Source organism: Heptranchias perlo, chromosome 20 (genome assembly GCF_035084215.1).
Source record: "Heptranchias perlo isolate sHepPer1 chromosome 20, sHepPer1.hap1, whole genome shotgun sequence".
NCBI classification, from domain to species: Eukaryota; Metazoa; Chordata; class Chondrichthyes; order Hexanchiformes; family Hexanchidae; genus Heptranchias; species Heptranchias perlo.
In genome coordinates this window covers 13,829,437-13,973,615 of record NC_090344.1, presented here as the reverse complement: position 1 = coordinate 13,973,615, position 144,179 = coordinate 13,829,437, and the positions used below count along the sequence as shown (strand labels likewise).

The 144,179-nt window shown below is 44.5% G+C and overlaps 21 non-coding genes across 21 annotated transcripts; 7 read left to right on the top strand and 14 right to left on the bottom strand.

Moving 5' to 3' along the window:
• Positions 1-24,679: 24,679 nt before the first annotated feature.
• trnay-gua (transfer RNA tyrosine (anticodon GUA)) lies at positions 24,680-24,772 on the bottom strand. The gene is made up of 2 exons: positions 24,736-24,772; positions 24,680-24,715 (listed from the first exon to the last, which is right to left on the bottom strand). It is a non-coding gene; the product is annotated as a tRNA-Tyr (tRNA).
• A 3,584-nt stretch (positions 24,773-28,356) lies between these two features.
• Positions 28,357-28,440, bottom strand: trnay-gua (transfer RNA tyrosine (anticodon GUA)). The gene is given in 2 exon segments: positions 28,357-28,392; positions 28,404-28,440. It is a non-coding gene; the product is annotated as a tRNA-Tyr (tRNA).
• Positions 28,441-32,024: 3,584 nt separating this feature from the next.
• Positions 32,025-32,117, bottom strand: trnay-gua (transfer RNA tyrosine (anticodon GUA)). Its single transcript has 2 exons — positions 32,081-32,117; positions 32,025-32,060 (listed from the first exon to the last, which is right to left on the bottom strand). It is a non-coding gene; the product is annotated as a tRNA-Tyr (tRNA).
• A 23,372-nt stretch (positions 32,118-55,489) lies between these two features.
• On the bottom strand, positions 55,490-55,575 carry trnak-uuu (transfer RNA lysine (anticodon UUU)). Its single transcript is given in 2 exon segments — positions 55,490-55,525; positions 55,539-55,575. It is a non-coding gene; the product is annotated as a tRNA-Lys (tRNA).
• A 6,323-nt stretch (positions 55,576-61,898) lies between these two features.
• trnaw-cca (transfer RNA tryptophan (anticodon CCA)) lies at positions 61,899-61,970 on the top strand. Its single transcript has one exon. It is a non-coding gene; the product is annotated as a tRNA-Trp (tRNA).
• Positions 61,971-64,533: 2,563 nt separating this feature from the next.
• trnaw-cca (transfer RNA tryptophan (anticodon CCA)) lies at positions 64,534-64,605 on the bottom strand. The gene has a single exon. It is a non-coding gene; the product is annotated as a tRNA-Trp (tRNA).
• A 6,164-nt stretch (positions 64,606-70,769) lies between these two features.
• Positions 70,770-70,860, bottom strand: trnap-cgg (transfer RNA proline (anticodon CGG)). Its single transcript is given in 2 exon segments — positions 70,770-70,805; positions 70,825-70,860. It is a non-coding gene; the product is annotated as a tRNA-Pro (tRNA).
• Positions 70,861-75,431: 4,571 nt separating this feature from the next.
• On the top strand, positions 75,432-75,505 carry trnai-aau (transfer RNA isoleucine (anticodon AAU)). The gene has a single exon. It is a non-coding gene; the product is annotated as a tRNA-Ile (tRNA).
• Positions 75,506-77,424: 1,919 nt separating this feature from the next.
• trnai-aau (transfer RNA isoleucine (anticodon AAU)) lies at positions 77,425-77,498 on the top strand. The gene has a single exon. It is a non-coding gene; the product is annotated as a tRNA-Ile (tRNA).
• Positions 77,499-78,024: 526 nt separating this feature from the next.
• On the bottom strand, positions 78,025-78,114 carry trnap-ugg (transfer RNA proline (anticodon UGG)). Its single transcript is given in 2 exon segments — positions 78,025-78,060; positions 78,079-78,114. It is a non-coding gene; the product is annotated as a tRNA-Pro (tRNA).
• Positions 78,115-79,988: 1,874 nt separating this feature from the next.
• On the top strand, positions 79,989-80,062 carry trnai-aau (transfer RNA isoleucine (anticodon AAU)). Its single transcript has one exon. It is a non-coding gene; the product is annotated as a tRNA-Ile (tRNA).
• A 525-nt stretch (positions 80,063-80,587) lies between these two features.
• trnap-ugg (transfer RNA proline (anticodon UGG)) lies at positions 80,588-80,677 on the bottom strand. The gene is given in 2 exon segments: positions 80,588-80,623; positions 80,642-80,677. It is a non-coding gene; the product is annotated as a tRNA-Pro (tRNA).
• Positions 80,678-82,567: 1,890 nt separating this feature from the next.
• trnai-aau (transfer RNA isoleucine (anticodon AAU)) lies at positions 82,568-82,641 on the top strand. The gene has a single exon. It is a non-coding gene; the product is annotated as a tRNA-Ile (tRNA).
• A 770-nt stretch (positions 82,642-83,411) lies between these two features.
• trnak-cuu (transfer RNA lysine (anticodon CUU)) lies at positions 83,412-83,484 on the top strand. Its single transcript has one exon. It is a non-coding gene; the product is annotated as a tRNA-Lys (tRNA).
• Positions 83,485-97,387: 13,903 nt separating this feature from the next.
• trnat-agu (transfer RNA threonine (anticodon AGU)) lies at positions 97,388-97,461 on the bottom strand. Its single transcript has one exon. It is a non-coding gene; the product is annotated as a tRNA-Thr (tRNA).
• A 10,806-nt stretch (positions 97,462-108,267) lies between these two features.
• On the bottom strand, positions 108,268-108,349 carry trnan-guu (transfer RNA asparagine (anticodon GUU)). Its single transcript has one exon. It is a non-coding gene; the product is annotated as a tRNA-Asn (tRNA).
• A 3,143-nt stretch (positions 108,350-111,492) lies between these two features.
• trnat-agu (transfer RNA threonine (anticodon AGU)) lies at positions 111,493-111,566 on the bottom strand. The gene has a single exon. It is a non-coding gene; the product is annotated as a tRNA-Thr (tRNA).
• A 6,224-nt stretch (positions 111,567-117,790) lies between these two features.
• trnav-cac (transfer RNA valine (anticodon CAC)) lies at positions 117,791-117,863 on the bottom strand. The gene has a single exon. It is a non-coding gene; the product is annotated as a tRNA-Val (tRNA).
• Positions 117,864-130,677: 12,814 nt separating this feature from the next.
• Positions 130,678-130,748, bottom strand: trnag-gcc (transfer RNA glycine (anticodon GCC)). Its single transcript has one exon. It is a non-coding gene; the product is annotated as a tRNA-Gly (tRNA).
• Positions 130,749-133,695: 2,947 nt separating this feature from the next.
• Positions 133,696-133,766, bottom strand: trnag-gcc (transfer RNA glycine (anticodon GCC)). The gene has a single exon. It is a non-coding gene; the product is annotated as a tRNA-Gly (tRNA).
• A 10,082-nt stretch (positions 133,767-143,848) lies between these two features.
• On the top strand, positions 143,849-143,930 carry trnas-gcu (transfer RNA serine (anticodon GCU)). Its single transcript has one exon. It is a non-coding gene; the product is annotated as a tRNA-Ser (tRNA).
• The last annotated feature ends 249 nt before the right edge of the window (positions 143,931-144,179 follow it).

Below are 144,179 nucleotides of genomic sequence, written 5' to 3'. Positions count from 1 at the left end.
CTACCAATCTTGCATATGATGCTTCGCTTTGAAATTGTGCATTTTTCACAATGAGATTCCATTTGAAGGAAACATTGCTGTGATCAGCTCGTGTTGTTGAGGAGATGGAGCACAAGAAGATATATAAAAGGCGAATGATAGCAGTGACTGTTCAGACACTGTGAGCTACAGTTAAAGGTCGGCAACATTTAAAGTGTCAGGTAATAGATCACAAATGGCAAGAAAACTTAACGCAGACTTTGATCAATATCACGACTTTCAAATAGCAGACATTTTATACAAGGCAAGAAAGATTTACAAGGATGTTGCCTGGACTGTAAAAGTCTAGCTCAGGGAAACGATTGGATAGGCTGGGGTTATTTTCTTTGGAACAGGGGAGGCTGAGGGCAGATTTAATGGAGGTGAACAAAATTATGAGGGGCCTAGTGTGGATTGGAAGGACACATTTCCCTTAGCAGAGAGGATAGTAACCAGGGGCATAGATTTAAAGTGATTGGTAGGAGGATTAGTGGGGAGCTGAGGAGAAATTCCTTCACCCAAGGTTTGTGAGGTCTGGAACTCACTGTCTGAAAGGATGGTAGAGGCGGACACCTTCATCGCATTTAATGAGTACGTGGGTATGTACTTGAAGTGCCGTAATCAACAAGGCTACAGACCAAGAGCTGGAAAGAGGGATTAAGCAGGATAGTTGTTTGTCGAGCAGCACAGACACGATGGGCCGAATGGCCTCTTTCTGTGCCGTAAATTTCTTTGATTTCAGGATTCAAATTTACAATAAGCAGCGTAGTTTTTTATGTTCGTTCATGGGATGTGGGCGTCGCTGACGAGGCCAGCATTTATTGCCCATCCCTAATTGCCCTTGCGGAAGTGTTGGGTGAGCCGCCTTCATGAACCGCTGCAGTGCGTGTGGTGAAGGTTCTCCCACAGTGCTGTTAGGTTGGGAGTTCCAGGATTTGACCCAGCGACGATGACGGAACGGCGATATATTTCCAAGTCGGGATGGTGTGTGACTTTGAGGGGAATGTGCAAGTCCCAGTCTCTCTGTGGTAATCAGCAGGAGGTTTCCTTGCCCATGTTTGACCTGATGCCATGAGATTTCATGGGGTGCGGAGTCAATGTTGAGGACCACCCAGGGCCACTCCCTCTTGTCTCAATATCACTGCACCGCCACCTCTGGTGGGTCTGTCCTGCCGGTGGGACTGGACATACCCAGGGATGGTGGTGGAAGAGACTGGGACTTTGGCTGAAAGGTATGATTCTGTGAATATGGCTGTGTCAGGCTGTTGCTTGACAAGTCTGTGGGACAGCTCTCCCAATTTTGGCACACGTCCCCAGATGTTAGTGAGGAGAACTTTGCAGGGTAGACTGGGCTTGGTTTGCCTTTGTTGTGTCCAGTGCTAAGTAGTCCGATGCAAGGGCGTCCGTCCGGTTTTATTCTAATTATGACTTTTTTTAGCGAGATTGTAGAACTGATTGGCTTGCTAGGCCATTTCAGAGGGCAATTAAGAATCAACCACATTGCTGTGGGTCTGGAGTCACATATAGTTTAGGGGTCATGAGAACGCTACTGAAGAAAAATAACTGCTGGGAACCAAGCAATGTGTCCTAGCAAACCACAGGCTAAGGAAGTTCCAGCTCCAGTGAGAGACTTAGATCAATACAGTGTATAAAAGTGAGGGGAACATGATGTAAAGGGAAGTCGGAACTGGAAACACCGGAAATCAAACTCAGGGTGCCTGAGGTTCTATCCAGCGGGATCATCTAATGTACACGGGGAACTTGCATGTTTACTCTGGTACGGTAGAGGAAAGAGAATTTTCTCATATATTTGTTAATAAGGCATTAAAGTTGCTGACTCTCAGACTTGTTAATTAATAAGACAATGCATTGGTTAGAAACTTCCACCCCTAAGGCTCCCTGCTCCTCAACTTTTAAACTTTGACCATTTAGTTTACATTTCATCTAATTTTTGTTCCTCTCAAAATGTATCACGTCACATTTCTCTCCATTAAACTTCACCTGCCTGTTTCCGAACCTGTGAACGTCACAATGACGTCACTGACTCCTCTCCACAGTTCCCCACGCTGCCAATTTTGGCGTCTTCTAGAGATTTTCACCTTGTGTCCCACATACCCAAGCTCAGATCATTCTCTGTATTGAGAAGAGCAATGGTCCCAACACTGACCCTGGGGGACACCACTGTTTACATCCCTCCAGTCTGATGAACATCCTTTAAACACTACTCTCTGTTTTCTGCCCTTTGAACAACTTCCTATCCACACTGCCCCACTCATTCAAATACAGCGAATATTCATTTTATCAACAAGCCTCCTGTCTGGCATGTTATCAAACATCTTTCACAATCCATCTACACAACATCCATGACATTCCCTTCATCAGTAGCATTGAATTATCTCAAATAATCAATGTTGGCTGTTTTTTAATTAATGTGTTTTTCTAACAAATGATTAAATGTTTGCTCCACCTTATCTGGTTTCATCTATTTCAAGACACAACAGAAAGGTCGATTTTCTCCGAGAGCTTAAGATTAATTAATTTTTAAAAATGATGCTTCAGACAATGACGGACATCTGGGCTTAGACCCGCCCATTCGGTGCCACAACTCCCGACCCTCAAACACTCCGATTGGCTGGAGGACCAACTGTCCGATCATCTCTCCTGTCAATTTACCATAAGACCAAATGTCCACACGAGATCGGAGCAGGAGTAGGCCATTCGGCCCCTCGAGCCTGCTCTGCCATTTAACGAGATCATGGCTGATCTGATGTTTGCCTCAACTCCATTTTCCCGCCCTTTCCCAAAATCCTTTAACTCCCTTGCTGCTAAAAAATTTGTGTAACTCAGCCTTGAATGTATTCAATGACTCAGCGTCCACAGCTTTTTGTGGTCAAGAATTCCAAAGATTCACGACCCTCTGGGTGAAGAAATTATTCCTCATTTCCGTCTTTAAAGGGCGACCCTTTATTCTGAGACTATGCCCCCTAGTTTCTGATTCCCCCATGAGGGGTAACATTCTCTCAGCATCTACCCTGTCGAGTCCCCTCAGAATCTTGTATGTTTCAATAAGATCTCCTCTCATTCTTCTAAACTCCAATGAGAATAGACCCAGCCTGTTCAATCTTTCCTCTATGTTGATTCCCGGAATCAACCTAGTGAACCTTATCTCAACAGTCTCCAATGCAAGTATGCCCTTCCTTAAATTAGGGCACCAGAACTGTATTCAGTACTCCAGATGTTGTCTCAGCAGCACCCTGTACAGTTGTAGCATGACTTCCCTGCTTTAACAATGAAACCCCCTCGAAATAAACGCCAATATTCTGTTTGCCTTCCGGATTACCCGCTGCATCTGTATGTTGATTTTTTGTGTTTCATGCAAGAGGACTGCCAGATCCCTCTGTACCGCAGCATTTTGTAGTATTTCTCCATTCAAATAATATTTTGCTTTTTATATGTTTTCCTCCCAAAGTGGATGAATTCACATTTTCCCACGTTATATTCCATCTGCCAAATTTTTGCCCATTCGCTTCACCTGTCAGCATCCCTTCGCAGACACTTTGTGTCCTCATCGCAACTTGCTTTTCCACCGATCGTTGTATCATCAGCAAATTTGGCCACAAGACACTCTGTTCCTTCATCCAAGTCATTGATATATATTGGAAATAGTTGAGGCCCCAGCACTGATCCCTGCGGCACCCCACAAGTTTCGGAAATTCCTCTTAATTTACGCTCCTCCTATTGGTCCGGAACTCTCCTTAATCACCAGGACGGGGTTAATGGTGAGACTGGCAAACTGAGGTGCAGTTGGAAAATAAATCTTAATTGAACGCGTCAGTTGCAACATTTAATAAAACAAAATTAATAAAAGTTACCGAAAAAAATAATTTCTGGAGTTCACCAAAGTGGGGGGTGGGTGGGCGCGTCAACGCTGTGTGTTTGTGCCGGTTGGAATGGCACGAAGGGCTGGGGTTTCAGTTCATTTTCGAATCCTTGGTCCAAACGCGCTCTCTCTGCTTCCAATCGATTTGCTTTTCGGCCAGATATTAAGATCATCAATGGCGACTGCACGGCCCAGCATGCAGCGCGGTACAGATTGTGTCCTATCTGAATCAGTGGATCTCATTGCGCAGGTGCAGTCTGACTCATTATTGGTCAGTGTGTTCTGAGCATGCGCGGTCAGTCGAGGCTGCGGGAGGAGCGCGTTCGGTGCAGGTGAGAGGATCGGAGCAAGAGGATCAATAAACCCCGGGGCCCGGGTCCGGGCTCAGGCCCAGGCTCAGGCTTCACAAACCCCGAGTGCGGCCCCAGACCCGAATATAAAACAGTGAACATTATCCCCCCTCACGACCCGCCGGTTTCCGGTTTCTCCCGTTTCGCTCCGGACCAACTCTCAACAAAAGGCCGCGGCCCCGCGCATGCGCGGTGTAAACTGGGAATTCTCAGGGAGGCAGGGAGCGTCTGTAAATGAAGGAGAAATGGTGATAGGTCAGGGAGCGTCTGTAAATGAAGGAGAAATGTTGATCGGTCAGGGAGAGTCTGTAAATGAAGGAGAACTGGTGATCGGTCAGGGAGAGTCTGTAAATGAAGGAGAACTGGTGATCGGTCAGGGGGAGTCTGTTAATGATGGGGAAATAGGTCAGGGAGCGTCTGTAAATGAATCAGAAATGGTGATCGGTCAGGGAGAGTCTGTAAATGAAGGAAAACTGGTGATCGGTCAGGGAGAGTCTGTAAATGAAGGAGAAATGCTGATAGGTCAGGGAGCGTCTGTAAATGAAGCAGAAATGGCGATCGGTCAGGGAGAGTCTGTGAATGAAGGAGAACTGGTGATCGGTCAGGGAGAGTCTGTAAATGAAGGAGAACTGGTGATCGGTCAGGGGGAGTCGGTAAATGAAGGGGAAATGGTGATCTCGATGTCTTTCGTCATCCAGGGAGCTCCAGCTTTGGAGGCCGTTCGATTCCTCCTCGTGGGAATCTGTCCATGCTGTACCCAAAGCAACTCCTCCTTGAAGGTCTCCCATTATTCAATTACTGTTCTGTCTGCCAATTTTTGATTCCAATCCACCTGGACAAGATACCTTTTCAACTCACTGAAATTATCCCTCCTCTATTTAATTATTTTCACATTTGTTTGTTCCTTGTCCTTTTCCGTAGCTATTCTAAACCTAATGAGATTATGATCACTGCTGCCCCACTGAAACATGCTCCACCTGCCCCACTTCATTCTACACACCGAGCCCACTGCTGTACTCTCATTCACTCTCTCACATTCACTCTCTCACATTCACCCTCTTTCACATTCACCCTCTTTCACATTCACCCTCTTTCACATTCACTCGCTCACGCTCTCTCACCCTTTTGCTCATGGTTTAGGGACACTGAAAGGTGATGCAATGGGTTTGGATTTCAGCACAGGGAGGAGGGAGTGTGTGCGGGACGGGGATTTACATCTTTGGAGGAACAAGAGAGGAAAGAATGTTCCATAGAAACTCGAATTGTCTGTTCTGAATTTCTATCCTCTCCTTACAGTGATAACATTTATAACCTCCTTTTACAGGGTATGAGAACGGGAGGATTTGCAGAGGGAAACTCAAACCAAAGATCACGTCAAATCCGACAGAGTCATTCGATTCATCAGGACATGACTATCATCGGCCTTTGAATGTGGAAGGAGAAATGTTTGTCTGTTCTATCCGTGGGAGAAGATTTCAAACATCAGTGTGAGTGGAAAAGCACCGAGACACACACACCCGAGTGAGAGTGTTCCAGTGCACTGACTGTGGAAAGAGCTTTAACCAGTTACACAGCCTGAAAAAACATCACACCATTCACAGCGGGGAGAAACCGTACACGTGTTCTCTGTGTGGATGAGGCTTCAACTGATCGTCCAACCTGGAGAGACACAAGGACACCCGGACCACGGAGAAACCGTGGAAATGTGGGGACTGTGGGAAGGGATTCAATTCCCCTTCACAGCTGCAAACTCATCGACACAGTCACACTGGGGAGAGGCCGTTCACCTGCTCCGTGTGTGGGAAGAGATTCACTCAGTCATCACACCTGCTGAGACATCAGCGAGTTCACACTGATGAGAGACCTTTTAAATGTTCTGACTGTGAGAGGAGCTTTAAAAGAAAAGCTCATCTGCTGAGACATCAAAGCGCTCACACTGGGGAGAGGCCGTTCTCCTGTTCCTTGTGTAAGAAGAGATTTAATAGGTCATCCCACCTGATGGCACACCAGCGAGTTCACACTGGGGAGAGGCCGTTCTCCTGCTCTGTGTGTGGGAAGAGATTCACTCAGTCACCCAACCTGATGATGCACCAGCGACTTCACTCCGACGAGAGACCTTTTAATTTTTCTGACAGTGAGAAGAGATTTAAAAGCAAAATTAATCTGCTGACGCACAAACACACTCACACTGGGGAGAGGCCGTTCTCTTGCTCTGTGTGTAAGAAGAGATTTACTCTGTCATCCCACCTGCTGAAACACCAGCGAGTTCACACTGGGGAGAGGCCGTTCTCTTGCTCTGTTTGTGGGAAGAGATTCATTCAGTCATCCAACCTGCTGGTACACCAGCGAGTTCACACTGGGGAGAGGCTGTTCTCTTGCTCTGTGTGTGGGAAGAGATTCACACTGTCATCCAACCTGCTGATACACCAGCGAGTTCACACTGGGGAGAGACCGTTCTCCTACTCCGTGTGTAAGAAGAGATTCACTCAGTCATCCAGCCTGCGGATACACCAGCGACTTCACTCAGATGAGACACCTTTAAAATGTTCCGTCTGAGAAGAGGTTTAAAAGCAAAATTAATCTGCTGACACACTAACGCACTCACACTGGGGAGAGGCCGTTCTCCTGCTCTGTGTGTAAGAAGAGATTTACTCGGTCATACACCCTGCTGAAACACCAGCGAGTTCACACTGATAAGAGACCTTTTAAATGTTCTGACTGTGAGCTGAGGTTTAAAAGCAAAAGGAATCTGCTGACACACCAACGTACTCACCCTGGGGAGAGACTTTTTAAATGTTCTGACTGTGAGAAGGGCTTTAAAAGCACAAATGATCTCCTGAAACACCAACACACTCACACTGGGGAGAGACTGTTCACCTGCTCCGTGTGTGGGAAGGGATTCACTAATTCATCTCATCTTCTGAGATATCAACTTGTTCACACTATTGAGTGACTATTTAATTCACTGACTGTGAGAAGAGCTTTAAAAGCAGAAATGAACTGCTGACACCTCAACACATGCAAATTGTGAAGAGACTGTTCACCTGCTCCGTGTGTGGGAAGGGATTCACTCAGTCATCACACGTGCTGAGACACCAGCGAGTTCACATATGACTGCAGGGGTTGGATTCTGCTGGTAATCCCATCCAGGACTGAACCATGTTCATTCTGACAGTTGGGGTTTGTTTCTGCTGATGTTAATAACCCCTATAACTGGGCTGGAGTTTAATTTTCTGGATACATGTTGAATAAATCAGCTTAGTTTCAAACACCTTGTTGTAGCTTTTGGTTTTTCCCACCTGAGTGTTTCGCATCACCTGCTGGAACTCAGAAAGGACAATCTGGGGGGAGGATCGTCCGGTGGGAACAGAACTTCAGCCTGGACACAGTCCTTCAGGACCACACTGAGAGGGGCAAACGGCACTTTGGTCTTTCTTGTCTCTCTTCACTGACAGCAAAGTCACCATGCGGGTTAATCTTGAGGCGTGTAAGAAATGTGTCCCAGCTGCTCTCTTCCATGGTTCAGAGCTCCTCGGAACGGAACAGAAGGCTCCTTTACAATGGTGTTTAGAGTCAGGAAGAACAAGAACAATGTGTAAGGATTAACCCATTAACAGATATAATTTAGTATAATTATAATCAATAGGAGAAGTAGAATGAAATGTACTATGAATCTATGTATCTATAAATGTAAACTGTACTGTGTATTAATATAGTATGAACCATGTAACGTGTATTCAATGAGAAAGTGCTGGTGGGCCGAGAAGGATGCATGATGGTTATTATGGTCAAGTTTGCAGTTAAAACTAATAGAATGCTGACAACATTAAAGTGGGAAGTAACAGACTGTGGGGAAATCACAGGCACTAAGGGAGGATGTGCTGGAATAGCATAATGTCCAAAAGACATGTCGATAACTGGGACTGAAGGTTAATTAAATCAAGGAGTCACGCAGGCTTCGGCCTCTCTATCTCGAGCCTCCACAAGCTCGTGAATAGAAGTCTGTTTATACAAATGGTTCTGTGAAGGCTGGCAATGTAAACTCTAAGATAAGGTACTGTTAAGTCTATAACAACAAGGCACGGATGGTACCGGGAGTTATGCTTGGAATGTAACTTCTGAAGGTTGAGAGACATGAATAATGGTGAGGCTGAGAGATGTGGATGTGATAGTGAACTTCCACATAGACTGAAAAAGGGGATAAGAAGAGACCTCAAAAGCTGAGGAAGGGGCACAAGATTCTGGCAAGCAAAAAGAGAACTCTTCAGTCAACAGATCACAGCGAGAGAGAGAGAGAGACCGTGCCGCAGTCACATGGAGGGATACTTCCGAGGTTTCAAGGAACAGACTGTGACTATTTCTCTTTTTTAAGTATCACCTTTTTTGTACTAATTATGATGTGCTTAATAAATCTGTTTTGCCTTCAACCATAATACCAGTACCATGGTGATCTTGCTGTCAGGAACCAGTTCTTAGATTATAATTAGATTCTAATCCCACGAAGGGACTATTTCTGACAACAGCCAAAACATGGTATTACTGGATATAAGGTAACCAGAGAACCATCGAAAAGATACAGCACAGAAGGGGGCCATTCGGCCGATCGTGTCCACGTCGGCTCGAAGAACAACCAGTTGCCCATTCTAATCCCACCTTCCAGCACCCGGTCCACAGCCCTGCAGTTTACAGCATTTTCGGTGCAGGTCCAGGTACTTTTTAAAAGAGTTCAGGGTCCTTGCCTCTACGACCAATTCAGGCAGCGAATTCCATACACCCACCACCCTCTGGGTAAAAAGGTTTTTCCTCATGTCCCCTCTAATCCTTCCGCCAATCAGTTTAAATCTATGTCCTCTAGTTCTTGACCTCTCCGCCAGGGGAAACAGATACTTCCTGTCTACTCAATCTCGTCCCCTCATAATTTTGTGAAACTCAATCAAGTCTCCTCTCAGCATCCTTTGCTCCAAGAAAAACAACCCCAACCTATCCAATCTCTCCTCATAGCTGCAATTTACAAGCCCTAGCAACATTCTGGTAAATCTTCCCTGCACTCTCTCCAGAGCAATTACATCCTTCCTGTAATGTGGTGACCAGAACTGCACACAATACTCCAGCTGTGGCCTTACCAGCGTTTTATACAATTCCATCATTACATCCCTGCTTATGTATTCTATACCTTGGCTGATAACGGAGAGCATTCCGTATGCCTTCTTCACAACCTTATCCACCTGGACTGCCACCTTCAGGGACCTGTGCACATGCACTGCATGGTCTCTCACTTCCTCTCCCCTCTCAATATATTCCAGTTTACTGCGTACTCCCTTTTACTGTTTGCCCTCCCGAAGTGCATTGCCTCCAGGTTGAACTCCATTTGCTACTTTTCCGCCCACTTCACCAACCCATTGACATCTTCTTGGAGTCTACAGCTATCCTCTTCACTATCAACTACACAGCCAATTTTTTTGTCATGATGTGGAGATGCTGGTGATGGACTGGGGTTGACAATTGCAAACAATTTTACAACACCAAGTTATAGTCCAGCAATTTCTTTTAAATTCACGAGCTTTCGGAGGCTTCCTCCTTCCTCCTTTCCAACATCGTTCACCTGAGGAAGGAGGAAGCCTCCGAAAGCTTGTGAATTTAAAATAAAATTGCTGGACTATAACTTGGTGTTGTAAAATTGTTTTCAATTTTTTTGTCATCTGCAATTTGCCAATCATGCCCCCTATATTCAAGTCAAAATCATTAAGATAGACCACAAACAGCAAGGGACCCAACACTGAGCCCTGTGGCACATCACTGGAAATGGATTTCCATTCGCAAAAACATCCATCGACTTTTACCCTTTGTTTCCTGTTACTGAGCCAATTTTGGATCGAATTCGCCACATTTCCCTGTATCCGATGGGCTTTTACCTTTCTGGCCAATCTGCCATGTGGGATTTTGTCAAATGCCTTACTAAAATCCACGTAGACAAGATCCACTGCACTACCCTCATCAATCCTCCTTGTCACTTCCGCAAAGAATTCTATCAGATTTGGAAGGCATGACCTTCCCTGAACAAATCCATGCTGACTATCCCTTATTAAACCATGCCTTTCCAAGTGACAGTTTATCCTATCTCTCAGTATTGATTCTAATAGTTTGCCCACCACCGAGATAAGACTGACCGGCCTATAATTGTTCAGACTTTCCCTCGTAGCCTTTTTAAACAATGTTACTACATTTGCAGTCTTCCAGTCCTCCGGTGCCTCCCCTGTATTTAGTGAGGATTGGAAAATGATCCTCAGAGCATCCGTTATTTCCTCCCTGGCTTCCTCCAATAGCCTAGGAAACAATCCATCCGGCCCTGGTGACTTATCAACTTCCAAGGATTCCAGTCCCTCTAGTACTTCCTCTCTCGTTATGTTTACCTTATCCAATATTTCACAACTCTCATCTTCAACTAATAAGTCCGGATCATCCCTTTCCTTTGTGAATACGGGGAGAAAATATTCATTTAAAACCATACCCACATCCTCTGCTTCTACACACAAGTTACCCTTATCATCCCTGATAAGTCCCAACTTTTCCTTAGCTATCCTCTTGTTCTTAATGTCGTGATGAAACATCTTTGGGTTTTCTTTATTCTTACTGGCTAATATTTCTTCATGTCCTCCCTTTGCTTTCCTTGTTTCCTTTTTTACATCATCCCTGTACTTTCCATACTCCCCTCGGCTTTTTGCAGTATTTAGTTTTCTGTGACAGTCATAAGCTTTCCTTTTCTGCTTTATCTTGCCCCATATACTTCTAGACAACTATGGGGCTCTAAATTTGGCAGTGTCACCCTTTTTCTTTGAGGGGACGTGTCTGCATTGTACCCGTAGAATTTCACTTTTTAATGCCTCCCACTGGCTTGCCACTGATTTCTCAAGCAGTTGTGTCCAGTCCACTTCTGCCAAATCACCTCTTAGTGCTGTAAAATTTGCCTTCCCCCAATTTAAAACGTTTACTCCTGATTTAACTCTGTCCTTTTCCATAATAATACTAAAACTAACTGAATTGATCACTATCCCCGATATAGTCACCCACTGTCACTTCACCCACTTGCCCATCTTCATTTCCCAGGAGTAAATCTAGAATTGCATCCCCTCTTGTTGGGCTTGTCACGTACTGGCTCAGAAGTTCTCCTGTACACCGATCAAGAATTTTGCGCCCTCTGTGCCCCTCACACTGTTTGAATCCCAGTTGATGTTAGGGTAGTTGAAATCCCCTACTATTATTGCCTTCTTATTTTTGCACTCAGAAATTTGCCTACTTATTTGTTCTTCTATCTCTCTTTCACTATTCGGGGGTCTATAGTACATTCCTAGTAGTGTGACTGCCCCTTTTTTTATTTCTTAGCTCAACCCATATGGCCTCGATTAATGATCCATTAAGCATATCATCCCTCCTCACAACTGTAATTGATTCTTTAACCAATAATGCTACCCCCCTCCATTTTATCACCCACTCTATCCTGCCTGAAAACTCTATATCCAGGAATACAGAGCTGTCAATTAACCCCCTCTTTAAGCCAGGTTTCCGTTATAGCAATGATATCATGCTGCCATGTGTCTATCTGTGCCCTTAGCTAATAGAACCATAGAAAAGATACAGAACATAAGGGGGCCATTCGGCACATTGTCTCCACGCCGGCTCAAAGAACAACCAGGTGCCCATTCTAATCCCACCTTCCAGTACCCGGTCCATAGCCCTGCAGCTTACAGCACTTTAGGTGCAGGTCCAGGTACTTTTTAAATGAGTTGAGGGTCCCTGCCTCCACCACCAATTCGGGTAGCGAATTCCATACACCCACCACCCTCTGGATAAAAAAGATTTTCCTGATGTCCCCTCCAATCCTTCCGCCAATCAGCTTAAATCTCTGTCCTCTAGTCCTTGAACTCTCCGCTCGGGGAAACAGGTACTTCCTGTCTACTCTATTGAGGCCCCACATAATTTTGTACTCTATTTATATCACCCCATCCGCTTTGTTTGTAATACTCCTTCCATTGAAGTATATGCCCTTTAACCCCATCAAAGTCCTGAGCTGAGCACGATTTAGCCTTTGCTTCTTTTGCTATTCTGAGTGGCTAACGACATAAATAACTGCTTTTCAACTTCCCGTTTCGTGGTCTGAATTTGTCCTATCTGTACCTGCCCTTTGGTACCCATCCCTCTGCGAGGATATCGGTCCCGGTTCTGATTGGGTGCAACCCGTCTCAGAAGGTGGGAAGAATCCGTGTATCCCTTCCCACACTCGGAGCAGGTGAACAGTCTCTCCCCAGTGTGAGTGTGTTGCTGTCTCAACAGATCATTTGTGCTTTTAAAGCTCTCTCACAGTCAAAACATTTAAAGTTCTCTCCCCAGTGTGAACTCGCTGGTGTGACAGAAGGTGGGATGACCGATTAAATCTCTTCTTACACACGGAGCAGATGAACGGCCTCTCCCCAGTGTGAGTGCGTTGGTGTCTCAGCAGTTCGTTTCTGCTTTTAAATCTCTTCTCACAGTCAGAACATTTAAATGGTTTCTTATCAGAGTGAACTCGCTGGTGTATCAGGAGGCTGTATGACTGAGCGAATTCCTTCCCACACACGGAGCAGGTGAATGGCCTCTCCCCAGTGTGACTGCGTCGATGAGTTTCCAGCTCTGACGGGTAATTGAATCCCTTCCCACAGTCCCCACATTTCCACGGTTTCTCCGTGGTCCGGGTGTCCTTGTGTCTCTCCAGGTTGGACGATCAGTTGAAGCCTCGTCCACACACAGAACACGTGTACGGTTTCTCCCCGCTGTGAATGGTGTGATGTTTTTTCAGTCTGTGTAACTGGTTAAAGCTCTTTCCACAGTCAGTGCACTGGAACACTCTCACTCGGGTGTGTGTGTCTCGGTGCTCTTCCACTCACACCGATGTTTGAAATCTTCTCCCAGAGACAGAACAGACAAACATTTCTCCTTCCACATTCAAAGGCCGATGATATTTAGGTCCTGATGAATCGTGTGACTCTGTCAGATCTTGACTTGATCTTTGGTTTGAGTTTCCCTCTGCAAATCCTCCCCTTCTAATACCCTGTAAAAGGAGTTTACAAAAGTTATCATTGTAAGTACAGGATAGAAATTCAGAACAAACAATTCTAGTTTCTATGGAACATTCTTTCCTCTCTTGTTCCCCCAAAGCTGTAAATCCCCGTCCCACACACTCTCCCTCCTCCCTGTGCTGAAATCCAAACCCATCGCATCATCTTTCAGTGGTCCTAAACCCTGAGTGAAAGGGTGAGAGAGCGTGAGAGAGTGAATGTGCAGAGCGTGAGAGTGAATGTGAGAGAGTGAATGTGAGAGAATGATTGTGAGAGAGTGAATGTGAGAAAGCGTGAGAGAGTGAATGTGAGGGAATGAGTGTGAGAGAGCGTGAGAGAGTGAATGTGAGAGAGTGAATGTGAGAGAGTGAATGTGAGAGAGTGCATGTGAGAGAGTGCATGTGAGACAGTGAATGTGAATACAGCAATGGGCTCGGTGTGGAGAATGAAGTGGGGCAGGTGCAGCATGTTTCAGTGGGGCAGCAGTGATCATAACCTCATTAGGTTTAGGATAGTTACGGAAAAGGACAAGGAACAAACAAATGTGAAATTACTTAACTGGAGGAGGGCTAATTCCAGTGAGTTAAAAAGGGATCTTGTCCAGGTGGATCAGGATCAATAGTTGGCAACAAAACAGTAATTGAAAAATGGGAGGCCTTGAAGGAGGAGTTGGTTCAGGTGCAGAGCAGAAAGATCCCCACGGGGGAGAAAGGAAGGGCATCCAAAGCGAGAGCTCCCTGGATGACGAAAGTGATAGAGATTAAAATGAAACAGAAAAAGGAGAGTTATGACGAATGTAAGGTTCATAATATAGTCGTGAACCAGGCTGAATAAAGAAAGTACAGAGGAGATCTAAAAAAGGGAATCAGAGGTGCAAAGAGAGAGTATGAGAACAGATTGGCGGTTAACATAAAAGGGAATCCAAAAGTCTTTTATAAACATACAAACAGTAAAAGGGGAGTCAAAAGAAGTGTGGGGTCGGATTAATAACAAAAAAGGAGATCTTCTTGTGGAGGCAGAGGGCATGGCTGAGGCACTAAATAAGTTCTTTAAATCCGTCTTCACCAGAGATGAGGATTCTGCCATTTTACAGAAAAGGAGGAGGTAGTGGTGATATTGGAGACGATAAAAATAGATAAAGAGGAGGTACTTAGAAGATTGCAGTGCTCAAAGTAAAAAAGTCTTTCGGTCCAGATGGGATGCCTCCTAGATTACTGAGTGAAGTCAGGGTGTAGATAGCGGAGGCTCTGACCACAATCTTCCAATCCTCATTGGATATGGGAGTGGTGTCTGAGGACTGGAGGATTGCAAGTGTTACACCCCTGTTCATAAATGTGGGAGAGGGATAAACCCGGCAATGACAGACCAGTCAGCCTACCGTCGGTGGTAGGAAACTTCGAGAGACCAGAATCCGGGAGAAAATTAATTCTCACTTGGAAGAACGTGGGTTAATAAATGACAGTCAGTATAGATTTGTTGAAAGTAAAATTATGTCTGACTAATATGATTGAGTTCTTCAATGAAATAACGGAGAGGGTTGATGAGGGTAGTGACTCGATGTTGTGTAAACGGACAATTCAAAAGCGTTTGGTTAAGTGCCACCTAATGGACCTGTTGGTAAAATTGAAGCCCATGGCAGCATGGATACAAAATTGGCTGAGAGACAGAATGTGGAGATCAGTGGTGAACCGTTGTTTTACAGACTGGAAGGAAGTATACAGTGATATTCCATAGGGGTGGGTATTAGGACCATGAATCTTTTTGATATATTTTGATGGCCTGGACGTGTAACTAGTGGGGTGCCGCAAGGATCAGTGCTTGGGCCTCAGCTATTTACAATATATATCAATGACTTAGCGGATGGGACCGAGTGTAAAGTATCCAAGTTTGCTGACGACATGAAGCTAGGTGGGAAAGTAAGCTGTGAGGAGGACACAAGGAGTCTGCAAAGGGATATAGACAGGTTAAATGAGTGGGCAAGAAGATGACAGATAGAGTATAATGTGGGGAAATGTGAGGTTACTCCCTTTGGTAGGAAGAATAGAAAAACAGAATTTTTTAAATGGTGAGAAACTCTTAAATGTTGGTGTACAGAGAGATTTGTATGTCCTCGTACAAGAAACACTGAAAGATAACATGCAGGTACAGCAAGCAATTCGAAGGCAACTGGAATGTTGGAACTTATTGCAAGGGGGTTGGAGTCGAAGAATAAGGAAGTCTTGTTGCAATTGTACAGGGCTTTGGTGAGACCACACCTGGAGTACTGTGTACAGTTGGTCTCTCCTTATCTAAGGAAGGGTATATGCAGCGAAGGTTCACTAAATTGATTCCTGGGATGAGAGGGTTGTCCTATGAGGAGAGATTGAGTAGAATGGGCCGATTCTCTCTGGAGTTTAGAAGAATGTTAGATATTTTATCAGTACATTAAGAACAAGAGGATAGCGAATGAAAGGGTAGGACCTATCAGGGATGATAAGGGTAACTTGTGTGTAGATGCAGAGGATGCGGGTCGGGTTTTAAATGAATATTTTGTCTCCGTTTTCCCAAAGAACGGGATGATCCGGATGTAGTAGTTGAAGAGGAGAGTTGTGAAATATTGGATAAGGTAAACATAAGAAGAGAGGAAGTACCAGAGGGACTGGAATCCTTGAAAATCGATTAGTCACCAAGGCTGGATGGATTGTTTCCTAGTCTATTGATGGAAGCCAGGAAGGAAACAGCGGATGCTCTGAGGATAATTTTCCAATCCTCACTTGATACAGGGGAGGTACCGGAGGACTGGAAGACTGCAAACGTAAGACCATTTTTTAAAAAGGGTACGAGGGAAAGGGCGAATAATTCTCGGCCGGTCAGTCTTACCTCGGTGGTGGGCAAACTATTCGAATCAATACTGAGAGATAGGATAAACTGTCACTTGGAAAGGCATGGTTTAATAAGGGATAGTCAGCATGGATTTGTTCAGGGAAGGTCATGCCTTACAAATCTGATTGAATTCTTTGAGGAAGTGACAAGGAGGATTGATGAGAATAGTGCAGTGGATGTTGTCTACATGGATTTTTGTAAGGCATTTGACAAGGTCCCACAGGGCAGACTGGTCAGATAGGTAAAAGCCCATCGGATAGAGAGAAATGTGGCGAATTAGATCCAAAATTGGCTCAGTAACAGGAAACAAAGGGTAAAAGTCGATGGATGTCTTTGCGAATGGAAATCTGTTTCCAGTGGTGTGCCATAGGGCTCAGTGTTGGGTCCCTTGTTCATAGTGGTCTAACTTCATGATTTGGACTTGAATGTTGGGGGCATGTTTGGCAAATTTGCAGATCACACAAGAATTGGCTGTGTAATTGATAGTGAAGAGGGTAGCTGTAGACTGCAAGAAGATATCAATGGGTTGGTGGAAGTGGGTAGAAAAGTGGCAAATGGACTTCAACCCGGAGAAGTGTGAGGCAATGCACTTAGGGAGGGCAAACAGTAAAAGGGAATATGCAGTAAACGGGAATATATTGAGAGGGGAGAGGAAGTGAGAGACCATGGAGTGCACGTGCACAGGTCCCCGAAGGTGGTAGCACAGGGAGATAAGGTTGTGAAGAAGGCATACGGAATACCCTCCGTTATTTGTCGAGGTAAAGAAAACAATAGCAAGGATGTAATGATGGAACTGCGTAAAACGCAGGTAAGGCCACAGCTGGAGTATTGTGCGCAGTTCTGGTCACCACATTACAGGAAGGACATAATTGCTCTGGAGAGAGTGCAGAGAAGATTTACAAGAATGTTGCCAGGGCTTGAAAATTGCAGCTATGAGGAGAGATTGGATCGGTTGTGGTTGTTTTCCTTGGAGCAGAGGAAGCTGAGTGGTGACTTGATTGACGTGTACAAAATTATGAGGGGCCCAAATGGAGTAGACAGGAAGTATCTGTTTCCCCTTGCAGAGAGTTCAAGAACTAGAGGATATAAATTTATGCTGATTGGCGGAAGGATTAGAGGGGACATGAGGAAAAACTTTTTTACCGAGAGGGTGGTGGGTGTATGGAATTCGCTTCCCAAATTGGTGGTAGAGGCAGGGACCCTCACCTCTTTTAAAAAGTACCTGGACCTGCACCTAAAATGCTGTAAGCCGCAGGGCTACGGAACGGGTGCTGGAAGGTGGGATTAGAATGGGCACCTGGTTGTTCTTCGAACCAGTGCGGACACGATGGGCCGAATGGCCCCCTTCTGTGCTGTATCTTTTCTATGGTTCTATGGTTCTAAGAATGAGAGGTGATCTCATTGAAACTTGTAAGATTCTGAGAGGGCTTGAGAGGGTAGATACTGAGAGGATGTTTCTCCTGGCTGGAGAGTGTAGAAGTAGGAGCATTGTCTCAGGATAAGGGGTCGGCCATTTAAGACTGAGATGAGGAGGAATTTCATCACTCAGAGGGTTGTAAATCTTTGGAATTCTCTACCTCAGAGGGCTGTGAATGCACAGTCGTTGAGTGTATGCAAGGCTGAAATTGATAGATTTTTGGACTCGAAGGGAATCAAGGGATATGCAGATCGGGCAGTAAAGTGGAGTTGAGGTCAAAGATCAGCCTTGATCTCATTGAATGGCAGTGCAGGCTCAATGGGGCGTATGGCCGACTCCTGCTCCTATTTCTTATTTTCTTATGAGCCATCACATTTTCTTCCTCATTTACAGACTCGCCCTGACATTCACCATTTCTTCTTAATTTACAGACGATTCCTTATCGATCACCATTTCTCCTTCATTTACAGACACTCCCTGAACCATCACTAGTTCTCCTTCAATTACAGACACTCCCTGACCGATCAACATACCTCTTTCATTTACAGACGCCCCCTGACCCGTCACCATTTAACCTTCATTTACAGACTCTCCCTGCCTTATCACCACTTCTGCTTCATTTACAGAAACTCCCTGACCCATCACCATTTGTCCTTCATTCAAGGAAACCTCCTGCTGATTACCACCTACCGCCCTCCCTCAGCTGACGAATCCGTCCTCCTCTATGTTGAACACCACTTGGAGGAAGCACTGAGGGAAGCCATGGCACAGAATGTACTCTGGGTGGGGGACTTCAATGTCCATCACCAAGAGTGGCTCGGTAGCACCACTACTGACCGAGCTGGCCGAGTCCTAAAGGACATAACTGCTGGACTGGGCCTGCGGCAGGTGGTGAGCGAACCAACACGAGGGAAAAACGAACTTGACATCGTCCTCACCAATCTACCTCTGGCAAATGCATCTGTCCATGACAGTATTGGTAGGAGTGACTACCGCACAGTCCTCGTGGAGGTGAAGTCCCGTCTTCGCACTGAGGACACCATCCAACGTGTTGTGTGGCACTACCACCGTGCTAAATGGGATAGATTCAGAACAGATCCAGCAGCTCAAAACTGGGCATCCATGAGGCGCTGTGGCCCATCAGCAGCAGCAGAATTGTATTCCAGCACAATCTGTAACCTCATAGCCCGGCATATTCCTCACTCTACCATTACCAACAAGCCCGGGGATCAACCCTAGTTCAATAAGGAGTGCAGAAGAGCATGCCAGGAGCAGCACCAGGCGTACCTAAAAATGAGGTGCCAACCTGGTGAAGCTACAATTCCGGACCACATGCATGCGAAACAGCGGAAGCAACATGCTACAGACAGAGCTAAGCGATTCCACAACGAACGGATCAGATCAATGCTCTGCAGTTGCCACATCCAGTCGTGAATGGTGGTGGACAATTAAGCAACTAACCGTAGGGAGGAGGCTTTGTAAACATCCCCATCCTCAATGATTGCAGAGATCAGCATGTGAGTGCAAAAAACAAGGTTGAAGCGTTTGCAACCATCTACAGCCAGAATTGCGTAGTAAATGATCCATCTCGGCCTCCTCCCGATATCCCCACCTTCACAGAAGCCAGTCTTCAGACAATTCGATTCACTCCACGTGATATTAAGAAACGGCTGAGTGCACCAGATACAGAAAAGGCCATGGGCCCCGACAACATCCCGGCTGTAGTGCTGAAGACTTGTGCTCCAGAACTAACCACGCCTCTAGCCAAACTGTTACAGCACAGCTGCATCATTGGAATCTACCCGACAATGTGGCAAATTAACTAGTTATGTCCTGTCCACGAAAAGCAGGACAAATCCAATCTGGCCAATTGCCGCCCCATCAGTCTACTCTCAATCATCAGCAAAGTGTTGGAAGGTGTCGTCGACAATGCTTTCAAGCATCACTTTCTCAACAATGACCTGCTCACCGATGCTCAGTTTGTGTTCCGCCAGGGCAACTCGGCTCTAGACCTCATTACAGCCTTGATCCAAACACAGACAGACAAAAGAGTTGAATTCCAGATGTGGGGTGAGAGTGTCTGCCCTTGACATCAAGGCAGCATTTGACCGAATGTGGCACAAAGGAGCCCTTGTAAAATTGAAGTCAATGGGAATTAGGGGGAAAACTCTCAACTGGCTGCAGTCATACCTAGCACAAAGGAAGATGGTAGTGGTTGTTGGGGGTCAATCATCTCAGCCCGAGGACATTGCTTCAGGAGTTCCTCAGGCCAGTGTCCTCGGCCCAACCATCTTCAGCTGCTTCATCAATGACCTCCCCTCCATCATAAGGTCAGAAATGGGGATGTTCGCTGCTGATTGCACAGTGTTCAGTTCCATTCGCAACCCCTCAGATAATGAAGCAATTCATGCCCGCATGCAGCAAGACCTGGACAACATCCAGGCTTGGGCAGATAAGTTGCAAGTAACATTCACGCAAGACAAGTGCCAGGCAATGACCATCTCCAACAAGAGACAGTCTAACCATCTCCCCTTGATATTAACGGCATTACCATCGCCGAAACCCCGCCATCAACATCCTGGGGGTCACCATTGACCAGAAACTGAACTGGATCAGCCAGATAAATACTGTGGATACAAGAGCAGGTCAGAAGCTGGGTATTCTGCGGCGAGTAACTCACCTCCTGACTCCCCAAAGCCTTTCCACCATCTACAAGGAACAAGTCAGGAGTGTGATGGAATACTCTCCACTTGCCAGGATGAGTGCAGCTCCAATAACGCTCAAGAGGCTCGACACCATCCAGGAGAAAGCAGTCCGCTTGATTGGCACCCAATCCGCCACCCTAAATATTCACTCCCTTCACCAGCAGTGCCCCGTAGCCACACTGTGTACCATCCACAGGATGCACTGTAGCAACTCGCCAAGGCTTCTTCGACAGCACCTCCCAAACCCACGAACTCTACCACCAAGAAGGACAAGGGCAGCAGGCACATGGGAACAACACCACCTGCACGTTCCCCTCCAAGTCACACACCATTCCGACTTGGAAATATATCACCATTCCTTCATCGTCGCTGGGTCAAAATCCTGGAACTCCCTTCCTAACAGCACCGTGGGAGAACCGTCACCACACGGACTGCAGCGGTTCAAGAAGGCAGCTCACCACGACCTTCTCAAGGGCAATTAGGGATGGGCAATAAATGCCGGCCTTGCCAGAGACGCCCACATCCCGTGAACGAATAAAAAAAAACGACATTGATCATTTACTCCTTCCACCCAGTCAGCCCCATGTTTAATAGGGCTCGATGGGACAGAGACAGAAGTTTCAAAGATGAAAGCTTTTTGCGGACCAACAGATACCAACAATTTTGTCCCCACCATGAGCAACAATAGACCACAGACAAGAGAGTTGGGCCACGGTCCTTTTTCTCTCCATCTCCTTGGATCGTGGCTGGATTCATTATCGGAGACTCTTTATCAGCGGTCATCTGTCGGAGAAACAAAGTTTTCATCGCTCACTCCAACATTTTCTCCTTCTCCTGAATGTTGCTCAGATTTAAGCCGAGTCAAGCACATACCAGAAACCAAAAAAAAGACACCGCTGCTTGTGGAAGGCGTCAATTTCTTATCAGGAAGAAGACGGACCCAGACATCACTAACCAGTGTCACACAGCTTCTCACATTTTTCAATTAAACTTTTCTTTTAAAACTTTGCCAAATGAAAAAGAAAAAATATTTCCACTTTTTCAGTCTTTGTGCCTGCAAAAGATGCACAAAGGTCCTAATACAACTAAATCCGGATTTATTTTAAATTGTCTACTCTGTGAAACAATGCTGCAGCGCAATCTACAAGATTTCACCAGTTTGTTATCACAGAGACAGCAGTTGATCCTTTAATCATGAGGGAAAAATGTAGCGACAGCCAATACCATCGAAACATTGACACCGGCTTTTATAAAAAGACAGCATCACACCGACTTCCTACAGAGACAGGACATTGAAAACAAAAGAACTTCTGCCATAGGCTAAAGAATCTTAATGCTGTTTTTTTCCCCTCATTTCCCCTTCTGTATTCCAAACGTTTTAATTTGCGTTACATGCTTCCATGAGACGCCCAATTACCCCAAGTTGACAGCATATAAAGAGGGACCCAGCCTGTCAACGACTGCAAACCGAACTTTCAATTTTGTGGAACCAAAATGTACCAAAGGCCTTGTCATTCAGGACCATAACTTTCTGTCCAAGCTCCATTTCAGAAATATCTGACCTATCATCACACCGTACAATCCTACGGACAAGGTTAGTTTCATCAGTAGCTCCCACACTCACTTGTACAGCGAGGAGATGCTCTTTAAAGCGTTGCTTCCACTCCTGATACAAGACCTGTGTCTGATCATCAGGGGCAAATGGAGGAAGAAGATTCTTCCAGAATTGCATTGGACGGCCCGTGCTTCGTGCCAACCCTGTAGATTTGCACATTCCAGCACGGATCCGCATCAAAATAAGGGGAAGGACCAAGCCCCAATTGGAACAGGTCCGATTCAGAGATTTGACCAGTTCCTTTTTGATGGGGCCATTCATACCTTCCACTTGTCCTGCTGCTTGGGGTGGTAAGTAATATGGAACTTCTGATCAATCTCGAGTATTTACAGGATAACTTTTACCACAGCCCCGAAAAATGAGGATCCATTATCAGAATCCACTATCCGAGGAATTCCACACTGAGTAAAGACATCATAAACAAGTTTAGTAGCGGTAATTTCAGCTGTCTGATTGCAGGTGGGAAGACCCCTATGAATGGATCTCCACCAACCAGGAGATATTGATGACCGGGTGAGGTAGTCGGTCAGGGCCCTATATAATCAATCTGTATCCGATCCCATGGACCCGAGGGTGGTTGTCACATCCTAGCCCCCCGTTTGTGTTTCCATACAGGGTCAGATCGAGCACCAATCACACATCCCGCCACAAGATCTTTAATATCCTGTCTCATACCCGGCCACCATCCAATTTATCCTAATTTTTCCTCCATATCTTCCCATTCAGGGTGTCCGCCTGCGTTAGAGCCACGGATCCACAGCATTTCCGAATCGAATTGGGAACCTCTTGAAGTAAATCACTCTCCTCCTCACAGTTTATTATCCTCACTGTTCACTACACTTTTAAGTTTTGTGTCATCTGCAAGTTTGGAAATTGTGCCCTGTATACCCAAGTCAAAGTCATTAATAAATATCAAGAAAACCAGTGGTCCCAGCACCGACCCCTGGGGAACACGACTGTATACCTCCCTCCATTCCGAAAATCAGTCATTCACCACTACTCTCTGCTTCATGTTATGCAGCCAATTCTGTATCAATGCTGCCACTGCCCCTTTTATTCCATGTGCTTCAATCTTGATGACAAGCCTATTATGCGGCACTATATCAAACGCCTTTTGAAAGTCCATACACACCACATCAACCGAATTGTCCTCATCGAATCCTCTCTGTTACCTTATCAAAAAACTGTATCAAGTTAGTTAAACACGATTTGCCTTTAACAAATCCGTGCTGGCTTTCCCTAATCCTTGTCCAAGTGACTGCCAATTGTGCCCGGATTATCGTTGCTGGAACTTTCCCCACTACCGAGGTTAAACTGGCTGGTCTGTAGTTGCTGGGTTTTATCTTTCACCCTTTCTTGAACAATGGTGTAACATTTGCAATTCTCCAGTCCTCTGGCATCACCCCCACACCAAGGGATGTTTGGAAGATTATGGCCAGTACTTCTGGAATTTCCACCGTTATTTCCCTCAGCAACGTAGGATGCATCCCATCCGGACCAGGTGACGTTTCCACTTTAAGTTCAGCCAGCCTTTCAAGTACCTCCTCTTTATGAATTTTTAGCCAATCCAGTATCTCAACGACATCTTCCTTTACTGACATTCTGGCAGCATCTTCTTCCTTGATGAAGACAGATGCAACGTGTTTATTTAGTACCTTCGCCATGCTCACTGCCTCCCACTGCTACTCCATCGCTATAACAGGGGCTGGTGGTGCAATGGATAACGCATCTGATTATGGATCAGAACACTGTAGGTTCAACTCTGATTTGGCTCGCATTTTTTTTTGCAAACTGTGCATTATTTTATGGCTTTCAATACGTTGCAAGCTGTCCAACTTGGTGGTGCTGCCTGGCTCCATAAGTGCCTTCTCAGTGCCAGCAAGCAGTGCATCATTGTCATAATCTGAGGGTCCTGAATTCAATCTTCAGAGAAGGCATCAGGGATTACGAAGCTTTTTTTCCATCTCTCACCTCATCATCCCATCTTTGCTGCAGAGCAAAATCAAGAGCTTTGCTGCCCCTTGACCACTCTGTACCCAAACAAACAGTGAAGTTTAGGAAGTTCATGGGCTATGGAATCGCTGACAACACTCTTGTTTCTGTATAATTGCACCAAGACAAACGGTGAGTGGAGAATATAATCAACGATCCCACTACTTCTCACATGCCAAGTGAGCGCTCTACCAGTTGAGCTAATTCCTCGTTTGCTGTTTGTAAATCGCCCTTCACAGTTCCCGCCTCGCACTCGCCTCCAAGCTGCTCCACGACCAGCAGAGAAATCTTGCCTTGGGTTGCCGCACCCTGAATATATGAAATACTTTGCTCCAATCAGCGGTATCGAGCATCAGCAAGTGAGGAACAGCAGAACGGGAAGTCACAGTAATCATGAATGATGCTGAGAAGAGCCCGAGCCTGCGGAACGAAGATGAGGTCACTGGAAAGCAACAGCCGCCCGAGCTTGAGGGAGCAGCGTGAGCCCTGACTGACTGACTGATCGAAGACCTTTTTGCCTGAAATTGAGGGCGATTTGAAGTGTTGCTGCTCAAAGGCACTCCCTGCTGGTGAGCAGAGGGAAATGCTCGAGTGAAACAGCCGTGCTTGGGCAGAAACAGAAAGCTTTCAGGTTTGAGAAAGGAAAAGTGGTGTCCTGTGACTCAGTGGCAACATGTTAATCTGGAAGGTGCCTGTAAAGTTCAAAGAGCGACCTTGAGGTAATTGCTGCTTATTCCAAAAGCACACTCACTCCTTCGAGCCGGAATTGAACCAGCGACCAAAGGATTACTTCAATTGTTTAATTCACTACAGTCCTCCGCTCTACCAGCTGAGCTATCGAAGGGAAGTGATAAAAATTGATGTCTGTGGTGATTATTCACCGTGTGCCTGTTGACATGTTCAGACTCATGGACTCCAGTGCTGATCGAAGACTTCTTTCACCTGAAAGCGAGAGCTGAGTGTTTTGAAGTATTGCTGCTCAAAAGCACTCCCTGCTGGTGAGCAGAGGCAAAACAGCCTTGTTTGGGCAGACACAGAAAGTTTTGCGGCTTGAGAAAGGAAAAGAGGCGTCCTGTGCCTTCGTGGCAACATGTTAATCTGTAAGGTGCCTGTAAAGTTAAGAGAGCGACCTTGAACTAACTGCTGCTTATTGCAAAATCACGCATACTCCTTCGAGCAGGAATTGAACAAATGACGTAAGGATGACTTTATCTTATTTTCCACGACAGTCTTGTCGCGCTACCAGCTGAGATATCGAAGGGAAGCGGCAAAAATGTTTCACTTTGGTGATTGTTCACCGTGCACCTTTGACACACCCGGACTCGTGGATTCCAGTGCTCATGACTGAGGCTGACTCGGGACCTGCTCATACCGCAGTGCTGTGGGAGTGTGAGCTGCTCTGTGTTTTCCACAGTCTGGGCCAGTGACACAATGAATAATGTGACTGATTATTGATCTGGAGATTGTGGGTTTAAGTTTACGGAGGGTGTCAAGTGGAAGGCCGGGCCTGGAGAGCATTGGAATAGTCGAGTCTAGAAGCAAACAAAGGCACGGATGAGGGTTTCAGCAGCAGAACTTCATTCTGGCAGTTGGGATTTGTTTCTGCTGATGTTAATAACCGCTATAACTGGGCTGAAATTCAATATTCTGGATCTATGTCAAATAAATCAACTTTGTTACAAACGGAATGGTTCAATTACTTGCTGAATTCAAGATAAGAGACTAATTGATGTCCTAATTACCGATTATTATGCCTATTCTCCTTTCTCACTTCAGATTATTTCAGCTCGCATACCTTCAATTACTCTCATGGCCAAGTCCCAGTTCCCCGGTCCTTCCTGGTTGCCTTATCCAGCCTTCAGATCCATGGAAGGTATCGGTAATGTACCCGGGATCACTAAACACAAAACCCAGTCTGTGAATCACTTTCAGCGACTGGACTTATCGTGTGTCCCACAGCATCTCTCTCACCTTCAATGCGTGAATAGAGCATCAGGCCTGGAAATCTCGTCTTCAATTTAAATACACTCATCAAATGTATTTAACAAAATACAAACAAGTAAACACATCACGGACCAATAATCCAGCACTAAATTCAAAGGAGTAAGTCTGTTATCAAACTCCTTGAGTGGACAGAATAAAGAAAAATCCCAACTCTAAGATTCCCTCGAATCCTTTGCAAATACCTTACAAATCTTGACAATAATCAACAAGTCTAATTTAATGTTGACCTTTATCTTGAGTGGGGTTGGAATACAGAAGTGATGCTTCAGTTGTAAAGAACCTTGGTCAGACCCCATCTGGAGAACTGGGCACTGAACCTAAGGAGAGATAAATCGGCCTTGGGAAAGATACAGTGCAGATTCACCAGAATGATGCCGGGGTTAAAAGGATTAAATTATGAGGATAGGTGGCATGAACTTGGTTTTTATTCCCATGAGTTTGGAACATTGAGATGTGATCTCACTGAGGTGTTTAAAATAATAAAGGTAGACAATAAGGTAGATACAGAGAAATTATTTCTTCTGGAGGGGGAATCCAGAACAAGTCAGTAATATATATCAAGAATAGCAGTGGTCCCAGAATCGACCCCTGGGGAACACCACTGTATACCTCCCTCCATTCCGAAAATCAGTCATTCACCACTACTCTCTGCTTCATGTTATTCAGCCAATTCTGTATCAATGCTGCTACTGACCCTTTTATTCCATGGGCTTCAATCTTGATGACAAGCCTATTATGCGGCACTGTATCAAACGCCTTTTGAAAGTCCATACACACCACATCAACTGAATGGTCCTCATCGACCCTCTCTGTTACCTTGTCAAAAAACTGTATCAAGTTAGTTAAACACGATTTGCCTTTAACAAATCCGTGCTGGCTTTCCCTAATCCTTGTCCAAGTGACTGCTAATTCTATCCCGGATTATCGTTGCTAGAACTTTCCCCACTACCGTGGTTAAACTGACTGGTCTGTAGATGCTGGGTTTTATCATTCACCCTTTCTTGAACAAGAATGTAACATTTGCAATTCTCCAGTCCTCTGGCATCACCCCCATACCATGGGATGTTTGGAAGATTATGGCCAGTACCTCTGCAATTTCCACCGTTACTTCCCCCAGCAAAGTAGGATGCATCCCATCCGGACCAGGTGACGTTTCTACTTTAAGTACAGACAGCCTTTATAGTACCTCCTCTTTATGAATTTTTCGCCAATCCAGTATCTCAACGACATCTTCCCTTACTGACACTTTGGCAGCATTTTCTTCCTTGGGAAAGACAGATGCAAAGTATTTATTTAGTGCCTCCGCCATGCCCACTGCCTCCTATTGCTACTTGCTCACTCTATCCTGGGCCAGTGGTGCAATGGATAACGCATTTGACTAAAAATCACAAGATTATAAGTTCGACTCCAATTAGGCTTGGATTTTTTTTTTGCAAACTGTGCATTATTTTATGGCCTTCAATACCTTGTAAGCTGTCCTACTTGCTGCTGCTGCCGGGCTGCATACCTGGTAAGTGCCTTCTTAGTGCAGCAAGCAGTGCATCAGTGTCATAATTTGAAAGTCCTGAATTCAATCTTCACAGAAGACATCAAGGATTACGAAGCTTTTTTTTTCCATCTCTCACCTCATCTTTCCATCTTTGCTGCAGAGCAAAATCAAGAACTTTTGCTTGCTGCAGCACATCAAAAGATTTGCTGCCCCTTGACCACTCTGTACCCAAACACACAGCAAAGTTTAGGAAATACATGGGCTATGGAATCACTGACAACACTCTTGTTTCTGTATAATTGCACCAAGACAAACGGTGAGTGGAGAATATAATCAATGATCCCACTACTTCTCACATGTTAAGTGAGCGCTCTACCAGTTGAGCTAATTCCTCGTTTGCTGTTTGTAAATCGCCCTTCACAGTTCCCGCCTCGCACTCGCCTCCAAGCTGCTCCACGACCAGCAGAGAAATCTTGCCTTGGGTTGCCGCTCCCTGAATATATGAAATACTTTGCTCCAATAAGCGGTATCGAGCATCAGCAGGTGAGGAACAGCAGAACGGGAAGCCACAGTAATCATGAATGATGCTGAGAAGAGCCCGAGCCTGCGGAAGGAAGATGAGGTCACTGGAAAGCAACAGCCGCCCGAGCTTGAGGGAGCAGCGTGAGCCCTGACTGACTGACTGATCGAAGACCTTTTTGCCTGAAATTGAGGGCGATTTGAAGTGTTGCTGCTCAAAGGCACTCCCTGCTGGTGAGCAGAGGCAAATGCTCGAGTGAAACAGCCGTGCTTGGGCAGAAACAGAAAGCTTCACGGTTTGAGAAAGGAAAAGTGGTGTCCTGTGACTCAGTGGCAACATGTTAATCTGGGAGGTGCCTGTAAAGTTCAAAGAGCGACCTTGAGGTAATTGCTGCTTATTCCAAAAGCACACTCACTCCTTCGAGCCGGAATTGAACCAGCGACCTAAGGATTGTTTAATTCACTACAGTCCTCCGCTCTACCAGCTGAGCTATCGAAGGGAAGTGATAAAAATTGATGTCTGTGGTGATTATTCACCGTGCGCCTGTTGACATGTTCAGACTCATGGACTCCAGTGCTGATCGAAGACTTCTTTCACCTGAAAGCGAGAGCTGAGTGTTTTGAAGTATTGCTGCTCAAAAGCACTCCCTGCTGGTGAGCAGAGGCAAAACAGCCTTGTTTGGGCAGACACAAAAAGTTTTGCGGCTTGAGAAAGGAAAAGAGGCGTCCTGTGCCTTCATGGCAACATGTTAATCTGTAAGGTGCCTGTAAAGTTAAGAGAGCGACCTTGAACTAACTGCTGCTTATTGCAAAATCACGCATACTCCTTCGAGCAGGAATTGAACAAATGACGTAAGGATGACTTTATCTTATTTTCCACGACAGTCTTGTCGCGCTACCAGCTGAGATATCGAAGGGAAGCGGCAAAAATGTTTCACTTTGGTGATTGTTCACCGTGCACCTTTGACACACCCGGACTCGTGGATTCCAGTGCTCATGACTGAGGCTGACTCGGTACCTGCTCATACCGCAGCGCTGTGGGAGTGTGAGCTGCTCTGTGTTCTCCACAGCCTGGGCCAGTGACACAATGAATAATGTGACTGATTATTGATCTGGAGATTGTGGGTTTAAGTTTACGGAGGGTGTCAAGTGGAAGGCCGGGCCTGGAGAGCATTGGAATAGTCGAGTCTAGAAGCAAACAAAGGCACGGATGAGGGTTTCAGCAGCAGAACTTCATTCTGGCAGTTGGGATTTGTTTCTGCTGATGTTAATAACCGCTATAACTGGGCTGAAATTCAATATTCTGGAACTATGTCAAATCAATCAACTTTGTTTCAAACGGAATGGTTCAATTACTTGCTGAATTCAAGATAAGAGACTAATTGATGTCCTAATTACCGATTATTATGCCTATTCTCCTTTCTCACTGCAGATTATTTCAGCTCGCATACCTTCAATTACTCTCATGGCCAAGTCCCAGTTCCCCGGTCCTTCCTGATTGCCTTATCCAGCCTTCAGATCCATGGAAGGTATCGGTAATGTACCCGGGATCACTAAACACAAAACCCAGTCTGTGAATCACTTTCAGCTACTGGACTTATCGTGTGTCCCACAGCATCTCTCTCACCTTCAATGCGTGAATAGAGCATCAGGCCTGGAAATCTCGTCTTCAATTTAAATACACTCATCAAATGTATTTAACAAAATACAAACAAGTAAACACATCACGGACCAATAATCCAGCACTAAATTCAAAGGAGTAAGTCTGTTATCAAACTCCTTGAGTGGACAGAATAAAGAAAAATCCCAACTCTAAGATTCCCTCGAATCCTTTGCAAATACCTTACAAATCTTGACAATAATCAACAAGTCTAATTTAATGTTGACCTTTATCTTGAGTGGGGTTGGAATACAGAAGTGATGCTTCAGTTGCAAAGAACCTTGGTCAGACCCCATCTGGAGAACTGGGCACTGAACCGAGAGAGAGATCAATCGACCTTGGGAAAGATACAGTGCAGATTCACCAGAATGATGCCGGGGTTAAAAGGATTAAATTATGAGGATAGGTGGCATGAACTTGGTTTTTATTCCCATGAGTTTGGAACATTGAGATGTGATCTCACTGAGGTGTTTAAAATAATAAAGGTGGACAATAAGGTAGATACAGAGAATTTTTTTCTTCTGGAGGGGGAATCCAGAACAAGTCAGTAATATATATCAAGAAAAGCAGTGGTCCCAGAATCGACCCCTGGGGAACACCACTGTATACCTCCCTCCATTCCGAAAATCAGTCATTCACCACTACTCTCTGCTTCATGTTATTCAGCCAATTCTGTATCAATGCTGCTACTGCCCCTTTTATTCCATGGGCTTCAATCTTGATGACAAGCCTATTATGCGGCACTGTATCAAACGCCTTTTGAAAGTCCATACACACCACATCAACCGAATGGTCCTCATCGACCCTCTCTGTTACCTTGTCAAAAAACTGTATCAAGTTAGTTAAACACGATTTGCCTTTAACAAATCCGTGCTGGCTTTCCCTAATCCTTGTCCAAGTGACTGCTAATTCTATCCCGGATTATCGTTGATAGAACTTTCCCCACTACCGAGGTTAAACTGACTGGTCTGTAGATGCTGGGTTTTATCATTCACCCTTTCTTGAACAAGAATGTAACATTTGCAATTCTCCAGTCCTCTGGCATCACCCCCATACCAAGGGATGTTTGGAAGATTATGGCCAGTACCTCTGCAATTTCCACCGTTACTTCCCCCAGCAAAGTAGGATGCATCCCATCCGGACCAGGTGACGTTTCTACTTTAAGTACAGACAGCCTTTCAAGTACCTCCTCTTTATGAATTTTTCGCCAATCCAGTATCTCAACGACATCTTCCTTTACTGACACTTTGGCAGCATTTTCTTCCTTGGTAAAGACAGATGCAAAGTATTTATTTAGTGCCTCCGCCATGCCCACTGCCTCCTATTGCTACTTGCTAACTCTGTCCTGGGCCAGTGGTGCAATGGATAACGCATTTGACTAAAAATCACAAGATTATAAGTTCGACTCCTATTAGGCTTGGATTTTTTTTTTGCACACTGTGCATTATTTTATGGCCTTCAATACCTTGCAAGCTGTCCTACTTGCTGGTGCTGCCGGGCTGCATACCTGGTAAGTGCCTTCTTAGTGCAGCAAGCAGTGCATCAGTGTCATAATTTGAAAGTCCTGAATTCAATCTTCACAGAAGACATCAAGGATTACGAAGCTTTTTTTTTCCATCTCTCACCTCATCTTTCCATCTTTGCTGCAGAGCAAAATCAAGAACTTTTGCTTGCTGCAGCACATCAAAAGATTTGCTGCCCCTTGACCTCTCTGTACCCAAACACACAGCGAAGTTTAGGAAATACATGGGCTATGGAATCACTGACAACACTCTTGTTTCTGTATAATTGCACCAAGACAAACGGTGAGTGGAGAATATAATCAATGATCCCACTACTTCTCACATGCTAAGTGACAGCTTTACCAGTTGAGCTAATTCCTCGTTTGCTGTTTGTAAATCGCCCTTCACAGTTCCCGCCTCGCACTCGCCTCCAAGCTGCTCCACGACCAGCAGAGAAATCTTGCCTTGGGTTGCCGCTCCCTGAATATATGAAATACTTTGCTCCAATCAGCGGTATCGAGCATCAGCAAGTGAGGAACAGCAGAACGGGAAGCCACAGTAATCATGAATGATGCTGAGAAGAGCCCGAGCCTGCGGAAGGAAGACGAGGTCACCGGAAAGCAACAGCCGCCCGAGCTTGAGGGAGCAGCGTGAGCCCTGACTGACTGACTGATCGAAGACCTTTGTGCCTGAAATTGAGGGCGATTTGAAGTGTTGCTGCTCAAAGGCACTCCCTGCTGGTGAGCAGAGGGAAATGCTCGAGTGAAACAGCCGTGCTTGGGCAGAAACAGAAAGCTTCACGGTTTGAGAAAGGAAAAGTGGTGTCCTGTGACTGAGTGGCAAAATGTCAATCTGCAACGTGCCTGCAAAGTTCAGAGAGCGACCTTGTGGTAATTGCTGCTTATTCCAAAAACACACTCACTCCTTCGAGCCGGAATTAAACCAGCGACCTAAGGATTACTTCAATTGTTTAATTCACTACAGTCCTCCGCTCTACCAGCTGAGCTATCGAAGGGAAGTGATAGAAAAGATTGTCTTTGGTGATTGTTCACCGTGCGCCTGTTGACATGTTCAGACTCGTGGAGTCCGGTGCTGATCGAAGACTTCTTTTGCCTGAAAGCGAGAGCTGAGTGTTTTGAAGTATTGCTGCTCAAAAGCACTCCCTGCTGGTGAGCAGAGGCAAAACAGCCGTGTTTGGGCAGACACAAAAAGTTCTAAAGTTTGAGAAAGGAAAAGCGGCGTCCTGTGCTTTCATGGCAACATGTTAATCTGTAAGTTGCCTGTAAAGTTAAGAGTGCGACCTTGAACTAATTGCTGCTTATTGCAAAATCATGCGTACTCCTTCGAGCAGGAATTGAACAAATGACATCAAGATGACTTCAACTTATTTTCTACGATAATCTTGTCGCGCTACCAACTGAGATATCAAAGGGAAGCGACTAAAATGTTTCACTTTGGTGATTGTTCACCGTGCACCTTTGACACACCCGGACTCGTGGATTCCAGTGCTCATGACTGAGGCTGACTCGGTAACTGCTCATACCGCAGCGCTGTGGGAGTGTGAGCTGCTCCGTGTTCTCCACAGCCTGGGCCAGTGACACAATGAATAATGTGACTGATTATTGATCTGGAGATTGTGGGTTCAAGTTTACGGAGGGTGTAAAGTGGAAGGCCGGGCCTGGAGAGCATTGGAATAGTCGAGTCTAGAGATAAACAAAGGCATGGATGAGGGTTTCAGCAGCAGAACTTCATTCTGGCAATTGGGATTTGTTTCTGCTGATGTTAATAACCGCTATAACTGGGCTGAAATTCAATATTCTGGATTTATGTCAAATAAATCAACTTTGTTTCAAACGGAATGGGTCAATTACTTGCTGAATTCAAGATAAGAGACTAATTGATGTCCTAATTATCGATTATTATGCCTTTTCTCCTTTCTCACTGTAAATTATTTCAGTTCGCATACCTTCAATTACTCTCATGGCCAAGTCCCAGTTCCCCGGTCCTTCCTGAGTGCATTTTCCAGTCTTGGGATCCAGGGAAGGTATCGGTAATGTACCCGGGATCACTAAACACAAAACCCAGTCTCTGAATCACTTTCAGCTACTGGACTTATCGTGTGTCCCACAGCATCTCTCTCACCTTCAATGCGTGAATAGAGCATCAGGCCTGGGAATCTCGGCTTAAATTTAAATCCACTCTGCAAATGTATTTAACAAAATACAAACAAGAAAACACATCACGGCTCAATAATCCAGCAATAAATTCAAAAGAGTAAGTCTGTTATCAAACTCCTTGAGTGGACAGAATAAAGAAAAATCCCAACTCTAAGATTCCCTCGAATCCTTTGCAAATACCTTACAAATCTTGACAATAATCAACAAGTCTAATTTAATGTTGACCTTTATCTTGAGTGGGGTTGGAATACAGAAATGATGCTTCAGTTGTAAAGAACCTTGGTCAGACCCCACCTGGAGAACTGGGCACCGAACCGAGAGAGAGATCAATCGGCCTTGGGAAAGATACAGTGCCGATTCACCAGAATGATGCCGGGGTTAAAGGGATTAAATTATGAGGACGTGTTGCATAAACTTAGTTTTTATTCCATTGATTTTAAAACATTGAGATGTGATCTCATCGAGATGTTTAAGATAATAAAGTATAACAATAAGGTAGATACAGAGAAATGATTTCTTCTGGAGGGGGAATCCAGAACAAGAGGGCAAAAGAAATAGAAGCAGGAGTGGGGATACGGCCCCTCGAGCCTGCTCTGCCATTCAGTAAGTACATGGCTGATCTTCTATCTTAACTCCACTTTCCTGCCTGATTCCTTGATTCCCTTGGTGTACAAAAATCTCTTGATCTCATTCTTGAATATACTCAATGACTGAGCATCCACAGCCCTCTGGTGTTGAGAATTCTAAGGATTCACAACCCTCTGATTAAAGAAATTTTTCCTCATCTCAGTCCTAAATGGCCGATCACTTATCCTGAGACTATGCCCCCTCATTCTAGACTTTCCAGCCAGTGGAAACAGCCTCTCAGCATCGACCCTGTCAAGCCCTCTAAGAATGTTAGATGTTTCAATGAGATCATCTCACATTCTTCTAAACTCCAGAGAATATAGGGCCATTCTACTTAATCTCTCCGCATACAACAACCCTCTCATCTCAGGAATCAATCTCGTGAACCTTTGTTGCACCCCCTCTAAGGCAAGTGTATCCTTGCTCGGGTAAGGAGACCAAAACTCTACACAGTACTCCAGGTGTGGTCTCACCAAAGCCCTATATAATTGCAGCAAGACTTTCTTACTCTTATTCTCCAACCCACTTAAAATAAAGGACAACATATTATTTGCTTTCCTAATTGTTTGCTGTACCTGCATGTTAACTTTCTGTGCTCTGTGTACAAGGACACACAAATCCCTCTGAACACCAACATTTCTTAGACTCTCACCTTTTAAAAAATATTCTGCTTTTCTATTCTTCCTACCAAAGTGAATAATTTCCACATTTCCCCACATTGTACTCCATCTGCCACCTTCTTCATAATCTTAAAATTAGAGCGAGGTCATTTACGAGCAAAATAAGGTGGCAATTTTTCACACAAACTCACTTCCCTGAGAGGCTGTGGATGCTGGGGCTCGATTGAAATTTTCAATATTGAGATTGATAGATTTGTGTTGTGTGAGGGTTGCAAGGGATATGGAGCAAAGTCAAGTAAATGGAGTTGTGATACAGATTAGTCCTGATCCAATTGAACGGCGGAGTAGGCTTCAGGGGCTGAATGGCTAATTCCAGTTCCTGAACCCAGTCATTGACACCAATCGCCTCCAGTCTGATAAAAAAACACCACAGGCACTGACACAAATCTCCTCCGAACTGATTAAAACCAACTCCACAGTCACTGATACCAACATCCTCCTGTCTGATATAATCCAACCCCACAGTCACTGACACCCATCTCACTGAATGGTGGAACAGGCTCGAGGGGCTGAATGGTCTACTCCTGTTCCTTATGTTCCGATGCCACACTGAATTTGCTAACATTCCTCTTCACAGTTCATAATGCTCCCTATCTTGGTGTTGTCTGGAAATGTTGATCTTATGCCCTTGTTCCCAAGCCCAGGTCATTTCTCGATATTGAGAAGAGCAATGGTCCCAACACTGCCCCTGGGGGACACCACTGTTTACATCCCCACAGTCTGAAAAACATCCATTAACCACTACTCTGCCCTTTATCCAACTTCCCATCCACACTGACCCACTCCCTTTAATACCGTGAGCTTTAATCTGATCAACAAGCCTCCTGTCCGGCATCTTCTCAAACACTTTTTAACAATCCATCTTCACAACATCCATTGCATTTTATCCCTACACTGTGTTATTTCCTCCAATAATCCCTGCTGTCTGTCCTGAATTAATCCATTTGATTCCCAATGTTGAAATCTTTGCTCCACCCACACGGTTCCATCTGTTTTTCGCCATAACAGAAAGGGCCAGTTTTCCCCAAGAGTTTCACACCAATCAGCTTTCAAAATGAGGCAGAGTTTCAGCCAATGAGGGAGATCCGGGCTCAGCCCCGCCCACTCGGTGCCGCAAGTCCCGCCCCTCACACACTCCCATTGGTTGGAGGACCAACCGCCCGCTCGGTCCTCCAGTCCCTCTCCGCTCTTCCTATTGGTCCGGAGCTCCCGTCAATCACCCGGGCAGTGTGAGCTGAGCATGCGCGGCGGGCGGCGAGTGAGGCCGAGATCGTGTCCGCAACAGGTAAGAGATGGGCGGGGGGAGCGGGTTAATAAACCCCGGGGGAGGAGGCGGGGGCTTCACAAACCCCGAGTGCGGCCCCGGGCCCGAATATCAAACAGTGAACATTCTCCTCTCTCTCTCTACACTCCGGGGGCTCCGGTTTAGATCAGACCGGAAACTCAACAAACGGCCCGCGGCCTCCGAGCATGCTCAGTGTCAGCGTCAAACCTCGTGACTCATCGAATCAGGGAGCGTCTGTAAATGAAGGAGAAATGGTGATCGGTCAGGGAGCGTCTGTAAATGAAGGAGAAATGGAGATCGGTCAGGGAGCGTCTGTAAATGAAGGAGAAATGGAGATCGGTCAGGGAGCGTCTGTAAATGAAGGAGAAATGGTGACCGGTCAGGGAGCGTCTGTAAATGTAGGAGAAATGGTGATCAGTCAGGGAGTGTCTCTAAATGAAGGAGAAAAGGTGACCGGTCAGGGAGCGTCTGTAAATGTAGGAGAAATGGTGATCGGTCAGGGAGCGTCTGTAAATGAAGTAGAAATGGTGACCGGTCAGGGAGCATCAGTAAATGTAGGAGAAATGGTGATCGGTCAGGGAGTGTCTGTAAATGAAGGAGAAATGGTGATCGGTGAGGGAGCGTCTGTAAATGAAGGAGAAATGGTGATCGGTTAGGGAGTGTCTGTAAATGAGGGAGAAATGGTGATCGGTCAGGGAGCGTCTGTAAATGAAGGATAAATGGTGTTCGGTGAGGGAGCATCTGAAAATGAAGGAGAAACAGTGATCGGTCAGAGAGCGTCTGTAAATAAAGGACAATAGTGATCGGTCAGGGAGCAACTCCAACCCCCTTGCAATAAATTCTAACTTTCCATTTGCCTTCCTGGTTGCTTGTTGTACCAGCAAGTTAACTTTGTGTTTTTTGTACGAGGGCACCTTAATTTCTCTGAACACGAACATTTAATATTTTCTCACCATTTAAAAAGTATTCTGTTTTTCTATTCTTCCTACCAAAGTGAATAACCTCACATTTCCCCACATAATACTCTATCTACAACCTACTTGCCCATTCACTTAACCTGTCTATATCCCTTTCCAGACTCTTTGTGTTCTCCTCACAGCTTACTTTCCCACCTAGCTTGATATCATCAGCAAACTTGGATACATTACACTCAGTTCCATCATCTAAGTCATTGATATATATTGTAAGTAGCTGAGGCCCAAGCACTGATCCTTGCGGCAGCCCACTGGTTACATGTCTAGGTCATTAATATATCTCAAAAAGACTCATGGTCCAAATACCAACGCCTGTGGAACATCACTGTATACTTCCTTCCAGTCTGTGAAACAATGATTCACCACTGTTCTCCACATTGTCTGGCAGCAAATTTTGTATCCATGCTCCCATGGGCTTCAATTTTACTAACAGTTCCATTAGGTGGTATTTACCAAACGCCTTTTAAATGTCCATGTACACAACATCGAGTGCAGTACCCTCATCAACCCTCTCCGTTATTTCTTTGAAGAACTCAATCAAATTAGACAGACATGATTTTACTTTTAACAAATCTATATTGACTGTCATTTATTAACCCACGTTCTTCCAAGTGAGAATTAATTTTGTCCCGGATTCTGGCCTCTAGAAGTTTCCCACCACCGACGTTAGGCTGACTGGCCTGTAATTGCCGGGTTTATCCCTCTCCCACAATTTTGAACAGGGGTGTAACACTTGCAATCCTCCAGTCCTCAGACATCACTCCCATATCCAAGGAGGATTGGAAGATTGTGGTCAGAGCCTCCGCTATCTACACCCTTACTTCCCTCAGTAATCTCGGAGGCATCCCATCTGGACCGAAAGACTTTTTTACTTTGAGCACTGCCAATCTTTTAAGTACCTCCTCTTTACCTATTTTTATCGTCTCCAATATCACGACTACCTCCTCCTTAACTGTTACAATGGCAGAATCCTCTTCTCTGGTGAAGACGGATGTAAAGTATTCATTTAGTGCCTCAGCCATGCCCTCTGCCTCCACAAGAAGATCTCCTTTTTTGTCCCAAATCGACCCCACCCTTCCTCTGACTCCCCTTTTACTATTTGTAAAAGACTTTTGGATTCCCTTTTATGTTAACCACCAATCTATTCTCATAATCTCTCTTTGCACTTCTTATTCCCTTTTTTAGATCTCCTCTGTACTTTCTTTGTTCAGCCTGGTTCACTACTGTATTATGAACCTTAAATTCGTCATAAGCCTCCTTTTTCTGTTTCATTTTAATCACTATCTCTTTAGTCATCCAGGGAGCTCTAGCTTTGGATGCCCTTCCTTTCTCCCCCGTGGGAATCTGTCTGCTCTGTACCCGAACCAACTCCTCCTTCAAGGCCTCCCATTGTTCAATTACTGTTTTGTTCCCAATTTTTGATTCCAATCCACCTGGACAAGATCCCTTTTTAACTCACTGAAGTTAGCCCTCCTCCAGTCACGTCGTTTCACATTTGTTTGTTCCTTTTCCTTTTCCGTAACTATTCTAAACCTAATGAGATTATGATCACTGCTGCCCCACTGAAACATGCTCCACCTGCCCCACTTCATTCTTCACACCGAGCCCACTGCTGTACTCACATTCACTCTCTCACATTCACTCTCTCACATTCACTCTCTCACGCTCTCTCACCCTTTCACTCATGGTTTAGGACCACTGAAAGGTGATGCAATGGGTTTGGATTTCAGCACAGGGAGAAGGGAGAGTGTGTGGGACGGGTATTTATAGCTTTGGGGGAACAAGAGAGGAAAGAATATTCCATAGCAACTGGATTAGCCTGTTCTGAATTTCCATCCTGTACTTTCAGTGATGACTTTTGTAAATTCAATTTACAGGGTATTGGAAGGGGAGGATGTGCAGACGGGAAACTCAAACCAAAGACCACGTCAAGATCTGACAGAGTCACTCGATTCATCAGGACCTGAATATCATCGGTCTTTGAATGTGGAAGGAGAAATGTTTCTCTGTTCTATCTCTGGGAGAAGATTTCAAACATCAGTGTGAAAGGAAAAGCACCGAGACACACACACCCGAGTGAGAGTGTTCCAGTGCACTGACTGTGGAAAGAGCTTTCACCAGTTACACAGCCTGAAAAAACACCGCACCATTCAGAGCGGGGAGAAACCGTACACGTGTTCTGTGTGTGGACGAGGCTTCAACTGATCGTCCAACCTGGAGAGACACAAGGACACCCGGACCACGGAGAAACCGTGGAAATGTGGGGACTGTGGGAAGGGATTCAATTCCCCGTCACAGCTGGAAACTCATCGACGCAGTCACACTGGGGAGAGGCCATTCATCTGCTCTGTGTGTAAGAAGAGATTCACTCTGACATACAGCCTCCTGATACACCAGCGCACTCAAACTGGGGAGAGGCCATTCTCCTGCTCCGTGTGTGAGAAGAGATTCACTCGGTCATCCAACCTGCTGAAACACCAGCGAGTTCATTCCGATAATAGACCTTTCAAATGTTCTGACTGTGAGAAGAGGTTTAAAAGCAAATGTAATCTGCTGAAACACCAACACACTCACACTGGGGAGAGGCCGTTCATCTGCTCCATGTGTGGGAAGGGATTCATTATTTCATCTGAACTGCTAATGCACCAGCTAGTTCACTCTGGGGAGAGACCTTTGAAATGTTCTGACTGTGAGAAGAGCTTTAAAAGCAGAAACGAACTGTGGAGACACCAACGCACTCACACTGGGGAGAGACTGTTCACCTGTTCCGTGTGTAAGTTGAGATTCACTCGGTCATCCCACCTTCTGTCACACCAGCGAGTTCACTCTGGAGAGAGACCTTTTAAATGTTCTGACAGTGAGAAGGGCTTTAAAAGCACAAATGATCTGCTGAAACAGCAACGCACTCACACTGGGGAGAGACTGTTCACCTGCTCTGTGTGTGGGAAGGGATTCACTAATTCATCCCACCTTGTCAGACATCAACTTGTTCACATTGGGGAGAGACCTTTTAACTCAGTGACTGTGAGAAGAGCTTTAAAAGCAGAAACGAACTATGGAGACACCAGCGCACTCACACTGGGGAGAGACCGTTCACCTGCTCCGTGTGGAAGAAGAGATTCACTCGGTCATCCCACCTTCTGTCACACCAACGATTTCACTCTGATGAGAGACCCATTAAATGTTCTGACTGTGAGAAGAGCTTTAAAAGTGGAAACGAATTGCTGAGAGACCAACGCACTCACACTTCGGAGAGGCCGTTCACCTGCTCCATGTGTAAGAAGAGATTTACTCAGTCATCCCACCTTCTGTCACACCAGCGAGTTCACACTGGGGAGAGACCTTTAAATGTTTTGACTGTGAGAGGGCTTTCAAAGCACAAATGATCTGCTGAAACACCAACACACTCACACTGGGGAGAGACTGTTCACCTGCTCCCTGTGTGGGAAGGGATTCACTTTTTCATCCCACCTTCTGAGATGGGTTGCACCCAAGCAGAACCGGGACCAATATCCTCGAGGGGGCTTTTGCTAGTTCTGTTGGTGACGGTTTAAGCTATATCGCAGAGGAATGGGTAGCAAAGGGCAGGTAAAGATAGGACAAATTCAGACCAGGAAACGGGAAGTAGAAAAGCAGTTAGTTACGTAGTTAGCGACTTAGAAAGGCAAAAGAAGCAAAGGTTAAATAGTGTTCAGCACAGGAATTTGACGGGGTTAAAGGGCATATACTTCAATGCAAGGAGTATTACAAACAAAGCGGATGGGGTGATATCAATAGTGTACAAAATTATGAGGGGCCGAGATAAAGTAGACAGGAAGTACCTGTTTCCCCTAGCGGAGAGTTCAAGAACTGGAGGACATAGATTTAAACTGATTGGCGGAAGGATGATAGGGGACATGAGGAAAAACTTTTTTACCCAGAGGGTGGTGGGTGTATGGAATTCACTGCCCGAATTGGTGGTACAGGCAGGGACCCTCAACTCATTTAAAAAGTACCTGGACCTGCACCTAAAGTGCTGTAAGCTGCAGGTCTACGGACTGGGTGCTGGAAGGTGGGATTAGAATGGGCACCTCATTGTTCTTCGAGCCGGCGCGGACACGATGGGCCGAATGGCCCTCTTCTGTGCTGTATTTATTCTATGTTTCTATGGTTCTATGAGCTGAGGGCACAGATAGACACATGGCGGCATGATATCATTGCTTTAATGGAAACCTGGGTGAAAGAGGGGGATAATTGGCAGCTCAATATTGGATTGTTTCGCAGGCTATTGAGTTTTCAGGCAGGATAGAGTGGGTGATAAAATGGATGGTGGTAGCATTATTGGTTAAAGAGTCAATTACAGTTGTGAGGAGGGGTGATATGCTAAATGGATCATCAATTGAGGCCATATGGGTTGATTTAAGAAATAAAAAAGGGGCTGTCACACTACTAGGCGTGTACTATCGACCCCCGAATAGCAAAAGAGAGATAGAAGAACAAATATGTCGGCAAATTTCTGAGTGCAAAAACAAGAGGGCAATAATAGTCGGGGACTTCAACTATCCTAACATCAACTGGGATTCAAACAGCGTGAGGGGCACAGAGGGCGCAAAATTCTTGATCGGTGTCCAGGAGAACTTTTTGAGCCAGTACGTGACAAGCCCAACAAGAGGGGATGCAATTCTAGATTTAGTCTAGATGGGAAATGAAGATGGACAAGTGGGTGAAGTGACAGTGGGTGACTATATTGGGGATAGTGACCATAATTCAGGTAGTTTTAGCATTATTATGGAAAAGGACAAAGTTAAATCAGGAGTAAACGTTTTAAATTTGGGGAAGGCAAATTTTACAGCTCTAAGAGGTGATTTGGCAGAAGTGGACTGGACACAACTACTTGAAGAGAAATCAGTGGCAAGCCAGTGGGAGGCACTAAAAAGTGAAATTCTATGGGTGCAATGCAGACACGTCCCCTCAAAGAAAAGGGTGACACTGCCAAATTTAGAGCCCCCTGGTTGTCTAGAAGTATACAGGGCAAGATAAAGCAGAAAAAGAAAGCATATGACTGTCACAGAAAACAAAATACTACAGAAAGCCTAGGGGTGTATGGAAAGTACAGGGATGACGTAAAAAAGGAAATAAGGAAAGCAAAGGGAGGGCATGAAAAAATATTAGCTGGTAAGATTAAAGAAAACCCAAAGATGTTTTATCAGTACATTAAGAACAAGAGGATAGCGAAGGAAAAGGTGGGACCTATCAGGGATGATAAGGGTAACTTGTGTGTAGAAGCAGAGGATGTGGGTAGTGATTTAAATGAATATTTTGTCTCCGTATTCACAAAGGAACAGGATGATCTGGACGTAGTAGTTGAAGAGGAGAGTTGTGAAATATTGGATAAGGTAAACATAACGAGAGAGGAAGTACTAGAGGGACTGGAATCCTTGAAAGTTGATAAGTCACCAGGGCCGGATGGATTGTTTCCTCGGCTATTGAAGGAAGCCAGGGAGGAAATAGCGGATGCTCTGAGGATCATTTTCCAATCCTCACTAGATACAGGGGAGATACCGGAGGACTGGAAGACTGCAAACGTAGTACCATGGTTTAAAAAGGATACGAGGGAAAGGCAGAACAATTATTGGCCGGTCAGTCTTACCTCGGTGGTGGGCAAACTATTCGAATCAATACTGAGAGATGGGATAAACTGTCACTTGGAAAGGCATGGTTTAATCAGGGATAGTCAGCATGGATTTGTTCAGGGAAGGTTATGCCTTACAAATCTGATTGAATTCTTTGAGGAAGTGACAAGGAGGATTGATGAGGGTAGTGCTGTTGGATGTTGTCTACATGGATTGTAGTAAGGCATTTGACAAGGTCCCACGTGGCAGACTGGTCAGAAAGGTAAAAACCCATTGGATACAGGGAAATGTGGTGAATTAGATCCAAAATTGGCTCAGTAACAGGAAACAAAGCTTATAATTCGATGGATGTCTTTGCGAATGGAAGTCCATTTCCAGTGGTGTGCCGCAGGGCACAGTGTTGGGTCCCTTGCTGTTTGTGGTATACATTAATGATTTGGACTTGAATGTAGGGGGCATGATTAGCAAATTGCAGACGACACACAAATTGACCGTGTAGCTGATAGTGAAGAGGATAGCTGCAGACTCCAAGAAGATATGAATGGGTTAGTGGAATGGGCGGAAAAGTGGCAAATGCAGTTCAACCCGGAGAAGTGTGAGATAATGCACTTCGGGAGGGCAAACAGTAAAAGGGAATACGCAGTAAACGGGAATATATTGAGAGGGGGAGAGGAAGTGAGATACCATGGAGTGCATGTGCACAGGTCCCTGAATGCGGCAGTACAGGTAGATAAGGTTGTGAAGAAGGCATATGGAATGCTCTCCGTTATCAGCCAAGGTATAGAATACATAAGCAGGGATGTAATGATGGAATTGTATAAAATGCTGGTAAGGCCACAGCTGGAATATTGTGAGAAGTTCTGGTCACCACATTACAGGAAGGATGTAATTGCTCTGGAGAGAGTGCAGGGAAGATTTAGAAGAATGTTGCCAGGGTTTGTAAATTGCAGCTATGAGGAGAGATTGGATAGGCTGGGGTTGTTTTTCTTGGAGCAAAGGAGGCTGAGGGGAGACTTGATTGAGTTTTACAAAATGATGAGGGGACTGGATTGAGTCGACAGGAAGTATCTGTTTCCCCTAGTGGAGAGGTCAAGAACTAGAGGACATAGATTTAAGATGATTGGCAGAAGGATTAGAGGGGACATGAGGAAAAACTTTTTTACCCAGAGGGTGGTGGGTGTTTGGAATTCCCTGCCTGAATTGGTGGTAGAGGCAGGGACCCTCAACTCTTTTAAAAAGTACCTGTACCTGCACCGAAAGTGCTGTAAGCTACAGGGCTATGGACCAGGTGCTGGAAGGTGGGATTAGAATGGGCAACTGGTTGTTCTTCGAGCCGACGCGGACACGATGGGCCGAATGGCCCCCTTCTGTGCTGTATCTTTTCCATGGTTCTCTGGTTACCCTATATCCAGTAATACCAGGTTTTGGCTGTTGTCAGAAATAGTCCCTTCGTGGTCGTCAATTGTAGGATTTAAACCACTATTTTCAGGATTATAATCTAATCCAATCTAAGGACTGGTTCCTGACAACAGCAAGATCACCACTGGTACTGGTATTGTGGATGAAGGCAAAACAGATTTATTAAGCACATCACAATTAGTACAAAAAAGGTGATACTTAAAAAAGAGAAAAAGTCACAGTCTGTTCCTTGAAACCTCGGAAGTATCCCTCCAAGTGACTACGGTGCGGTCTCTCTCTCTCTCTCGCTGTGATCTGTTGACTGAAGAGTTATCTTCTTCCTTGCCAGAATCTTGTGCGCCTTCCTCAGATTTTGAGGTCTCTTCTTATCCCCATTTTCAGTCAATGTGGCAGTTCACTATCACATCCACATCTCTCAGCCTCACCATTATTCATGTCTCTCAACCTTCAGAAGTTACATTCCAAGCATAACTCCCGGTATCATCCGTGTCTTGTTGTTACAGAATTAACAGTACCTTATCTTAGAGTTTACATTGCCAGCCTTCACAGAACCGTTTGTATAAACAGACTTCTATTCACTAGCTTGTGGAGGCTCGAGATAGAGAGGCCTAAGCCTGCGTGACTCCTTGATTTAATTAACCTTCAGTCCCTTTATCGACATGTCTTTTAGACATTATGCTATTCCAGCACATCCTCCCTTAGTGCCTCTGATTTACCCACAGTCTGTTCATTCCCACTTTAATGTTATCAGCATTCTATTAGTTTTAACTGCAAACTTGACTATAATAACCATCATGCATCCTTCTCGGCCCACCAGCACTTTCTTATTGAATACACGTTACATGGTTCATACTATATTAATACACAGTACAGTTTACATTAAAAGACACACAGATTCATGGTACATTTCATTCTACTTCTCCTATTGATTATAATTATACTAAATTATATCTGTTAATGGGTTAATCCTTACACATTGTTCTTGTTCTTCCTGACTCGAAACACCGTTGTACAGGAGCCTTCTGTTCCGTTCCGAGGAGCCCTGAACCATAAAAGGGAGCGGCTGGGACACATTTCTTACACGCCTCAAGATTAACCCGCACGGCGACTTTGCTGTCAGGGAAGAGAGACGAGAAAGACCAAAGTGCCATTTGCCCCTCTCAGTGTGGCCCTGAAGGACTGTCTCCAGGCTGAAGTTCTGTTCCCACCGGACGATCCTCCCCCCAGATTGTCCTTTCTGAGCTCCAGTCAGGTGATGCTAAACACTCAGGTGGGAAAGACCAAAATCTACAAGGTATTTGAAACTAAGCTGATTTATTTAACATGTATCAAGAAAATTAAACTCCAGCCCAGTTATAGGGGTTATTAACATCAGCAGAAACAAACCCCAACTGTCAGAATGAACATGGTTCAGTCCTGGATGTGATTAACAGCAGAATCCAACCCCTGCAGTCATATGTGAACTCGTTGGTGTCTCAGCACGTGTGATGACTGAGTGAATCCCTTCCCACACACGGAGCAGGTGAACAGTCTCTCCCCAATGGGCATGTGTTGATGTGTCAGCAGTTCATTTCTGCTTTTAAAGCTCTTCTCACAGTCAGTGAATTAAAAGGTCACTCAATAGTGTGAACAAGTTGATGTCTCAGAAGATGAGATGAATTAGTGAATCCCTTCCCACACACGGAGCAGGTGAACAGTCTCTCCCCAGTGTGAGTTTGTTGGTGTTTCAGGAGATCATTTGTGCTTTTAAAGCCCTTCTCACAGTCAGAACATTTAAAAAGTCTCTCCCCAGGGTGAGTACGTTGGTGTGTCAGCAGATTCCTTTTGCTTTTAAACCTCATCTCACAGTCAGAACATTTAAAAGGTCTCTTATCAGTGTGAACTCGCTGGTGTCTCAGCAGGGTTTATGAACGATTAAATCTCTTCTTACACACAGAGCAGGAGAATGGCCTCTCCCCAGTGTGAGTGCGTTGGTGTGTCAGCAGATTAATTTTGCTTTTAAACCTCTTCTCACAGACGGAACATTTAAAAGGTGTCTCATCTGAGTGAAGTCGCTGGTGTATCAGCAGGTTGGATGACTGAGTGAATCTCTTCCCACACACAGAGCAGGAGAACGGCCTCTCCCCAGTGTGAACTCGCTGGTGTCTCAACAGGTGGGATGACCGAGTAAATCTCTTCTTACACACGGAGCAGGAGAACGGCCTCTCCCCAGTGTGAGTGCGTTTGTGCGTCAGCAGATTAATTTTGCTTTTAAACCTCTTCTCACAGTCAGAACATTTAAAAGGTCTCTCATCGGAGTGAAGTCGCTGGTGTATCAGCAGGTTGGATGACTGAGTGAATCTCTTCCCACACACAGAGCAGGAGAACGGCCTCTCCCCAGTGTGAACTCGCTGGTGTGCCATCAGGTGGGATGAACGAATAAATCTCTTCTTACACAAGGAACAGGAGAACGGCCTCTCCCCAGTGTGAGCGCTTTGATGTCTCAGCAGATTAATTTTGCTTTTAAAGCTCCTCTCACAGTCAGAACATTTAAAAGGTCTCTCATCAGTGTGAACTCGCTGGTGTCTCAGCAGGTTGGATGACTGAGTGAATCTCTTCTTACACACGGATCAGGTGAATGGCCTCTCCCCAGTGTGACTGTGTCGATGAGTTTCCAGCTCTGACGGGTAATTGAATCCCTTCCCACAGTCCCCACATTTCCACGGTTTCTCCGTGGTCCGGGTGTCCTTGTGTCTCTCCAGGTTGGACGATCAGTCGAAGCCTCATCCACACACAGAACACGTGTACGGTTTCTCCCCGCTGTGAATGGTGTGGTGATTTTTCAGGCTGTGTCACTGGTTAAAGCTCTTTCCACAGTCAGTGCACTGGAACACTCTCACTCGGTGCTTTTCCACTCACACTGATGCTTGAAATCTTCTCCCACAGACAGAACAGAGGCCGTTGATATTCAGGTCCTGATGAATCGAGTGACTGTCAGATTTGACGTGATCTTTGGTTTGAGTTTCCCTCTGCAAATCCTCCCCTTCTCATACCCTGTAAAAGGTTATAAAAGTTATCACTGTAAGTAGAGGATACAAATTCAGAACAGACAATTCTAGTTTCGATGGAACATTCTTTCCTCTCTTTTTCCTACAAAGATGTAAATCCCCGTCCCACACACTGTGGTGAAATCCAAACCCATCGCATCACCTTTCAGTGTCCCAAAACCATGAGCAAAAGGGTGAGAGAGCGTGAGAGAGTGAATGTGACAGTGGGTGAATGTGGGAATGTGAGAGTGAGCGTGAGAGAGTGAATGTGACAGAGGGTGAATGTGAATGTGAGAGAGTGAATGTGAGAGGGTGAATGTGAGAGGGTGAATGTGAGAGAGTGAATGTGAGAGAGTGAATATGAGAGAGCGAATGTGAGTACAGCAGTGGGCTCGGTGTGGAGAATGAAGTGGGGCAGGTGGAGCATGTTTCAGTGGGGCAGCAGTGATCATAATCTCATTAGGGTTAGAATAGTTACGGAAAAGGACAAGGAACAATCAAATGTGAAAATACTTAACTGGAGGAGGGCTAATTCCAGTGAGTTAAAAAGGGATCTTGTCCAGGTGGATTGGAATCAAAAATTGGCAACAAAACAGTAATTGAACAATGGGAGGCCTTGAAGGAGGAGTTGCTTTGGGTACAGAGTAGACCGATTCCCACGAGGAGGAAAGGAACGGCCTCCAAAGCTCGAGATCCCTGGATGCAGAGATCACCATTTCTCCTTCATTTAAAGACGCTCCCTGACCGATCACCATTTCTCCTTCATTTACAGACGCTCCCTGACCGATCACTATTTCTCCTTCATTTACAGACGCTCCCTGAGAATTCCCAGTTTACACCGCGCATGCGCGGGGCCGCGGCCTTTTGTTGAGAGTTGGTCCGGAGCGAAACGGGAGAAACCGGAAACCGGCGGGTAGTGAGGGGGGGGATAATGTTCACTGTTTTATATTCGGGTCTGGGGCCGCACTTGGGGTTTGTGAAGCCTGAGCCTGGGCCTGAGCCCGGACCCGGGCCCCGGGGTTTAATGATCCTCTTGCTCCGATCCTCTCACCTGCACCGAACGCGCTCCTCCCGCAGCCTCGACTGACCGCGCATGCTCAGGACACACTGCCCGATAATGAGTCATACTGCGCCTGCGCACTGTGCTCCACTGATTCAGATAGGGCACAATCTGTACCGCGCAGCATGCTGGGTGATGCAGCCGCCATTGATGGTCTTGATATCTGGCCGAAAAGGGAATCGATTGGAAGCAGGGAGAGCGCGTTTGGACCAAGGATCAGAAAATAAACTGAAACTCCAGCCCTTCGTGCCATTTTAACCGGCAAAAACACACAGCGTTGACGCGCCCACCCTCCCCACACTTTGGTGAACTCCAGAAAATATTTTTTTCGGTAACTTTTATCAAATTTGTTTTATTAAATATTGCAACTGACGGGTTCAATTAAGGTTTATTTTCCAACTGCACCTCAGGACCGCCAGTCTCACCATTAACCCCGTCATGGTGGTAAATTTATAGGAATTTCCAATAACTAGTGGGGTGCCGCAGGGATCAGTGCTGGGGCCTCAACTATTTCCAATATGTATCAATGACTTGGATGAAGGAACAAAGTGTCTTGTGGCCAAATTTGCTGATGATACAAAGATAGGTGGAAAAGCAAGTTGCGATGAGGACACAAAGTGTCTGCGAAGGGCTGCTGACAGGTTAAGCGAATGGGCAAAAATTTGGCAGATGGAATATAATGTGGGAAAATGTGAATTCATCCACTTTGGGAGGAAAAAATAAAAAAGCAAAATATTATTTGAATGGAGAAATACTCCAAAATGTTGCGGTACAGAGGGATCTGGTGGTCCTCTTGCATGAAACACAAAAAGTCAACATATAGGTGCAGCAGGTAATCCGGAAGGCAAACAGAATATTGGCGTTTTTTTCGAGGGGGTTGGAGTATAAAAGCAGGGAAGTCATGCTACAAGTGTACAGGGTGCTGCTGAGACCACATCTGGAGTACCGCGTACAATTCTGGTGCCCTTATTTAAGGAAGGACATACTTGCATTGGAGGCAGTTCAGAGAAGGTTCACTCGGTTGATTCCGGATATGGAAGGGTTGTCTCATGAGGAAAGATTGAACAGGCTGGGTCTATACTCAGTGGAGTTTAGAAGAAGGAGAGGAGATCTTATTGAAACATACAAGATTCTGATGGGACTCGATAGGGTAGATGCTGAGAGGATGTTACCCCTCATGAGGGAATCTAAAACTAGGGGACATAGTCTCAGAATAAGGTGTCGCCCGTTTAAGACAGAAATTCCTTCTCCCAGAGGGCCGTGAATCTTTGCAATTCTTTACCCAATGAAATGTGGAGGCTGAGTCATTGAATACATTCAAGGCTAAGTTAGACAAATTTTTGATCAGCAAGGGATTTAAAGGATATGGGGAAAGGGCGGGAAAGTGGAGTTGAGGTAAAAATCAGATCAGCCATGATCTCATTGAAAGGCTGAGCAGGCTCGAGGGGCCGAATGACCTATTCCTGCTTCTATCTCTAAGGTCTTATGGTAAATTGACTGGAGGGATGAGCGGACAGTTGGTCCTCCAACCAATCGGAGTGTGTGAGGGTTGGTGTTGCGGCACCGAATGGGCGGGTCTAAGCCCAGATGTCCGTCATTGTCTGAAGCATCATTTTTAAAAATTAATTTATCTTAAGCTCCAGGAGAAAACTTGACCTTTCTGTTGTGGCTTGAAACAGATGAAACCAGATGAGGTGGAGCAAACATTTCAACATTTGTTAGAAAAACACATTAATTAAGAACAGCCATCATGGATTATTTTAGATAACTCAAGCTCATTGATAAAGGGAATGTTGTGTAGATGGATTGTGAAAAGGTGTTTGATAAGATGCCGGACAAGAGGCTTGTTGATAAAAATGAGACTCACGGTATTAAAATGAATGAGGCAGTGTTGGTAGGAAGTTGTGTGAAGGGCAGAAAACAGAGAGTAGTTGTTAATGGATGTTCTTCAGACAGGACAGATATAAACAGTGGTGTCCCCCAGGGTCAGTGTTGGGACCATTGCTCTTCTCAATATAGAGAATGATCTGAGCTAGGGTATGTGGGACACAAGGTGAAAATCTCTAGATGACGCCAAAATTGGCAGCGTGGGGAACTGTGAAGAGGAGTCAGTGACGTCATTGTGACGTCCACAGGTTCGTAAACAGGCAGGTGAAGTTTAATGGAGAGAAATGTGACGTCATACATTTTGAGAGGAAGAAAAATGAGATTAAATGTAAACTAAATGGTCACAGTTTTAAAGTAGAGGAGCAGAGAGACTTAGGGATGGAAGGTTCTAACTAATGCATTGTCTTATTAATTAACACGTCTGAGAGTCAGCAACTTTAATACCTTATTAAGAAATATATGAGCAAATTCTCTTCCATCTGCCGTACCAGAGTAAACATGCAAGTCCCCCTGTACACGAGATGATCCCGCTGGATGGAACCTCAGGCACCCTGAGCTTGATCTCCAGTGTCTCCAGTCCCGACTGCCCCTTACATCAGTATCCCGTCACTTTTATACACTGTAGTGACCCACCCCTGTCACTGGAGCTGGAATTTCCATAGTCTGCAGTTTACAAGAACACATTGCTTGGTTCCCAGCAGTTATTTTTCTTCAGAAGCGTCCCCATGACCCCTGAACTACCCTGCTTACTGTTAATTAGAATCATGGAATCAAAGGAATTTACGGCACAGAAAGAGGCCATCGTGTCTGTGCCAGCCGAAAAAGAGATATCCAGCTGAATCCCACTTTCCAGCTCTTGGTCTGTCGCCTTATAGTTTACAGCACTTCAAATACATACCGACGTACTCTTTAAGTGCGATGAGGGTGTCCGCCTCTACCATCCTTTCAGGCAGTGAGTTGCAGACCCCACAACCCTTGGGCGAAAGAATTTCTCCTCAGCTCCCCACGAATCCTCCGACCAATCACTTTAAATCTATGCCCCTGGTTATTATCCTCTCTGTGAAGGGAAATGGGTCCTTCCAATCCACACTCGGCCCCTCATAATTTTGTACAACTCAATTAAATCTGCATTCAGCCTCTTCTGTTCCAAAGAAAACATCCCCAGCCTATCCATTCTTTCCGCTTGGCTAAAATTCTACAGTCCAGGCAACATCCTTGTAAATCTTTCTTGCCTTGTATAAAATGTCTGCTATTTGAAAGTCGTGACATTGATCAAAGTCCGCGTTCCTTTTTCTTGCCATTTCTGTCAAGATTTGGAAAAGATTTAAATGTTGCCGACTTTAACTGTAGCTCACAGTGTCTGAACAGTTACTGTTATCATTGGCGTTTTATGTATCTTCTTGTGCTCCGTCTCCTTAACAAAACAAGCTGATCACAGCAATGTTTTCATCAAATGGAATCCCAGTGTTAAAAAATGCACAATTTCAGAGCGAAGCAACATATGCAAGATTGGTGGGAGATGCGACTGGAGATAATGGGCCTGGGGCAGTGAGAACATCTATTGAGCATTAAGATATTCAGTATCCGAAGAAGCTGGGAGATGAGGTCGTTGTGTCTATTTATCCAGGTATCTGCAAAATCCATCGTCTCTCAATGCCCAGCATCATTCTTCCCCTCTCCTGCTTTCCAGTTAAGGTTTTTTTCTCGTTCAGTCGCATTATTTGCTTTGAACATCTATTTCACCGGCATCTGGTGGAGCAGAGGAAACTGGAGATAAAGTAGTGACAGAAACAGAAGGAGATGGCAGGTGATGGCAGAATCTTGTTTGTGCCAGTTGCTTCAAGTGAGACATGACAGCCCTGCGTTACCTTGCACCTTTCCCAGGAGCTGCACTGATTCGGTGCGTGTGTTTTGGAAATGGAAACAGTTACACCAGCAGCTTGTGGTAATATTTCCCCTCACTGTCCATTTCATGTACCTGCCAACCCGCACTTGGTGCTGTCGTTGTCTGAACAAGTCTTTCATGTTCTAACAGTAAATTCCATTTTGTGCGAGCAACTTGTCTGGGGCGAAAGTGCCTTGAGTTTCAAAGGAACAAGTCGGAAAGGCAGCGTTGGTCTGCTTGCTTGAATGAAAATTGCAGCAGATTCGCTGGTGGTCGAGTGCTGAGGATTGGGCGCTCTCGCCGCCGCGGCACCATATTTGATTCCCGATCAGGGAACTTGACTTTCCTGGTGTTGTTCAGAATAGCACCAACCAAATTCCCCCGACTGAGCGCAAAGCTCGCTCCTGATCAACATTAGCAATTTCACCGCTCCTGCCTGAAGAGCCAGCAGCCCATAATTCTTCAATTTTACAACCCATAAGAGCGATAAACAATGCACCTTCTTGCCTTCTGTAAAATGCCTCCTGTTCGAAAGTCGTGCTGTTGATCAAAGTCTACATGAAATGTTCTTGCCATTTCTGTCATGATTTGGAAAAGATCTGCTGCCTGACACTTTAAATGTTGAAGAACTTTTAACAGCAGATCACAGTGTCCGAACAGTCACTGTTATCAATAGCCTTTTGTGTATCTTCTTTTACTCCATTTCCGGAACAACACCAGCTGATCACAGCATCGTTTTCTTCAAATTGAATCCCAGTGTGAAAAAATGCATAATTTCAAAGCTAAGCAACGTGTGCAAGATTGGAAGGAGAGTGCGAATGGAGATAATTGGCTTGGATCAGCGATCTCTTGAGCATTAAGACATTCATTATCTGAAAGAAGCACGGAAATGATATTTTTGTCTCGATTTATCAGTGTGGAAAAGAAGCAGGGAGTTGAGATCCTTTTGTCCATTCATCCTGCTATCTACAAAATCCTTCGCCTCTCAATGCCCAGCATCTTTATTTCCAACTCCTTGCTCTGCAGGGAAGTCTTGGTTTCATTAATTCTCCGTGTTTGCAGCAAACATCTCATTCACCTGGCAGATCTGGCCTTGTCTTCCAGTCATAATACGTGCCATCGTGCTGACATCATGTTAGCAACTCAAGATAAGCTGACTTATGTTGATGGAATGCATTCGAGCCAGTTTTCTAGATCAATATGTCGAGGAACTAACAATGGAACAGGCTATTTTAGATCTAGTATTGTGTAATGAGACTGGATTAATTAGTAATCTGAAAGTAAATGATCCTCGAGGGAAGAATGATCATAATATGATAGAATTTCAGATTGAGTTTGAGAATGATGTCGTTAAGTCCGAAACTAGGGTCTTAAATTTAAACAAAACCAATAACGGAGTTATGAGGGGTGAGTTGGCTGAGATGGTTTGTGAAATTAGATTAAAAATATGATGGTAGATAATCAATGGCGAACATTTAAATAAATAATTCATAATTTCTCAACAAAATTACATTCGCTTGAGGATTAAAAACACCACCGGAAAAGTAGAGAAATTAATGATAGAATTCGGGTAAAAGAGGCTTATATTTTTCCCAAAAAGAGTAGTAAGCCTGAGGATTAGGAGGGTTTTGGAAATCAGCAAAGGATGACCAAGAAATTGCTAAAATGGGAGAATATAGAAAGAGGATAAACCAGCAGGAAATGTAAACATGAATTGTAAGATCTTCCACAAGGGAATTAGGGGTTACAGGGAGCGGGCAGGAAATTGGACATGAATTTAGATTTGAGGTTAGGATCAGATCAGCCATGATCTTATTGAATGGCGGAGCAGGCTCGAGGGGCCGATTGGCCTACTCCTGCTCCTATTTCTTATGTTATTATGTTCTTAAGAATGTTTAAAGGAAGAGATTAGCGTATGTAAACATGGGTCCTTGGAGACAGAGACAGGAGAATTTATATTGGAGAATAAGGAAATGGCAGAGACGTTAAACAAGTATTTTGTATCTGTCGTCACAGTAGAAGACACAAAAATCATACCAGCACTATTGGGGAACCAAAGTTCTAATGAGAGTGAGGAACCTAAAGCAATTAAGATTAGTAATGAAAAAGTACTGGAGGAATTAATGGGACTAAAAGCTGACAAATTCATTGGCCCTGGTGGCCTACATCCAGGGTTTTAAAAGAGGTGGCTGCAGAGATAGTGGATGCATTGGTTTTATCTTCCAGAGTTCCCATGATTCTAGAAAGGTCCCCATGGATTGGAAGGTACCAAAAGTAGCCCCGCTATTCAAGAAATGAGGGAGAGAGGAAACAGGGAACTACACGCCATTTAGCCTGACAATAGTAGGAGGGAAAATGTTAGAATCTATTACTAGGGACTTGATAACAGGACACTTAGATAATCATAACATGATTAGGCACATGCAACACGGTTTTGTGAAAGGGAAATCGTGTTTGACAACTCTGTTAGAGGTTATGAGGGTGTCGATAGCAGGGTAGATAAGGGAGAACCAGTGGATATAGAATATTTGGATTTTCAAAAGGTAATCGATAAGGTGCCACACAAAAGTTTGTTAGAGAAGATTAGGGCCCATGGGATAGTGGGTAATATATCAACATGGATTGAGGATTTGTTGATGTGCATAAAATAGAAAGTCGGAAGAAACAGATCATTTTCGGGTTGGCAGGTTGTAACTAGTGGGGTGCCGTGAATATCAGTGCTTGGGCCTCAGATATTTACAATCGATATTAATGACTTAGATGAGGGGACCGAGTGTAATGTATCCAAGTTTGCTGACGATACAAAACTAGGTGGGAAAGTAAGCTGTGAGGAGGACGCAAAGAGGATGCAAAGTGATACAGACAGGTTAAGTGAGTGGGCGAGAAGTTGGCAGATGAATTATAACGTGGGGAAATGTGAGATTATTCACTTTGGTAGGAAGAATTGAAAAGCAGAATATCTTTTCAAAGGTGAGAGACTGCGAAATGTTGGTATTCAGAGGGATTTGTGTGCTCTTGCACACGGATCACAGAAAGTTAACATGCAGATGCAGCAAGCAATTAGAAAAGCAAATGGTATGTTGCCCTTTATTGTGAGGTGGTTGGAGTACAAAGATAAGGAAGCCTTGCTCTAATTATATGGGGTTTGGTAAGACCGCATCTGGAGTACTGTGTACAGTTTTGATCTCCTTACCTGCGGAACGATACACTTGCCTTAGAGTGGATGCAACAAAGGTTCACTCGATTGATTCCTGGGATGAGAGGGTTGTCTTGTGAGGAGGGATTGAGTGGAATGGGCTATATTCTCTGCAGTTTTCAATAATCAGGTGATCTCATTGAAACATGTAAAATTCTTAGAGGGCTTGACAGGGTAGATGCTAGGATGCTGTTTCCCCTTGCTGGAGAGTCCAGAGCTAATGGTGATAATCTCAAGATAAGGGGCCGGCCATTCAGTACAGAGATGAGGAATAATTTCTTCACTGAGAAGGTTGTGAACTATTGGAATTCTCGACCCCAGAGGGCTGTGGATGCTGAGCCATTGAATAGATTCAAAACTGAGATGGATAGAATGCTGGACACGAAGGAACTCAAAGGATATGGGGACAGGTCAGGAAAGTGGAGTTGAGGTCGAAAATCAGCGATGACCTTATCAAATTGGCGAAGTTGGATCGAGGGACTGGATGGCCAACTCTTGCTCCTTTCGCTGATTTTGCTCCGCTGGAAAAGCAGAACTTGCCAGCTATTTTAAAAGTTTTCGCCTGAACAGGGACTTGAACCCTGGACCCTCAGATCACTACCCGTTCTTAAAAGTCTGATGCTCTACGGACTGAGCTATCCAGGCTCGCTGTTGGATTAGCTTCCATCATACAGATTCATGGTCGGACTCTGAATTATCCCTGTCGATGTCGAATTCGGGAGAGTGTCCCTTTGAAACAAATTTCAGCAACGTGTTGAGGAGAATCCTTGTTTCCGTTGAACATGATGAAAGAAACATGGACAGCGAACTCGTGATTTAGCAATTCTTCTTGTTTGTACAAAATGTCTTGTCATTCGTTAGCAGCAATTAAAAATAACACTTTACCCAATGGCTCCAAAGCTGAACTTGTTCCACACGGGAGCTGGAAAAGGCCTCTCGACATTTCAGCCGATCAACAATTGAAAGCTGAATAATTTCAACCGTCACACCGTGACACCAGGCAGCAGATTTACCTCCCGAATTTTCCCGACACGACACTTCAAACCGATGAAAACCTGCTTCACGGAAAGAAGAATTGTGTTTTTGGTTCTTTCGATTTAAAGTTGTCGTGCCGGCTGCTTTACCATTTCAGTTGTCGCCAATTGCCCACTCTCACTCCTTTTAACAAATAAACTCTCACCTGCTATTGCAAGACGGTCGGCCAGAGGAGCCTCAGTGCCCACATGGGGACATGAAGAAGTCGATGCGTTATGGAACCGGTTTTACCTTGAACTCCAGTCAAAATGTTGAGAAGTTTCAACTACCTTCGACGGCGCTGGAGCTCACAACCCCAGCATTTCTCGAGCATATAATTATTGTGGAAATAACGCGCGCTGACCCATTGCGCCACTGGAACCGCGCACGGTCTGTGTCACCAGTGCTCCCATCAAACAGCTTCATCCTGGGGTTGATAAGGGTCGATTTCAATTATTTGAAATCTCACCACGTGACCCGAAGATTGACCGCAGAATCGAGTTTTTCCTGTAAGTCCTGAATTGAAGGAAAAGGCGCAACAAGCAGGTCGGAGAAATGAAGAGCAGAAAATGTGGATGAAACTTGCACGAGTGAAAATCCCTGTATGTTGGAAGACTCAGTCCCCAGTGGTGGAGAGGATTGGGATTTCAAGCTGTTTCACAGCTCACACACACACCATTGGTTCATTTAATCACCTTCAACAACTCGATTAGATCATCACTTAATCTTCTATACACAATGAAAAACAAACCTTTTCTATGCAACTTGTCCGCATAATGTAAACATTTTAGCCCCGGTATAATTGTGGTGAATCCGCGCTACACCCCCTCCAAGGCCAATATATCCTCCCTGAGGTGTGGTGCCTCGAACTGAATGCAGTACTCTAAATGTGGTCTCAGCAGAGTTTATATAACTGTAACATAACTTCCACCCCTTTGAATTCCAGCTCCCTTAAGATAAAGGCCAAAGTTCCATTAGCCTTTTAAATTATTTTTTGGAACTGCCCACTGACTTTTCATGATTTCTGCACTTGGACCCGTGAACATCTTTCCTCCTCTGCAGTTCCTAGTTTCTCACCAGTTAGAAAATATTCTCATCTATCTTGCTTAGGTCCAAAGTGGATGACCTCACACTTCCCCATATTGAAAGATTGAACAGTCTTCGGCTCATTTCCACGGAAAATAGAAGGCTGAGGGTGACCTGAAATAGGACTTTAAGATTATGCAAGGGTTTGATAGGTCAGAGGTGTTTGCAATTTTGTGGGGAGGAGAACAAAATTGGGGCCATATATATAAGATAGTCACATTTAATCCAATATGGCATTCAAGAGAACCATATTTACAATGAGACTCGCTAGAATGTGCAACTCGCTACCACAAGGAGTAGTTAAGGCGAAAAGCATCGATGCATTTACGGGGAAGCGAGATAAACACATGGAGGAGAAAGGAATATTAGGGTTTGCTCAGTCATTCTTTCCCTAATAACAGATACTGGTAAATTCCCCACAACAGACGTTATACTAATAGGTCTGTAATTTTCTACTTTATCTCTCCTCCCCTTCCTGAATAATGAAGTGACTTTGGAAATTTTTCAATCCACGGAACAATTCCTGAAACAAGAGAGTTTTGAACGATCATGACTTAAGGATGTAAAATTTCCTCACCTATTCCTCTTAGTTCCCTGGGGTGGAGATTTTCTCTATCTTTAGTCGAATTATTTTCTCCAATACCGTTATTTTACTTAGACTGATTTATTTCTGGGCTCGATCAGGTAGGGGTATAATTCTCGATTCGAGGTTCATACCCCGGAGAAGCCATAATTTAGCCCTGGACTTTTGTTCTTGAGCTGCGGTACAAACTTTTGCAAAGTGGGAAAAGAAGTCCCCAAATCACTCCACCTGAATCTCAAGCGCTTTCGGAAGAAGTTCAATTCAAACAATCAGGAACTTAAAGGCATCTCAGTGACCTGCATTTTCATTGAACGAGCTTTATTTGCAGTTGCCTTTCACCTTGAAACCGCTCTGGGCTTTCATCTCACTGAAACTGAGTTTGGCCGCTTTGTATCTGTGAGCATGTCGGTGACGAGGTTCGCTCTGATATGGGTCGCTTTCAATTTTGAAGATCTCGCCAATCTCAGGGGAAGAAAAACGAGAATCGAATTGTCTCTGTAAGTGATGAATTGAAGGGATTGATGCTTCAAGCAGATCTGGAAAATGCACAGTGCGGTCGATCAGGAGTTCCAAATCCATCCTCTCGCCACTCGGTAATCATATAACTGAACTTTACTCTGGCCCAATGTCACCGCGCTGAAATTGAGTATTTCTCCGGCACGTACCTCTTAACTTCACAGTTGCTGGTTTGAGAGTGAAGACCGGCTCGTTGGATTTTCAGTCCTGCAAGCTTCAACCATTCATTTTAGAAATGTAACCTCTCAGTGGACAGACAGCTGTTATATTGGTCGCTGCAACCTCAAGGTTTAGCTCAGTGAATTGTTGGTTTAGCAGGTGACCTCTTCACTTGTCTCGATGGTGCTATTGGTAAGATTGATTCGAGCACCTATTTTATTTTTCCTGAGGATTCATCGCTTCAAAGTTCCAGGGTTTCAATGTGTGTTTTGTCTGCAAGAAAATGTACCGTGATCATTGCCGGCTGAGCATGGCTGTTAGTCCAACATTTACCCCGTGGACTAAACAAAAACCTTGTGATCGCATAGCAGGCACATGAAACTTATAAAGGAATGGAACATTGGTTTCACGTAAATCACAATTCATCTTGACAGACAAGGTCCCGAAAGGCTAATTCGCTGTGACATGGAGATTTCTGTAGTGAGCGAGACCAGACTGTTTCTATGTTCAGAGAATAAATGTCACACTCTTTATGTTGGAAAAGCAAAACGGGTGGGGATGTTTGTCGTCGCCCGATGCCTTTGTGTTGAATCAGATGCTTCTCGTTGCGTTACTTTCATCTTGATCGCATATTCGGTTAGGGCGTTTCTGTGATAAACGGCGACAATTGCCTGTTATTGATAAATTTAACAACGGCTGCAGCAGATTCCTGGTGTCATAAACACTGAACTTTTAATCGCACTCTTAAGATACAGTCTTTAAAATGGTGAAATGTCATCACATGCAAAGCACAAAAATCAACGATTCCAACCACTCGCTGTGTAAAGAAGTTTTGCTCATGTCACCTTTGGTCCTTTTGCCAATCACCTTAAATGTATGCCCTTTGGTTCATGTCCCTTCCGCCAATGGGAACAGTTTCTCTCTATCTACTCTGTCTAGGCCCTTCATGATTTTGAATATCTCTATCAAATCTCCTCTGAACCTTCTCAGTTCCAAGGAGAACAATCCCAGCTTCTCCAGTCTATCCATGTAATTTAAGTCCCTCATCACTGGAATCACTCCAGTAAATCTCCTCTGCACCCTCTCAAGGCCTTCACATCCTTCCAAAAATGCGCTGGATACAATATTCGATTTGTTTTATAAAGGTTCATCATGACTTCCTTGTTTTTCTACTCGACGCCCCTCTCAATAAAGCCCAGGATCCAGTCTGCTTTTTAAGCCGCTTTTTCAAACTGCCCTGCCACTTTCAACGATTTGTGCACATATACCCCAAGATCCCTCTGTTCCTCTAACCCTTTTAGAATTGTGCCCTTTAGTTTATATTGCCTCTCCTCATTTTCCCACCGAAATGCATCACCTCGCATTTTGACGTCTTAAACTGCATCTGCCACGTGTCCGTCCATGCCACCGACGTGTCCATATCCTCTTGAAGCCTATCCACCTCACTGTTCACTACCCTTCCAAGTTTTGTGTCATCTGCAAATTTTGATATTGTACCCTTTACTCCCAAGTCCAAGTCATTAATATCGATCAAGAAAAGTAGTGGTCCCAGCACCGACCCGTATGGAACACCATTGCCCACCTCCCTCCAGTCCGAAAAACAACCATTCACCACAACTCTCTGTTTCCTGTCATTTAGCCAGTTCTGTTACCATGTTGCTATTGCTCCCTGTGTTCCACGGGGCCGCAATCTTGAGCGCAAGCCTACCACGTGGCACTTTATCAAACGCTTTTTGAAAATCGATATACACCACGTCAACTGCATTGACCTCATCTACCCTCTCTGTTACCTCATCAAACAACTCTATCAAGTTGGGTAAACACGATTTGCCTTTAATAAATCTGTGCTGGCATTCCCTAATCAATCCATACTCGTCCAAGTGACTGTTAATTCACTCCCGGATTATCGTTTCCAAAACTTTTCCCATCACCGAGGTTAAACTGACTGACCTATAGTTGCTGGGTTTATCTTTCCACACTTTTTTGAACAAGGTTGTAACCTTTGCAATTCTCCAGTCCTCTGGCACCATCCCCATATCTAAGGATGTCTGGAAGATTATGGCCAGTACCTCTGCAATTTCCCCCTTTACTTCCCTCAGCATCCTCGGGTGCATCCCATCCAGACTAGTTGACTTATCTATTTTAAGTACAGCAAGCCTTTCTAGTACTTCTTCTTTCTCATTTTTCAGCCTATCCAGTATCTTAACTATATCTTCCTTTATCGAGAATCTGGCAGCATGTTCTTCCTTGTTAAAGAACAATGCGAAGGACTCATTTAGTACCTTTGCCATGCCAATTGCCTCCATTTGTAGATCTCCGTTATGATCCCTAATCGTCCCCGCCCCTCCTCTTATTACCCGTTTACTGTTAACATGTCTGTAGAAGACTTTTGGATTCCCTTTTATGTTGTCTGCTCTTCTTATACTCTCTCTTTGCCCCCCTTATTGTTTTTTCACTTCCTCTCTGAACTTTCTATATTATCTCGGTTTGGTACTTGTGTTATCAGCTTGATACCTGTCATACGCCTCTTTTTTCCACTTCATCTTACTCTCTATCTCTCTTATTACCCACGGAGCTCTGGCTTTAGTTGCCCTACCTTTCTCCCTCGTTGGAATGTACCTTCTCTATACCCGAATCATCTTTTTAAAGACAAACCACTGTCCAATTATAGTTTTGCATGACAATGTTGGATTCCAATTTACCCAGGCCAGATCTGTTCTCATCCCACTGAAATTGGCCCTCCTCCATTTGAGTATTTTTACTAAGAGTGGACAAAGTCCATTTCCATAGCTATTCTAATCCTTATGATACTGATCGCTGCTCACTAAATGCTTCCCCACTGACACTTGCTCCAATTGGCCCGACTGATTCCCTTGAACCAAGTCCAGCAATGCCTCCTTCCTCAGTGGGCCAGAAACGTACTGGTCGAGAAAGTTATCCTGAACACATTTCAAAAATTCATCCCCTTCTTTGCGCCTTATATTATTGTTATCCCAGTCTATATTAGGATAGTTGAAATCCCCCGTTATCACTACTCTATGGCTTTTGCACTTCTCTGTAATTTCCCTGCACATTTGCACGTCTATATCCGTCCCACCAGCTGGTGGCCTATTGAATACACCCAGTAGTGTAATCGCACCTCTATTGTTCCTTAACTCGAACTCAGTACCCAGGAGAAATTCCCGAGTTCCTGGGCACTTTTTATTGAGCAGAAGTTAGCAGCAAAATGTGTTTGTAGTGGGCAACCTGTAAAACAGAGCTCCAAGTATCTGTTTAAATGAAGTCCTGAACTGACAAAGGGGAGGGCAGATGAGGATTGAATTAAATCCCAATTAATTGAATCTAAGGTTTAAAGAAGTGAATCTGTCAGGAGCGGGATTCCTGATCCTGTGTGTGAGCTGAAACAGGATCGGTACCGTTCTGTAAAGAGAGAGCGGCAGGCGGCTCCCAGACAGGGCTCAGGCCGGGACCGGTAACTCACCACGGGCGGCGGCTGGATTGGAGAGCGGGGCTCTTGCGCTGTTGCTGCTGCTGCTTCCGCCTCTGAGAGTCCCTGTGGCGTTCAATACCGATCTCCCTCCCATGGATCCGGCTCAAAGGGTGCTGTATGGACCTCGTGGCGCAACGGTAGCGCGTCTGACTCCAGATCAGAAGGATGCGTGTTCGAATCACGTCGGGGTCATAAACATTTTCACGGCGTTTCAGTGTCTCGCTGACTCTGTTTCACAGCGGATGGTGTGTTCACTATTTGTAAAATAACAATTATCATGGAATCAAACAATGGACCGTCCGACCCATCAATCCCGGACCTGCCTTTTGTAAGAGCAATCCAGTTCTTCCCATTCCCGGGCACTTTCCCCGTTGCTCTGCATTTTGCCCATCAAGTGTTTATCCATTCCTTTTTAAAAGCCACGATTGAATCTGCTTCCACCACCCTCACAGACAGCGCATCCCAGATTATAACTATTCACTGCTTTAAAAAGTTTTCCCTCATGTTGCCTTTGGTTCTTTTGCCAATCACCTCAATTCTGTGTCCTGTGGTTCCAGACCATTCCGCAAATTAGAAAAGCTCTTCTTTCTTTATTTCATCTGAACCCTTCATGATTTTGAACACTTCGATCAAATCTCCTCTGCTCGAAGGGGAACAACTCCAGCTCGCGGCAAATGCGGTTAATTCGTTCCAATTCATTTATTTGAGCATTGAACAGACCTTTTAATAGTGACCATTGGACCCTGTTCCGAAGTTACTTATTGGTGCAGAATGCAAAACGTTCCTACATTGGCTGGGAATCGAGCCCGGGTCTCTCATACGGCAAGCGAGAATTCTACCCCTGAACCACCAATGCTCGTACCTAGCGTTCCTGCATGTGTCCATTTGGAATTCTGTCTGCACGAACATGGGGTTGACAGCTGCGATGGCCGAATGGTTGAAACGTTGGGCTCAAAATTCCAATTGGGGTTTTCCAGCGTAGGTTTGAATTCTGTTGGAAGCGCTACTGTTTAAAGATCTCTTCAATGCTCTCCTAGCATGACAGATACAACAGCGTGGCCGATGCTTTCAATTGGATGTTAAAACTTCTCTTGCAAGATCCGGAGACGGAATCTGTAACTTAAATTCTGCTGGTTTGCTAAACCTGACATTTATACACCTTATTTTCTTTGCATTCATCCCTCTATATCTCCCTGTCTCTGGCTCTTCTCTCTCTGCGTTGTCCCCGATGGACTTCTCAGGTTTCCTTGAACGGCGAAGGCTGATGTAACCTGCAACACCAGCAGAGAAGGGTAAAGAAATAAAAGACTGAGACAGTAGGAAAAGTAAAGTTGCAAGCCAGCTGCTGCAGCCAATGCCTACACATCAATGTCTCTTCGCTCTCACAGTGAAACAAAACACTAATTTGATTGAAGTATACTTATGGTAGAGTGTATATTATCACAATGCCGAGAAGTTTACGTGTGAGCATTGGAGTTTGAGGGATAGAATTCTTGCTTGCAGTAATTCTATTCCTGTAAAACTAGCTCCTGAAGTCTAGGATGGAAAGTATCCTGGCTGAGCGGTCGAAGGCGCTGGTTTAAATTTCCAGTTAAATCCCACGATTTGTAAATAGATGAAAATCATAGTTTGCGTCTCCAAAACCGCAGCCTCCCTCCTGTAAACAAGTAATACCAAACATCTTCATCTGCTATTGCAACAGCGTGGTCCGGAGGAACCACATGGCAATTTAAATAAGTTGATACATTTTCGAACATACCAATTGTACCTTCAACTCCGGTCGAAATGTTCACAAGCGAAAGGATTGTTTGATCTAGCTGAGACTCGAATTAACAACCTCGGCATTTCCCCAGAATCGACGGCATAAAAAGACCGCGCACTGACCGATTGCGCCGCTGGAGCCCGGTCACTCTGATCACCTGTCCCACTCTGCTGGAAAGAATCTTAAGGTGAGCGGCCCTCACCTGTGGAAACGTGTCCTGTCCCCGTGATGAAACTAATATCTGCACTTTCACTTTCAGCTACTTTCACATCCTCTGCTCCATCGCTCTACAATGGGGTTTTCTGTGAACAGGTCAAAATGAACATTGCCAAAAATTCTGTCAGTGGTGAAATTTGAACGCAGAAACACCCCAGACATTGGATCCAAGCGCTTTTGACCACCAGCTCACGCTTCCATAAAACATGGCCACTGTTTAAAGGTCCGTTTAATGCTCACATAAATGAATTGGAACCAATTGACCGCATTTGCCGCGTGCTGGGATTGTTCCCTTGGAGCAGGGAAGGTTCAGAGGAGATTTGATAGAAGTTTTCAAAGTCATGAAGGGTTCAGATAAAGTAAATAAAGAGAAGCTGTTCCCATTGGCGGAAGAGTCGTAAACCAGAGGACACAGATTTAAGGTGATTGGCAAAAGAAGCAAAGGCGACATGAGGAAAAACTTTATTACGCAGCGAATACTTATAATCTCGAATGCGCTGCCTGAAAGGGTGGTGGAAGCAGATTCAATCGTGGCTTTTAAAAAGGAATTTGATAAATACTTGAAGGGGAAAAAATGCAGGGCTACCGGGAAAGGGCCTGACTGGATTGCTCTTACATAATGCCGGCACGGGTTCGATAAGTCGAATGGCCTCCTTCTGAACTGTGTCCATTCAATGATTCCACAATAATTATTATTTTACAAACAGTGAACAGCCCATCCCAAAAAGACGGTCCCGCTATAAAGCAGAGAGACACTTAATCGCTGTGAAAACGCAATGACCTCGACGTGATTTGAACACGCATCCTTCTAATCTGGAGTCAGACGCGCTACCGTTGCGCCACGAGGTCCACATCCAATAAATGGAGCCGTATCCATAAGAGGGAGATCAGTACCGACCGCCGCAGGGACTTCCAGAGGCGGAAGCAGCAACAGCAACAGTTCCGCTTTCTCATCCAGCCGCTGCCCGGTCCCGGCCTGAGCCCTGTCTGGGAGCCGCCTGCCAGTCTCTCTTCACTGAACGAGATCATTAAAGGCTCCAGCTGCGCTGTCTCGGCGAATAACAACAGTTCAAAACAGCATTCCAGATGCGACAACAAACCCATCAGTTTTCCGCTGTTCTCCAGCTGCCGGAGTGAGAGAGGCTGCGACAACAGGATTTATGGAGGATCGAAGAGAGTGAAACTTTATTTGGGCTTTAGTGGGAAATCCAGTGAAAGTGAGTAAGAGCTCCAGGATTTGAACCAGTGAAACTGCCTTAGCGGGAATCAGATCCAAAGATCAACTGGCAACAGAGCCGTGCAGCCAATGTAAAATTTCGCTGTCACGCAGCCGATCAGCCATCCTTCCAGAACACAGTATCCGTCCATGCTCGCTTTCTTCTACAATATATGATGTGCAGCGATATCAGATTGAACACTTATTATTTCAAGTCAACAATATTATCCTCTCTTCACCAAATTCGTTTTGAATGTACGACTTGCTTTATAGTGATCTGTTTGCAGAATGAATTGCTCTGAAGCTACATAAATGTGGAGACATTGGCTACGAACTCATCAGCTGGGTTTTAACTTTACTTTTCCTACCGTCTCAGCCAGCTGGTGTTGCTGGTTAGATCAGTTTTCACCATTCAAGGAAGCCTGAGAATTCTATCAATTGAATTATTTGGATAATAAATTAAACGATTGAATTATTTGTATAATAAATTGAACCCTTTAATTTATTATACAATTATTTTTTTAATTTATTCATAACAATTAAACACGTGAATTATTTATATAATAAATTATACACTTGAATTATTTATATAATAAATAAATCAATTGAATTATTTCGATAATAAATTAAACTAATTAATTATTTATTTAATAAATTAAACTATTGAATTATTTATATAACAAACTATTGAGTTATTTTTATAATAAATTAAACATTTTAATTATTTTGATAATTAAACATTGAAGTGTTTGTATAAAAAATAAACACTTGAATAAATTATATAATAAATCAAACAATTAAATTGTTTATACTATAAATTAAACAATTGAATTATTTATGTAATAAATTAAACACTTGTCTTTATATAATAAATTAAACAATTGAATTATTGATATGATAAAATAAACTATTGAATTATTTATATATAAAATTAAAGGATTGAACTATTCATATAATAAATTAATCAATTGAATTATTTAGATAACCAATTAAGCTATTGAATTATTTATGTAATAAATTAAACACAAATTATTATAAAAGAAATTAAACAATTGAATTTTTTATAAACAAATGAAAGACTTGTGTTCTTTATATAATAAATTAAACATTTGATGATATAACAAATTTTTTAAATGAATTATTTATATGATAAATTAAACACGAAGTTTTTATGCAATCAATTAAACAATGTCATTATATAATACATTAAACAATTCAATTATTGATATATTAAGTTAAACTATTGAATTATTTATATAAGTTAAACAATTGAATTGTTTAGATAATAAATTAAACACATGAATTATTATAAAATAAATTATACACATGAATAATTTATGTAAAAAATTAAACACTTATCGACAAGAGACAGAATCAGTGACAGATACAGAAATGCAAGGAAATAAACAAAGAGTATAAATGCCAGGTTCTGCAATCTAGAAGAATTTAAATTGCTGATTGGGAGATATTCCTTCTCGTGTCTTGAAAACTTGAAAGAAAGCATTGGTCGCCCGCCACGGCGGAATGGCTCTCCAGCTTTGAAAAATGTAAAAGCGGTCAATTAGCTCTAGTTTATTCATTTGGACATTGAACAGATCGTTAAACAGTAACTCACCGAGTAGAATTCAAACCGGGGCAAGAAAACCCGAGTGGGGTGTGAGTCTAACGATTCAAACACTGGGCTATTGCAGCTGCACAAAGCAGTTCTTGCACAGCTGTAGGTCAGACTGCGGGGGGTTATCACAGGGCCTCCGTCAGACTACATGTGCTTTCAAACAGGATTCCAAATGGACACATGCAGCAAATGGCCATACGAGGATTGGTGGTATTGGCGTTGAATTCTCGCCTGCTTATCATGCGACCCGGTTTTGCTCCCTGGCCAATGCAGGATCGTTTTACATTCTGCACCAATGAGGAACACGGGAACAGGAGTCGGCCATTTCGCCCATCGAGCCTGTTCTGCTATTAAGTCCACAAAAAGCAGGACAAATAGAATCCGACCAATTGCCGCACCATCAGTCTGCTCTCAATCATCAGCAAAGTGATGGAAGGTGTCGTCGACAGTGCTATCAAGCGGCACTTACTCACCAATAACCTGCTCACCGATGCTCAGTTTGGGTTCCAGCAGGACAAATAGGCTCCAGATCTTATGACTGCCTTGGTCCTACCATGGACAAAAGAGCTGAATTCCAGAGGTGAGGTGAAAGTGACTGCCTTGACAGCAAGGCAGCATTTGACCGAGTGTGACATCAAGAAGCCCGAGTAAATTTGAAGTCAATGGGAATCAGGGAGAAAACTCTCCAGTGGCTGCAGTCATACCGAGCACAAAGGAAGATGGTAGAGTTTGTTGGAGGCCAATCATCTCAGCCCCAGAACATTGCTGCAGGAGTTCCTCAGGGCAGTGTCCGAAGCCCAACCATCTTCAGCTGCTTCATCAATGACCTTCCCTTCATCATAACATCAGAAATGGGGATGTTCGCTGATGATTGCACAGTGTTCATTTCCATTCGCAACCCCTCAGATAATGAAGCCGTCCGAGCCCGCATGCAGCAAGACCTGGACAACATCCAGGCTTGGGCTCATAAGTGGCAAGTAACATTCGCGCCAGACAAGTGCCAGTCAAGAGACTTTCGAACCACCTCGCCTTGACTTTCAACGACATTACCATCGCAGAATCACTCAAATCAACATCCTGGGGGTGACAACGGATCAGAAACTTAACTGGACCAACCACATAAATACTCTGGCGACAAGACCAGGTCAGCGGCTGGGTATTCTGTGGCGAGTGAATCACCTCCTCATTCTCCAAAGCCTTTCCACCATCGACAAGGCATAAGTCAGGAAGGTGATGGAATAATCTCCACTTGCCTGGATGGGTACAGCTCCAACAACACTCAAGAATCTCGACACCATCCAGGACAAAGCAGCCCGCTTGATTGGCACCCCATCCACCACACTAAACATTCACTCCCTTCACCACCGGTGCACAGTGGCTGCAGTATGTACCATAACACAAGGTGGACTGCAGCAACTCGCCAAGGCTTCTTCGACAGCACCTCCCAAACCCACGACCTCTACCACCTGGAAGGAAAAGAGCAGCAGGCACATGGGAACAAAACCGCCTGCACGTTCCTCTGCAATTCACACCCCGTCTCGACTTGGAAATATACCGCCGTTCCCTCGTCGTCACTGGGTAAAAATCCTGGAAGTCCCAACCTAACAGCACTGTGGGAGAACCTTCACCACACGGACTTCAGCAGTTGAAGATGACGGCTCACGACCACCTTCCCAAGGGCAGTTAGGGATGCACAATAAATGCTGGCCTTGCCAACGACGCCCACATTCCATGACTATTTAAAAAAATGTCTGACCTGTGACCTAACTCCCTATAACCGCCTCAGCCCCATATCTCTTCGTAACTTCGGTTAACAAAACCTATCAATCTAAGATTTAAAATTAACAATTGAGGTAGCTTCAACTGCCGTTTGCTGAACCGTGTTCCAAACTTCTACCAACCTTTGCGTGTAGAAGTGTTTCCGAACTTTATTCCTGAAAGTCCTGGCTCTTATTTTTACGCTATGTTCCCTAATCCTAGACTCCCCAACCAGCGGAAATAGTTTCTCTCTATCTACCCCTTCAGTTCCCCTTAATATCTTGAAACTTCGATCAAATCACCCCTTAATCTTCTGAATTCCAGGGAATGCAACATAGGGACAGGAATAGGCCATTCAGCCCCTCGTTCCTGCTCTGCCATTTGATAAGATCATGGCTCATCTGTGATCTAACTCCATATACCTGCCGATGGCCCATATCCCTTAATACCTTTGGTTGCCAAAAAAAAAAACTGTCTATCTCAGATTTAAATTTAGCAATTGAGCTAGTATTAATTGCCATTTGCGGAAGAGAGTTCCAAACCTCTACAACACTTTGTTAGTAGAAATGTTTTCTAATCTCACTCCTGAAAGGTCTGGCTCTAATTTTTAGACTGTGCCATCTACTCCTAGAATCCCCAATCAGTGGAAATAGTTTCTCTCTATCCACCCTATCTGTTCCCCTAATAAACTTCGATCAGATCACCCCTTAACCTTCGAAACTCTAGAGAATGCAACCCCAATTTGTGTAATCTCTCCTCGTAACTTAACCCTTGAAGTCCGGGTATCATTCTAGTAAACCTACGCTGCACTGCCTCCAAGGCCAATATGTCCTTCCGAAGGTGCGGTGCCCAAAACTGCACACAGTACTCCAGGTGTGGTCTAACCAGGGTTTCGTACGGCTCTGGCATAACTTCTGCCTCCTTGTACTCCAGTCCTCTAGTTATAAAGGCCAGCATTCCATTAGACTTCTTGATTATTTTCTGCACCTGATCATGACACTTCAATGATCTATGTACCTGAACCCTTAAGTCCCTTTGGACATTCACTGTTTTTAACTTTTTACCATTTAGAAAGTACCCTGTTCGATCCTTTTTTGATCCAAAGTGGATGACCTCACATTTGTCCACATTGAATTCCATTTGCCACAGTTTTGCCCATTCACCTAATCTATCAATATCGCTTTGTAATTTTATGTTTTCATCTACATTGCTCACAATGTCACCAATCTTTATGTCATCGGCAAACTTAGATATGAGACTTTCGATGCCTTCATCTAAGTCGTTAATGAATATTGTAAATAATTGAGGCCCTAAGACAGATCCCTGCGGGACTCCACTGGTCACATCCTGCCAATGTGAGTACCTATCCATCCCTACTCTCTGTCGCCTTTCGCTCAGCCAACTTTCTAACAAAGTCCGTACTTTTCCTTCGATTCCATGGGCTTCTATCTTCGCTAACAATCTCTTATGTGGGACCTTATCAAATGCCTTCTGGAAGTCCATATAAATAACATGCATTGACAGTCCCTTGTCCACTACTTTAGTCACCTCTTCAAAAAATTCAATCAGGTTTGTCAGGCACGACCTACCTTTCACAAATCCATGCTGGCTCTCTCTGATTAACTGAAAATTCTCGAGGTGTTCAGTCACCCTATCCTTAATTATAGACTCCAGCATTTTCCCCACAACAACCTTAGTTTGTGTAATCTCTACTCATAATTTAGCGCTTGGAATCCAGATACCATTCTGGTAAATCTATGCTTCACTCCCTACAAGGCCAATATATCGCTCCTAAGGTGCGGTGCTCAGAACTGATCACAGTACTCCAGGTTTGGTCCAACCAGAAACTTTGTATAGCTGAAGCATGACTTCTAACCCCTTGTATTCTAACCCTCCAGATATAAAGGCCAACGTTCTATTTGACTTTTTGATTATTTCCTGTACCTGTCCATGACAGTTTAATGATGTATGTACATAGACCCCTAAGTCCCTTTGGACCTCAAGAGTTTCGAGCAATTCACCATTTATAAAGTATTCTGATGTAACGTTTTAAGGTCCAAAGTGCACGGCCTCACACTTGCCAACATTGAAATCCATTTGCCACAGTTTTGCCCATTCACTTAATCTAGTAATATCTCTCTGTAATCTCATTCTTCCATCCACACTGCTTCCAATTCTGTCATCGGCAAACTTGGATATGTGATTCTCGATCCCGTCATCTCCTATCAATCAGACCGGTCAAACTGGGGTAAATTCACATTCAGCTTCAATCTCCACATCGTTTTGAGACATTTTATTTACTCCGTGTGTGTTGCGCCTTGGAAACTTCCACAGTCTGTCCTCTGGAGCTCAAATATAATTCAATTCTAATAACTGCAAAGATGTCAAAATCGAATTGGTGACTTCTCACACAGTGATATAAAAGGGCTCGTCCGGGATTTGAACCCGGGACCTCTCGCATATTCACGGAGTTGAAATACCCGAAGCGAGAATCATACCCCTAGACCAACGAGCCACTTGACGGCTAACCGTGCAGCCAGTCTAACATTTCACCACCGTCTTCAGCCGATTGGCCATCCTTTCAGACCTCTTCTGTCCATCCAATCTCGTTTTCTATTCCGATGTGCAGCAATATCAAGTTGTACACTCACTATTTCCAGTCACCAATATTAGTCTCTCTTTACCAAATTCGTTTCCAATGAACGACTTGTTTTATCAAATAAGACTTTTCAGAATTAGTTAATCTGAAGCAACATTGCCATCTGTCTCGGCATCGTCATAGAATATAAGTTACCATCAGTGCACTTCACTTATAACGCGGTTTTCTTTCACTGTGAGGGCGAAGAGACATAAATGTGGAGACATTAGCTCCGAATTTATCAGTTGGGTTGCACCATTACATTTCCTACCGTCTCGGTCTTTTTTTTCTTTACCTTTCCCTGCTGGTGTTGCAGGTTAGATCAGCCTTTACCGTTCCTGGATGCCTGAGAAGTCCATCAGGGGACAACACATAGAGACAAGAGACAGGGAGAGATAGAGAGATACATGTAAATAAAGTAGAGTATAAATGGGTGGTTCTGCAAAGTAGCAGAATTTTAGTTGCAGATTGGGCAAGATTCTTTCTTGTGTATTTGAATTTTGCAAGAGGACATTGGGCACCCAATTAAAAGCGCCGGCCACGCTCGAGTATCTCTCATGCTCTGAGAGAGATACATGAATTGAGTTCGATCCAGTTCATTCATTTCAGCATTGAACGAATCTTTAAACAATAATTCAGCGAGCAGAAATCAAACCTGCGAAGGAAAACTCCATTTGATCTTGAATTTAACGCTTCAACCACTCGGTGATCGCAGCGGCACATGGCAGTACTTGCACTGCTGCAGATCAGACTGAGTTGGGTTGTCACAGGAGCTCTGTCCAACTGCATATTCTTTCAGGTAAGATTCCAAAAGGACACATGCATTTACTGATCATGGAAGTATTGGAGGTTCAGGGGTCGAATTCTCGCTCACCACCTGACAGGTTTGATTTCTGACCAATGGGGGATCCTTTTGCCTTCCAACAGCATCCACCGAAAATCGGACGACGTGAAACTTTCTTGGCGCCTCATTGGGCAAATCAGGGTCAGTAAATCACAGTTTCGGAGTTTGGATAGCCTGGCGGGTCTGAGGCGTTGCTTTTCGGTCTCCACCTCTCCTGGAGGCATGGGTTGGATTCTGAATTCCGGCATTTAATGCTTTACAAATACGGAGATATTTTTTGTTCCTTTGGCTTTGGTTGATTTTTCTGAGCTGTTGATTTGATCCTTCCAGAAAATCAACCCGATATCCGTCCACGGCAGGTTTATTTTTAAGTAAACCAGCAAGAAATATAAGAACGGATTGTCCTTCACAGCAGCTGCTTCGCACTCGCCTCCAAGCATCTCCACGACCAGCAGAGAAATCTTGCCTTGGGTTGGCCCGCTCCCTGAATACATTAATTACTTTGCTACAATCAGCTGTGTCGAGCATCAGCAAGTGAACAACAGCAGAACGGGAAACCACAGTAATCATGAATGACGCTGAGAAGAGCCCGAGCCTGTGGAAGACAGATCAGGTTACCGGAAAGAAACAGCCGCCCAGAGCTTTCGGAAGCAGGGAGAGTCTGTCTGACTGACTGGGAGAAGATTTTTTGCCTGAAAGTGAGTGCGGTTTGAAGTGTTGCAGCTCGAAGGCACTCCCTGCTGGTGAGGAGAGGCAAATGCTCCAGCGAAACAGCCGTGTTTGAGCAGACACAGAAAGCCTTGAGGTTTGAGTAAGCGTAGAAAAAAAAAGGTTTGAGAAAGGAAAAGAGGAGTCCTGTGCCACAGCGCCAAAATGTTAAGCTGTCAACTTACAAGAGCGGCCTTGAGCAAATTGCTGCTTGATCGCTCCTGTGAGATGGAATTGAACCAACGATCATAAAGATCTACTCCTTTGAAGTGTTCTGTTCGACCAGCAAAGCTGTCGTCGGCCTGAAAAAAAACGCACCTCTCTTTGGTAATTGTTTAGTGAGCGCCTTTTGATGCTCTCAGACTCGTGGTGTCCCGTGCTCATGACCGAGGCTGACTCGGGACCTGTTCATCTCGCAGCGCTGTGAGAGTGTGAGCTGCTGCTTACTTTCTGCAATCTGAGCCAGTGGTGCAGTAAATAACGTATCTTCTAATAAATTTAAAACATTATAGGTTCGACTCTTACTCGGTTGAAAGGCTTCTGAATTTTTTGCATTACTTTATGACTTACAATGTGTAAAATGATAAAAATTCATCACATGCAAAGAGCAAAAATCTTATTAAAGTTTTGACTGTCTCCTGATGACCCTGTCAGTATCTCCTTCAGTCTGAAATAAAAAAGTTATCTGTTGATTCAAACAATGATGCAACGACGAACTGCGATTAATTTGCTTCATGCAGTTAATTCAATAGGTTCTTAATTCTTGTAAAACGTTCATTCCCTGACTGGGAATCGAACCACGTGGCGGTGAAAACACCGAGTTCGAACCACCAGCCCACCGGGGAGTTCTCAACATTCCGCACCAAACACTGTGGAACTGATAGCATTTATTTCTCTTTCACTCTTTCGTGATTCATTCAGCTCTGTGTTTATTCTCAGGCCTCTGATCTCTCCATTCCTTTCAGCATTTGATTCCGGATATTCTTGTAGTTAAAAATGAATAAGATACCATATCTCACAGCCCCGGTATATTTGCTGTTTCTCTCTGCAGTTCTGTACAAAATCAAACTGTACGCAGATACCGACAGTCTCTCTCTCTCTCTCACTCCCCACAGAAGCAGCAGGAGATGCCACTTTAAACTGCCAGTTGCTTCAAACGATGCCCGATAGACCTGCGTTGTCTTGCAGCTTTCCCAGGAGCAACATTTGATTCGGTGCGTTAATTTTGGGAAATTGAATGATTTTCACCGGCAGCTTGTGGTAGTATATTACCTCACTTTCTATTTCGTGTATATGGCTATTTGCACTTGGTGCTGTCATTGCCTGAACATCACCTTTTGTCCCGATCGTAGTTCGAATAGAAAATGCTGTTTTGTGCGAGCAGCTTGCCTGGCCCGAAAATGACAAGTGGGAAAGGCCGCGTTTGTCAGCTTGTTCGCAGCAAAGAATGTTCAGCGTTACCTTGTGATCTAGTGTTTAGCATTGGGCGCTTTCATCGCCACGACAACAGTTCGATTGGTGTCTGTCTCAACATCTGCCGATTATACGCTCTACCAAAAGTATACTGTACTCAAATTGCTGATTTTTCACTGTGAGGGCGAAGAGACATTAGTGGACATTAGTTATGAATTCATCAGCTGGGTTGCACCTTTGCTTCTCCTACCGTCTCCGCCTTCCTATCTTTACACTTCTCTGCAGCTTCGATCATCCTTGGCCGTTTAATAAAGCCTGAGAAGTCCATGAGGTGAAAACACAGAGAGTCAAGAGACAGATTAAAGTATAGAAACAAATATCAAGTTCTGCGAACGAGCAAGAATTTAACATGGAGCTCGGGAGAGATTCCTTCAAATGTCTTGTAAGAGACTATTGGACACTCGTCTGCTGAAATATCTGTTTGAAGGAGAGAAATGTGGTTGGTTAAATCTGGTTCATATTTATTTGAGCTTCAAACAACATTGAAAAACTGGACCTCGCTCAGAATCAACCGTCAAATATTCCAAAGCGAGAATCATACCCCAAGCCTAACAAGACACCGACAACAAACCACGGGTAATAAACCACTGCAGCCACTGCAGAATTCGGTGCCACCCACAGCCGATCGGCCATCCTTTCAGACCTCTTCTATCCATCCAATCACGTTTTCTATTCCGATGTAGAGAAATGTCGAGTTGCACACTAACTATTTCCTCCGTTCTCTTTCGCAAACATATCACTGAACCAAACTTCACAAGTCACTCAGGAAAAATAATTCAGTTCAAAATCATTAGCTTCCGAAGGACCTGCGAGGTCAGACTGACCAAACCTGCGTTCAGTCGTGAAGCTTGTGGGTGTGTTGTGATCCGAAGGGACAGAGACAGGCCTGCGACACAGAGCGAAGGCAGGAACTCAGAAATGTGGCCATAAATGGGCAGACAGTCAGTCACAGTCATTGATTCTGACACACGGCCCGGTAGTTGTTCAGTCAGTCGGGGAGCGAGGCCTGCAGCCAGCAAACAAAAAGCCTGGCCTGAGAATAAGGCAGAGACCCAATCAGACGGATAGACAGACAGACATCTGACTCAACGTCAAAACGCAGCGTGATCGAATCACGTTGCCGTGATATCATTTTCACAGTAGCTCAGGGTCCTGCCCACAGGTTTTCTAGCAGGGCAGTATTTTATGGATGGGCTGTTCATTGTGAGTAAAATATTATTGATCGGAATTTAATTTGTTACATTAAAGTGCTCTTTGTATGTTAATTTTGATCTACATCCTCGACAGTATATACAGAAACAAGTAACAATGTTTAAGGGATGTGGTTTATTCAATATTCGTTGCAAAACCCTGTCAGCTGGTGTAAAAATAAACACAAACTACCCAACACACGGGTAAGCCCATAAAGCTAAAATGGGTACATGGCCGGTTAGCTCAGTTGGTTAGAGCGTGGTGCTAATAACGCCAAGGTCGCGGGTTCGATCCCCGTACGGGTCATAAGGTTCCTATTGCAATGCGTTGGTAACTTTTAAAAGTTTGGCAGACTTGAGAAACAAGCGAATCCACACAAAATGTCACAAGGTTATTTTTTTGGAGTAACATCCATTAATATGTTTTCTGATCTATCTTTTTGAGGTCCAAAGTTGACGGCCTCACACTTGCTTACGTTGAAATCCATTTGCCGCAGTTTTGCCCATTCACTTAATCTAGTAATATCTCTCTGTAATCTCATTCTTCCATCGACACTGCTTATAATTCTGTCCATCTTTGGGTCATCGGCAAACTTGGATATGTGGTTCTCGATCCCGTCATCGAATATCAATGAGACCGCCTAAATTGAGGTAAATTCACATTCAGCTTCAATCTCCACATCATTTTGAGACATTTTATTTACTCCGTGTGTGTTGCGCCTTGGAAACTTCTGCACTTTGTCCTCTGGAGCTCAAATATAATTCAATTCGAACAACTGCAAAGATGTCAGAATCCAATTGGTGACTTTTCACGAAAAAGCAGTCAGAGAACAGGACTCGTCCGGGATTTGAACCCGGGACCTCTCGCATATTCCATTAGAAAAACGCCCAAAGGGAGAATCATACCCCTGGACCAACGAGCCGCTTGATTCTTTCTTGTGCAAGATTCTTTCTTGTGTATTTGAATTTTGCAAGAGTACATTGGGCACCGAATGAAAAGAGCCGGCCACGCTCGAGTATCTCTCATGCTCTGAGAGAGATGAATGAAGTGAGTTCGATCCACTTCATTCATTTGAGCATTGAACGAATCTTTAAACAATAATTCAGCGAGCAGAAATCAAACCTGCGAAGGAAAACTCCATTTGATCTTGAATTTAACGCTTCAACCACTCGGCGATCGCAGCGGCACATGGCAGTACTTGCATGGCTGCAGATGCCACTTTACACTGCCAGTTGCTTCAAACGATGCCCGACAGACCGGCGTTGTCTTGTTGCTTTCCCAGGAGCTTCATTTGATTCGGTGGGTCAAGTTTGGGAAATTGAACGATTTGCACCGGCAGCTTGTGGTAGTATATTACCTCATTTTCATTACCGGTAATGAACCACTGCAGCCACTGCAGAATTCGGTGCCACCCACAGCCGATCGGCCATCCTTTCAGACCTCTTCTATCCATCCAATCACGTTTTCTATTCCGATGTAGAGAAATGTCGAGTTGCACACTAACTATTTCCTCCGTTCTCTTTCGCAAACATATCACTGAACCAAACTTCACAAGTCACTCAGGAAAAATAATTCAGTTCAAAATCATTAGCTTCCGAAGGACCTGCGAGGACAGACTGACCAAACCTGCGTTCAGTCGTGAAGCTTGTGGGTGTGTTGTGATCCGAAGGGACAGAGACAGGCCTGCGACACAGAGCGAAGGCAGGAACTCAGAAATGTGGCAATAAATGGGCAGACAGTCAGTCACAGTCATTGATTCTGACACACGGCCCGGCAGTTGTTCAGTCAGTCGGGGAGCGAGGCCTGCAGCCAGCAAACAAAAAGCCTGGCCTGAGAATAAGGCAGAGACCCAATCAGGCGGATAAACAGACAGACAGATAGACAGACTCAACGTCAAAACGCAGCGTGATCGAATCACGTTGCGGTGATATCATTTTCACAGTAGCTCAGGGTCCTGCCCACAGGTTTTATAGCGGGGCAGTGTTTTATGGATGGGCTGTTCATTGTTCGTAAAATAATATTGATCTGATTTTAATTTGTTACATTAAAGTGCTCTTTGTTTGTTAATTTTGATCTACATCCTCGACAATGTGTACAGAAATAAGTAACAATGTTCAAGGGATGTGGTGTCATCAACATTCGTCCAAAAACCCTGTCAGCCGGTGTAAAAATAAACACAAACTGCCCAACACGTGGGTAAGCCCATAAAGCTAAAATGTATACATGGCTGGTTAGCTCAGTTGGTTAGAGCTTGGTGATAATAACGCCAAGGTCGCGGGTTCGATCCCCGTACGTGCCATTAGGTTCCTATTGCAATATTTTGGTAACTTTTAAAAGATTAGCAGACTTTCCAAACAAGCGAATCCACACAAAATGTCATGAGGTAACTTTTTTGGAGTAACATCCATTAATATGTTTTCTGATCTATCATTTTGAGGTCCAAAGTGGACAGCCTCAAACTTGCTTAAATTGAAATCCATTTGCCGCAGTTTTGCCCATTCACTTAATCTAGTGATATCTCTCTGTAATCTCATTCTTCCATCCAAACTGCTTATAATTCTGTCTATCTTTGTGTCATCGGCAAACTTGGATATGTGGTTCTCGATCCCGTCATCTAATATCAATGAGACCGCCTAAATTGGGGTAAATTCACATTCAGCTTCAATCTCCACATCATCTTGAGACATTTTATTTACTCCGTGTGTGTTGCGCCGTGGAAACTTCTGCACTTTGTCCTCTGGAGCTCAAATATAATTCAATTCGAACAACTGCAAAGATGTCAGAATCCAATTGGTGACTTTTCACTAAAAAGCAGTGAGATAACAGGGCTCGTCCGGGATTTGAACCCGGGACCTCTCGCATATTCCATTAGAAAAACGCCCAACGCGAGAATCATACCCCTAGACCAACGAGCCGCTTGCTAGAAAGCCCTGCAGCCGGTCGAAAATTTCACCATAGTCTTCAGCCGATCGGCTATCCTTTCCAACCGCTTCTGTCCACCCAATCTCGTTTTCTATTCCTATTTGCAGCAATATCAAGTTGTACACTACCTATTTCCAGTCACCAATATTAGCCACTCTTTACTAAATTCGTTTACAATGTACGACTTGTTTCTTCAAATAATACTTTTCAGAATTAGTTAATCTGAAGCTACATTGGCATCTGTCTCGGCATCGTCAGAGTATACAAGCTACCATAAGTATATTTTACTCACATTGCTGTTTCCTTTCACTGTGAGGGCGAAGAGACAAAAATGTGGAGACATTAGCGACGAATTTATCAGCTGGGTTGCACCTTTAATTTTGCGACCGTCTCAATCTTTTTTTTCCTTTTCCTTTCCCTGCTGGTGTTGCAGGTTCGATCAGCCTTTACCGTTCCAGGAAGCCTGAGAAATCCATCAGGGGACAACATCGAGACAAGAGACAAGGAGAGATAGTGAGATTCATCTAAATAAAGTCGCTTATAAATGGGTGGTTCTGCAAAGTAGCAGAATTTTAGTTGCAGATTGGGCAACATTCTTTCTTGTGTATTTGAATTTTGCAAGAGTACATTGGGCACCCAATTAAAACGCCGGCCACGTTCGAGTATCTCTCATGCTCTGAGAGAGATAAATGAAGTGAGTTAGATCCAGTTCATTCATTTGAGCATTGAACGGATCTTTAAACAATAATTCAGCGAGCAGAAATCAAACCTGCGAAGGAAAACTCCATTTGATCTTGAATTTAACGCTTCAACCACTCGGCGATCGCAGCGGCACGTGGCAGTACTTGCATGGCTGTGGATGCCACTTTAAACTGCCAGTTGCTTCAAACGATGCCCGATAGACCGGCGTTGTCTTGTAGCTTTCCTAGGAGCTTCATTTGATTCGGTGGGTCAAGTTTGGGAAATTGAATGATTTTCACCGGCAGCTTGTGGTAGTATATTACCTCATTTTCATTACCGGTAATGAACCACTGCAGCCACTGCAGAATTCGGTGCCACCCACAGCCGATCGGCCATCCTTTCAGACTTCTTCTATCCATCCAATCACGTTTTCTATTCCGATGTAGAGAAATGTCGAGTTGCACACTAACTATTTCCTCCGTTCTCTTTCGCAAACATATCACTGAACAAAACTTCACAAGTCACTCAGGAAAAATAATTCAGTTCAAAATCATTAGCTTCCGAAGGACCTGCGAGGACAGACTGACCAAACCTGCGTTCAGTCGTGAAGCTTGTGGGTGTGTTGTGATCCGAAGGGACAGAGACAGGCCTGCGACACAGAGCGATGGCAGGAACTCAGAAATGTGGCCATAAATGGGCAGACAGTCAGTCACAGTCATTGATTCTGACACACGGCCCGGTAGTTGTTCAGTCAGTCGGGGAGCGAGGCCTGCAGCCAGCAAACAAAAAGCCTGGCCTGAGAATAAGGCAGAGACCCAATCAGACGGATAGACAGACAGACATCTGACTCAACGTCAAAACGCAGCGTGATCGAATCACGTTGCGGTGATATCATTTTCACAGTAGCTCAGGGTCCTGCCCACAGGTTTTATAGCGGGGCAGTGTTTTATGGATGGGCTGTTCATTGTTAGTAAAATAATATTGATCGGAATTTAATTTGTTACATTAAAGTGCTCTTTGTTTGTTAATTTTGATCTACATCCTCGACAGTATATACAGAAACAAGTAACAATGTTTAAGGGATGTGATTTATTCAATATTCGTTGTAAAACCCTGTCAGATGGTGCAAAAATAAACACAAACTACCCAACACGCGGGTAAGCCCATAAAGCTAAAATGTATACATGGCCGGTTAGCTCAGTTGGTTAGAGCGTGGTGCTAATAACGCCAAGGTCGCGGGTTCGATCACCATATGGACCATAAGGTTCCTATTGCAATATTTTGGTAACTTTTAAAAGTTTGGCAGACTTGAGAAACGAGCGAATCCACACAAAATGTCATGTGGTCAATTTTTTGGAGTAACATCCATTAATATGTTTTCTGATCTATCTTTTTGAGGTCCAAAGTGGACGGCCTCAAACTTGCTTACGTTGAAATCCATTTGCGGAGTTTTGCCCATTCACTTAATCTAGTGATATCTCTCTGTAATCTCATTCTTCCATCCAAACTGCTTATAATTCTGTCCATCTTTGTGTCATCGGCAAACTTGGATATGTGGTTCTCGATCCCGTCATCTAATATCAATGAGACCGCCTAAATTGGGGTAAATTCACATTCAGCTTCAATCTCCACATCATCTTGAGACATTTGATTTACTCCGTGTGTGTTGCGCCTTGGAAACTTCTGCACTTTGTCCTCTGGAGCTCAAATATAATTCAATTCGAACAACTGCAAAGATGTCAGAATCCAATTGGTGACTTTTCACTAAAAAGCAGTGAGATAACAGGGCTCGTCCGGGATTTGAACCCGGGACCTCTCGCATATTCCATTAGAAAAACGCCCAAAGCGAGAATCATACCCCTAGACCAACGAGCCGCTTGCTAGACAGCCCTGCAGCCGGTCTAAAATTTCACCATAGTCTTCAGCCGATCGGCTATCCTTTCCAACCGCTTCTGTCCACCCAATCTCGTTTTCTATTCCAAAATACAGCAATATCAAGTTGTACACGACCTATTTCCAGTCACCAATATTAGCCTCTCTTTACTAAATTCGTTTACAATGTACGACTTGTTTTTTCAAATTATACTTTTCAGAATTCGTTAATCTGAAGCTACGTTGGCATCTGTCTCGGCATCGTCAGAGTGCACAACCTATCATCAGTATATTTTACTCAGATTGCTGTTTTCTTTCACTGTGAGGGCGAAGAGACAAAAATGTGGAGACATTAGCTACGAATTTATCAGCTGGGTTGCACCTTTACTTTTCCGACCGTCTCAGTCTTTTTTTCCTTTACCTTTCCCTGCTGGTGTTGCAGGTTCGATCAGCCTTTACCGTTCCAGGAAGCCTGAGAAGTCCATCAGGGGACAACATAGAGACAAGAGACAAGGAGAGATAGAGAGATTCATGTAAATAAAGTCGCTTATAAATGGGTGGTTCTGCAAAGTAGCAGAATTTTAGTTGCAGATTGGGCAAGATTCTTTCTTGTGTATTTGAATTTTGCAAGAGTACATTGGGCACCCAATTAAAAGCGCCGGCCACGCTCGAGTATCTCTCATGCTCTGAGGGAGATAAATGAAGTGAGTTAGATCCAGTTCATTCATTTGAGCATTGAACGGATCTTTAAACAATAATTCAGCGAGCAGAAATCAAACCTGCGAAGGAAAACTCCATTTGATCTTGAATTTAACGCTTCAACCACTCGGCGATCGCAGCGGCACATGGCAGTACTTACATGGCTGTAGATGCTACTTTGAACTGCCAGTTGCTTCAAACGATGCCCGATAGACCGGCGTTGTCTTGTAGCTTTCCCAGCAGCTTCATTTGATTCGGTGGGTCAAGTTTGGGAAATTGAATGATTTTCACCGGCAGCTTGTGGTAGTATATTACCTCATTTTCATTACCGGTAATGAACGACTGCAGCCACTGCAGAATTCGGTGCCACCCACAGCCGATCGGCCATCCTTTCAGACCTCTTATATCCATCCAATCACGTTTTCTATTCCGATGTAGAGAAATGTCGAGTTGCACACTAACTATTTCCTCCGTTCTCTTTCGCAAACATATCACTGAACCAAACTTCACAAGTCACTCAGGAAAAATAATTCAGTTCAAAATCATTAGCTTCCGAAGGACCTGCGAGGACAGACTGTCCAAACCTGCGTTCAGTCGTGAAGCTTGTGGGTGTGTTGTGATCCTAAGGGACAGAGACAGGCCTGCGACACAGAGCGAAGGCAGGAACTCAGAAATGTGGCCATAAATGGGCAGACAGTCAGTCACAGTCATTGATTCTGACACACGGCCCGGTAGTTGTTCAGTCAGTCGGGGAGCGAGGCCTGCAGCCAGCAAACAAAAAGCCTGGCCTGAGAATAAGGCCGAGACCCAATCAGACGGATAAACAGACAGACAGATAGACAGACAGACATCTGACTCAACGTCAAAACGCAGCGTGATCGAATCACGTTGCGGTGATATCATTTTCACAGCAGCTCAGGGTCCTGCCCACAGGTTTTATAGCGGGGCAGTGTTTTATGGATGGGCTGTTGATTCTTAGTAAAATAATATTGATCGGAATTTAATTTGTTGCATTAAAGTGCTCTTTGTTTGTTAATTTTGATCAAGATCATCGACAATGTATGCAGAAACAAGTAACAATGTGAAAGGGATGTGGTGTTATCAACATTCGTCCAAAAACCGTGTCAGGCGGTGTAAAAATAAACACAAACTACCCAACACGTGGGTAAGCCCATAAAGCTAAGATGTATACATGGCCGGTTAGCTCAGTTGGTTAGAGCGTGGTGCTAATAACGCCTAGGTCGTGGGTTCGATCCCCGAACTGGCCATAAGGTTCCTATTTCAATATTTCGGTAACTTTTCAAAGTTTGGCAGACTTGAGAAACAAGCGAATCCACACAAAATGTCATGAGGTCAATTTTTTGGAGTAACATCCATTAATATGTTTTCTGATCTATCTTTTTGAGGTCCAAAGTGGACGGCCACAAACTTGCTTACGTTGAAATCCATTTGCCGCAGTTTTGCCCATTCACTTATTCGAGTAATATCTCTCTGTGATCTCATTCTTCCATCTGCACTGCTTATAATTCTGTCTATCTTTGTGTCATCTCTCTCTATGTTGGCGGAATCCATAATGAGGTGTTTTAATCTTGAAATTGGAGACAGACCAATCAGGCAAGAAATCAGGAATTACTTTAGCAAACAAAATACGGCCGAAAGCTGGAACTCTCTAGGCCAAAAGGATGTGGATTGTGGCTCAATTCAAATTTTCAAGACTGATATTGATAGATCATTTCTCGGTTTGGGTTCCAAGGGATTTGTGTCCAAGGCGGGGATGGAGAGTTGAGTTGCAGGTCACGTCATGATCGAATTGAATGGCACAGCAGGAAGATGGGCTGAATGGCCCTCTCCTGTTCCGATGTTCCTTTTCAGCTCAGCGTGGTGCTGAATGACGTGCAAAAGACATCAGACTGACTCCAGAATGAAAATCAGGTGCACAGAAGGAGAAACCCTGAGATTGCAGAACGAACTGAACCCCTGCAGCAAAGCCAACAGCTGTCTCTCTACAATAATAGAATGGGAAGAATTTTAGCAACCAGCCCGGCTGGCTCAGTCGGTAGAGCATGAGACTCTTAATCTCAGGGTCGTGGGTTCGAGCCCCACGTTGGGCGATTTGTGTTCTATTTTTCACAATGGGGAATAAAATTTTCAAATTGCAACCTCTTTTCTCGAGTTCATGAAATCCAGTTAAAAAACAGACACAACACTGAGTTGTGTGAAATGAAACCTTGAGCGTTGCCAAATATCCAGTCCCTCCCGATTCTACCTTCTCATTCCCTCCAGATGGGACACGGCAGATTATCGGTTCAATCGGCTTCATTTATTGCTGTTATCAAAAATGTTGAATGTTCGAAATTGTAATATTTAGAAGATGACATCTCTGGATCCATTCGCCTCTCTGATACATCCTGAGCCCCCCTTACTCTCTTTGATTCTCGCTGAGCTCCTTAACTTCTCTGATACACTCTGTCTCTGACCTCAGAGAGTCCATGATCATCTTTGAACCTTGTCAGCGTTCTTTTCCTTCTCTCATACCCACTGAGTGCCCCTTGCACAGATCTGCCCTGAGCCCCCTTACACTCTCTCAGACTCGGCAGTCCTTCCCCTCTCCCAGTTCATAATGTACTCTCCGATGCCCTCTGACAGTCCCTTCCCTTCTCTGAGCCCCCTGACACTTTCTGATGACATCTGACTATCCCTTCCCCGCTCTGAGATCCCCTTACACTCTATGATACCCTCTGACAGTCCCTTCCCCTCTCTGAGATCCCCTTGCCCCGATCGATCGCCACTAAGAAGCCATTAGGCTCCCTGATACATTCTCAGAAACCATTACCCTCCCTGATATCCAAGTGCGATGTAATTTTACAGGAGGATCGACCGGTCTGTGTTAAGGATGAGATCCAGAATTTGTTCGGTCGCTGCTACTTCGGACTCTCGGAATCTGAGAGCTCTATCGGCGATCGGTACCGATCTGCTACTATAAACTGGGTATGGGTGTATGAGCGCGCTGTTGCTTTATAAACCGAATGAGTTTATATATGAGAGCGATGTTTATATGTGAACTGTGGGTGTAAAAATATGAGTGCGATGTTTATATATGAACTGTGGGTGAGTATATATGAATGAGTTGTTTATATGTGAACTGTGAGTGAGTATAAATGAGCCACAGCAATGTGGTTGATTCTTAATTGCCCTCTGAAAAGGCCTAGCAAGCCACTCAGTTGTAAAATCTCGCTAATAAAAGTCATAATAAGAATAAAACCGGACGACCACCCGGCATCGGACCACTAGGCACCGGACACGACAAAGGCAAACCAAGCCCAGTCGACCCTGCAAAGTCCTCCTCACTAACATCTGGGGACTTGTGCCAAAATTGGGAGAGCTGTCCCACTGACCAGTCAAGCAACAGCCTGACATAGCCATACTTACAGAATCATACCTTTCAGCCAACGTCCAAGATTCTTCCATCACCATCCCTGTGCATGTCCTGTCCCACCGGCAGGACAGACCGACCAGAGGTGGCGGTGCAGTGATATACAGTCAGGAGGGAGTGGCCCTGGGAGTCCTCAACATTGACTCTGGACCCCAGGAAATCTCATGGCATCAGGTCAAACAAGTGCAAGAAAAGCTCCTGCAGATTACCACCAACCGCCCTCCCTCAGCTGATGTATCAATCCTCCTCCATGTTGAACAACACTTGGGGGAAGCACTGAGGGTAGCAAGGGCACAGGGTGTACTCGAGATGGAGGACTTCAATGTCCATCACCAAGAGTGGCTCGGTCGTATCACTGCTGACTGAGCTGGCCGAGGCCCGAAGGACATAGCTGCCAGACTGGAACTGCGGCAGATGGTGAGAGAACCAACACGATGGAAAAAGTTACTTGACCTCGTCGTCACCAATCTACCTGTCGCAAATGCATCTGTCCATGACAGTATTGGTAGGAGTGACCACCGCACAGTCCTCGTGGAGATGAAGTCCCGTCTTCGCACTGAGGATACCATCCAACGTGTTGTGTGACACTACCACCGTGCTAAATGGGATAGATTCAGAACAGGTCTAGCAGCTCAAAACTGGGCATCCATGAGGTGTTGCGGGCCATCAACAGCAGCAGAATCGTATTCCAGCATAATCTGTAATATCTTGGCCCGGCATATTCCTCACTCTACCATTAATAAACAAGCCAGGGATCAACCCTGGTTCAATGTGGAGTGCATAAGAGCATGCCAGGAACAGCACCAGGCGTACCTAAAAATTAGGTTCCAAACTAGTGAAGCTACAATTCAGGACTACATGCATGCTAAACAGCGGAAGCAACATGCCATAGACAGAGCTCAGCGAATCCACAACCAACGGATCACATTAAAGCTCTGCAGTCCTGCCACATCCAGTCGTGAATGGTGGTGGACAATTAAACAACTAACGGTAGGAGGAGGCTGTGTAAACATCCCCATCCTCAATGATGGCAGAATCCGGCACGTAAGTGCAAAAGACAAGGCTGAAGCGTTTGCAACCATCTTCAGGAAGAAGTGCCGAGTGGATGATCCATCTCAGCTTCCTCCCGATATCTCCACCATCACAGAAGCCAGTCTTCAGCCAATTCGATTCACTCCACGTGATATCAAGAAACGGCTGAGTGCACTGGATACAGCAAAGGCTATGGGCCCCAACAACATCCCAGCTGCAGTGCTGAAGACTTGTGCTCCAGAACGAGCTGCGCCTCTAGCCAAACTGTTCCAGTACAGCTACAACACTGGCATCTACCCGACAACGAGGAAAATTGCCCAGGTATGTCCTGTCCACAAAAAGCAGGACAAATCAAATCCGGCCAATTACCGCCCCATCAGTCTACTATCAATCATCAGCAAAGTGATGGAAGGTGTCGTCGACAGTGCTATCAAGCGGCACTTACTCACCAATAACCTGCTCACCGATGCTCTGTTTGGGGTCCGCCAGCACCACTCGGCTGCAGACCTCATTACAGCCTTGGTCCAAACATGGACAAAAGAGCTGAATTCCAGAGGTGAGGTGAGAGTGACTGCCCTTCATTTCAAGGCAGCATTTGACCGAGTGTGGCACCAAGTAGCTCCAGTAAAATTGAAATCAATGGGAATCAGGGGGTAAACTCTCCAGTGGCTGGTGTCATACTTAGCAAAAAGGAAGATTGTAGTGGTTGTTGGAGGCCAAACATCTCAGCCCCAGGACATTGCTGCAGGAGTTCCTCAGGGCAGTGTCCTCGGCCCAACCATCTTCAGCTGCTTCATCAATGACCTCCCCTCCATCATAAGTTCAGAAATGGGGATGTTCGCTGATGATTGCAAAGTGTTCAGTTCCATTCGTAACCCCTCAAATAACGAAGCAGTCCGAGCCGGCATGCAGCAAGACCTGGACAACAGCCAGGCTTGGGCTCATCAGTGGCATGTAACATTGGCGCCAGACAAGGGCCAGGCAATGACCATCTCCTACAAGCGACAGTCTAACCACCTGCCCTTGACATTCAACGGCATTACCATCGCCGAATCCCCCACCATCAACATCCTGTGGCTCACCATTGACCAGAAACTTAACTGGACCATCCATATAAATACTGTGGCTGCAAGAGCAGGTCAGAGGCTAGATATTCTGCGGCGAGTGACTCACCTCCTGACCCCCAAAGCCTTTCTACCATCTGCAAGTCACAAGTCAGGAGTGTGATGGAATACTCTCCACTCGCCTGGATGAGTGCAGCTCAACAACACATAAGAAGCTCGACACCATCCAGGACAAAGCAGCCCGCTTGATTGGCACCCCATCCACCACCCTAAACATTCACTCCCTTCACCACCGGCGCACCGTGGCTGCAGTGTTTACCATCCACAGGATGCAGTGCAGCAACTCGCCAAGGCTTCTTCGACAGCACCTCCCAAACCCGCGACCTCTACCACCTAGCAGGACAAGGGCAGCAGGCACATGGGAACAAGACCACCTGCACGTTCCCCGCCAAGTCACACAACATCCCGACTTGGAAATATATCGCCGTTCCTTCATCGTCGCTGGTTCAAAATCCTGGAACTCCCTTCCTAACCGCACTGTGGGAGAAGCTTCTCCGCACGGACTGCAGCAGTTCTGGAAGGCCAATTAGGGATTGGCAATAAATGCTGGCCTCGCCAGCGACGCCCACATCGCATGCACGAATAAAAAAAATGCGATTTTAATATATAAGCTGTAGGTGACTATCAATGAATGCGCTATTTATATATGAGCTGTGGGTGAGTGTATATGAATGCAATGTTTAGATATGAACTGTGGGTGTTTATATATGCGTGCGATGTTTATATATGAAATGTGGGTATGTATATATGAGTGCGATGTTGATCTCTGGACTGTGGATTTGTATATGTGGGTGCGATGTTTATATATGAACTGTCGTTGTATATATAGGTGTGCGATGTTTAAATATGAACTGTGGGTGAGTGTATTTGAGTGAGATGTTTATATACGAACAGTGGATGTGTATATATGAGTGCAGTATTGACATATGAACTGTGGGTGTGCATATATGAGTGCGATGTTTATATATGAACTGTGGGTATGTATATATGAGTGCGATGTTTATATATGAACTGTGGGTGTGTATATATGAGTGCGATGTTTGTATATGAACTGTGGGTATGTATATATGAGTGCGATGTTTGTATATGAACTGTGGGTGTGTATATATGAGAGCGATGTTTATATATGAACTGTGGGTATGTATATATGAGTGCGATGTTTATATATGAACTGTGGGTGTGTATATATGAGTGCGATGTTTGTATATGAACTGTGGGTATGTATATATGAGTGCGATGTTTATATATGAACTGTGGGTATGTATATATGAGTGCGATGTTTGTATATGAACTGTGGGTGTGTATATGTGAGAGCGATGTTTATATATGAACTGTGGGTGTGTATATATGAGAGCGATGTTTATATATGAACTGTGGGAGTGTATATATGAGTGTGATGTTTATATATGAACTGTGGATGTATATATATGAGTGCAGTATTGACATATGAACTGTGGGTGTGTTTTATGAGTGTGATGTTTATATATGAACTGTGAGTGTGTATATTTCAGTTCGATGTTTATATATGAACTGTTGTGTGTCTGTGAGTGCGGTGTTTATATCTTGAACAGTGGATGTGTATATATGAGTGTGGTGTTTATCTATGGACTGTGGTTGGTTATTTAGTTTCTTCTTCTTTGGGTCGATTCTCGCATTTATTTGCAGTGAAATTTTATCCCCGCCACTGAAGGATTGGGGATGGAACAGAGAGACATCAAGGATGGGAAATATTTATATCGTCTGCATTTGGTTTTTATTTCTCTGTTACCTTCTGCCTTTTCCTCTTGGTTTTTCCTCTCTCGGTGCCGGGTGACCATTTGATTTGATGCATTTGTTCTAAACTGATCCTTTTTCCACATCTCGGGGCGGTCAGACCCGCTCTGTCTTTCTGTTGTTGCTGATGATCATTAATGGGAACAGGCCGCGAGTTAAACGTTTCTCTGCAAACCGGAGAAAGAAAAAGAAAAATAAAGACTTGTTTCTCCGGCCCAGGGATAAAGTTACAATGGATGTTATTCAATAAAATTGTCCCGTGAATTTGTCTGTGGATCTGATTGTAAAGCTTGGATTTTAAAATTACGAATACCCAAAACAAAGCCCCTTATCAACCCATACAGGAATCAAACCCGCGATCACGACATTGTGGCATGTTTTACTTTAGCAAGCTGTACAACCAGTCTCCTAAAATGCAGTCTGAAAAGCGTTTCACATACAAAACAAATCATTATTAAACTTGTGACTGTCACTCGGTAACCACGTTGGCGTCTCTTTCAGTCTGCAACATAATGTTATAGGTTGGTTAATGGTGTTTACAGAAATATTCCTCTTTTCGTCGAGTTTATTTGGTTTCATGTAATTAATTCTATAGGTGTGAACGCCGAATCATAACCACGAGCCCACCAGGCACCTGTACGGACAGTTCACCCAATCCGGTTACTTTGATGATCTGCCCTACTCTGCTAGAAAAACAATAGGATGAACAGCCGTTGTCTGTGAAATGGTGTCCTCTCCCCTTGATCAAACTAATATCTGCAATTGATGAACTGGAGTGAATTGCGCTCGAAGCAGATCTGGAAAATGCGCAATGCAGCCGCACAGGAATTCCAAATCCACTCTCCGTGGAGGAAAAGGAGTGACAGAAACAGAAGGAGATGCCACGTGAAAGATTTGGACCCGGACCTGCTGCATGAGACTTTAAATGTTGTCAGCCTTTAACTGTAGCTCACAGTGTGAGAACAGTCATTGTTATCATTTGCCTTTTATGTATCTTCTTGTACTGCATCTCTTCAATATCCCCGGGTTGTTACAGCACTGCTTTCTTCAAATTAAATCCCATTGTGAAAACATACACGATTTCAAACCAAAGCAAAGGTGTGTGAGATTGGAAGGAGAGTGTGAGTGGGGATCATGGGCCCGTGCGTGCGTGCATTTTGGAAATGGGAACAGAGACATCCGCTGCTTGTTGGAGTGTTTCAACTCACTTTTCCATTTCACGCGCAGGCCTACCCGCACTCGGTACTGTCATGGCCTGAACAAGTCTTTCGTGTTCTCACAGAAAATGCCACTTTGTGCGAGCAGTTTGTCCGGACTGGGCTGCAATGAGGTAGGACACTGGGAGTATTCAATTAATGAAATCAGTACTTCAAACAGAAAACATTCTTCACTCACTTATCCTGAGACATTAGGGTCTCTATACTTGAATTATTGTTCCATTCATTGGAACTTGGGAACATGAGTAGGCCATTCAGCCCCTCGAGCATCCTTCCTGAGGTGGGTGCCCGGAACTGAATGCAATCCTCCAGATGGGGTCTCACCAGAGCTCTGTGCAGCTGTAACATAACATCCACCCCTTGTTTTCCAGCCCTCTTGAGATAAATGGGGAGAGTCAGAGCTCAAGAGAGAAAGCGAGAGTGAGCAAATGGGAGAGAGAGAGAGGACGATGCATTGCACAAACCGTCCCTGTGTCGATTTCTCAGGAGCGCTATGAATCCCCACTGAGCTTTTGAACCACTTGCTGCACCGCAGCAAAAGTTCCAAAGCAGCATATGGGTAACGTGAAATAACCTAATCGACAGCCGATTTGTGGTGCCATGGATAGCACGTGGGACTTCTTCAAATCACTGCAAAGGTTGTGTGTCCGAATCTCACCATCGTTGAATTTTAGTTCAGGGTTCGGTGATTTCGGCGCTGGGAAGTGTAATTTTGCAGCAAAACAGCAACAGGATCATTAATGCCCGTCAAGGAAGGGAAATAACCCCCTACACTTCATCTGATACAAGTGGCTCCAGTCCCACCCGAATTTATAATGCTTAATCCTCTCTGAGCTGGATTGGCGAAACACTCTCAAGATGGAGGCACATCATCTGCAAACCGCAAAAGTCAATCTGCTGGACTTCCGGCTCTGTCAGACTGCATGTTCCTTCAGTCAGGTTTCCAACTGGACACATTCATCCTGCTGCCTGCGAGCATTGGTGCTTGAGGGGTAGAATTCTTGCTTGCAGTCATTCTATTCCTGTGAAAGTAGCTCCTGAAGATCGCAAGATGGAAAGTATCGTGACTGAGCGGTTTAACGCGCTTGTTTAAACCTCAAGCTAAATTGCATAATTTGTGGATGGATCAAAATCATAGTTTGCGGCTCCAATACCGCAGCCTCCCTCCTGTAAACTAATAACACTAAATATCACATCTGATATTGCAACAAGAGGAACCACGTGGCGATACAAAGAATTGATGCATTTTGGAACACTCAATTATACGTTCAGCTCCGTTCGAAATGTTCACAAGGAAAAGGATTCGTTGATCTAGGTGAGACTCGACGAACAACCTCGCCATTTCCCGACCTTGTACGTTCATATAAGGACCGCGCACTGACTGATTGCACTGCTAGAGCCCGGTCACTTTGATCACCTGTCCTACTCTGCTGGAAAGAATCTTAAGGTGAGAGACGCTTACCTGTGGAAACGTGTCCTGTCCCCGTGATGAAAATAATATCTGCACGTTCACTTTCAGCTTCTTTCACATCCTCTGCTCCATCGCACTACAATCGGGTTTTCTGTGAACAGATCAAAATAAATTTTGGCAGAAATTCTAACAGCAGTGGGATTCAAACCCACGCCTCTATAGAAACTAAATTTAACACTTTAGACCGCGAGGCCACGCTACCATAATGTCACAGTAATGTTTAAAGAGCTGTTTAATGCTCCAATAAATGAATTGAAGCTAACTGACCGCATTTACCCCGTGCTCGGGTTGTTCTTAGATCAGAGAACGTTAAGAGGTGATTTGATCGAAGTGCTCAAAATCATGAAGGGTTGGAATAAATAAATAAAGAGAAACTGTTCCCATTGGCGGAAGGGTCGAGAACCAGAGGACACAGATTTAAGGTGATTGGCAAAAGAACCAAAGGCGACATAAGGAAACACTTCTTTACCCAGCGAGTAGTTGTAATCTGGAATGCGCTGATTGAAAGGTGGCTTTCAAAAAGGAATTGGATAAATACTTGAAGGGAAATAAATTCAGGGCTAACGGGAAGGGGCGGGGGAATGGGACTAGCTTGATTGCTTTAACAACGAGCCGGTACGAGCTCGATGGGACGAATGGCCTCCTTCTCTGCTGTAACCATTTTATGATTCTATGATTCTGTTTATACTCTTTATTTTCTTTGCATGCATTTCTCTATCTCTCCCTGTCTCTGTCTCTTGTGTTGTCCTCTGATGGACTTCTCAGGCTTCCTTGAACGGCGTTGGCTGATCGATCCTGCAACACCAGCAGAGAAGGTTAAAGAAAGGTTGAGACGGTAGGAAAAGTAAAGGTGCAACCCAGCTGCTGCAGTCAATGTCTACACATTAAGATCTCTTCGCTCTCACAGTGAAACTACGCATCAATTTGTTTAAAGTGTTCTTATGGTATAGTGTATATTATCACCATGCCGAGACAGACGGCAATTATATCAAAGAATCATAGAATCATTAAAATTTACGTTAGCGGAGGCCATTCGGCCCATCATGTTTGTACCGGCCGGAAAATAGATATCCAGCATCAACCGACTTACCAGCGTTTAGTCCGTAGTCTTGTAGGTTACGGCTCTTCAAGTGCATATTGATGTGCTTTTTAAACCCGATTGGTGTTTCTGCTTCTCCCAACCTCTCAGGCAGTGAGTTCCAGACCCTCACCACCCGCTGGGTGGAAAAAAAATCCCCTCTGCTCCACTCTCATCCTTCTACCAATTACCTTAAATCTATGACCCTTTTTATTGAACTCTCTGAGACGTGAATCAGGTCCTTCCTATCCACTCTATCGAGGCCCGTGATAATTTTATACACCTCAATTAAATCTCGCCTCAGCCTCGTCGGTTCCAGAGAAAACAACCTCAGCCGATCCAATCTATCCTCATAGCCAAAATTCTCCACTCTTCGCAACATCGTCGTAAATCTCTGTACCATTTCTAGTGTAGTCCCATCTTTCCTGTAATGTGGTGACCAAAACTGTACGCAATACTCCAGCTATGGACGAACTAGTGTTTTATTCAGTTCCAGAATAACCTCCCTGCTCTTACATTCTATGCCACGGCTAATAAAGCAAAGTATCCTTTATACCTTTTTAACCACCTTAACCAACTCTCCTCTTCCCTTCAGGGATCTGTGGACATGCACTCCAAGGTCTCTCTTTTTAACGACACCTCTCAGTATCCTCCAAAGCAATGTAGTTTCCGAGCAACTAATTCTGAAACGTCTTGCTTGATAATATAAGTCGTAGAGACGAAACCAATTCAGTGAAGGGAAACTAATATTGGTGACTGGAAATAGTTAGTGTACAACTTGATATTGCTGTATACCGGAATAGAAAACGAGATTGGATGGACAGAAGAGGTCTGAAAGGGTAGCCGATCGGCTATGGGTGACAGCGAAACTTTACACTGGCTGCATGATGTAAGTAACAGCGTCTGGCTGGTTTAGATGTATGATTCTTGTTTCGGGGGCTTTGTTTGATTAATATCCGAGAAGTCCCGGGCTCAAATCCCCGATGGGCTCTTGCTGTTCCGCGACGTTGAGTGTAAAATTCACCAATTGGCTTCTGACATCTTTTCAGTGTTCCTGTTGGTAGGATTAAAGTGCATGTTTGAGCTCCAGAGGACAGAGTGCTGAAGTTTCCAAAGTGCAACACATGTGAAGTAAATAAAATGTCTCAAGATGATGCAGAGATTGATGCTGAATGTGAATCTCCCCCTCTTCAGGCGGTCTCATTGATTTTAGATGACGGGATAGAGAGCGACATATGGAAGTTTGCCGATGACACCAAAATGGGCAGCGTTATAAGCAGTGCAGATTATATAGGAATTGGAACACAGGAACTGGAGTAGGCCATTCAGCCCCTCGTGCCTGCTCCGCCATTTGATAAGATCATGGCTGATCTGTGATCTAACTCCATATACCTGCCTTTGGCCCATATCCCTTAATACTATCGCGACAGAGGTGATGTTCAGGCAATGACATCAGCAAGTGCAAGTCGGCATGTACATGAAATGGAAAGTGAGGTAAAATACGACCACAAGCTGCTGATGGACATGTTCCCGTTTCCAAAATTCACGCACCGAATGCAGCTCCTGTGAAAGCTGCAAGGGCACGAAGGTCCATCGGGAATCATTTGAAGCAACTGACAGTTTAAAGTGGCATCTCCTGCTGCTTCTTTGGGGAGTGAGAGAGAGGCACTGTCGGTATTTGCGTACAGTTTGATTTTGCACAGAACTGCACAGAGGAACAGCAAATATAACGGGGCTGTGAGATGTTCTATATTATTCATATTTAGCCACAGGAATATTCGCAGTCAGAAGCTGAAAAGAAGGAGAGATAAGAGGCCTGAGAATAAACACAGAGCTGAATGAATCATGAAAGAGCGAAAGAAAAACTAATGTCATCATTTCCACTTTCTCTCGTGCGCAATCTCGGGAGTTCCCCAATGGCCTGGTGGTGAGAATTCGGTCCTCTCACCGCCGCGAGGTTCGATTCACAGTTAGGGAATTAACTTTAAAAAGAGTTAGGAACTTATAAAATTGATTACATGAAGCTAATTAAATCCTGTTCGTCGTTGAATCCCTGTTTTGATCACCATGAATCAATCGATAACTTTCTATTCCAGACTGAAGGCGATGTTGACGTGGTTACCGAGAGACAGTCAAAACTTTAATAAGATTTTATGCTTTGAATGTGATGATTTTTTTTCATTTTATAGACTGCATCTTAAGAGTGGGATTTAAAACGCAGTGGAGTCGTTGTTAAATTTAACATTAACTGGCAATTGTCGCTGTTTATCACAGGGACGCCCGAACTGGTTCTCCGATCAAGGTGAAAGGAACGCAACGAGGAACATCTGATACAACAGGAGAGGCATCGGGCTATGACAAAAATACCCACCGTTTTGCTTTTCCAAAATAAAGGGTGTGAAATTTATTCTCTGAACATAGGAACAGTCTGGTCTCACTCACTACAGAAATCTCCATGTCACAGCGAACCAGCTCTCCTGCTGCGAATGCGGCCTCCCTTCGGGCCTTTCGGGGGCTTGTCTGTCAAGGAGAATTGTAATTACCGTGAAGCCAATGTTCCATTCCTTTATATGATTCATGTGCCTGATTCCCGACCGCAGGGTAAATGGTGGAATATCAGCCCTGCACAGCTGGCAATGATTCCGGTACATTTTCTTGATTCCAAAACATGCGTTGAAACCCTGGAACTTTGAGACGATGAATCCTGAGGAAAAATAAAATAAGGGCTCGAACAATCAAACTTTCACGCTAACGGATAACACCGCCGAGAACAGGTGAAGAGATCACCTGCTAAACCAATAATTCACTGGGCTAAACTTTGAGATTGCAGCGACCAATATAACAACTGTCTACAGTCAGTGAAAAATGAATGATTAAAGCTTGTCGGAGTGAAAATCCAACCAGCCAGTCTTCACTCTTGAACCAGCAACTATGAAGAAAAACATGCCGGAGAAATACTCGATTTCAGTGCGGCGACACTGGGCCAGAGTAAAGTTCATTCAATATGATTGCCGAGTGGCTGGAGGGTGGATTTGGAACTCCTGACCGATTGCACCACGCATTTTCCAGATCTGCTTGGATCACCAATCCCTTCAGCTCATCACTTAGATGGACAACTCGATTCTCGGTTTCTTTTTCCTGACGATTGATGAAATTTTACAAATTGGAAGCGATCAATATCAAATGTAAAGACGCCACCGACATGCTCACAGATGCAAAGCGGCCACACTCTGCTTCAATGAGATGAAAGTCAAGAGCGATTTCACGGTCGAATGCAATGGCTAACACAATTCATTCAACGAAAGTTCAGGTCGTTGAGGTGCCTTTAAAGTCCTGATTGTTTCTATTGGACTTCTTCCCAAAGCATTTGAGATTCACGTGAGACGATTTGGGGACGTTATTTTCTTTTGTGCAAAAGTTTCAACTGCAGTTCAAGATCAAAATTCCTGGGACGACAGTTGTTCACAATTTATCGGTGCTGGGACCACTGTTGTTCACAATTTATAGGTGCTGGGACCAAGGTTGTTCACAATTTATCGATGCTGGCACAACTGTTGTTCACAATTTATCGGTGCTGGGACCACTTTTGTTCAAAATTTACATTCATGATTTGGACACGGGAATCGGAAGTACAATTTCAAAACTTAGGGACGACACCTAATTGCGAGCTGTAGTTAATACAAAGAAAAATGCGAATAATAAAGGAAGACATTAGTAAATTCGCAGAATGGGCGTGTAAATGGCAAATTAATTGCAATATTTGTTATGTACTCCCTTGCCTTTTTGCCCCCCCCCCCCACCAAATGCATTACCTCACATTTCTTCAGATTGAATTGCATTTGCCACTTTTCTATCCACCTGTCCGCTCTATGGATATCTTCCTGCAGTCGACAGCTTTCCTCCTCACTCTCAACCACAGGAACAATTTTTGTATCATCTGCAAATTTCTTCATCATGCCCCCTACATTTCAGTCTAAATCGATGATCTGTACCACGAAAAGCAGGGACCTAGTACGAAGCCGCATGGAACCCCACTCGAAACAGCCTTCCAGTCACAAAAGCACCCGTCGACCACAACCGCTTGCTTCCTGCTACTCAGCCAATTTTGGATTCAACTTGCCAATGTCCCTTGGATCCAATGGGCTTTTACATTTTTGACAAATCTGCCCTGTAGGACTTTGTCAAAAGCCTCGTTAAAATCCATGTTGATTTCATCAATCGCGATACCCTCATCGATCCTCATTGATACCTCCTGAAATAATTCAATTCAAACGACCATCCCTTAACAAATCCACGCTGACTGTCCTTGATTAATCCGTGCCTTTCTAAATGACGATTCATACTTCAGCTCGAGTTCAGGCCGACTGGCCTGTATTTACTCGATCTATCCCTGTCTCCCTTTTTCAACAATGGTACAACGTTAGCAATCCTCAAATCCTCCTGCACGACGCCTTTTGCCAGGGTGGATTGGAAAATGATGGTCAGAGCCTCCGCTATTTCCTTCCTTGCTTCTGTTAACATCCTGGGATATATTTCATGTGGGCCTGCAGATTCAGGTCGAGCGATTTGAGGACTTCTTTTTCCTCTTTGCAAACGTTTGTCCCGCAGGTCAAGATCACAAGTCTTGGTCCAAATTAGGATGTCTTCCGGCTTTGAACCTCAAATCGTGAATTATACCCCGATCCCAATGAGCCCAGAAACAAGAACGTGTCCTTAAATTAATGTGTTACAGACACATTCTCTGAGAGGTCTGTCTGTGGAATTAAAGGGCGTTTTTGAACAGTCATTCTGTTATCCGTTTCCTCCTGAAACCTGAACAAATACGAACACCACATTGTTATTTTGTCGCTTTATTCCATAAATTAGGTAAAATAACGAGCTGCACAAGGCACTGCTGGGAGTTGAACCCAGGATCTCCTGTTTACTAGACAGATACTTTAACCAACTAAGCCACAGCGCCAATTGATGACATGGGGCCCCCACCTCCTCACTAATATCTATCAGCGACACTTCAATGTTGGGGGTTCAGGCCGTTTTGTCTCTGTCCATTTCGTTTGTCCGTTCACCTGTGCATCCCGACACTGACTGCATTTCTCGCTGAGTTTATCTTTGTGCATCCTTCAGTGCGTTGATACATGGATGATTATGTGTGATTGTATTTGTGACATTAAATAAATCAGGGCTTCAGACAATTCTCGCTCTGACATTGGAGAACTATTGAGCCGAACTTTACAGCGGAGTGTTGTTTATTGTGGTGCTGAAACTAAAAAAATCGTAAGAGGAGCAAAAAGGGAAAAGGAGAAAAACTTATGATTTAAAATGAGGACAACTCTCAAGGTTTTTACGAGTATATTAAGAGAAAGAAGGGAGGCTGAGAGTAATGTGGGCTGCTTAAAGACAGATGGAAGTGATATTGTAATTGAAAATCAGGAAATGTCAGAGTTGCTAAATTTTTACTTTGCATCGGTCGTCACAGAAATGGATGACGCTATCATACCAGAGACACGAGGAAAACTGTTAATAAATCAAGGGGATTCAGTACAAGTAAAATGATGGCAATGGAGAAAATGAGGAGGCGAAAGATAGACAAATCTCCAGGAGCTGATGGTTTCCACCCCAGGGGATGAAATGGAACAGGTGAGGAAATTGTACATGCTTTAGTCATGATCGATCAAAACTCTCTTGATTTAGGAATTGTTATTTAACGAAGCGCATCTTGATTGGAGGCTTGTGTTTGAGAAAGATCTCGAAGTGATAATTGAGAACAATTTTACAACACCAAGTTATAGTCCAACAAATTTATTTGAAATTTGGAATTTAAAATAAATTTGTTGGACTATAACTTGGTGTTGTAAAATTGTTTACAATTGTCAACCCCAGTCCATCACCGGCATCTCCACATCATAATAATTGAGAGTCCGAAAATAAAGCTGTTTGGCAGGAGCGCTGATGCTGTCGGTTGTTCGCTGCTCTCGTGTTGCACAATTGTTAAGCGTGCGTTACTTATTTATAGCAGTATGGGCTCCAGAAATGACCAGGTTGTGAGTTCGAGCGTCTTATAAAACAATCAAATCTTTTACTCCGAACATTTTGATCGGAGTTCAAGGTAGAAATGGTATCTTCCATAACGCAACTTGTTAACAACCAGTCGTTTTTACAATACGCTCTTGTGGGAATTTGGGTTCCTCTGGCCTACCGTCTTTCAATAGCAAGTGCCAGTTTACTTGTTCACAGGGGGAGAGGGGGCTTTTAGCGGCAGCTCATATGGCAAAGGGGCCGGTACAAGATCTTTAAATCTAAAGAACCAAACACACAATTCTTCTTTTCTTTAAACCGATATTCATCGGTTGGAAGTTTCGTGTTGGGAAAATTTGGAAGAGAAATATGCTGCCTGGTTTCACTGTGTCACGGGTGAAATTATTCAGCTTTCAGATGTTAATACGATGAAAGGTCGAGATGCCTTTTCCAACTCCCGTGTGGGACAAGTTCAGCTTTTGAGCCGCTGGGTAAAGTGCTATTTTAATTGCTGCTAACGAATGACACGACATTTGGCACAAACAAGAAGAATTGTAAACTCACGAGTTCACTGTTCATGTTTCTTACATCTTGTTCAACAGAAACAAGGATTCTCCTCAACACGTTGCTGAGAATTTTATCAAACGGAACTCACCCTCGTTCGACGACTGCAGGGATAATTCAGAGATCTCCCATGAATATGTACGAAGGGAGCTTATGTAGTATCGAGCCTGGGTAGCTCAGTCTGTAGAGTATCAGACTTTTAAAGTGGGCAGTGAGCTGAAGGTCCAGCGTTTAACTCCCTGGCCAGGCTCCAAATTTCGGAACAGCTGGCAAGCTGTGACTTTGTAGGGGGAACTGAGATGTGTTGTCAAAGTTTCGATAGTATCTTGTTTCCCAGGGATGGGCAGTAATGCGCCGTCTGAGGCGGTTCCCGATCAGGAATTCAACTTTACTGTATTAGTTCACTGTATTAATTTCGCAAAACTCATTCAACTCTGTAAAAAAGACGAATACTTGTTCAAATCGCCATTGATCAACCAGTAACTTTCTGTTTCCGGCTGAAAGAAATGCTGACTTTTTTATGCGTAAATTCACCAGGCCGAATTTAGGGAGGTCAGAGGAGAAGTGAAAAAGGAAATGAGAGGCAAAGAGAAATATGACGATAGACTGACGGCCAACATAAAAGGGAATCCAAAAGACTTCGACAGGCATGCAAACAGTAAACGGGTAGTCAGAGGAGGGGTGATGCCGATTCGGCACGAAAAAGGAGGTCTACTCATGGAGGCAGAGGGGATTGCCTGGGTACCAAATGAATACTTTGCATCTATCTTTACCAAGAAGCTGCTGCCAGAGTCTCAGCAAAGGAAGTTATCGTTGAGATTATGGATGGTCTAAAAATTGCTAAGGAAGAGGCACTTGAACGGCTGGCTGTACTTAAAGTAGATAAGCCACCCGGTCCGGATGGGATGCATGCTCAGTTGCTGAGGGAAGTAAGGGTGGAAATTGCGGAGGTACTGGCTATAATCTACCAACATCCTTAGATATGTGGGTGGTGCCAGAGGACTAGAAAATTGCAAAGGTTACACCCTTGTCCAAAAAAGGGTGTACGGCTAAACCCAGCAATTATAGGCCAGTCAGTTTAACCTCGGTGGTGGGGAAACGTTTAGAAACGATAACCCGGGACAGAATTAACAGCCACTTGGACGAGAGTGGATTGATTAGGGAAAGGCAGCACGGATTTGTTAAAGGCAAATCGTGGTTAACTGACCTGTTAGAGTTTTTTGATGAGGTAACAGAGAGGATAGATGAGGGCAATTTAGTTGATGTGGTGTATAAGGACTTTCAAAAGGTGTTTGCTAAAGTGCCGCATGGTGGGCTTCTCATCAAGATTGCGGCCCATGGAATAAACGGGGCAGAAACAACATAAATGCAGAATTGACGAACAGAAGGAAACAGATTACTGGTGAACTGTTGTTTTTCGAACTGGCGAGAGGTGTACAGTGGCGTTCCCCAGGGATCAGTGCTGGGACCACTGCTTTTCTTGATATATATTAATGACTTGGACTTGAGTGCACAGAGCACAATTTCAAAATTTGCAGATGAAACAAAACTTGGAAGGGTAGCAAACAGTGATAAGAATAGTGATAGACTTCAAAGGATATAGACAGGCTGGTGGCATGGGCGGAGACGGGGTAGATGAAATTTAACGCAAAAAAATGCGAAGTGATACATTTCGGTCGGAAAAACGAGGAGAGGCAAAATAAACTCCAGGGCACAAATGTAAAAGCGGTAGAGGAACAAAGAGGGGTTTATGTGTACAAATCGTTGAATGTGGCAGGGCAGGTTGAGAAAGCGGTTAAAAAGCATACGGCATCTTGGGCTTTAGAAATAGATGTATAGAGTACAAAAGTATAAAAGTATAGAAGTCAGGATGAAACTTTATAACACACTGGTTCGAACACAACTGAAATTTTGTGTGGGGTTCGGGACACCGCACTTCAGGAAAGATGTGAAGGCCTTCGAGGGGGTGCAGAAAAAAATACTATAATAATTCCAGGGATAAGGGACTTTACTTACGTGGATAGAACGGAGAATCTGAGGTTGTTCTCCTTGGAACAGAGACGGTTTTGTCGAGATTTGATAGAGGTATTCAAAATCATGAAGGATCGAGGCATGGAAGATGGAGAGAAACTGTTCCCATTGGCGGAAGGGTCAAGAACCAGAGGACAGAGATTTAAAGTTATTGGCAAAATAACCAAAGGTGACATGAGGAAAAACTTTTTTACACAGCGAGAGGTTCGGATCTGGAATGCACTGCCCGAGGGTGTGATGGAGGCAGATTCAATCATGGCCTTCAAAGGGGAGCTGGATCAGTACTTGAAAGGAAAAAAAAATGCAGGGCTTCGGGGAAAGGCGGGGGAGTGGTTCCAGCTGGATTGCTCTTGCAGAGATCTCGCACGGACTCGATGGTGCGAATGGCCTCTTTCCGTGCTATCAGCTTTCTATGATTCAATTCTATGTGTAGGTTGCAATACAAAGGGAACAGAGCGTGCCATAAATCGGCACGACTCTCAGTATCCTCACAAGCAATGTATTTTAAGAGCAACTAATTCTGAAACGTCTTACTTGATAACTCAAGTCGTGCACTCGAAAGCAATTTGGTAAAGAGAGACTAATATTGGTGACTGGAAATAGTTGGTGCACAACTTGATATTGCTGTCCACCCGAACAGAAAACGAGATTGAATGGATCGAAGTGGTCTGAAAGCATGGTCGATCGGCTGTGAGACGCAACCAACTTTCACACTGGCTGCACAACTAAAGTAACAGCGGCTCGTTGGTCTAGGGGTATGATTCTCGCTTCGGGAGTTTCATTGAGTGATATGCGAGAAGTTCCGGGTTCAAATCCCGGACGAGCTCTCACGTGTTTCTCCTTTTAGTGAAAAGTCACCAATTGTCTTCTCACATCTTTTCAGTTTTGCTGTTGGTGGAACTGAATTATATCCAGAGGATGTTTGAGCTCTTGTGGACTGAATGCCGAAGTTTCGTGGACGCAATACACATGAAGCAAATAAAATGTCTCAAGAAGATGAGGAGATTGAAACTCAATTTGGATTTTTCCCAATTCAGGCGGATATTAGATGACGGGATAGAAAGCCACATATCCAAGTTTGCCGATGACACCAAGATGGGCAGCATTGTAAGCAGTGCAGATGAAAGCATAAAATTACAGAGAGGCATTAATATAATAAATGGATGTGCAAAATTGTGGCAAATCGATATGAATTTCGTCAATGTGAGGTCATCCACTTTGGACCTAAAAGGTTAATCAGCGTACTTTCTAAATGGTGAAAAGCTCGAAACAGTGGAGGTCCAAAAAGACTGAGGTGTCCATGAACATACATCATTAAAATGTCATGGACAGGGACAAAAATAATCAAAAAGGTTAATGGAATGTTGGTCTTTGTATCCAGAGGACTAGAATACAAGGGGATAGGCATTATGATACAGTTATACAAAGCTCTGGTTGGACCACACCTGGAGTATTGCCTTCGGTTCTGGGCAACGCACCTTCGGAAGGATATATTGGCTATGACGGGAGTGCAGCGTCTATTTACTAGAATGTTACCTGGACTCCAAAGTTGAAATTACGCGGAGAGATTACATAAACTCGGGTTTGCCTCGAATTCAGTAGATTAAGTGCAGATTTGATCGAACATGTCAAAATATTAAGGGGAACTGATGGGGTAACTAGAAAAAAAAAGATTTCCGCCCGTTAGCGTGTCTAGGACTCGGGGACGCAGCCTAAATATTAGGGTCAGGACTTTCAGGAGTGAAGTTGGGAAACACCTCTGCAAGCAAAGGGAGGGAGAAGTTTGGAACTCTCTTCCGCAAACTGCAGTTGATGCGAGCTTAATTGTTAATTTTGAAACTAGAAATTGATAGATTTTTGTTAACCAAAGGCGTTAAGGGATATGGGGCTAAGGCGATAATATGCAGTTACGTTACATATCAACCGGGATTTCACTGAATTGCGCATCAGGCTCGAGGGGCGAAATAGTATACTTTTGCTCCTCATTGTTACAGAATGATCCTGCATTGTATCGGGAATCGAACCAAGGTCTCCAGCGTAACAAGTAAGAATTCGACCCCAAGCACCATCAATGCGCGCGTTTGTAACAGCAGCATGTGTCCATTTGGAATCCGATCTGAATGAACATGCCGTTTACAGCTGCGGTGGCCGAGTGTTTAAAGCGTTGGACTCAAAATTCAATTGAGGTTTTCCTGCCCAGGTTTGAATTCTGCTCGCAGAGCTACTGTTTAAAGATCACTTCAGTGCTGAAATAGATTAATTGGAGTTAATTTTCCGCATTTATCTCCCTCCAAGAATGAGAGATTCTCCAGCGTGGCCGGTGCTTTTCATTAGTGTCAGATCTTCTCTTGCAAGATTTCAAGACCAGAGAAGGAATCTCTCCCAGTCTGTAACTTAAATTCTGGTAGTTTGCAAAACCAGACATTTATACTCTTTATTTTCTTTGCATGCATCTCTCTTTCTCTCCCTGTCTCTGTCTCTTGTCTCTCTGTGTTGTCCCCGATGGACTTCTCAGGCTTCCTTGAACGGCGATGGCTGATCTAACCGGCAACAATAGCAGAGAAGGGTAAAGAAAAAAAAAGACTGAGACAGTAGGAAAAGGAAAGGTACAACCCAGCTGATAAATTCATAGCTAATGTTTCCACATTCATGGCTGTTCGCTCTCATAGTGAATGAAAGCGGCAATTTGAGTAAAGTATACTTATCGTAGAGTGTAAACTATGACGATGCCGAGACAGACGACAATGTCGTTTCAGAGCAATTCATTCTGTAAAGTATTACTTGATAATAAAAGTCGTAGATTCAAAACGATTTTGATAAAGAGAGACTAATATTGTTGATTTGAAATAATTAGTGTGGAACCTGAAATTGCTCCACACGGTATATCGTACAAGAAAGCGAGATTGGATGGCCATGGTGTTCTGAAAGGATGGCGGATCGGCTGCGTGGCAGCGACATTTTACACTGGCTGCACGGCTCTGTTGCCAGTTGATCTTTGGATCTGATTCTCGCTCAGGGAGTTTTACTGGCTCAAATCCCGGATGACCCCTGATGTGTCCCCGTTTTTGCTCAAAAATCACCAATTGGCTTCTCACATCTTATCAGCGATGCAAAAGGCAGGTTTGACTTATCTCCAGCAGAGCATGTTTGAACACCAGAGGGCAGAATGCAGAGGGTATGTCCACGAAAGACACGTGGACGAAATGAAGATAATCTTTCAAGAAGTTGTCCAGATTGAAGCCGGCACATGAATTTCATGTGCCGGCTTCAATCTGTACAACTTCTTGAAAGATTATCTTCAGCATGGACTTCAGCAAAGCATTTGACAAGGTACCGCATGGTAAGTTGTTACATAAGGTTAAATCTCATGGGATCCAAGGTGAGGTAGCCAATTGGATACAAAATTGGCTTGACGACAGAAGACAGAGGGTGGTTGTAGAGGGTTGTTTTTCAAACTGGATGCCTGTGTCCAGCGGTGTGCCTCAGGGATCGGTGCTGGGTCCGCTGTTATTTGTTATTTATATTAATGATTTGGATGAGAATTTAGGAGGCATGGTTAGTAAGTTTGCAGATGACACCAAGATTGGTGGCATTGTGGACAGTGAAGAAGGTTATCTGGGATTGCAACGGGATCTTGATCAATTGGGCCAGTGGGCCGATGAATGGCAGATGGAGTTTAATTTAGATAAATGTGAGGTGATGCATTTTGGTAGATCGAATCGGGCCAGGACCTACTCCGTTGATGGTAGGGCGTTGGGGAGAGTTATAGAACAAAGAGATCTGGGAGTACAGATTCATAGCTCCTTGAAAGTGGAGTCACAGGTGGATAGGGTGGTGAAGAAGGCATTCGGCATGCTTGGTTTCATTGGTCAGAACATTGAATGCAGGAGTTGGGATGTCTTGTTGAAGTTGTACAGGGCATTGGTGAGGCCACACTTGGAGTACTGTGTACAGTTCTGGTCACCCTATTATAGAAAGGATATTATTAAACTAGAAAGAGTGCAGAAAAGATTTACTAGGATGCTACCGGGACTTGATGGTTTGACTTACAGGGAGAGGTTCGACAGACTGGGAATTTTTCCCTGGAGAGTAGGAGGTTAAGGGGTGATCTTATCGAAGTCAATAAAATAATGAGGGGCATAGATAAGGTCGATAGTCAAAATCTTTTCCCAAAGGTAGGGGAGTCTATAACGAGGGGGCATAGATTTAAGGTGAGAGGGGAGAGATACAAAAGGGTCCAGAGGGGCAATTTTTTCACTCAAAGGGTGGTGAGTGTCTGGAACGAGCTGCCAGAGGCAATAGTAGAGGCGGGTACAATTTTGTCTTTTAAAAAGCATTTGGACAGTTACATGGGTAAGATGGGTATAGAGGGATATGGGCCAAATGCAGGCAATTGGGACTAGCTTAGTGGTATAAACTGGGCGACATGGACATGTTGGGCCGAAGGGCCTGTTTCCATGTTGTAACTTCTATGATTCTATGATTCTATGAATTTATCCCAATTCAGGCGATCTCATGGGTACAGATGCAAAAGTTAAAGGAAGCTGCATTGGCCTGGAACCAAACCCCTGGATTCGCCGTCGGCAGGCGAGGGTTCGACACTGAACCACCAATGCAAACACGGCTGCAGGCTGCACGTGTCGCGTTGGATACAAGTCTGGAACATGCGGTCTGGCAGAGTTCCTGTGATGAGCCTGCGCAGTCTACAACCGCGTGCTACCTGTGGGTGACCAAACGAGTGGGTCAAGCATGGCCTTGAAATTAACTGAGATTCGAAATCACTTCACACCGCCACTGTAAAATGGTTAAATCAATAAGAGCTGTAGTTACCAGGCAGTATTTACTTCTCTCAGAAATAAAGTTATAAACCAGCCTTACCTGCACCTCTAAGATTTCACGACATGCGAAGAATTTCCTTTAAGCTGCAGCTTAAATTCTGTTCAATCACACAATTGGAGATTTATACTATTTTTCTTTTCATGTATCTCTCTATCTCTGCGTTTCTTCACTTTCGGTGTTGCTCCCTAATGGACTTATCAAGCTTCCTTCAACGGCCAGGTCTGGAAACCCCGGATGGGAAAAGGCTGTCGGATCTTCGTCCAATTGTTGGATTTCGACGGAATGAGTTTTGCTATTTTCCGTCTCCGTTTGCGGAAAATATAAACCCAGATGGGATTTCCCCTCCTCGGGTCCGGTCACCTTCGGGTAATGGGAATGAACCCGATCGATCACTCGGTCTTAATATCTGTATTCTCATTGTTTAACAATAAAATTACTGGGTTACAGTTATTTTCAGGACACATTTTAGAAATTAATACATAACAGACATATTCGAAAACTAGAAGCACGTGGGATTAAAGGGTCGGTGGTAACGTGGGCAAGTAATAGGCTGAGGGATAGGAGGCAGAGGTTAGTAGTGAACGGATGTTTTTCTGACTGGGGAGAAATATGCAGTGGAATCCCCCAGGGGTCGGCATCAGGACTATTGCTTTTCATGTTATATTTAAATGACTTGGATGTGGGAATAGGGAGTACAATTTCAAAGTTTGCGGATGATACAAAACTTGGCAACGGAGTAAATAGTGACGAAGATAATAGCAGACTTCAGGAGGACACAGACAGACTGGTGAAACGGTCAGTCACGTGACAGATTTAACGCCTATCAGTGTGAAGTGATGCACTTTTGCATGAAGAACATGGAGAGGCAGGATAATCTGAATGGAACAATTTATGGGGGTTCCAAGAGCAGAGGGACCTGGGAGTTCATATTCATAAAACAGGGCAAGTTGATAAGGCGATTAAGAAAGCGTATGGGATACTTGGCTTTGTAAATAGGGGCATTGAATACACAAAAGGAAATCATACTAATCCTTACAAATCAGTGGTTAGGCCTCAGCTGAAGTATATTGTACAGGTCTGGGCACTGCACTTTAGGATAAAAAGGCATTGAAGAGGATTCAGAGCAGGTTGACCTGGATGATACCAGTGATGAGGGACTTCGGTTATATGGAGAGATTGGAGAAGCTGGGATTGTTCTCCTTACAGCAGAGATGGTTAACGGGAGACCTAATAGAGATATTCAAAATAGTGAGGGGTTTTGAAAGAGCAAGTAGGGAGAAACTGTTTCCGTCTGGCAAGTGGGTCGGTAACCAGAGATCACAGATTTAAAATAATTGGGAAAAGAACGAGAGGGGAATTGAGGAGAATTTTTTTCACACAGAAGGTTGATAAGATCTGGAACGCACTTTCTGAAAGGGTGGTGGAAGCAGATTCCATGGGATCATTTAAAAGGCAATTGGCATAATTGAAGAGGACTAATTTGCAGCATTATTGGGAAAATCTGGGGTGTGGGTCTAATTTGGACAGGTCTTCGAAAATGCCGACACTGGCACGACGGCCAAATGGCCTCCTTCTGTGCTGTAAGATTCTATGATTCTATGATTACCTTCTGAATCATTGCAATTGATGCTATTCAGCGCTGAGCAACCAAGAAAATTATAACCGTGATATTCGGCTTCTCCATTCCCTTATGAATATCGCAGCTTATAATGTCCAGGCGGGGGTGGGTCTGAATGGGGGATAGAGTGCGGAGATTGGAATGGAAGTCCAGCAGAATGAACTTGGCCTCATCAGTTTTTGTTACTTTTCCAACCAGTTGCCCGAAGCAGGCGGTGAACCTTCTTCCCGAGAGAGGATCGTCATTTCAGTTCAGAAGGAAAAAGGTATCAAGAAAATCGGGTAAAACGCACACAGAATGATCCGGGACTGACAGCACATCCCTTTTAAACAGACACAGACACGGAATAATCCGGGACTTACAGGACGTCCCTTTTTAACAGACACAGACACGGAATGATCCGGGACTTACAGCACATCCCTTTTTAACAGACACAGAAACTGAATGATCCGGACATAAATCATCATGATGGTACATACGTTTCTCATAGGTTGAACATTAGATTTACTCTTTTTACAATGACACCACTGTACAATCTGATACTTCGCGACCTTACAATCTCAACACCAACCTGGAAGGAACTGTTGCTGATTTCAGCAAATAATGCAAAACCCTCTGTCTGCCGTTTCGAGAAGGATGGGACTTTGACCAGACCTTCTGTGTGGATTGAAGGAGAGAAACAAAACTTAAACACAATAACGACGAGGATGGGACTCAAACCCACGCGTGCACAGCACAATGGATTAACAGTCCATCGCCTTAACCTCTCGGTCACCTCGTCGCACGCAAAAATATGCGAAAGCCCCTTTATTCAAAATTAAAATACTGGCTATGTTGCCAACCTGAAATCAAAACTGTAAATGTGCATATCCTCAGCAGGTCAGGCAGAATCTTTTAACATAGAAACAGAGTTAACATTTCAGTTCGATGGCCATCACATGATTATTCCAACTCACTCAACTTGCGCCTTATAGATGGTTGAACGGCTTTTGGAAATTAGAAGGTGATTCACTCGCCGCACAATATCCAGCCTCTGAACTGCTTTTGTAACCATAGTATTCATGTGGCTGGTCCAGTTAAGTTTCTGGTTAATGATAACCAATAGTATGTTAATGGTGGGGGATTCGGCGATGTTAATACCGAATCCCCACAGAAGAGATTTACTGTAAAAATTCCAGGGCTGAGGGGCATAAGTTTCATGGATAGATTGGAGAAGCTGGGGTTGTTCTGCTTGGAACAGAGACGGTTACGAGGAGATTTAATAGAGGTATTCAAAATGATGAAGGATCTGGACAGAGTAGAAAGAGATAAACTGTTCCTATTGGTGGAAGGTTCAAGGACCAGATAACATTGATTTAAGGTGTTTGGCAAAAGAACCAAAGGTGACATGAGGAAAAACTTTTCTACACAGCGAGTGTTTAGGGTCTGGAATGCACCGCCCGAGGGGGTGGTGGGGGCAGATTCAATAATTGTCTTCAATAAGGAACTGGATAAGTATTTGAAACGAAAGAAAATACAGGGCAACAGGGAAAGGGTGGGGGAGTGGGTCTGTCTGGATTGCACTTGCAGAGAGCCGGCACGGACTCGATGTGCCGAATGGCCTCTTTTCGTGCTGTGACCTTTCTTTGATTCAATTCTATTTGTCGGAGGCGATGCAAAGCGACCGGAGCGTGACGTAAATCGACCTGCTCATGTACATTCTCTGATAATAAATCTTAGTGTGATGCAAAGAAGAAATTCATAATTATGGTCCATATCTTTTATATTGTGCTGACGAAAAAGAGGTACTCGGTTCACCAGGCCGCCATTGTGCACATTGGTTGAAACTTCACCTCGATCACCCCTTACACTCCCAACACCTCCGTGTAAGATACAGTTGGGTGGTAATCCAGACTTTGCTGAATTGTTCAAACACGTGTAAACCAGCAATGCGGAAAAGCACTTCTTACCAATGAAGGGTTTTTGGTGAGGCGGCAAAAATGAAAAGCTCTACAAATTTTGGCAGCAGTGCGATTCGCACCTACATAATTCAGAAATGGAAGTCAGCATCTTAGACAACAAAACTACTCACACACACGGCAAACCATTCAGTTCGGATTACAAAAGTCATCAAGCAGAAACATTACCTCTGGTTCTTTGTCCACATTCGCTGCCTGACCTGCTCAGCGTTTTCAGCATTTTCTGTTTTCATTCCTGTGATTTCACAATGGCCATTTTCCTGAAAACACCCAATTTGACCCAAGGACAAAGCTCCAACTTTACTTTCCCCACGCGCTTAAAGTCTGCGGTTTCGGAACAAAATCACCTCCGCGACGAACATTCAAAGGACCTTTCGCTCACGGCCAATCTCCTGTAATCGACACTTTTTCACCATTGCCGCTCTTTTCATTTCTCCTCATTCCTTTACAATCGGACATTTCCACAGACCGATTACGATCAAGCGGAACATTTCCGACTTTCCTGCACCGCCCAGATTGCTAAAAGTGCAGCTTTCATCCGTCTTTCGCAGCTATGTCGCGCCGCCCGTCTCTACCGCAAATCAACTGCTCGGGGAAAAGCGCGAACGACCATGGAAACAAAACCCAGTTCTTCTGTTAACATCCCCCGTGTCACAAGATACCCCATGGAAATTTCACGGAAAAGTATGCGCTCTCCTTCCGAATGCCAGCCCTGCTTTCTTAGAGCTTGTCTCTGGAGCATGTGGCCCCGAGAAACAGCGGTCGATGCAGTGCAAACTTAAAGGTGTAAGAATGTGAAAGTGAATGTTAGAGTAGGCAAGGCCGCAGGAAAGTCTCAATGAAATAGACCATGATTGTGGAACGAAGAAAAAGCTGGAGGCAGCGGCGGGTCTGAATTTTGGATCATCCAACAGAGACACATGAGAGAACAAAAACAGGATACAGACAAAGGTGCTGGCGCAGAAAGAAAAAGCACGAAATAAGAGGAATGAAATGATAGTGAAAGAAAGAATGGGAGAGAGGGAGGTGAAAGGAAGAAAGAGAGAAAGAAAGATAGAAGGGAGAGACAAAATCAAGCGTGCAATACTCAGCCCGCAAATGGGCGCTGCTCCCAATCGGCTACACTTCGCCCCACAGACCCTCATCCCATTCATACCGTCCTACAATACACTGTCAATGCTGTGCAGTGAAACAGAGAGTTTAAAGGTAGAAAGACACTCACACCGTCCTACAATACACTTTCAATGCTGTGCAGAGAGACAGAGAGTTTAAATGTATAGAGATACTCACCTTTTTTTTTCAAAAGTAGCACATCCCAGGAATAAGAGAGAGCGTGGGTTTGCTCTCCTGGTGTAGCTGAGGCTTGTCAGTCAAGAGTCCCCTCCTCCCAGTATTGGCTGTGGAGGAAGTACAGTGTAGATTTATTGGAATACCTTCAGCCTGACCGAGGTTATTCTGACTGGCCAGTAATTACTCGATCGATCTCTTTCTCCCTTTTAAACAACGGTACATCTTTAGCAGTCCTCCAATCCTTCGGCATCACACCTGTAGCCAGGGAGGATTGGAAAACGATGGTCAGAGCCTCCGCTATTTCCTTCCTTGCTTCTATTAACAGCTTGGGATATATTTCGTCAGGGCCCGGGGATTCAGGTGGAGTGACTTGGGAACTTTCATTTTCCAGTTTGCAAAAGTTTGCACCGCTGGTCAAGATCACAAGTCTCGGTCAGAATTAGGACTACTTCCGGGTTTAAACTTCAAATCGTGAATTATACCCCGACCCCAACGAGACCAGAAACAAGAACGTGTTACAGACACATTCAATGAGAGGTCTGTCTGAATAATGAAAGTGCGTTTTTGAGCAGTCATCTTGATATCTGTTCCCACCTGAAACCTGAACAAATCCAAACACCACAGTGTTATTTTGTCGCTTAATTCCACAAATTAGGTGAAAATAATAAGTTGCATAAGGCACTGCTGGGAGTTGAACCCAGGATCCCCTGTTTACTAGACAGGTGCTTTAACCAGCTAAGCCACAGCGCCAATTGGTGACAACTTGTTCACACCTCCTCTCAATAACATCTATCAGCGACACGTTATTGTCTGTTCGGGGTTCAGACCATTTGAATTTGTCGATTTCGCTTGTCCGTTTCCCTGTGCATCCCGATACTTGCTGCATTTTTTCGCTGTGTTTATCTTTGTGTATCCATCAGTGCATTGATACACCGATGATTATGTGTGCTTGTGTTTGTTACATTAAATAAATTAGGGAATCAGACAATTCTCTCTCTGACAGTAAATAACTAATGAGCCGAACTTTATTGCAAAGTATTATTTCTTGCGGTGCTGAAACTAAAAACCGGAAGAGGAACAATCAGGGAAAAGGAGAAAAACCTGTGAGGGAAAATGAGGCCAACAATCAAGATTTTTACCAGGACAGGAAGAGAAAGAAGGGTGACGAAGAGTAATGTGGGCCCTTTAAAGACAGATGGAGGTGATATTGTAATTGAATATCAGGAAATAGCAGAATTGCTAAATATTTACTTCACAGAAAAGGATGAGGATAACATACCAGAGACACGAGGACAACTGTAAATAAATCATTGGGATTCAGTACAAGTAAAATAATGGCAATGGAGAAAATAATTAGATTAAAGATAGACAAATCTCCAGGACCTGATCGTTACCACCCGAGGGGACTAAGAGGAATAGGCGAGGAAATTGTACATGATTTAGTCATGATCGTTCAAAATATCTTGATTCAGGAATTGGTCCTTTGATTGAAACATTGTCAATGTCACTCCATTATTTAGGATGGGTAGCAGAGATGAAGTTGGAAATTATAGACCCATTAGTCTGACGTCCGTGGTGGGGACGTTACCAGTATTCGTTATTAAGGAAGGAATGCCTGAGCACTTGGATAAATATGAAGTAATCAGAGAGAACCAGCATGGATTTATAAAGGGTAAGTCAAGTCCAACAATGCTAGTTGAACTTTTTGAAGATATATCTAACGTGGTAGATAATGGAGTGTCGATGGATGTTATATAATATTGAATTCCAGAAGGATTCGATAAGGTACCACAGAAGATACTGTTAACATAAATGGGAGCGCGTAGAATTTAAAGCAACCTATCGAAACGGGTTGGGAGTTGGTTAGAAGGTGGGAGGATGATACCCGGTGTATAAATGACGTAGACGACGGAATAGACTGCCGCATATTCTGGCGATTTGGAGGAGGGGACCGAGTGTAACGCATCAAAGTTTGCAGATGATACAAAGATGGGAGGGAAAGTAGAGAGTGAGGAGGACATAAAAAACCTACAAGGGGATATCAACAGGCTGGGTGAGTGGGCGGAGATTTGGCAGATGCAATGCAATATTGGAAAATGTGAGGTGATGCACTTTGGCAGAAAAAATCAGAAAGCAAGTTATTATCTTAATGATGAGAAACTGGAAAGTACTGCAGTACAAAGAGATCTGGGAGTCCTCGTGCAAGAAAGTCAAAAAGTTAGTATGCAGGTGCAGCAGGTGATCAAGAAGGCCAACGGAATGTTGGCTTTTATTGCTAGGGGGATTGACTATAAAAACAGGTAGGTATTGCTGCAGTTATATAAGGTATTGGTGAGACCGCACCTGGAATACTGCATACAGTTTTGGTGTCCATACTTAAGAAAAGACATACTTGCTCTCGAGGCGGTACAAATGAGGTTCACTCGGTTAATCCCGGGGATGAGGGGGGTGGACATATGAGGAGAGGTTGAGTAGATTGGGACTCTACTCATTGGAGTTCAGAAGAATGAGAGGCGATCTTATTGAAACATATAAGATTGTGAAGGGGCTTGATCGGGTGGATGCGGTAAGGATGTTCCCAAGGTTGGGTGAAACTAGAACTAGGTGGCATAATCTTAGAATAAGGGGCTGCTCTTTCAAAACTGAGAGAAGGAGAAACTTCTTCACTCAGAGGGTAGTAGGTCTGTGGAATTTGCTGCCCCAGGAAGCTGTGGAAGCTGCATCATTAAATAAATTTAAAGCAGAAATAGACAGTTTCCTAGAAGTAAAGGGAATTAGGGGTTACGGAGAGCGGGCAGGAAATTGGACATGAATTTAGATGTGAGGTTAGGATCAGATCAGCCATGATCTTATTGAATGGCGGAGCAGGCTGGAGGGGCCGATTGGCCTACTCCTGCTCCTATTTCTTATGTTCTTATGTTCTTATATCCACGTTTGTCGCTGACACCAAGTTAGGTGTCACAGTGAATATTGTAAATGGAAGCATAGGGAAACTGAAAGATTAAGTGAGTTGGCAAAATTGTGGCAGATGGAGTTACATAGAATTACAAAGAATGTACATCACGGAAACAGGCAATTCGGCCCAACGAGATTATGCCGGTGTTTATGCTGCAGACAAGCCTCCGCCAACCCCTCCTCATCTAACCGTATGCGCAGACATATTCCTTTCTCCTCTATTTGTTTTTCTAGCTTCGCCGTCAACGAATCCATGCTATTCGCCTAAACTACTCCTTGTGGGAGCGAATTGCACATTCTAACCACTCTCTGGGTGAATGTGTTCCTCTTGAATGCCATATTGAATTAAATAGTGACTACCTTATAATCATGGCCCCAATGATTTGGGGTCCCCGCATTCACAAGTGCAAACACCTTATCTACGTCTAACCTATCAAACCCTTGCATAATCTTAAAGTCCGATATCAGGTCACCCCTCAGCATTCTCATTTCTATACAGAAGAGCCCCAGTCTGTTCAAACTTTCAAAATGGGCAAGTGTGAGATCATCTACTTTCGACTGAAGTCAGATCGATCAGAGTATTTTCTAAATGGTGAGAATCTAGGAACTGTGGAGGAGCAGAGAGATTTCGGGGTCCAAGTACAGAAATCGCTAAAAGCCGGCGGAATGTTAGAAAAATGAATTTAAATGTCTCATGGCATGTTGGCCTTTATTTCAGGGAAACCGGTATTCAAAGGGGGGAAGTATGTTACAGATAGAAATCCCTGCTGAGACCCCATTTAAAGTATTGCATTCAGTTCTGGGCACCACATCTCAGGAATGAAATATTGGCCTTGCAGAGGGTGCAGCGCAGATTCACCAGAATGATACCGGGGCTAAAATGGTTAAATTATGAGGACAGGTTATGCGGCGGTCGGTCCTCATTTTTCTCTTATGAATCCGGCCCCATCCGTTTACTGTCGACGGGAGCGCGTCTGATACTAAGTCAGTCAGAATCGGATGCAAATCACTTCACGGTCACAGCGGGTCTGGGACTGGCGACTGGTTTTACATTTAGTCTTTTTTAAGGGATAGGCTGTACATTGTTTGTATAATAATAATAATAATAAGTTTGATACAATTAAGGTTTTTTTCGGTTATTTCCCATTTCCACCCTCAACAGTTTTATATAGTAACAGGTAACAATGCTTAAGGGATGTGATGTGCAGTGTTGGTGGAATCAGTGTAATTTAACTTGATACATTGAAGAATCTCTTGTCTATCCCAGGCTTTTACCTTATGTTTAGACCCTCACCTAGTTTAAAATCGGTCACTCACTGATATAAATAAACCAATAACAACCCCGAAACCTCAGCGGGTATATTTGTTCCGATAATTAATGACGGTCCCAATTTCCATTGAAATTACAATCGGCAAACCCCAGAGGCTGTTTCGGGTTTGACAAACTGTGAAACAGATTGTTTTAAAAGCCGAAAAAAGGGAAAACCCGTGGTAGATATAAAGTTTTATACATTATCTCTTTCTGTTTCAGATTTACAATTTCTCTTTGTGTGTTGCTGACAGGAGCGGCTATAATGGAGCCCAGTGACTGGGTAATGAGCTGCCTGTGTTACAGACTGGCTCGTTGGACCTGCTCATTTCGACTCATCTCATTGTCAGCAACGGGAAATTACTGAAATTGAGGCTGGTGAATAACTGCTCGAAATACCAATCCTCTCCACCACTGGGGACTGAATCTTCCGACAAACAGGGATTTTCAATCGTGCAAGTTTCATTCACCTATTCTGCTCTTCGTTTCCCTGATCTGATTGGTGCGCCTTTCCCTTCAATTCAGGACTGATAGGAAAAACTCGATTTTACAGTCGATTTTCGGGTCATGACGTATAGTGATATTTCAAATAATTGAAATCGACCTTTATCAATCCCAATATCGTCCCCTACACGTTTGACAAACGCAAAGCGGCTTCAATCACGGTTTTGCTGACACAACTCGTTCAAAGTTACTGTCGGTAATTGGTGGGTCTTTCAAGTCATGACACGAACCTAACGGTTCGCACTGCCGTTTTCCCCAAGACACTTCAGATTCATGTGGAATGATTTCGCTTTGGGGGTTAAAACCATTCCCTCTTCACAAATCCGCGTTTGACCCCGTGTCTTTTAATATTTTTGATAAGCGATACCAAATCGGTTTGCCCCGTAGTGTACATTACTTTTTAAATATTACAGATAAGCGGAGCAATTGAGCTGTCACAGCTGTGACTTTGACTTTTCTCCCTCTCCTCTCGATCTCACCGGCAACTGTCACGAACCACAATCTTCTGTCACACTTCTCCATCAGAAAGTTCCGAGCCTCGGTTTTCAAATGAAATAACGCCCATCTCTTCAATCAACGACATCCCAGGGAGAGTTTCCCAGTTTCGTCTCACACTTTCCCCAAATCCTCCTTAAAGTACCATCAAAAATTGTCCCTAAGTTAATAATAATATAATTAAAAGTTCTTATCTTCTGGGGTTTTGTTTCAGATTCCAGGGCTTTTAAAGGGCACTGCGGATATTTATCGAAGTGCATCTTGATTGGAGGCTTCTTGGAGAAATCGGAGAAAGATCTCGAAGCTCTTGTTGCGCAAGCGGTTAGCGTGCGGCACTTTTATCAGCTTCAGAAATGCCCAGGTTGTGAGTTTCAGCCTCACCGAGAACAGACGAACATTTTACTCCGAACATTTTGACCGGAGTTCAAGGTACAACTGGTATGTTCCGTCACGCATCTGCTTCTTAGTGTTCCCATGTGGGCACTTGGGTTCCTCTGGCCTACCGTCTTACAACAGGAGGTGCGAGTTTACTTGTTTACAGGGGGAGAGGGGGCGATTAGCGTCAGCTGATATGGCAAAGGCGCCGGTACGAAATCTTTAAATCTGAAGAACCAAACACACAATTCTTCTTTTCGTTAAGCGGATATTCATCGGGTGGAAGTTTCGTGTGGGGAAAATTTGGAAGGGAAATCTGCTGCCTGGTGTCACTGTGTAACGGATGAAATTATTCAGCTTACAGATGTTAATACATGAAAGGTCGAGAGGCCTTTTCCAACTCCCGTGTGGGGCAAGTTTAGCTTTTGAGCCACTGGATAAAGGGTTATTTTAATTGGTGCTAACGAATGAGAAGACATTTGGCACAAACAAGAAGAATTGTAAACTCAAGAGTTCACTGTCCATGTTTCTTACATCATGTTCAACAGAAACAAGGATTCTCCTCCACACGTTACTGAGAATTTTATAAAAGGGATCTTCAACTCAGTTCGACGTTCACGAAGGATAATTCAGAGTCCTACCATAAATTTGTACAATGGATCTTTTTCGTATATTGAGCCTGGGTCGCTCAGTCGGTAGACTCTGAGATTTCGATAAGCGGCTCGTGATTTGAGTGTGCAGAAATCAAATCCTTGTTCAGGCAATAAACTTTGAAACAGCTGGCAAGTATCTATGTTTGCGGGACAAATGACGCCTGCGATGTGTTGTCAAAGCTTCGGTGGTATATTGTTTCCCAGGGATCGGCAGTATTGCGCTGTCTGAGGCGGTATTTGCGGCCTTCCGCCAGCAACCTGTGATTGGAGGGAGCGGGGCCGGACAGGCGGCCTGAATGTCGTTGCTGTCGTGGCCTCACTCAATCCGGGAGCTGGGGAACATCGAACTTCGAAAAACGGATGTGTTTGTTGCCGCGGTTGCCATGCTGTTTAGAACGATAGTTATGAACCGAGGCAGCTCTTCAGGGTCCTTTAAAAATCTCTCACAAATCAACAAAAACCAGTCGCAATGAGTAGCTTTGAGAGGAGATTTCTGCACAGGCAGGGCAGGAAACTGAAGTGAGGGAGATATATTTTCGGTATCTGTGTAATGTTTGAGTGTGTGCAGAACTGGACAGAGAAAGGAAAATATACCGGTTCTGTATTTTATTCATATTTCACTACAGAGTGAAATCTTGCGTGTTTTCATATTTATTGATTTTTAGTGGATGACGTTTTGAAAATGTTTCCGCCCGGTTTCGAACCGGGGACCTTTCGCGTGTGAGGCGAACGTGATAACCACTACACTACGGAAACTCTGCTGTGCAAACGGTTATACGAAATGCTCGGAAGATAGTTGCCGTCTTCAAATGTTCTCAGTGCTGGGAGACGGGGCCGGGTCCCATTCAGGGGATTAAGTTTTACAAAATGGTTTGTTGTATTAATTTCGCAAAGCTCATTAAACTCAGTAAAAAGACGAATAGTTGTTCAAATCGCCATTAATCAACCAATAACTTTCTGTTTCAGACTGACGGAATTCCAGCATGTTTTTCATTCATTCATTCACCAGGCTGAATGTGGAAAGTTCAGAGGGGAAGTGAAAAAGGAAATGAGGGGCAAAGAGAGAGTGTGAGAATAAACTGGCGGCCAACATAAACTGGCATGTAAACATTAAACGGGCAGTAGGAGCCGTACTCTGATAAGGGACCATAAAGGAGAGCTATTCATGGAGGCAGAGAGGATGGCAGAGATATTATATGAATACATTGTATACGTCTTTCCCAAGGAAGAAGATGCTGCCAGAGTCTCGGTAAAGGTAAATACAGTTGAGTTCCTGAATGGGCTAAACGTTGATAAAGAAGAGGTACTCGGAAGGCTAGCTGTACTTAAAGTAGTTAAGTCACCCGGTCCGGATGGGATGCATCGTAGGCTGCTGAGGGAAGGAAGGGTGGAAATAGCAGGAGGTACTGACCATAATCTTACAAACATCCACAGATACGGGGGTGGTGCTAGAGGACTGGAGAATTGCAAACGTTACATCCTTGTTCAAAAAAGATGTAAGGATAAAGCCAGCATCTATATGCCAGTCAGTTTAACCTCAATGGTGGGGGAACTTTTAGAAACGATAATCCGGGACAGAATTAACAGACGCTTGGACGACTGTGGATTGATTAGGGAAAGCCGGCATGGGTTTGTTGAAGGCAAATCGTGTTTAACTAACATGATAGAGTTTTTTGTTGAGTTAACAGAGAGGGTAGATGAAGGCAACGCAGTTGATGTGGTGCATATGGACTTTCAAAAGGTGTTTGATCAAGTGCCGCACGGTAGGCTTATCAGTAAGATTGAGGTCCATGTGTCAAAGGGGGCAGTAGAAACATGGATGCAGAATTGGCTAAGGGACAGGAAGCAGAGAGTAGTGGTGATTGGTTGTTTTTTGGACTGGAGGGAGGTGTACAATGGTGTTCCCCAGGTGTCAATGCTGGGACCACTGCTTTTCTTGATTTATTAATGACTTGGACTTGCTTGTACAGGGCACAATTTCAAAATTTGCAGATGAAACAAAACTTGGAAGGGTACTGAACAGTGTGAAGGATGGTGACAGACTTCAAGAGGTTATATATTGGCCTGTGTCATGGGCGGACAAGTGGCAGATGAAATTTAACACAAAAAATGCGACATGATACATTTCGGTAGGAAGAACCAGGAGAGGCAATATAAACTAAAGGGCGCAACTCCAAAATGGGTATAGGCCCAGAGAGATCTGGTGGTTTATGTGCACAAATCGTTGAAGGCTTCAGAGCAGGTTGAGAATGCGGTTGAAAAGGTATACGGGATCCTGGACTTCATAAATAGAGGCATCGAGTAAAAAAGTATGGAAGTCATGATGAACCTTTATAAAACACTGTTTCGGCCACAACTATGGTATTGTGTCCGGTTCTGTGCACCGCAGTTCAGGAAAGATGTGAAGGCCTTACAGTGGGTGCAGGAGAGATTTACTAGAATGATTGCAGGGATGAGGGAATTTAGTTACTTGGACAGACTGGAGAAGCTGGGGTTGTTCTCGTTGGAACAGAGAAGGTTGCGGGGAGATTTGATAGAGGAATTCAAAATCATGATGGGTCTAGACAGAATAGATAGAGAGAAACTGTTCCCAATGGTAGAAGGGTCGAGAACCAGAGGACATAGATTTCAGGTGATTGGCAAAAGAACCAAAGGTGACATGACGAAAAACGTTTTTAAATAGCGAATGGTTAGGATCTGGAATGCACAGCCCGAGGGGGTGGTGAAGGCAGATTCAAAGGCAACTGGATAATTGCTTGAAAGGAAAAAAATGCAGGGCTACAGGGAAAGGGCGGGAGAGTGAGACTAGCTGGATTACGATTGCATGGAGCCGAATGGCCTCCTTCCGTGCTGTAAACATTCTACGATTCTATGAGATTTGAGCGTCGCTGGCAAGGCCAGCATTTATTGGCCATCCCTAATTGTGCTTGAGAAGGTGGTGGTGATCCAGCTCCTTGAACCGCTAAAGTCCGTGCGGTGAAGGTTCTCCCACAGTGCTGTTAGGAAGGGAGTTCCAGGATTTTGACCCAGCGACAATGAAGGTACGGCGATATATTTCCTAGGTAGGATGGTGTGTGACTTGGAGGGGAACATGCAGGTGGTGTTGTTCCTATGTGCCATATGCCCTTGACTTTCTAGGTGATAGAGGTCGCGGATTTGGGTGGTGCTGTCGATGAAGCCTTGGCGAATTGCTGCAGTGCATCCTGTAGATGGTACACACTGCAGCCACGGTGCGCTGGTGGTGAAGGGGGTGAATGTTTAGGGTGGTGGATGGTGTGCCAATCAAGCGGGCTGCTTTGTCCTGGATGATGTCGAGCTTCTTGATTGAAGCTGGAGCTGCACACATCCAGGCAAGTGAAGGGTATTCCGTCACACTCCTGACTTGTACATTGTAGATAGTAGAAAGACTTTGGGGAGTCAGGAGATGAGTCACTCGCCGCACAAGACCCATCCTCTGACCTGCTCTTGTCGCCACAGTATTTATGTAGCTGGTCCAGTTAAGTTTCTGGTCAATGGTGGCCTCTCCCAGGCTGTTGATGGCGGGGAATTCGGCGATGGTAATGCCGTTGAATGTCAAGGGGAGTTGGTTAGGTTTTCTCTTGTTAGAGTTGGTCATTGCCTGGCACTTGAATGTTACTTGCCACTCATCAGCCCAAGGCTGAATGTTGTCCAGGTTTTGCTGCACGCGGGCACGTATGGCTTCATTAGTAGAGGGATTGCGAATGGAAATGTACACTGTGCAATCATCAGCGAACATCCCCATTTCTGACCTTATGATGGAGGAAAGGCTATTGATAAAGCAGCTGACGATGGTTGGGCGTCGGACACCGCCCTGAGGAACTCCTGCAGTGATGTCCTGGGGCGGAGATGATTTGCCTCCAACAACCACTCCTATCTTACTTGGCGCCAGGTAAGATTCCAGCCACTGGAGAGTTTTCCACCTGATTCCCGTTGACTTCAAATTTCCTAGGGCTCCTTGAAGACACATCGGTCAAAGGATGCCTTGATGTCAAGGGCAGTTACTCTCACCTCACCTCCGGAATTTAGCTCTTTTGTCCAGGTTTGGACCAAGGCTGCAATGAGGTCTGTCGCCGAGTGGTCCTGGCGAAACCCAAACTGAGCATCGGTGAGCAGGTTATTGGTGAGTAAGTGCCGCTTGATAGCACTGTCGACGACACCTTCCATCACTTTGCTGATGATTGAGTGCAGACTGATGGGGTAATAATTTGCCGGATTGGCTTTTTCCAGCCGATTATGAACAGGACATCCCTGAACAATGCTCCACTTTGTTGGCTTTCCACCTTGGTTAACAAGTGACAGTCTAAACTTAAATGAGTTTGCTGTGTTTTCCCTGTGTTGAATTGTCACCCGTTCTCATTTTACAGGCGGTATTTTAGGACTTGGTTAAAAATGTTCCGTGCTTGTGATACAAGTAGTCTGGATTCCCACCTTCGTAATACAGAAGGGCAACGGCTGCTCCACTCTATCATACAACCCCAACTGGTGCCGCCTCAGTTAAAGTACATTAACTAGTGCCCCCCACTCTTGTACACCCTCAAGTGAGTAGATACAAAGAGTGTGTGTTTGTTTGACTGTGATGTTTATGCAACAGCAGCCGCCATTCTTTCCGTTGCTATAGAAATTTTGTTAGAGACGAAAATCGAATCCCACCCTGACAGTCCTGAAGCATCAATGTCCGGACTCAGTGCACTCGGCCATGCTCTATGTCAGTGTTGTCCAAGAGAAATTGCTGACTAGCCGCAGGTGTGGCTATGGTGGCATTGTTTAAGTCACATGAACGAATTTTAGCAGAAAACATCTTGCACGCGCACAATATACAGTGAGATGTACTTCATATGTGTCTGTTTCATAACAAACATCTCCCACCATTCAGTAACCGAGGAAGTAAAGGACTCACAACGATCAAAAACATTCGCACTCTGCTTTTCACCATTTTATCAACAACACACAAAAAGTTTAAAGTCCACATGCGAATATGAGTATTGAGACCATAGGACTAAAGGCCGTGTCCATGACTCATTTTTATTTAATAATCGCAATTGCAATGAGCCACATCTGGATTTCCATTTCGCCAGATGAGTCTCGTGGCAAAGGAATTGGAACAACTGGTCAATGCCACAATGGACTGATTCCACGGGCCGTGTTCTACTGACCCCAAACACTACACATTCTTACAACCAATAAAAACAAACCTGACGGGGACGGATGTCGGGTTGGTTTTCTGGAAGTAGCAAATCAACTGTGCAGAAAAAAAAACACCTCCAGCCTAAGGCACAAGAAAGAATTTCGTACAAGCAAAGGACTGATTGTGAAGATTGAGGATTCAAAACCACAACACCAGGGAAACTGCGATCTGAATACAGCGACCTCAACCGCTGGCTCATCCTGACTCCAGAATCTCTAATTTACTGACCCCGATTTTCTCAGTGAGGCCCAATGGCAGTTTCACTCTCTCTGATTCTCGCTAAATCCTGCTGGAAGGCCGAGTGATCAGTATATAAACTCCCCGGAGTTTCCTCTGCCTGTGCTCGGTGTATGGGGACGTTTGGTCGGGACGTGGTATCCAGTTTCCCAGGGAAGGGCAATAATGCTCGGTCTGAGACTACATTCGCTGCTTTCCATCGGCAGCCGGTGATTGGAGAGGGCAGGGCCGGACAGGCGGCCTGAATGGTGCTGCTGTCACGGTCTCGCTCACTCCGGGAGCTGGGGAACAGCAAAAAACTGATGGGATTGTTGCTGCTTCTGAGATGCGGCTCAGAACTGCTGTTGTTAACGGAGGCAGCGCTGCAGGATCCTTTAATGATCCCTCACAAATCAACTGAAACCTGTCGGAATGTGAATACCATTTTACTTTTCCAAAGTAAGGGGAGTGACAGTCATCACGGAAAAATGGGAAACACTTTGCCTCTCGCTCACTGCAGAAATATCCACGTCACAGCGAGACAGCTCTCCGGCAAACCGTGAGCATTCTCTTCGGATCTGGTCTGTCACGAAGAATCCTGATTACCTTGAAGCCAATCTCGGTTTTTTATTTATTGTTCGTGTGCCTGCTCTCCGACCGCAGGCGAAATGTTGGAATATCAGCCGTGCTCAGCTGGTAGCAGCACTTTAGAAACCCGGCAATGCGAGACAATGAATGTTAAGGTAACAATCACCCTCTGTGAGTGGAATTGAACCACCAACCATTATTAATTAACAGGAACCAATTGCGCTACAGAAACATGACGTCTTGCGCACTGAACCATTAATTCACTGAGCGAAAGCTTCAGCTTGTCGTGATCAATGTAACAGCTGTCTTACCATCAGTTTACTTTTCAAAAATAAAGGGTGTGCAGCTTGCACGAGTGAAAATCTGTGCTGTGTTATTTCTGAACTTCAAACTCCCCTTGCCCATAAATGCCTGTATGTCTGTATGTTGGAAGACTCAGTCACCCAATGATAGACAACATTGATTTTTCGAGCTGTTATTTACCATCCTCTATTTCAGTAACGTTCTGGTTTGCTGAAAATGAGATGAGTTGAAATGAGAAGGTCCAACGAGCCGGTGTCCACAAAGTTGTCTCTTGCACTTCCAGTGAAACGGACGGCAGTTTTGTCTTTTAAACGAGTGGTTATGATGTTAATGTGCCCGAGAAAGACTGGATTACAGCGGGTGACTCTGGGCCAGAGTAAAGTTCAATTAAAATTTATGATTGCCGAGTGGCTGGACGGTGGATTTATCCCAGTTTGAACTCGGTGAAGTTACAAATCTAACGACAAGAGTTTGGGCTGGAGACGGAATAGACTAAATAAGCAAATTTAATTACGCTGATTCCATAAACATTGCACACCACAGCCCTTAAAAATTGAGACCTGTTTCTATATAAAACTGGAGAGGGTCTAAATAGAAAGAAACAGAAAAAGCCATTCATTGTATGACACTGAATTATGCTGATTACACAAACTTTGCACACCACACCCTCCAAACATTGATACCTGTTTCTATGTAAAACTGGAGAAGGTGTAAATAGAAAGTTACAGAAAAAACAACATTGAGGTATCAAATTTAATTACACTGATTCCACAAACATTGCTCAGCACATCCCTTAAATACTGATATCTGTTTCTATATAAAACTGGAAAGGGTCTAAACAGAAAGTAACAGAAAAAAAACATTGATGTATGAAATGTAATTTTGCTTTACTGCGCAAATGCTGAACAGCCAATCCCTCAAACACTGTCCCGACATAAAATCAGTCGCAGAGCCCTGAGCCGCAGTGAAAATGCTGCGACCCAACGTAATTCAAACACTTAGTCTTCGGATCTGAAGTCAGATGCTGCAGTTCTGCCACCAGCTCCACAGGAAACTTGTGGATCCGAAATCCATATGGATGGCGATCGGTACTGACCACCACCGCGCTTCTGGGAGTGCAGGGGACGAAAGCAGCAGCCAACCACACTTCCTCACCAAAAGCGCAGGAATCCTACTCCTGAGAGATTCACTTCTTTAAACGTTGTTTGGATTCAGTGAATTGCGATATAATTCAATCTTTAATTGCCCTCCGCTCTGTCAGTTCAGGATTTTATTTCAACCGATAATTGGAGTTCTGTTTTACAGAGTGCCGGTTGTTTAAGCATTTCTCAGTCCCACTATTCCCATTAATAACACTTTTTGCTGCTAACTTCTGTTTGATACAAAGCACCGGTCCTGTGAAATTGATCAGCGGTTGCACCAGGTTACTGGTGTGATAAACACTGAGCATTTTTAAAAATACTTACCGTGTTGCGGTTTCTGTATTATCGCGATTATTACGTTTGCCTCACATGCAAAAAGCCCCCGATTCGATCCCGGGCAGAATTTTTTCATTATATTGGAACTTGCTCCAGATGTACCTCCAGGGGCGAGTTTCTTCTCCTGTGTTGATAGGTCGACAATCGTCTGTTCCTGTTCAATTTAACAACGGCTGCACCAAACTCCTGGTCTCATACACACTGAACATTTCCAAACAGTCTCCTAAAATGCAGTCGGAAAAGCGTTTCAAATACAAAACAAATCATTATTAAACTAGTGAGTGTCATTCGGTAACCATGTTAGGGTTTCTTTCAGTCTGCAACAAAATGTTATAGGTTGGTTAATGGTGTTTACAGAAATATTCCTCTGTTCGTAGAGTTTATTTGGTTTCATGTAATTAATTATATCAGTGTAAGCGCCGAATCATAACCACGAGCCCACCAGGCACCTGAACGGACAGTTCACCCAATCCGGTTACTTTGAACATCTGCCCTAATCTGGCAGAACAAAACAATAGGATGAACAGCCCTTGCCTGTGAAAATGTGTCCTCTCCCCTTAATCAAAGTAATATCTGCAATTGATGGACTGGAGCGAATTGCGCTCGAAGCAGTTCTGGAAAATGCGCAATGCAGCCGCACAGGAATTCCAAATGAACTCTCCGTGGAGGAAACGGAGTGACAGAAGCCGAAGGAGATGCCACGTGAAAGATTTGGGCCCAGACCTGCTGCATGAGACTTTAAATGTTGTCAGCCTTTAACTGTAGCTCACAGTGTGAGAACAGTCATTATTATCATTAGCCTTTTATGTATCTTCTTGCACTGCATCTCTTCAATAGCCCCGGGTTATCACAGCATCGCTTGCTGCAAATTAAATCCCAGTGTGAAAACATATACGATTTCAAACCGAAGCAAAGTGTTTGAGATTGGAAGGAGAGTGCGAGTGGGGATCATGGGCCTGGGGGGCAGTGAGATCATCTCTGAATGCTAAGATATTCCGCAAAGCAAAGAAGCAGGGAGATGAGACCTTTGCGTCTATTTTTCCCGGTATGTGCAAAATCCATCCCTTCTCAATGGCCAGCACCATCCTTTCCCTCTCCCTGCTGACCAGGTCAAGATGGGTTTAATGTATTCGCTGTGTTTGCATCAAGCATCTAATTCAACTGGCAGCTGGAGGTGCAGAGGAAGCAGGAAGGAAAGAAGATTCAGAAACAGGAGATTCCACGTGAAACGGGCCGAATCTGGTGTGTGCCAGTTGCTTCAAATGATCCACGGCAGCCCTGCGTCGCCTCACAGATTTCCCAGGAGCTGCATCGATTCGGCCCGTGCGTGCGTGTATTTTGGAAATGGAAACAGAGACACCCGCTGCTTGTGGGAGTATTTCACCTCAATTTTCCATTTCACGCGCAGGCCTATCCGCACTCGGTACTGTCATGGCCTGAACACGTCTTTCGTGTTCTCACAGAAAATGCCACTTTTGCGAGCAGCTTGTCTGGACTGGACTGCACTGAGCTGGGACACTGGGAGCATTCAATGAATGAAATCAGCACTTCAAACAGAAAACATTCTTCACTCACTCATCCTCATACATTCGGGTCTCCATCCTTGAATTATTCTTTCATTTATTGGAACATAGGAACATGAGTAGGCCATTCAGCCCCTCGAATATCCAGGTTCATACATCCTTCCTGAGGTGGGGTGCCCAGAATTGAATGCTGTCCTCCAGATGGGGTCCTGCCAGAGCTCTGTGCAGCTTTAACATAACTTCCACCCCTTGGTATTCCAGCGCTCATGAGATAAACGGGGAGAGTGAGAGCTCAAGATGGAAAGCGAGAGTGAGCAAATGGGAGAGAGAGAGAGGACTATGCATTGCACAAACCGTCGCTGTGTCTCTTTCTCAGGAGCTGCTTTGAATCTCCACTGAGCTTTTGAACCACTTACTGCACCGCAGCAAAAGTTCCAAAGCAGCATATGGGTAACGTGAAATAACCTAATCGATAGCCGATTTGTGGCGCCATGGGTAGCACGTGGGACTTCTTCTCATCACTGCAAAAGTTGTGTGTCCAAATCTCACCATCGTTGAATTTTAGCTCAGGGTTCGGTGATTTCGGCGCTGGGAAGTGAAATTTTGCATCAAAACCTCAACAGGATCATTAATGCCCTTCAAGGAAGGGAAACAACCCCCTACACTTCATCTTATACAAGTAGCTCCAGTCCCACCCGAATTTATAATGCTTAATCCACTATGAGCTGGATTGGCGAAACACTCTCAAGATGGAGGCTCATCATCTGCTCACCGCAAAAGTCAATCTGCTGGACTTCCGGTTCTATCAGACTGCATGTTCCATCAGACAGGTTTCCAACTGGACAAATGCATCCTGCTGCCTGCGAGCATTGGTGATTCAGGGGTAGAATTCTTGCTTGCAGTAATTCTATGCTGTAGAAGTAGCTCCTGAAGATCGCAAGATGGAAATTATCGTGGCTGAGCGGTCGAACGCGCTGGTTTAAAGCTCAAGCTAAATCCCATAATTTACAGATGGATCAAAATCATAGTGCGTGGCTCCAATTCCGCAGTCTACCTCCTGTAATCTGATAACACTAAATATCACATCTGCTATTGCAACAAGAGGAACCACGTGGCGAGACAAATAATTGATGCATTTTGGAACACCTCAATTATTCCTTTTGCTCCGTTCGAAATGTTCAAAAGGAAAACGATTCGTTTATCTCGGTGAGACTCAACTAACAACCTCGCCATTTCCCGACGCTGTACAGTAATATAAGGACGACGCACTGACTGATTGTGCCGCTGGAGCCCGGTCACTCTGATCAACTGTCCCACTCTGCTGGAAAGAATCTTAAGGTGAGAGACGCTTACCTGTGGAAACGTGTCCTGTCCCCTTGATGAAAATAATATCTGCATTTCACTTTTAGCTTCTTTCACATCCTCTGCTCCACCGCACGACAATCGGGTTTTCTGTGAACAGATCAAAATAAACATTGCCAGAAATTCTAGCATCAGTGGGATTCAAACCCACGCCTCCATAGAAATTTGATGGAACACTTTAGACCGCGAGGCCACGCGACCATAATGTCACAGTAACGTTTAAAGAGCTGTTTAATGCTCAAATTAATGAATTGAAGCTGATTGATCGCATTTACCCCGTGCTGGGGTTGTTCTCCTTCGAGCAGAGAACGTTAAGAGGAGATTTGATAGAAGTGTTCAAAGTCATGAAGGGTTCAGATAAAGTAAATAAAGAGAACCTGTTCCCATTGGCGGAAGGATCGAGAACCAGAGGACACAGATTGACGGTGATTGGCAAAAGAACCAAAGGCGACATGAGGAAACACTTTTTTACCCAGCGAGTAGTTATAATCTGGAATGCGCTGCCTGAAAGGATGGTGGAAGCAGATTGAATCGTGGGTTTTAAAAAGGAATTCGATAAATACTTGAAGGCATAAAAATATAGAGCGACCGGAAGGAGCGGGGGAATGGGACTAACTGGATTGCTCTTGAAATGACCCGGCACGGACTCGATGGGCCGAATAGCCTCCTTCTGTTCTGTAGCCATTTTATGATTGTATGATTCTATTGAAAACCTTTATTTTCTTTGCATGCATTTCTCTTTCTCTCCCTATCTCTGTCTCTTGTGTTGTTGCCTGATGGGCTTTTTAGGCTTCTAATGAGAACCTAATGTATCAGGATGAGTGAGTGAAGATTTTTTTTCTGTTTGAAGTACTGATTTCATTAATTGAATACTCCCAGTGTCCCATCTCAGTGCAGTCCAGTCCAGACAAGCTGCTCGCAAAAGTGGCATTTTCTGTGAGAACACGAAAGACGTGTTCAGGCCATGACAGTACCGAGTGCGGGTAGGCCTGAGCGTGAAATGGAACGGCGACGGCTGATCGAACCTGCAACACCAGCAGAGAAGATTAAAGAAAGACTGAGACGGTCGGAAAAGTAAAGGTGCAACCCAGCTGCTGCAGCCAATGTCTACACATTTATGTATCGTCGCTCTCACAGTGAATCCAATCACCAATTTGATTAAAGTATTCTTATGGTAGAGTGTATGTTATCACCATGCCGAGACAGACGGCAATCATATCAGAGAATCAGACAATCTGAAAAATTTACGCCAGTGGAGGCCATTCCGCCGATCGTGTTTGTACCGGCCGGAAAAGAGGTATCCAGCATCGCCCGACTTACCAGCGTTTGGTCCGTAGTCTTGTCGGTTATGGCTCTTCAAGTGCATATTGAAGTGCTTTTTAAATCCGATGAGGGTTTTTGCTTCTCCCACCCTCTCAGGCAGTGAGTTCCAGACCCCCACCACCCGCTGGGTGGAACAAAATCCCCTCTGCTCCACTCTAATCCTCGACCAATTACCCTAAATCTATGCGCCCTTTTTATTGACCTCCCTGCTAAGTGAAACAGGTCCTTCCTTTCCACTCTATCCAGGCCCGTCATAATTTTGTACACCTCAATTAAATCTCCCCTCAGCCTCCTCGGTTCCAGAGAAAACACCCTCAGCCTATCCAATCTATTCTCATAGCTAAAATTCTCCAGTCCTCTAAACATCGTCGTAAATCACATCTGTACCATTTCTCGTGCAGTCGCATCTTTCCTGTAATGTGGTGACCACAACTGTAGGCAATACTCCAGCTGTGGCCTAACTAGTGTTATATTCATTTCAAGAACAACCTCACTGCTCTTACATTCTATGCCTGGGCAACACATGTAAAGTAAATAAAATGTCTCAAGATGATGAAGAGATTGATGCTGAATGTGAATTTCCCCAAGGTCAGGCGGTCTAATTGATATTGGATAACGGGATAGAGAACGACATATAGAAGTTTGCCGATGGACCCAAAATGGGAAGCGATGTAAGCAGTGTAGATGAAAGCATAACATTCCAGAGAGACATTAATATAATAAATGAATGGACAAAACCGTGGCAAATGGATTTCAATTTTGGCAAGTGTGAGATCATCCACTTTGGACATCACAAAGATAGATCAGAATACTTTACAAAAGGTGAAAAATTGGAAACTGTGGCGTTCCATAGGAACTTAGGTTTTCCCTGCACATAGATCAATAACATTTCATGGACCGGTACAGGAAATAATCAAAAAGGATAATGGAATGGTGGCCTATATATTTCGAGGACGAGAATACAAGGGAATAGACATTATTCGACAGCTACAAAAAGCTCTGGTTGGACCACACCTGGAGTACTGTGTTCAGTTCTGGGCACCGCACCTTCGGAAGGATATTCTGTCCTTGGAGGGAGTGCAGTGTAGATTTAGTAGAATGATGCCTGGGCCCGAAGCGTTAAATTACGAGGAGAGATTACACAAACTATGGTTGTATTCACTGCAATTTAGTAGATTAAAGGCTGATGTGATCGAAATTATCAAGATATTATTAGGAACTGATAGAGTAGTTACAAATGAACTATTTCCGCTCGTTGGGGTGTCGAGGACTTGGGGGCATAGCCGAAACATTAGAGTCAGGACTTTCAGGAGTGAAGTTCGGACACACTTCTACAAGCAAAGGGAGGTAGAAGTGTGGAAATCTCTTCCACAAACGGCAGTTGATGCGAGCTCAATTGTTAATTTCAAACCCGTGATTTATAGATTTTTGTTAACCAAAGGTATTTAGAGATATGGGAGGAAAGCGGGTCCAGGGAGTTCGGTCACAACTCATTGAGTTGCGGAACAGGCTGGAAGGATCAAAGACTCCAGGTGTGGAGTCCGAAGTTCCTCCTTGGTGCAAAACGATCATGCATTGGCCGGGAATAGAACCCGGGTCTCCCGCGTGGCAGGCGAGAATTCTACCCCTGAACCACCAATGCTGGGTTGTGAAGAATTTGCATGTTTCTAAATGGAATCCTGTCTGAACGAACATGCCGTTTCCAGCTGCGATGGACGAGTGGTCAAAGCTGTTGTCTCAAAACCCCAATGGAGTTTTCCTGCCTTGGTTTGAATTCGGCTCGCAGTGCTCCGGTTTAAAGATCTCTTCAATGCTCAAATACATAAATTGGAATTAATTGACCGCATTTACCTCTGTCCCAGCATGAGAGATACTTCAACGTGGCCGGTACTTTTAATTGGGCGTCCAATCTTCTCTTCCAAGATTTCAAGACCGAGAAGCAATATTTCCCAATCTGTAACTTAAATTCCGCTAGTTTTCAAAACCTGACATTTATACTCTTTATTTTCTTTGCATGCATCTCTCTATCTTTCCCTGTCTCTGTCTCTTGTCTCTCTGTGTGACCCCTGATGGACTTCTCAGGCTTCCTTGAACGGCGAAGGCTGACCGAACCTGCAACACCAGCAGAGGAGGGTAAAAAAATGGACTGAGACGGTAGGAAAATAAAGGTGCAACCCAGCTGCTGTAGCAAATGATTACACACTTATGTCTCTGCTCTCACAGTGAAACAAAGCACCAATTTGATTAAAGTATACTTATGGGAGAGTGTATGTTATCACGATGCCGAGACAGACGGCAATCATATCATCGAATCCGAGAAAGTTAGGCCACAGAAGGAAAACATTCTGCACATCGTGCTTGTGCCGGCCGAAAAAATCGATACCGAGCCTTATCTCACTATCCAGCGTTTGATACCTAATACTTTTAGTAACGGATCTTAACATGCATATTGAAGTTTTTATTTTTTCAATGCGATGAAGGTTTCTGCATCTCCCACCCTTTCGGGCAGTAATTTCCTGACCCCCACCGTCCACTGGGTGGGAAATAAATCTTCCTCTCCCCTCTAATCCTTCTACCAATTACCTTAGATCGATGGACCCTGATTATTGACCTCCCTGCTAAGGGAAATAGGTCCTTGCTATCCACTCAATCTCGGCCCGTCATAATTTTATACACCTCAATAAAATCTGCCAACAGCCTCCTCATCTCCAAAGCAAACAACCTCATCCTATCCAATCTAATCTCATAGCTAAAATTATCATGTTCTGACAACAGTGTCGTAAATCTCCTCTGTACCATCTTTAGTGCAATCACATCTTTCCTGTAATGTGGTGACCACAACTATATGTTGCTTTCTTGCTGAGGCTGAACCATTGTTTTATAAATTTCTACCATAACCTCCATGCTCTTACATTCTATGCGTCAGCTAATAAAGGAGAGTATCCTGTATGCCTTTTTAACCACTTTAACTACGTGTCCTCTTACCTTCAGGAATCTGTGGACATGCACTCCAAGATCCCTCTTTTCATCGACACCTCTCAGTGTCCTCCAAAGTAATGTAGTTTCAGAGCAACTAATTCTGAAACGTCTTGCTTGATAATAAAAGTCGCACAGACGAAACCAATTTAGTAAAGGGAAACTAATATTGGCGACAGGAAATAGTTAGTGTACAGCTTGATATTAGTGCACACCGGAATGGAAAACGAGATTGGATGCACAGAAGAGGTCTGAAAGGATGGCCGATCGGCTTTGGAAGACATCGAAACTTGTCACTGGCTGCACAAAGCAAGCAACAGCGCCTGGTTGATCCAAATGCATGATTCTCGCTTTGGGGCTTTAGTTAATTAAAGTCTGAGATGTTCCGCGTTCAAATCCCGGATGTGCCTTGCTATTCCACAACTTTGAGTGAAAAGACACCAATTGGCTTCTGACATCTTCTCAGTATTGCTGTTGGTAGGATTGAATTGCATGCAGAGCATGTTTGAGCTCCAGAAGACAGAGTGCTGAGTTTCCGAAGACGCAACACATGTAAAGTAAATAAAATGTCTCTGGATGATGAAGAGATTGATGCTGAATGTGAATTCCCCCAGTTCAGGCGTTCTCATTAATATTAGATGACGGGTTCGAGAACGACATATCGAAGTTTGTGGATGGCTCCAAAATGAGCAGCGTTGTGAGCAGTGCAGATGAAAGCATAACATTCCAGAGAGACACTAATATAATAAATGAATGGCCAAAACCGTGGCAAATGGATTTCAATTTTGGCAAGTGTGAGGTCATCCACTTTGGACTTCACAATGATAGATCAGAATACTTTACAAAAGGTGAATAATTCGAAACTGTGAAGTTCCACAGGAACTTAGGTGTCCATGTACATAGATCAATAACATGTCATGGGCAGGTACAGGAAATAATCAAAAAGGCTAATGGAATGGTGGCCTGTATATTTAGAGGATGAGAATACAAGGGAATAGACATTATGCTCCATCTACACAAAGCTCTGGTTGGACCACACCTGGAGTGCTGTGTTCAGTTCTGGGCACCGCACCTTAGGAAGGATATACCGTCCTTGGAGGGAGTGCAGTGTAGATTTCCTGGAATGATACCTGGACTCTAAGCGTTAAATTACGAGGAGAGATTACACAAACTATGGTTGTATTCCTTGCAATTTAGTGGATTAAAGGCTGATATGATCGAAATTATCAAGATTTTAAGAGGAACTGATGGGGTAGTTACAAAGAAACTATTTCCGCTCGTTGAGGTGTCTTGGACTTGGGGGCATAGCCTAAACATTAGAGTCAGGACTTTCGGGAGTGAAGTTAGGACACACTTCCACAAGCAAAGGGATGTAGAAGTGTGGAAGTCTCTTCCACAAACGGCAGTTGATGTAAGCTCAATTGTTAATTTCAAACCCGTGATTTATAGATTTTTGTTAACCAAACGTATTGAGAACTATGGGACGAAGGCGGGTACAGGGACTTCGGTCACAACTCAGCCATGATCTCATTGAGTTGCGGAACAGGCTGGAAGGACCAAAAACCACAATCCTGTTCCGAAGTTCCTCCTTGGTGCAGAATGCAAAACAATCGTGCATTGGCCGGGAATCGAACCCGGGTCTCCCGCGTGGCAGGAGAGAATTCTACCCCTGAACCACCAATGCTAACTTATACAGAAATTGCATGTTTCTGAATGGAATCCTGTTTGAACGAACATGCCGTTTGCAGCTGCGATGGCCGAGAGGTTGAAGCGGTGGTCTCAAAACTCCGATGTGGTTTTCCTGCCTCGGTTTGAATTCTGCTCGAAGCGCTACTCTTCAAAGATCTCTTCAATGCTCAAATACATTAAATGGAATTAATTGACCACATTTACCTCTCTCCCAGATGCTTCAACGTGGCCGGTGCTTTTAATCGGGCGTGCAATCTTCTCTTCTAAGACTTCAAGACCCGAGAAGGAATCTCTCCCAATTTGTAACTTAAATTCTTCTAGTTTGCAAAACCTGACATTTTTACTCTTTATTTGATTTGCATGCATATCTCTATCTTTCCCTGTCTCTGTCTCATGTCTCTCTGTGTGACTCTTGATGGACTTCTCAGGCTTCCTTGAACGGCGAAGGCTGATCTAACCTGCAACACCAGCAGAGAAGGCTGGAGAAGAGGACTGAGACGGTAGGAAAAGTAAAGGTGCAACCGAGTTGCAGCAGCCAATGTCTACACACTTATGTCTCTTCGCTCTCACAGTGAAACAAAGCACCAATTTGATTGAAGTATACTTATGGTAGAGTGTATATTATCGCGATGCCGAGACAGACGGCAATCATACCATCGAATCATAGAAAGTTAGGCCACTGAAGGAAGCCATTCTGCACATCTTGCCTGTGCTTACCGAAAAATCGGTACCGAGCCTCATCTCACTTTCCAGCGTTTGGTCACTAATCTTGTAGGTTACGGATCTTCACGTGCATGTTGAAGTTTTTATTTTTCAATGCGATGAGGGGTTCCTCCTCTCCCACCCTTTCAGGCAGTGACTTCCCGACCCCCACCGCTCACTGGCTGGGAATTAAATCTTCCGCTCCCCTCTAATCCTTCGACCAATTATCTTAGATCTATGTACCCTGATTATTGACCTCCCTGCCAGGGGAAATAGGTTCTTGCTATCCACTCTATCTAGGCCCGTCATAATTTTATACACCTTAATTAAATCTCCCAAAAGCCTCATCAGTTCCAAAGCAAACAACCCCAGCCTATCCAATCTATCCTCATCGTTAAAATTCTCCAGTTCTGGCAACGTTGTCGTAAATGTCCTCTGTACCCTCTCTAGTGCAATCACACCTATCCTGTAATGTGTGACCACAACTGTACGCAGTATTCTGGCTGTGGCCTAACTATTGTTTCATACATTTCTTCCATACCCTCCCTGCTCTTTTATTCTATGCCTCGAAAATAAAGGAGAGTATCCTTTGTGACTTCACAACCACCTTATCTACCTGATCTGCTACCTTCTGGGATCCGTGGACATACACTCCAACGTTCCGCTGTTCATCTGCATCTCTCAGTATCCTCCCAAGCAATGTGGTTTCAGAGCACCTAATTCTGAAACGTCTTACTTCATAATTCTAATCGTACAGTCGAAACCAATTTGGTAAAGGGAGACTAATATTGGTCACTGGAAGTCGTTAATGTACAACTTGATATTGCTGTGCACCAGAATAGAAAACGAGATTGGATGGACAGAAGAGGTCTGAAAGGATGGCCGATCGGCAGTGGGAGGCAGCGCACATTTTAACTGGTGTACGATTTCAATGTCAGCGGTTCGTGGGTCTCGGGGTATGATTCTCGTTTAGAGCTTTTGCGTTAAATGATACACGTGAGATCTCAGTTTCAAATTCCGCACGATCTTTCCTATCTCAGTGCTTTTCGTGAAAAGTCAGCAATTAGCTTCCGACATCATTTCGGTGTTGCTGTTGGGAGAATTGATTTTTTTCCAGAGAATATTTGAGCTCCAGAGGACAGAGTGCGGAAGTTTCCAAGGCGCAACACACGTGAAGGAGCGGGTGAGTGGGACGAACTGGATCGCTCTTACAATGAGCCGGCACGGGCTCAATGGACCGAATAGCCTCCTTCTGTGTTGTTACCATTTTATGACTGTGTGATTCTATGTATTCTCTTTATTTTCTTTGCATGCATTTCTTTATCTCTCCCTGTCTCTGTCTCTTGTATTGTCCCCTGACGGACTTCTCAGGCTTCCTGAAACGGCGATGCCTGATCGAACCTGCAACACCAGCAGAGAAGGTCAATAAGAAATAGGAGCAGGAGTCGGCCAATCGGCCCCTCGAGCCTGCTCCGCCATTCAATAAGATCATGGCTGATCTGATCCTAACCTCAAATCTAAATTCATGTCCAATTTCCTGCCCGCTCCCCGTAACCCCTAATTCCCTTTACTTCAAGGAAACTGTCGATTTCCGTTTTAAATTTATTTAATGATGTAGCTTCCACAGCTTCCTGGGGCAGCAAATTCCACAGACCTACTACCCTCTGAGTGAAGAAGTTTCTCCTCATATCAGTTTTGAAAAAGCAGCCCCTTATTCAAAGATTATGCCCCCTAGTTCTAGTATCACCGATCCTTGGGAACATCCTTACCGCATCCACCCGATCAAGCCCCTTCACAATCTTATATGTTTCAATAAGATCGCCTCTCATTCTTCTGAACTCCAATGAGTAGAGTCCCAATCTACTCAACCTCTCCTCATATGTCCACCCCCTCATCCCCGGGATTAACCGAGTGAACCTTCGTTGTACCGCCTCGAGAGCAAGTATGTATTTTCTTAAGTATGGAGACCAAAACGGTATGCAGTATTCCAGGTGCGGTCTCATCAATACCTTATATAACTGCAGCAATACCTCCTTGTTTTTATATTCTATCCCCAGAGCAATAAAAGCCAACATTCCGTTGGCCTTCTTGATCACCTGCTGCACCTGCATACGAACTTTTTGATTTTCTTGCACGAGGACCCCCAGATCCCTTTGTACTGCAGTACTTTCCAGTTTCTCGCCTTTAAGATAATAACTTGCTCTCTGATTTTTCCTGCCAAAGTGCATAACCTCACATTTTCCAATATTGTATTGCATCTGCCAAATCTCCGCCCGCTCACCCAGACTGTCTTTATCCCCCTGTCGGTTTTTTATGTCTTCCTCCCTCTCCACTTTCCCTCCCATCTTTGTATCATCTGCAAACTTTGATATGTTACACTTGGTCCCCTCCTCCAAATCGTTAATATAGATTGTAAAGAGTTGGGGACCCAGCACCGACCCCTGCGGAACACTACTGGCTACTGATTGCCAGTCCGAGAATGAACTGTTTATCCCAACTCTCTGCTTCCTGTTAGATGAACAATCCTTCACCCATGCCAGAATATTACCCCCAATCCAGTGATTCTTTATCTTCAGCAATAATCTTTTATGTGGCACCTTGTCGAATGCCTTCTGGAAGTCTAAATACACTACGTCCACTGGTTCCCCTTTATCCACCCTGCACGTTATGTCCTCAAAGAACTCAAGCAAATTTGTCAGACATGACTTCCCCGTCGTAAAGCCATGCTGACTTTGTCCTATTAAATTATGTTTATCCAAATGTTCCGCTACTGTCTCCTTAATAATAGATTCCAAAATTTTACCCACCACAGATGTTAGGCTAACTGGTCTATAATTTCCAGCCTTCTGCCGACTACCCTTTTTAAATAAGGGTGTTGCATTTGCAGTTTTCCAATCTGCCGGGACCTTTGCCGAGTCCAGAGAATTTTGGAAAATTATTACCAAAGCATCCACAATCCCTACTGCCACTTCCCTCAAGACCCTCGGATGTAAGCCATCAAGTCCAGGGGATTTATCCGCCTTCAGTCCCATTATTTTACTGAGTACCAATTCCTTAGTGATTTTAATCGTATTTAGCTCCTCCCCCCCTCGAGCCCCCTGTTTGACCAGTGTTGGGATATTCTTAGTGTCCTCTACCGTAAAGATTGAAACAAAATATTTGTTCAGCATTTTTGCCGTTTCCATGTTTCCCACCATTAATTTCCCGTTCTCATCCTCGAAAGGGACCGACGTTTACCTTTGCCACCCTTTTTTCTTTTTATATAACCATAGAAACTCTTGCTATCTGCTTTTATATTTTTTGCTAATTTATTTTCATAATCTATCTTCCCTTTCATAATCAATCCTTTAGTTACTTTTTGCTGTCTTTTGAAGTCTTCCCAATCTTCTATCCTCCCACTAAGTTTGGCTACCTTATATGTCCTTGTTTTTAGTCGGATACTGTCCTTAATTTCTTTACTTAGCCACGGATGGCTGTCATTTCTTTCACACCCTTTTTTCCTCTGTGGAATATTTTTTTTTTGAAAGTTGTAAAATAACTCCTAGAATGAACACCATTGCTCATGTACCGTCTTACCCTTTAATCTATTTTCCCAGTCCACTTTAATCAATTCCGCTCTCATACCATCATAGTCTCCTTTATTCAAGCTCAGTCCGCTTGTTTGAGAACCAATCTTCTCACCCTCTAATTCGATATGGAATTTCACCATGTTATGGTCACTCATTCCAAGGCGATCCTTAACTAGAACATTAATAATTAATCCTGGCTCATTACACCGGACCAGGTCCAATGTTGCTTGGCCCCTTGTTGGATCAGTTACATACTGCTCAAGAAATCCATCCCTAATACACTGAATAAACTCTTCCTCAAGGCTGCCCTGCCCAATTTGATTTGTCCAGTTAATAAAGAAAGATTGAGACAGTAGGAAAATAAAAAGTGCAACCCCGCTGCTGCAGCCAATGTCTTCACATTAATGTTTTCTTCGTTCACCGGATGTGAGCGTCGCTGGCGAGGCCGGCATTTATTGCCCATCCCTAATTGCCCCTTGAGAATGTGGTGGTGAGCCGACTTCTTGAACCGCTGCAGTCCGTGTGGTGAAGGTTCTCCCAAAGTGCTGTTAGGAATGGAATTCCAGGATTTTGACCAAGCGACGATAAAGGAACGGCGATATATTTCCAAGTCGGGATGGTGTGTGACTTGGAGGGGAACGTGCAGGTGGTTTTGTTCCCATGTGCCTGCTGCTCTTGTCCTTCTCGGTGGAAGAGGTCGTCTGTTTAGGAGGTGCTGTCGAAGAACCCTTGGCGAGTTGCTGCAGTGCATCCTGTGGATGGTACACACTGCAGCCACTGTGCGCAGGTGGTGAAGGGCGTGAATGTTTAGGGTGGTGGCTTGGGTGCCATTCAAGGGGGCTGCTTTGTCCTGGATGGTGTCGAGCTTCTTGAGTGTTGTTGGAGCTGCACTCATCCAGGCAAGGGGAGAGTATTCCATTATACTCCAGACCTTAGCCTTGTAGACGGCGGAAAGGCTTTGGGGAGTCAGGAGGTGAGTCACTCTCCCCAGAATACCCAGCATCTCGTCGCCACAGCATTTACATGGCTAGTCCAGTAAATTTTCTGGTCAATAGTGACCGCCAGGATGTTAATGGTGGGGGATTCGGCGATGGTAATGCCGTTGAACGTCAAGGGGAGGTGGCTGGACTCTCTCTTGTTGGAGATGGTCATTGCCAGGCACTTGTCTGGCGCGAATTTTACTTGCCACTTGTCATCCCAAGCCTGGATGTTGTCCAGGTCTTGCTGCATGCGGGCTCGGACTGCTTCGTTATTTGAGGGGTTGCGAATGGAACTGAACACTGTGCAATCATCAGCGAACATCCCCATTTCTGACCTTATGATGGCGGGAAGGTCATTGATGAAGCAGCTGAAGATGGTTGGGCCCAGGGAAACCGCCATGAGGAACTACTGCAGCAATGACCTGGGGCTGAGATGATTGGCCTCCAACAACCACTACCATCTTCCTTGGGTTAGCCACTGGAGAGTTTTCCCCTGATTCCCATTGACTTCAATTTTACTAGGGCTTCTTCGTGTCACACTCGGTCAAATGCTGCCTTGATGTCAAGGGCAGTCACTCTCACCTCACCTCTGGAATTCAGCTCTTTTGTCCATGTTTGGACCAAGACTGTAATGAGGTCTGGGGCCGAGTGGTCCTGGCGGAATCAAACTGAGCATCGTTGAACAGGTTATTGGTGAGTAAGTGCCGATTGATAGCACTGTCAACGACACCTTCCATCACTTTGCTGATGATTGAGAGTCGACTGATGGGGCAGTAATTGGCCAGATTGGATTTGTCCTGCTTTTTGTTGACAGGACATACCTGGGCAATTTTCCACATTGTCGGGTAGGTGCCAGTGTTGTAGCTGTACTGAAACAGCTTGGCTAGAGGCGCAGCTAGTTCTGGAGCACAAGACCTCAGTACTACCGCCGGAATGTTGTCGGGGCCCATAGCCTTTGATGTATCCAGTGCATTTAGCCGTTTCTTGATATCACGTGGATTGAATCGAATTGGTTGATGACTGGCTGCGATGAATATTGGGAGGAGGCCGTGATGGATTCATCCACTTGGCACTTCTGGCTGCAAACGCTTCCAGCCTTGTCTTTTGCACTCACGTGCTGGACTCGTCCATCACTTAAGGATGGGGATATCGACAGAGTTCACAGAGCCTCCTCCTCCCGTTAGTTGTTTAATTGTCCACTACCATTCACGATTTGCTGTGGCAGGACTGCAGAACTTTGATCTGATCCGTTGGTTGTGGATTCGCTTTGCTCCAATCTACAGCATGTTTAGCCCTGAGTTGTAGCTTCACCAGGTTGGCACCTCATTTTTAGGTACGCCTGGTGCTGCTTCTGGCATGCTCTTCCACACTCCTCATTGCACCCGGATTGATTCCCTGGCTTGTTGGCAGAGTGAGGAATATGCCGGGCGAAGAAGTTACAGATTGTGCTGGAATACAATTATGCTGCTGCAGGATGGCCACACAGCACCTCATGGAATGCCCAGTTTTGAGCTGCTGGATCTGTTCTGAATCTATCCCATTTAGCACGGTGGTAGTGCCACACAACACGTTGGATGGTATCCTCAGTGCGAAGACAGGACTTCGTCTCCACGAGGACTGTGCAGTGGTCACTCCTACCAATACTGTCATGGACAGATGCATTTGCGACACGTCGATTGGTGAGGACGAGGTCAAGTTGGTTTTTCCCTCGTGTTGATTCATTCACCATCTACAGTCGGCCCAATCTTGCAGCAATGCCCTTCAGGCCTCGGCGAGTAGTGGTGCTACCGAGCCACCTTTGGTGATGAACATTGAAGTCCCCCAGCTACCCTCAGTGCTTCCTCCAAGTGGTGTTCAACATGGAGGAGGACTGATATCAGCTGCTGAGGGCTTGTCAGTAGGTGGTTTCACTTGCCCATGTTTGACCTGATGCCATGAGGTCCACAGTCAATGTTGAGCACTCCCATCCTGACTGCATATCACTGTACCGCCACTGTCTGGTCCGTCTGTCCTGCCAGTGGGACAGGACATACCCAGAGATGGTGATGGAAGAGTCTGCGGATTTTGGCTGAAAGGTATGATTCTGTGAGTATGGCTCTGTCAGGCTGTTGCTTGACAAGTCTGTGGGACAGCTCTCCCAATTTTGGCACAAGTCCCCAGATGTTCGTGAGGAGGACTTTGCAGACTCGACTGGGCTTGGTTTGAGCCTTTGTCGTGTGCGGTGCCTGGTGGCCCGTCCGGTTTTATTAAGACTTTTTTGTTAATCGAGATTTTACAACTGAGTGGTTTGCCAGGCCATTTTAGAGGGCAATTAGGAATGAACCACATTGGTCGCTGTGGGTCTGGAGTCACATCGAGGCCAGACTGGGTAAGGAAGGCAGGTTTCCTTCCCTGAAGGGCATGAGTAAACCAGATGGGTTTTTACAACAATCCGGTTGTTTCATGGCCACCATTACTGATACTGGTATTTTAATTCCAACTTTTATTTTTCATGAATTGAATTTCTCCAGCTGTCATGGCGGGATTATGAACTCGTGACCCCGGATTCTGAGTCCAGGTCTCTGGCTTATTAGCCACTTAAGATAACCACTGTGCTACTGTATCTCTTCGCGCTCCACTCAGTTACTCTCTTTTCATTCCTCTTATTTCGTGCTTTTTCTTTCTGCCTCCAGCACCTTTGTCTGTATCATGCTTTTGTTCTCTCATGTGTCTCTGCTGGATGATCCAAAATTCAGACCTGTCGCTTCTTCCAGCATTTTCTTCCTTCCACAATCATCGTCCATTTCATTGAGACTTTCCTGCGGCCTTGCCAACTGTATCATTCACTTTCACATTCTTACGCCTTTAAGTTTGCTCCACATCGACCGCTGTTTCTCGGGGGCACATGTCCCGCTCGCACCAATGTTCATTTGTGCCTTGAAACCAATCGATACATTTCGATCTGCGTGACTGTTCCAGAGACAAGCACTAAGAAAGCAGGGCAGGCATTCGGAAGGACAGCGGCATACTTTTCCGTGAAATTTCCATGGGGTATCTTGTGACACGGGGGATGTTAACTGAAGAACTGGGTTTTGTTTTCATGGTCGTTGGCGCTTTTCCCCGAGCAGTTGATGTGCGGGAGAGACGGGCGGCGCGACATTGCTGCGAATGACGGCTGAAAGGTGCACTTTTGTCAGTCTGGGCGGTACAGTAAGACCGGAAATGTTCCGCTTGATCTTAATAGGTCTGTGGAAATGTCCGATTGAAAAGGAATGAGGAGAAATGAGAAGCGCGGGAATGGTGAAAAAGTGTCGATTACAGGAGGTTGGCCGTGAGCGAAAGGTCCTTTGAATGTCCGGCGCGGAGGGGATTTTGTTCAGAAACGACAGACTTTAAAGCGTGTGGGGAAAGTGAAGTGCGAGCTTTGTCCTTGGGTCAAACTGGGTGTTTTCAGGAAAACAGCCATTGTGAATTCACAAAAATGAAAACAGAAAATGCTGGAAACACTCAGCAGATCAGGCAGCACCTGTGGGGAAAGAACCAGAGGTAAGCTTTCAGCCCTCTGAACTTTTATATCAGAAATGGACAGACTGGTATGGAGGGGAGCAATGCAGTTGTCCAAGATGGTGGAGTCAATCTTTCGATTATGTGGGTTCGGATCCCCCCTCTGCTACAATTAGTAGAGCTGTTCATTTTGGCCGCGTCACCCAAAAATCTTCTTTCCGAAGAAGTGCGTTTCCGCATTGCTGGCTTGCATCTGTTTGCACAAATCAGCAAAGTCTGAATTGCCACCCAAAATGTTTCTTGCACGGAGGTGTTGGGATTGTAAGGGGTGATCCAGGTGAAGTTTCAATCAAAGTGCGCAATGGCCCACTGGTAAACGAAGTATCTCTCGTGGTGAGCATAAGATGAAAGATATGTACCATAATTATGTATTTCTTCTTTGCATCACACTAGGATTTATTATCAGGGAATGGACATGAGCAGGTCGATTTACGTCACGCTCTGGTCGCTTTGCATCGCCCCGGACACACAGAATAGAATCATCGAAAGGTTACAGCATGGAAAAAGGCCATTCGGCACATCGAGTCCGTACCGGGTCTCTGCAAGAGCAATCCAGCTGGACCACACCCCGCCCTTTCACTGTCGCCCTGTATTTTTTTTTCATTTCAAATACTTATCCAGTTCCCTGTTGAAGGCCATGATTGAATCTGCCTCCACCACCCCTCGGGCAGTGCATTCCAGATCCGAAACACTCGCTGTGTAAAAAATTTTTCCTCATGTCACCTTTCGCTCTTTTGCAAAACACCTTAAATCTATGTCCTCTGGTTCTTGACCCTTCCGCCAATGGGAACAGTTTCTCTCCATCAACTCTGTCCAGATCCTTCATGATTTTGAACACCTCTATTAAATCTCCTCGCAGCTGTCTCTATTCCAAGGAGAACAACCCCAGCTTCTCCAGTCCATCCATGAAACTAAAGCCCCTCATTCCTGGAATCTTTCCAGGAATCACCCACCATCAACATCCTGGTGGTCACCATGAACCAGAAAGTTAACTGGACCAGCCAGCTGAATGCTGTGGCAACAAGAGCAGGTCAGAGGCTGGATATTCTGCGCCGAGTAACTCACCTCCTGACACCCCAAATCCATCCCACCATCTGCAAGGCGCAAGTCAGGATTGTAATAGAATACTCATGTGATGGTCATCTACATGAAATGTTAACTCTGTATCTCAAGATTCTGCCTGACCTGCTGAGGATGTCCGGCATTGACTGTTTTATTTCAGTTTGGCAACATCGGCAGTATTTTCATTTTGAATAAAGGAGCTTTCGCAAATTTGCGCATGCGACGAGGTGGCCGAGTGGTTAAGGCGATGGATTGCTAATCTATTGTGCTCTGCACGCGTGGGTTCGAGTTTCATCCTCGTCGACGTTGTGTTTAATCTTGTTTCTTTCATTCAGTCCATCCAGAAGGTCGGCAAACGGCAGAAGGAAGTTTTTGCATTGTTTGCTGAAATCAGCAACAGTTCCAACCAAGAAGGTATTGAGATTGCAAGGTCGCGAATAATAAAAGTGAACAGTGATGTCGTTGTAAAACGAGTAAATCTTGTAGTCAACGTAAGAGAAATTTATGTACCATAATTATGATTTATGTCCGGATCATTCCGTGTCTCTATCG